Source organism: Microcaecilia unicolor, chromosome 2, assembly GCF_901765095.1.
Source record: "Microcaecilia unicolor chromosome 2, aMicUni1.1, whole genome shotgun sequence".
In the NCBI taxonomy this organism is placed as follows: domain Eukaryota; kingdom Metazoa; phylum Chordata; class Amphibia; order Gymnophiona; family Siphonopidae; genus Microcaecilia; species Microcaecilia unicolor.
The window spans coordinates 487,948,949-488,093,127 of record NC_044032.1 but is presented as its reverse complement, the minus strand read 5'-3'; the positions used below and the strand labels follow the sequence as shown (position 1 = coordinate 488,093,127).

The 144,179-nt window shown below is 44.0% G+C and overlaps 1 protein-coding gene across 1 annotated transcript; it reads right to left on the bottom strand.

Annotated features, from left to right (window-relative positions):
• Positions 1-76,635: 76,635 nt before the first annotated feature.
• On the bottom strand, positions 76,636-142,744 carry C2H4orf48 (chromosome 2 C4orf48 homolog). The gene is made up of 4 exons (XM_030192576.1): positions 142,653-142,744; positions 128,059-128,202; positions 117,566-117,654; positions 76,636-77,605 (listed from the first exon to the last, which is right to left on the bottom strand). Exons 2-4 carry the CDS (start codon positions 128,180-128,182, stop codon positions 77,534-77,536), a joined length of 285 nt encoding a protein of 94 aa, XP_030048436.1. The 5' UTR covers positions 128,183-128,202; positions 142,653-142,744; the 3' UTR covers positions 76,636-77,533.
• Between the last annotated feature and the right edge of the window lie 1,435 nt (positions 142,745-144,179).

Genomic DNA, 144,179 nt, shown 5'->3' with positions numbered 1-144,179 from the left:
CATGCAGAAATTCGTAGGTGGTCATGCTACAAAGTCTGTAACTTCACCATTTGTAAAGATACTCATTCCACTGGGCACCTAAATGTAGATTGTAACAACAAAGCTGTAAACTTTCACATTGAATTTTGAAGCAGTTGCTGAGAAAACATAAAAAACCTCTAGGGGCTTTCTTTTTTGCCTCACACTGTAGCCCTCTGCATTTACATAAGAGTAGTCATACTGGGTCAGACTAATGGTCTATCTAGCCCAGTATCCTGCTTCCAACAGTGGCCAATCCAGGTCACAAGTACCTGGCATTAACACAAATAGTAGCAACATTCCATGCTACCAATCCCAGGGCAAGCAGTGGTTTTCCCCATGTCCATCTGAAATAACAGACTATGGACTTTTCTTTCAGCAACTTGTCCACACTTTTTTTTTTTTTAACCCAGATATGCTAACTGCTATCACCACATCCTCTGATAACAAGTTCCAGAGTTTAACTATTCTTTGAGTGAAAAAATATTTCCTCCTATTTGTTTTAAAAGTATTTCCATGTAATTTCATTGAGTGTCCCCTGGCCTTTCTACTTTTTAAAAGAGTGGAAAAATTGATTCACTTTTACCTGTTCTACATCACTCAGGATTTGTAGACCTCAATTACATCCCCCTTCAGCCATCTCTTTCCAAGCTGAAGAGCCCTAACCTCGTTAGCCTTTCCTCATATGAGAGGAGTTCCATCCCCTTTATCATTTTGGTCGCTCTTCTTGGAACCTTTTCTAATTCCTTTGTATCTTTTTTGAAATATGGTGACCAGAACTGAACATAATACGCAAGATGAGGTTGCACCATGGAGCGATACAGAGGCATTATATTATTTTTGGTCATATTTACCATCCCTTTCCTAATAATTCCTAGCATCCTCTTTGCTTTTTTGGCCAACGCTACACACTGGACAGAAGATTTCAGCATATTGTCTACAATGACACCTAGATTTTTTTCTTGAGTGCTGACTCCCAAGGACCTTAGCATCAGGTAATTATGATTCAGATTATTCTTCCCAATGTGTGTCACTTTGCATTTGTCCACATTAAATTTCATCTGCCATTTGAATGTCCGTTCTTCCAGTTTCCTAGGGTCTTCCTGCAATTTTTCACAGTCCACATGTATGAAGAAGACTAGGAGTAATATATCTTATGAGAAGCATTTTATATGTGATATGATGGGGTACAGGAAGCTAGTGTTCTGAACAAAGTAACATGATTGAATTTGTAAGATTTGGTGACTACTTACACAGCCAAATATTGAATAAGCTATTGTCACTACAGTGACTCCCCTCCCCCACTTATGTCTCGAGGAGGGGAGAAGGGGGAACAAACGAGACTTTGTGGCTTTGGGTCAGAGGGTGAAGCATCTGGGTGCGCAGGCAGTGTTCTCATTAATCCTCCCTGTCGAAGGTAAAGGTCGAATGAGAGAAGCTCACATCTTGGAGATAAATGCGTGGCTGCATGGTTGGTGCCGACGAGAGTGCTTTGGTTTGACACGGATGATTTTCCAAGAGGTACTGAGCGGTGATGGTGTCCATCTGTCAAGGAAGGGAAAGAGTGTCTTCAGCAATAGGCTGGCTAAAGTACTAAAGAGGGCTTTAAACTAAAATTGATGGGGATGGGTATAAAAGGCCACGAAGCCATAATTAACCCCAAGGAAGGTAGGACATCTAATGCCTCTATAGAAGTGAATAAAAAGAGTAAAATCTGTAGAGCCTTGTATACCAATGCCCGTAGTATGGGAAACAAACTTCTAGATCTTGAGGCTACAATGATGGAAGTGGACTTGGATTTAATGGCGATCACGGACACGTGGTTCACGGAGAACCATGACTGGGATGTTGCTATACCTGGCTATAATCTATTCAGGAAGGACAGAGTAGGAAAAAAGGGTGGAGGTGTGACATTATATGCTAAGAATGATATCCAAGTGACAGAACTGCAGGACATGTGGGGTATGGAAGAAGCGCTGTGGGTTAAACTGGAAAGAGAGAAAGGAAAATGTATCTATATCAGAGTGATATATAAACCTCCCTCACAGTCGGAGAAAATGGACAGGGACTTAATTGAAGACATCCACAAGATAGCTAGGAAACAGCTATATTAAAGGCAACTAACCTTTGTTAGAAAATTACATAAAAGTAAGAGGAAAAGAAGGCCTCTCTGGTACTCGAATGTAGTAGCTGAAAAGATAAGGGAAAGGAGGCTAGCCTTTGCAAGTTATAAGACGACTCAGAAAGATGAAGACAGGAGAGAAGCGAAGAGTACAGGCTGTGCTTGAAAGCAAAGGTACTGAAAAGTAGTCCATTCAGGTACAAACAAGAACCACACCCACAGGGAAACAGAACAGAGCTTTGCTTGAGAGCAGAGCTAACAGGAAAGAATCCACTCAGGTTCAAAACAGAAACACACACACAGGGAAACAGAACAGGGCTTTGCTTGAGAGCAAGCTAACAGGAAAGTAATCCATACAGGGTCAAACCAGAAGCACACACACAGAGAAAAACAGAACAGGGCTTTGCTAGAAAGCACAGATAACAGGAAAGTAATCCATTCAGGTTCAAACCAGAACCACACACAGAGCTCAAGGCTGTGCCCTGAGGCACAGCTAACAAGACGACCAGTTCCCTCAATCAAACACAGTTACAACCATAACAAGAAAAGGGAAATAGACCTGTTGCAAAGGCAACCCAGGAAAGATTCCCAGGCCCTTATAAAGGAGATGGCTGATGATGTCACACTGGGCAAGGAGGCTTGGCAGCAGAGAGACCAAAGCGAGGCTTGGCTTCGTCAACAGCAGGGAAAGAGTCTGGAGGGGTCACAGAGCCAGATACAGAGAATCATAAGGTCTGGACATAAAGGCACAGCCACAGCCGTGACATCACTGTTTTCACCTCAGGTGTGACAGGTAGAGTGAGCTATGGGCCTGGGTCCCCTTCTGTACAGTACACTGTACCAACCACTATACTACTCCAGGGACCTGCTTGCTGCCCTAAAAGAACTGGCTATAACATCTGAAGCTGTCAGAGGCTGGTAAGTACTATTTTTATTCACGTGTGTATGTGGAGGAGTTGCATAATGGTTAGTGCAGCAGGCTTTGTTCCTGGCAACCTGGGTTTGATTCCCACTGCAGCTTCCATGTGACCTTCAGCAAGTCACTTAACCCTCCATTTCCCCAGGTACAAAAACTTAGATTGTAAGCCCTCTAGAGACAGCAAAAGTACCTGCATGTAATATGTACAGCACTGTGTAGCAGTGCTATAGAAATGATTACTAATAATAGTGTGTGGTAAAACTGCCTATGGCCTTCTGGTTTCAGATCCACACCAATAAAGTGTTTATGTGAATGGTCATCCATACTGTCTGCAGGCATATGCCTGAGACCGCTTTATACAAATGCTGCCTGAACAAAGAACTTAATTAGACAGGAAAAAAAAATCCACACTTTGTAACAGAAGACTTTAAAGTTTGGCAGAAAAGGAACTATTTGTAAAGCAATTACTTTAACCCATTAGTGTCCAACGTTCCCATATGGGATTTCATTATGGGAACATTGAGCACTACTGGGTTAAAGCAGAAACTGAACAGTTACCTGCACTGTGTTTTCTGGCAGAGAACAGGTGGATAAAGCAGCCAGTGTACAGATAAACATTGCCCAGCATTAAAACTGCCACAAAGAGTGGAATTGCTGCATTGGTGGACTGGTTCAGGCATTTATTTTAACTTCGGCAAGAGATGGGAGTAAATTCAAAGACAGACATTTCCCACTGGTGGGCTGGACCTAGAGAGCCTGTCTGGGAATGTGCACACCATGTTGGAGTTCATGCCTGAACAACATGATATCACAATCATGTGTTCCTGCCTACCCAATCAAAAAGCACTAGAGCATGTACGCACAGGTGTACATATAAACCACACCTTGGTGGAACAACACTATTGAAAGGAGGACCCCGAACATTCCACAAGGGAGAATCAAAGCAGCCACATGAGCCATGTAGGCTTTGCAGAACCACAAGGTCTGCTGGACCATGCCTTGCATCAAAATAATATAGAGACTATTAACAAAGGTAAAACAGAGAAGGATAGCTCACTGCTTACAATCCAAGGTAATTCTTGTCTATAAGGAGGAAAAACAGTAGGCTGCATCAAATGCTATTGGTGCTGCCTACGCATGGAATCAGTAAAACTACCCATCCAATGCCACAAATGTGAGGAAGAGTTCTTTGAGTCAGAGGAGTCTTCTGACTCTCAAAAACATAAATAAATCACAAGAGCTGCCTAGGAAAGCCAAAGACAGAACCCAAGAATCTTCTGTGAGTGGGTCCAGCCATGAGAATCAATGTATCCAAGCCACCGGGACCAGCAGGGTGAGTACCAGAAACAGGTCTTCTCTTCAGCCTGAAAACTGTGCCAGGAACACCTCAGGTACCACTGCCCCAAAAACACTGACTACAAATGGAGCCCAACCTAAAAAGGAGAGTAGGACTGCCATAGGGAAAAGCAGAGGGGCTAGGAGCAAGGCAGAGTCACCCCTAGAGAGTATCTCCCACCTGAGCAAAAGGCACCTTCTTTCTGCCTAAAACTATGTGGTTCCTTATAGAAATCTGCCACTCACCCCAAACCCCAGAAACTTAAAGCAACTAATTGGGGCCCCCAGTGGTTTAGGACGTTTGCTTTGTGGAGTTTTACTTCCACTGCTGGTTGTTGTTGTTGTTGTTTTTTCAAATTCCAACCCTGTTCATGGAACTGTTTCATTTTCCTTCCCACAAGTTTCTTCACTGGCTGCAGCAGTGGGTAGGCATAAGGGAATCTTCTAGTTTATGTAGTATACTGCAGTATAGGTTAAATGGTTCTGTCTTAATGCTCCGTGCTTTGAATGTTTAAGTAAATGTAGAAGTTTTCTGCAATATTCTGTGTTTGATTTATTTACCTGGTGGGGGAACTGATATTCCCCAGATAAAGAGCTTAATCCAAGATTCACACCCACACTTTAGCAGGTACAAGTCCTAGAACACAGATTCCAGGTACTGGAGGGCTCAGCCCCACAAAAGGATTCCAGAAACCTAAAGGTGTATGGGGCCGGTCTCCTGCAGGGTACAAGTAGCTATAGGGTGAGTCCTGGGGTTATGTTGCAGCCCCTCTGGAACAGCAGTCCTCTTTTCTTCTTCGGAAAGACAACTTCCAAATTCTTTCACTCTTTCTGACCTTTCTACAAAGATCAAAATATAACAAACTGAGGAGTTTTAGTAGAAATCTTGGTTCACCATATGATTTATCAAAATATCCACTCCTCTTGGAGACAATTCGGAGAGGGTTGACCTTTCTTCCCTTTATGAACAGAAGGGGGAACTCTCCCACTCCCCAAAATTGTAGAAAAACAAAAGAAAAACTGGTATACCAGGTCTGTGTGGTAAGACAAGTGGCCTTTCTGCTAGTTTTGCAGATGATACCAAACTCTGGACTAGGGTACATACCCTTGAAGCTTGAACAATAGTGTAGAATTTGGCAGCTAAAATTTAATGCTAAAAAAAATTCAGGGTTATGCATTTGGCCTGCAAAACTCCAAGGGTGAGGTACGGTATAGGGGGTGAATTACTTCTATGTATGAAAGAAATGCAGGACTAGGGACGGATTGTATCTGAAGATCTTAATGTGGCTAAACAGGTGGAAAATGAGATGACAAAAGTCAGAAGGATGCTTGGGTGCATAGGGAGAGGAATGGCCAGTAGGACACAAGAGGTGATAATGCCTCTTTATAAGTCTCTGGTGTGATTGCATTTAGAGTACTGTGTATAGTTCTAGAGACCTTACCTTCAAAAAGATATAAACAGGATGGAATTGATCCAGAGGACAGCAAACAGTCAGTGGTCTTCATCCTAAAGCATGATGAAGACAAGATCTCAATATGTATACTTTGGAAGAAAGACAGGAGAAGCTTGATAAAGGCATTTAAATATATCTGTGGTATAAATGCAAAGGAGGTGAGTCAATTGTAACAAAGCTCTGGAATGGGGGGGGGGGGGGATAAGATAAAGATAAAATATTACTCCGGAGTCTATCCCTTAAGGAAATACTTCTTTATGGAAAGGCCTTCTGGTGGAGATGGTAGAGATGAAGACAGTACCTGAATTCAAGAAAGCATGGGACAAGTACATAGGATTTGTAAGGGACAGGAAGAAATAGTAGATGGTATGGACTGGTAGACTGGATAGGCCATATGGTCTTTATCTGCTATTTTCTATGGGGCCGATATTCAGACCGCAGGAGGCAGCATGGCTAACTCCTGCAGTTGGCGGTGAGCCTAGATATTCAATGCCTACCTATTTCCGGTGACTGGCATGGAATATCCAGTTTATTTGTGGCTGGTTTAAACTTAACCAGCCAAGCCAATATTCAGCACTGGCCGGTTAAGTTTAAACCAGCCAAAGATAGGCCTGCTATTTCAGTGGCCTGATTTGGCGATGAACTGAATATTAGCAGATAGCCAGTTTTTATCGTGTGATATAACCGGTTAGCCGCTAAGCACTGACCAGGAATATTCAGTGGGATATCATCGGCTGTCTCCTGCTGAATACTTGCAGAGAGCAAGTTAAGTGTTATTTAACTGGCCAGGAGCCTATTCCTGACCAGTTAAATAGCACTGAATATTGGTGGAGGGGGTATGTTTCTGTGTTTTCTCTGTTTTATATAAATTTAGAAGACATGGAACATCTCCAGACTGCAGGTACACAAACCCAACTACCTCTACTATCAAAAGCTTCCCTTACAGCCAACTGTTTCTGAAATACTGCTCCAAAATTGCTAGCTCCAAGATTGCTGATACGTTATAGGCCAAAGAAAACCCACCTCCCACTGGGCTGGAACTCTCTAAATGCCCATTGAACTTTAACTGTACAATCACTGCAACCTGAAGGCTGTTACATGTGAATGGAGACTACCGATTTTCCAGTCATTGAATGCACAATCTGTCAAAAAAGGTTTATTACAAGAAAGATATTTTGTTGGAAGACCATTTGGAATGTGCAGTTTGTAATATTAGGCTGAAGCATTGAACCGTAAGGGTCTAGAATAGAATCTTTCTTCCTGCTTGGGAACAAAGACCACCCACTTCATAGGCAGGACAGCGTCTGGCGGTTGCATGACATAAATTGGGTTTTATTTGATCTTAAATTTAAAAATAAAATAAAAAATTATGGGTTTGTGCTTTAGTATGTCAAATGGGCCCAATTTACACATGGAAGATGTTGTACTAAAAAGGATTACATGGATTTCCAGTTTCTTGTTCTACTTGGAGGCAGACTCTCTGATGAGCAAACTTTGCAGGGCAGTAGCCATTACTGATTCACAGTTCATCCAACCCTTCTCTGCAATTAGGCTGAAAGGCACATCTCTTAATCTCTGCAAGGCAACCATTCTAAAGAGTTCAGAGTCTGACGGAAACTAATCGAAGCAAACAAACTAAAAATACCCTATGTGCATGCTAATGGCTGCAATTTGTGATCTAGACTTGACAACTACTTCCAAGTCATTAGAGACCCATTTAAATCACCGCTGCCTTTAACCTAGTGCCTCAATGAGTATTTTTAGGATTTCTCATCTTGCATTTTGTATTGGCACAAAATAGCTTTGCAAGTCCCAGACTGTTTAGAGAGGAGTGCTAAAAACAGACAAAGTAAAGATAAAGTAAAAATCTCAAGGTTAGGGTCCCATGCAGTAAACTATATCAAAACAAGTTCAGAGCAACTTCATTAAACATTACTAAAATTAAAGCTCCAATGAGGTCCACTCAGCTAGAGAAGTTAAGTCTCTTTTTCTGAGCATGTCTTTAACACAGCACACTGGTTTAAAGCTCATAGAAGCCAGTCAAACCAGCTTGTCATTATTTAATTTGTTATTTGGTTATACTTCTAGATTGCCACTCCACTGCATGGTCATCACGATATATAATATATAGATGAATACATTCATCGAATATAGCAGTAAATAAATACAACAGTTAATAAAATCCCAAATCTAACTAGACAAAAATAAGTTTAAAAAATCGTTCAGTAATTATCACATGTTCTTTATTAATTTTTTTTAAATTGTCCATTTAGAATTTGGCTGCTTCAATGCGTAACTGAGTACACCAACTAAGGCCACACTCATGAGATTAAATTCCAAAGAAAACCTTGAGTAAAAGTGGTGTGATAGCCATGTTAGTCCACTTTTAAAGGTAATAAATAGAAATAAAAGAAAATAAGATACCTTTTTTATTGGACTAACTTAATACATTTTTTGATTAGCTGTAGAAGGTAGCCTTCTTCAGATCAGAAATGAATAAATGTTGACAAATATCAGAATTTATGTGAAACACAAAAGCATTCCATTGACAGTCTCACCCTCTTATCACCCATCCATCTCTCCCTGCCTCTCACCCACCCAACTAATCCTGTTTCTCAGCTAACCCACCCCACCATGTAAGAATGTCATTGGAATGTGCATCACGTTTGTTAACCCTTCCTAGCCAATCACAAGTCAGAGGGAGGAATCATATTGGCAAGCCAATCAAATTAAAGGCTTGACAATCTATAGTACAAACATGGATAACAGTACTTCCCATGCAAAAACTAACCCTAATATATTAAATAACATTATAATAAATTAACAAAAATGTTGTCCATTCTATTTCTAGATTCAGTTCTGTGAGGGCAAGTGTATTCAAAACAATGATCCAGCACTGCTGTCTCCATTGTAAATATAACAGGTTTCCTCTACAATGATGGTCATGTTTAATGTCTATAACACAAAAACACAAGTGAAATGTGCAGTTTTCAGTAGGTTGAAAGTTGCTGAGCATGTTCTGATGGTGATGTCACCAGGATGACAGCATGGGATTTCAAGCTGTACTGTTGTGGCAGTTGGGAGGGTAAGCCTGGTTAAATAGGGTATGCACTGCTATATGTATGTACTGATTATGATTTTTAATGAAAACAGCTTTAGTTAGCTAGTCAGCTTGTGAAAATATGGAAATGACAGTTATATGACTGAGTTTGAATGCAGGTTGGTGCATTAGTTAAGTTTCAGAGAGTCAACATGGTTGTTAGGAGGCTCTACAGGGAAAAAGGTGTGTGTTTGGAAAAAAAAACCCCAGTTTATATGAGCACTGATATAAAACAACTTCTGCTAGAAATTAAATTAACCAGCAGGGAACAGTTCTAATCCAATCTGAGCTGACAATATAAAAGCAGATGAGCTCTGGTGACTAAAGAATAGGTCAGCACTAACAATTTGAGAAGGCTGAACTATTTTTTCTCATGGGAGCAGCTTAAGCCATATTAGAGGCAGTTTGTCTGAAAACAGTTTACTGAGCTTGATAAGGAGCTTCTCTGGCAGCAAGAATACAATGTCCCATAGAACCTTGAGAGGGCAGTGTTCCATGTGCATAATCTAAGAGCTGTGAAGAACACTGCTCAGACACAGCAATAAGAAAACATAAGAACAGCCATACTGGGTCAGACCAATGGTCCATCTGGCCTAGTATCCTGGCCAATCTAGGTCACAAGTACCTAAAGAAACCAAATAGTAGCAACCAGGGACGTAGCCACAGGTGGGCCTGGGCCCACCTAGCAGCAGTGCTTCCTTACCAGCGCCGATGTCAGGGAAGCAGGCTGGACTCATGCGGTCCTGTGTCTCTCTTCCTTAACACTGCTCTCGTTTCAACGGGTCCCAGCAGCAGCAGCAGCAGCAGCGATTCCCACATGCTGCCTGACACTGATTCAGAAGCCTCCCCTCTGCCGCGTCCCGCCCCCTCTGTCACAACTTCCTGCTTCTGTCTGGGTGGAACGTGGCAGAGGGGAGGCTTCCAAATTAGTAGCAGGTAGCATGTGAGAATCACTGCCGCTGCTGAGACTTGTTCAAATGAGAGCAGCAATAAGGAGAGTTGTAGGGTGGGGGAGGGAAGTAGAGATGCTGAATTGGGGGGGGGGGTGAGAAGGAAGAGAGACAGGAAGAATTGAGAATTGTTGGACATGGGGTGGAGGGGGAAGAAGGGAGAGATACAGCAAAGGGGTGGAGAGGGGCGAGAGGGAGAAATCTAACATATGGGGATGGAGGGAAGAGAGAGATGCTGCATGGAGAGGGGAGAGGGGCGAGACAGGTAGAAATGTTGGACATAGTGGTGGAGGGGAGGAAGGGAGAGGTACTGCATGTGGGGGGGGAAGAGATGTTGGACCCGGAGCACAAGGGAGGGAGAGATGCAGAAATGTTGGACATAGCAGCGAAAGGGATGAAAAGAATGCCGCATGGAGGGAGGGGGAAGAGAGATGTTGGACCAGGGCACATGGGAGGGAGGGAAAGAGAGAGATAACATATAGTAACATAGTAGATGATGGCAGAAAAAGACCTGCATGGTCCATCCAGTCTGCCCAACAAGATAAACTCATATGTGCTACTTTTTCTGTATACCTTACCTTGATTTGTACCTGTCCTTTTCAGGGCACAGACCGTGTAAGTCTGCCCAGCACTATCCCTGCCTCCCAACCACCAGCCCCTCCTCCCACCACCGGCTCTGGCACAGACCGTATAAGTCTGCCCAGCACTATCCCTGCCTCCCAACCACCAGCCCCTCCTCCCACCACCGGCTCTGGCACAGACCGTATAAGTTTGCCCAGCACTATCCCCGCCTCCCATCCACCGGCTCTGGCACAGAGCGTATAAGTCTGCCCAGCACCATCCCCGCCTCCCGCCACCGGCTCTGCCACCCAATCTGATGGTAGACAATAGGAGAGAGGGAGAGAGATGTTGGACATAGGGGTAGATGAGAGGGAGGGAGAGATACACAGGAGGTGGAAAAAGGGGGAAAAGAGGGAGATGTTGAATCCAGAAGCAGAAGGGAGTGATCAGATGGAGAGATGCTGGACAATGGGAGTGAGGGAAGAGAAAGAAAGATATGCTGGACCATGGGGGAGAAGGCAGGAGGGAAGAGAGAAGGGACAGAGAGATGTCAGGCTACTAGAGTGGTGAGGGGAGAAAGAGGGAGCAGATGCTGAGCTAGAAGGGTAGAGGGAATGGCTGGGAATGGTGGAACCATGTGGGAGAGGCCAGGAGGGGGTAGCAAGGAAGTAAATGAGAGAATAGTGATTACAGAGAGTAGAAATATGGTAATGGGCCTTTTGTCTCAGACGGTGTTTGCTGCACATTTGAAGTTGCGCTTTGGCGACTCATAAATCCCGGAAGCAGGCCCATGGGACTGAAACTCCCTCAGTTTCCAGTAGACATCAGGTGTCTGAAGGTCGAGACAGCGCTGTGCCTGGTTGGGTAGATAAGTAGTCGCCATTTTACATAAATTGAAACATATTTTTGGAATTGAATTGAAATATAGTATAATAAAATATTGAGTAAAATATAGAGTAAGTCAGTGGATGTTGGAAGTGATTGGTAACAACATGGAGGCTCAGTATTTGGAATAGCTTAGCGCTATAGGAGATCCAATAGCCTCATAGCCACAGTTTATCTGATGCATTCACATACTGTTTGGTCTACTATTCTCATTCATGCCATGTGAGCTTAGCTCTCTTTTTTGCTTGGTTTATTCATTTTTTGAGGAGCAAGCATTATATTCCCCTATTTCATATGTAAGGTGTGATAGTAATGGCAGGTGAGGAAATCGGAGGGGAGGCAGGGAGGAGAGGGGATTGGGGAGAGAGGATCAAGGAGGGGGGCCCTCCTTTATTTTCTGATCTGGGCCCTAGCATGTCTAACACCTGTCCTGACCCTTGTTGTATAACTGGTGGGGTCCACAAGCATCCCCACCTAAGGACCGCCTCCAAAGACAGCCAGAACTCCCTTCTACCAAGCTCTGCAGTCAGCAAAAACTAAGCATGTGTGGGGTGCCGGCATCAGTGGCTTAGGGACATTGCTGCTGCCTGCTGAGCTTGGTAAAAGGGAGTTCTGACCACCTTCAGAGAAAGTCTTCAGCTGACAGAGCTTGTGGATCCTCATTAACTAATGTATTTATATTTTGAGGTGGAGTAGGGTGGGGCAGAGAATGTAGCGCTCACCCACTTTGGGCTCAGGCCCACCTAAAATTGGCTATCTGGCTATGCCACTGGTAGCAATATTCCATTTTACCAATCCCAGGGCAAACAGTGGCTTCCTCCGTATCTATCTCACTAGCAGGCTATGGACTTTTCCTCCAGGAACTTGTCCAAACTCTTTTTAAATCCAGATATGCTAACCACTGTTACCACATCCTCCAGCAATGAGTTCCAGAGCTGAACTATTCTTTGAGTGAAAAAATATTTCCTCCTATTTTAAAAGTATTTCCATGTAATTTCATTGAGTGTCCCCTGGTCTTTCTACTTTTAGAAAGAGTGAAAAATCGATTCACTTTTACCCATTCTACACCACTCAGGATTTTGTAGACCTCAAACATATCCCCCCTCAGCTGTCTGTTTTCCAAGTTAAAGAGCCCTAACCTCTTTAGCCTTTCCTCATATGAGAGGAGTCCCATTCTCTTTATCATTTTGGTGGGTCTTCTTTGAATCTTTGAACCTTTTCTAATTCCTCTATATCTTTTTTTGAGATACGGTGACCAGAATTGAACACAATACTCAAGATGAGGTAGCACCATGGAGCGATACAGAGACGTTATATTATTCTTGTTCTTATTTATCATCCCTTTCCTAATCATTCCTAGCATCCAGTTTTCTGTCCAATAACCAATTCCTAATCCACAAAAGAACATTGGCTTCTATCCCATGACTTTTTAATTTTCAGTTTCTCATGAGGAACTTTGTTGAAAGCTTTCTGAAAATCTAGATACACTACATCAACTGGCTCACCTTTATCCATATGTTTAGTTACGCCTTCAAAGAAATGAAGCAGATTGGTAGGCAAGACTTCCCTTGGATGAACCCATGCTGACTCTGTTCCATTAAACCACGTTTGTCTGTGTTCCATAATTTTATTCTTTATAATTATTTTTACTATTGCCTAGCTCTGACATCAGGCTTACCGTCTGTAATTTCCAGGATCACCTCTGGAGTCTTTTTTAAAAATTGGTGTTACATTGACCGCCCTCCAATCTTCAAGTACAATGGACAATTCTAAGGACAGGTTACAGATCACTAATAGCAAATCAGCAATTTCATATTTGAGTTCTTTCAGTACCCTGCTGTGTATACCATCTGGTCCAGGTGATTTATCACTCTATAACTTGTCAGTTTGTCTCAGTATGTCTTCCAGGTTCACAAAGATTTCTTTCAGTTCCTCCGCATTGTCACCCTTGAAAAACATTTCTGGTACAGGTAGATCTCATACATCTTCTTCCATAAAGACAAGCAAAGAATTCATTCAATTTCTTCACTATGGCCTTGTCCTCCTTGAGTGCTCTTTTTGTTCCTTCATGATCTAACAGTCCCACTGATTCCCTCACAGTTTTTCTGCTTCTGATGTACCTGAAAAAGTTGTTACTATGAGTTTTTGTCTTTGCATCAAGTTTTTCTTCATATTCTCATTTATCATTCTTTACCAATGTGTTGTGTCTAGCTTGCCAGTGCTTATATTGCTTCTCATATTCTTTATTCTTTTTCCATTCTTTGAATGATGCTCTTTTGACTCTAATAGCCTCTTTCACTTCACCTTTTAACCATGCTGGCTGTTGTTTACTGTTCTTTCCACCTTTGTTAATACATGGAATACATCTGGTCTAGGTTTCCACGATGATAATTTTTAAACAATGTCCATGCCTGATTTAAAGTCCTAACCTTTCCTCATTTTATCATAGTTGCCCTTTCGAAAATTAAATGCTGCTACAGTAGATTTCCTTAGTGACTTCACATATCAGCTAAAATTTGATCATGTTATGATCACTGTTTCCCAGTGTGTTGCATCCCTACCTTGTTCGTCTGATGGCGGCCATATTGGAAGGATCATCTGGGCAGCAACCATCTTTGGAAGATCATCTGAGAGGCGGCCATCTTGGGTAGCTCGTAGGGCAGCCATCTTGAGCATCTTTAGGGCGTGCCCTATGAGATCTCTTGCCTCTCAGCTGAAACCAGGATCCTCTGATTGGAGGCCTATTTAAGAGCTGGCTGGTGCCACCATCTTTGCTTCAGCTTCTATCTTGGTAGAGGTTGGTGCTCTCATATGTGCGTTCCAGTGACTGACTTTTCTACTTGCCTAGAACCTCGGATTGAACCTGACTATTCTCTGTTTGCTGCCTGCCAAGACCCTCGGATTGACCCTGACTGTTCTCTGTTTGCTGCCTGCCCAGACCCTCGAATTGACCTGGTCCATTCCTTGTTCGCTGTCAGCCTGGTCCTGTGGAGTGTTTCATCCCTCACTGCTCTTTCCGCTTCCGCCTTCCACGGCCAGCGGTCACGTGACCCCAATCGTATCCAGAAGTCCTGGTGGCCACCTGCACCTGGGAGCTCAACTCCTGGGGAACGGTGGTCGCTCCCAGGTGAAGCCCGGGGTTGTTCAGCTGCCCGACTGAGTGCGGTGTCTCCACATTCCACCGTGCTCAGTCGGAGCACAAGAGCTTACTATCAAAATCCTGACACAGTGCACCCAACGCTGTTACCTCTCGTACCATGCCCTGCATTCCACTAAGGACTAGATCTAAATTAGCTCCTCCTCTTGTCAGTTCTTGGATCATTTGCTCCAAGAAGCAGTCATTTATTACATCTAGGAATTTTACCTCCCTTGCATTCCCTGATGTATCATTTATCCAGTCAATATTGGGATAATTGAAATCATCTCATGTAAACATGTCTTCATCTGACTGTTCGTTCTGTCCTGGCAGACAGTAGTACAGCCCAGCCAGTATACTCTTTCCCTTATATATGGAATTCCTATCCATAAAGATTTTTTTTTTTTACTCAATTCCCTCTTTAACATATAGCACAATCCCCTCCCTCCAATTTGGTCCATTCTATCATTGCAATATAATTTGTACCATAACACAGTGTCCCATTGATTGTCCTCCTTCCACTAGGTCTCTGAGATGCCTGCTATATCTACCTCTTCATTTAATACTATATACGCTAACTCTTCCATCTTATTTTTTAGGCTTCTAGCATTTGTATAGAGACACTTCAAATTGTGTTTTTTCCTAGCTTCTACAAGCTGCTTAGAAGCTAATAGAGATAATTTGCATCATTTGTTCGCCCATTAAACACTCCTGGCTTTCTTTCACCATTATTGAAACCTCTCTATTGGGATTCCCTAAATGTCCTGTTTCAATAGTATCCTTCAAGGATACACCACACAGAACTATACGCTCCTTGGCGACTGTCTGCTTTACCCCGCTGCTGCTATAGAAAGTACTGGATTAGCAGTGAGCTTAATGTCAAACAATTAAGACACCCTTTCCAAAGTGAAACAATGTCAGGAAAACCTGAAGTGGTTATAGTATCAGGCAGCATTGTTGTGGATGGTTAGCTTTGGGTCCCTGAATTATTGATTTTATTTATTGGGCAGTTAGTATTTATCAAGTGGCCCAAACTCAAAGAAGAGTACATACTGCAGAATTTATGTGTTAGGGAGTTAGGGTTTCTTTCCCTTTAAGTTGTTTAAAAATAGGAAGTAGCACTGAGAAAAGAGCCACAAAAGGAGCATCGGACCTAGAGTGAGGAGAACTAGCCAACACAAGCAAGCATCGAGCCAGCGAGGGAAGTTTTTTTTTTAAGTTTTCAAAGACTGATCAAAAGAGCAAAAATAAAACAGAGAAAATCCAGACATGATTAGGAGGGACTCACACATAGGAGGGACTCACACACAAATGCACGAATACCTGAACACTAAATTATATTTACAGGGTCATTCTGTTCTTGAAAGCTTCCCACCTGAGAAAAGAAGGGAATCCAACTTATCTTTTTAGATGAGCAGGAGAGAAGCAAAATTGTATAAAGTTTGTACTTAACTGATAAAGAAAGTGGTTATGGAAGTTCATCTCTATAGAAGTTAGTAGAAATTGAATCCAGTATACTAAAAAAGTAGAGACTAATTTGTTGATATGAAACTTTTAGGAGTTTTCATTGATTTGTCCAGGTAGTATTTGTGCACAGATAAGAGACCAATCCAGGTTACAAGTACCTGGCAAGATCCCAGAACAGTAGATAAAAAAACAACAAAGCAGTGGAATCAAATGCATTTATTTGGAATAATACCCGACGTGGCCACGTTTCGCCCTCAGGCTGCGTCAGGGGTACAAACTATAAAAACAAAACACAAATGTAAAAACATATATAACCATTTAACTTTCAAAGAGTGTAGTTCAGTACGTACTAGTCTCTTATTTAATTTTATAGCTTCTTCCCAATGATTCATCTGGTCAAACTCAGAACAGTAAAAACAGATTTTATGCTGCTTATTCTAGAAATAAGCAGTGGATTTTCCCAAGTCCATCTCAATAATGGCTTATGGACTTTTCTTTTAGAAAATTATCCAATCCTTTTTCAAACCCTGCTAAGCTAACTGCTTTTATCACATTCTCTGGCAACAAATTAGAGTTTTGATTACATGTTGAGTAAAGAAATATTTTCTTTGGTTAGTTTTAAATATACTACTTACTTGCTTCATTATGTGCACCCTAGTCCTAGTACTTTTAGAAAGAGTAAACAAACGATTCACATTTACCCATTCCACTTCACTCAGGCCCAGATGCACAAAACTTTAACGACCCTTTAACGAAGAAATTTTCAACCGTAGCATGCATTAAAGGCCATTTTCCGATGACGCTAGCAGCTAACGAAAACGGAATGCAAACGAGTCACTTCCAATTGAAATGTGAACAATTCGCAATGCACTAACCATACCGACAATTGCAACGAATCATTTACCGTGATATATTTAACGTGAAACCAGACCTGTCGTTAAGGCCTGAGCTGGCATACAGACACTGCTCCCCGCTTCTCCCTGCAGCATAAATATACAAGCTGGCATGTTTGAAAATAAAAAAAACCCCACACAAACACGTGGCTCCCCGCTTCCCCCTGCATAAAATTGAAAAAAAAAAAAAACCAAAAGCAAAAAAGGATTGGGAGGGGGCAAAGGCACTCGTCAGGAGTGTCCTGTATGGATGCCCTTGCCCCCCCCCCCCCCGCCCGCCCGAGGTCGACGCTGCTCCCCACTTCCCCCTGTATTAAATAAAAAAAAATCAAAAGAAAACTCCAAACTGTAGCAGCCACGGCCCCCCTCCCTTCCTCTCTCTTTATTTATCCTTCTCCCACACAGCTCCGCCTCCTGCCATCCTCCACCCCATGCCTCGCCCACCCGAGGTCGTCGCCGCCGCTCCCCCCTCCGCCTTACCGGCCCGCACAGCGCCTCTCACCTCTATGTGAAGGTGCTGCACGGGCAAGAACAGCTGATCGGCGATCAGTGATGCCTCCTCCGAAGTCCCTCTGTTCTTCCTGGGCCCGCCCTCCTCTGACGTAAGTTATCTACGTAGGTTACTTACGTCAGAGGAGGGCGGGCCCAGGAAGAACAGAGGGACGTCGGAGAAGGCAGCACTGATCGCCGATCAGCTGTTCTTGCCCGTGCAGAGCCTTCACACAGAGGTGAGAGGTGCTGCGTGGGCCGGTGAGGGGGGGGGGTCCGGTGGAGGGAGGGAGCGGCGGCGACGACCTCAGGTGGGCGGGGCATGGGGGCGGAGGATGGCGGGAGAAGGAGAAATAAAGAGAGAGGAAGGGAGGGGGGCCATGGCTGCTACAGTTTGGAGTTTTCTTTTGATTTTTTTTTTTTAATTTAATACAGGGGGAAGTGGGGAGCTGCGTCAACCTCAGGCGGGGGGTGGGGGGCAAGGGCGTCCATACAGGACGCTCCTGACAACTGCCTTTGCCCCCTCCCGATCCTCAGCTTCTTTGATGTTTTTTTGGGATGCGCAGAGCAGCCAGCATAACGCTTAGCTGCTCTGCGCATGTTTTACGGGCACATTAACAACGGGGATTACACTTCTTTAATGCATTAGACTTTCGTTTACTGAACCGAACATGTGGGACTTGGTTTTTTACTGCATTCTTCGTTTTTTCAACTTTGGTAAGGACTTTTACGTTTTTGATTTTTTTACGTATGGTTGATGCATCTGGGCCTCAGTATTTTATAGACCTCTGTCATATCTCCCCTCAGCTGTCTCTTCTCCAAGCTGAAGAGCTCTAGTGCTTTAGCTTTACTTCATATGGAAGTTGTCCCATCCCCTTTATCATTTTTTTTTATTTGTACCTATTTGATTTTGGACCTATTAATTACATAAAACTCTGTACACAAGGTTTACATTTTCACCATTTTTCACTTTTTATTTTTCATTTTTCACTTTATATTTCTTTTTTTTTTTCCAATTTAAAGTTTTATTCAACACTATTAAGATTATACGATATATATATTCGCGTCCCCTTTATCATTTTTGTTGCCCTTCTCTGTACCTTTTCTAATTTCACTATTGTTTTTGAGATGCGGTGATCAGAATTGCACACAGTATACGAGGTGTGGTTGCACCATGGAGCGATACAGTGGCATTATAACATTCTCATTTTGTTTTCCATTCCTTTCCTAACATTCTATTTACTTTCTTAGCCACCGCTGCACACTGAGCAGAGTTTCAGCGTATCATCACCTAGATCCTTCTTATGGGTGGTGATTCCTAATGTGGAACCTTGAATCACACAGCTATAGTCAATTAATTAACAGTGCATTAACTAATTTGCACACACCATCTTGGATCTGCACCCAAATATGGGCACCATATATAGAATCCAGGGATAACTTCCAGGTCTGCCAAGCACTCAGATATTTAATGCTGGAGCCCAGACATGGTTCAGCATTTAATATCTGGGTCTAATTCAGCCTATAGCTGTTAGTGGCTTTAAAACTGCTGACTACCACAGGCTGAATATCTCCTAGAATTTTCTGACAAGCCCCAATCTCTTCTCCCATCCCCCATAACTTCCTCCATACATTCCTAATGTCAAACCAACAGGGGGATATAGTCTTACCTTCTCCTAGCTCAGCATATAGTTTAATGAAATGGTTCCACATTACCATGCAATGGTTTCACAGCAGATGAACAGAAATGTGATATTGCAAATATGTTGAATGCAAGTGTGGCTATATAAGGTGTGAGAGAGAGCCAGAGAGACATGATGAATTCAGTGGAAATTAAAAACATAGATTAGAATGAGAAATGGTATCCAGCTATAGAAAAGATTTTATGCATTAGGGAAATCCATAGCCATTTTTCTAAGCTGAGGAGCCCAGTCCAGGGCTGGAAAAGCAGTTCCAGCTCTGTAAATTGGCATTTACCCAGGAAATTATGGAGGGGGGGGGAATATTACTTGAGAGGACTGTTTATGGTATATGTCCTGTTCTTCCCACAATGTAAAAATGTTTTGGAGGTGTCAAAAACATTTTTGTTGAAATGAATGTGTGCTAGGCAGCTTGAAGCTGGATGCACTCCTGCTTCAAAGAGAACTTTATACAGTCAGGTCTGAGGTCTCCAGAAGCAAACAAGAGGTATGTGTATTGCAATAAAACAGATTGTGAAGGTAAGTTTGTGGAAGATTGTAGGGCATTAATGAAACATCCAGAGTGAATTCTTTCAGTATATGCTGAATACCTTATAACAGCTCCAATTCAGCTTTTGTTTTGAAAATTCTGTGCCTGCTGCCACTCCTCCTCCCCCCTCTCTCCAGCCAAATTTATTTTGGGAAAATTGAGCTTAGAGTGCTTTGTGAGCATCTAGAGTAATTGGATGGTGAAACAAAGCTGACCTGTTCCATTCCAGGTCCAAATGATGAATGAAAGCCCTGGCATTCAATTATAGAGAAGCTATGAAAGCCTTATCCATTCATGATGAGGCACTTATAGGTTAGTATTTTAAATGTCAAATAAAAAAAAGTCTTCCCACCAACAACTGGGATAGAATCATTACATTAGTTAATAATATTTGCATTCATTCATATATATAGTGCAGCTATTCAAAGCGCTTTACAGACAAGACTGAACAACTGTTTCATGCCCACACAAATTTACACTCACTTTGGGGTTGAATCACCCATTCTGAGGCCAGAAAGCATGCTGTGTGAAGGAAGACTGGGTGAATAAAACAAGCTGAAAAGTGCATACTTACTGTGAGATAGAATGGTGTGTATTCACATCCTTAGGTGGCCTGCAATAGCAGAAGGAAGTCCACTTATGCTCTAAAATGTTCAGTGCCTAACTATAATCTAGGAAATTATGTCCCAACACAGTGTATATTAGACTTTGACATAACCCCTTCAGGATCCCCAATATTTCAGAGGCAAAAGGCAATAAGCTCATTGCAGAGAAACCAAGCAAAGCATGTTTCTTTCCATTTTCCCACAAACCAGCCACAATGGACTTACTTTCTACTGCCATTACAAGGCAAAATGGATGTGGGAGTGTGTTGATCAAGGAATATTTTATTTATTTATTTATTTATTTGTTTGTTTGTTTGTTTGTTTGTTTATTTATTGCATTTGTATCCCACATTTTCTCACCTATTTGCAGGCTCAATGTGGCTTACATAGATCTGTTATGGCATTGCCATTCCAGAGAGTCAGATACAATTGGTTATGTAAAGAGAATGAGAATGGGAAGAAAGTTCTAAGAAAATAGATATTGAAAGATGACTTTCAGTCTGGTGAGCATTGGTGTGGTGGTAAAGCTAAGCTAAGGGTCCTATTTGTAGGCTTTGTTGAAGAGATATGTCTTCAGGGATTTACGAAAGGTAGGTAGTTCATCGATTGTTTTCAAGTCAGCTGGTAGTGCGTTCCATAACTGCGTACTCATGTAAGAGAAGGAAGTCGCATGTATAAGCTTGTATTTTAGTCCTTTGCAGCTGGGGAAGTGTAGATTCAGAAATTTTCTAGATGATCTTTTGGCATTTCTGGGAGGCAGGTCTACTAGGTTTAGCATATAGGTCGGAGCGTTTCCGTGGATGATTTTGTGTACGGTCGTGCAGATCTTGAACGTAGTACGTTCCTTAAGTGGGAGCCAGTGAAGTTTCTCTCTTATGGGAAGGTATGCGTATTTGTGTCACTGTGTGCGTGTATATATGTGTGAATTTTTATTTTATTGCAGGGTGGAGTGTATATATGTCAGGTGTATATGTTTCCAGGGGGACTGGGTGATTGGGTGTGTTTATGGAAATATAAGCTTTGATTCAGGGAGTAGGGTGAAGGGGGATGGGGGTTTATATGTGTACAGAGCAGTTGGGGGTAAGTGTGTTTTATGGAAGGTGAAAGACCGTGTGTCTATGGTGTGGGATATTGGAGGGGTATAAGTGAGTAGGTTTGTTTGTGGGGAGGAATAGGGGGCATTTCTGTGAATGGGGAGTGTGGTGAGCGAGGGATGTGTGTGTTAGAGAATGACACAGACATACCCCGCAGGCCCTGTCTCCATCCCCATGGACTCTGTCCCCATCCCTGCGGTTACTGCAGGTCCGTGTCCCCGTGTCATTCTCTAGTCTGCGTATGTATGCACATGGAAAAGTGTAGGTTAGTGGTTCTGTCTTCTGTTGTGACACACCTGACAGACCATGTTCATTTGCATGGCACACTGAATACTACAATCTGTGGCTGGAAGAAAAGGCCCAAATATCATTTTTATTGATGTTAAAAGAAAAGCAAGGGGAATATAGATTATTTTTAATAGAATTTACTTTTTTTTATATAAATTGTTATTGAAATCAAAGTTATTAAAAAAATTGCTTTAAGTCTTGGAGTTGCCAGAGGCTGATTCTGTTTTGATTTCTAAGTAGTAGAAGACACTCAGGGTTCAAAAGTACACAAATAAGAACAGCAAAAAAAAAAAAAAGCACAAATGGGCCTCCAAGGATGGAACAATCAAGAGTCCTTTGATAAAAAGACCCAGCACGGGCTGTGTTTCAGCGTATTTATGCTGCGTTAGGGGTCAATTTGAATGAGGGCTCAGCAAACACGATTATAGGAATTACATCAAGAAGCGCCACAGCGCAAGAAGTCAGTCCAACAAAGTGGAAAACAGCAGATCACAAGTTGAAAACGCGTCTTAGCATACCACGGCTTCCAACGCACTGCCACAAAGCAATTTTGATTTCTAACATGTATTATATTTCTTCTGCTAAAATTGTCTCCAAAGATTAATGAGGAATGAGGAGAGCTGGTGGAAAGAGCATCAGTTAATTTAACAGCTTTTTTAGAGCTGTCTCATGATGTGATTTCCACATGAGCTACTCTTCTGGTTTCCTTTTCATAAAGAAGATGATAAAATAGCTGTATTAAAACTTTCTCTTTTTTTTTTTTTAAACATAAGGATGCAGGGTTTTTTTTGGTCAAAAATTTAATGTTCCCTGATGTGTCTGGGGCACTCGAGGTGCATAGGAGACAGTTTTTGACTCTGAAGCCTAAACTGTGGCAGCTGGGTACAACATTTGTTTTCTCAGGTTTCCTTGCAAGTGTGTTTATTTCTTATCAGGGGAATAGCTATATGTTTTTTGACCCATTACAACTGGAAATCTTTTTTACTGATGAAATGAAGGTAGTTATGATTTAATTTTCCTGTACTTTTCTTGGAGTTTAGTTGATTGACTGGGGTTTAAATATAGACCGATCCCTCCCTGTTTACAAAGCTGTGCTAGCAGCTGCCACGTGGCAATGCCAACACAGCCCATTCAAAGTGGGTGCGGCTTAGTAAACAGGGAGGAGTGAAGTCTAAATAGTACTGTTTTTGAGAGAATGTTCTTCTGCTTTCTTCACTCCTTGATGTGGACTATAGTTAACTATTCTTTGCATATTGCTTATAATATCGATTAATTCAGCTTACACTGCATTGGCCACAATTTTGATGTCCCCCCCCAAACATTGTGTTAGTCCACTTTTCAATTCTGGTAGAGCAGAGGGCATGAGCTTCTCCTTAAGCGTTCCTTTTCTGGAATATGCAACAACAAGTCTTTTATTTCTGAAACACTCATGGTTTTCCAAAACATTCCAATAAAGGCATATAATCCATTACTGCATATCTCTACTAGTAATGAAAGAGCCCAAGCAAAAGACATCAAGAACTTTTACAAACAAGAACCACAAGAGATACTCTGGACATTGTCTGTACCCTTACATTTTAATTTCTGGCCCATAAGATACAGACGATTATACGCCGACATGCCTGGGAAACATCTGTCTTCATACATCCGGCAACACAGAAAAGGTATGAATTGCAGCATACATTACAGTAAACTGCAATTCTTCTCAAGTATTGTATATCATTCAATGCCCCTGCCATCTGTTATATATCGGAAAAACAAATAGGATGATCAAGACTCGCATCATAGAACAGCAGAGCTGCATCAATCGGAAAATTGTGAGTGTACCTATAGTAACCCGTTGGAACAGAGCCAACCACTCAGCTGATGATCTCAAGCTTTTAGTCTACAAGATTTTCACACCTAACTGGAGAAGAGGCAACTTGGACAACCTACTGCTTAGAAAGGAACAGAAACTTATATATGAATTCAATACAGTTATTCCATCTGGACTAAACATGGAGATTGATTATCATCCCTTTCTTTGATACGCACTTGTTAAAGATGTATAGTCATCCCTTTCTTTGATACGCACTTGTTAAAGATGTATAGAGATCTTCAGACCCCTTTTAGTAATTCAGTCTTTGATGACAGACTCATTTGTGACTGTTATATTTACAGCATCAAGAGATTCCTGAGGCAGGCACATTTGTGCCGAAACACAATGCCGTACCAAGTCATCATTAAGAGTTATCAATAAAAGATTAATCTTCATCTTTGGTGTTCCTTGGTCTGTTTCTGAAGTGCCTGGATCCGATTCCTACTCCTGTTTCTTGCTGTGTGCTTCCCTGTGGGATTCTGGTGTTCTTTCCACATTTCTGGGTTGTCTGCAATAAACAAATAAAACATACCAACGTGGTAATCATCAGTTTTGTGTTAACTGTACAATCCTTAATACTGCCCCTAATACAAAAATACAACTCCACCCCCCATTACCCCCTACTTCTCTCCCCCACTTTACTCCATTCCAATTAGTGCAGAAAAAGTCAGCCTCAGAAGGCCTGTACTGTTATGACCCTCCGAGCTCAAATCAAAAGAACAGATAAGCCTCCCTAGTCCTCCTCTCCCACACCCAACAAAAACAAAAAAAGCAAGACTTCATGAACAGGCAGAAAACTGGATTTAGCACGTGATTATAGGCTATTAAGAATCAACCCTCGACCCTGTGGATGTAAGGTTTGCAAGTAAGGGTCCCAGATCAGCAAAAATGGCTTCTTATGCTTGTGCGAGTCTTTTGCATCCCTAGCCTCCCAGGTCAGCAACAAATGTAACTGGTTTCTCCAGTGCCAGTAATTCGGAGACTCAAAGGTTATCCAGTATTATAGAATGCATTTACGTTCCACCAAGCACATATTAAGAGATAGCATGGTATTGCCCTTATGCCGACCTCGGTATGCCCCCAGCTTATCTAATAAAGACTGTTTAGGGATTTTTTTTAGAAAGATATTTGAAGATGAGATATCAGTTTCGGGCCTACATCAGGCCCTGATTCATTGGGAGCCCAAAAGGAACTTAGAGGATCTAAGGCAAAGATGGGAGAGGGTCTTGGGAATCCCTTTACCAGAATCAGATATTTTGAAAAGTCTAAGAAGTACTCCAGACCTCATGCCTAATGTGAGACTAAGGGAATGCTATTTTAGAGTTTTACATCAAGCTTAGTTTGCTCAATTACAATTATATCATATGGGCAGGATACAGAACTCCCTCTGTCCTAAGTGCGGGTAAGATATCAATTCCTTTTATCACTCATTTTGGACTAGTCCCAAGATATAGAGTTTTGGAGCAAAAATTAGAAAATACATCATCTCTGTTTTGGGTGGAGGGGTGTCGGGTACAATGGAACAGTCCATTGTACCTGACATCCCTCCTAATGTGGAACCTTGCATCACATAACTATAGTGCGGGTTCCCCTTTCCCACATGCATCACTTTTCACTTGCTCATATTAAACTTCATCTGCCATTTGGATGCCCAGTCTCCCAGTCTCGTAAGGTCCTCTTGTAATTTTTCACAATCCTCTTGCGATTTAACAACTTTGAATAACTTTGTGTCATCCACAAATTTAATTACTCACTAGTTACTCCCATCTCTAGATCATTTATAAATATGTTAAAAAGCAGCGGTCCCAGCACAGACCCCTGGTGAACCTCACTATCTGCCCTTCTCCATTGAGAATACTGACCATTTAACTCTTCTCTCTGTTTTCTATCTTTTAACCAGTTTTTAATCCACCTTGAGGCATAAAATGACATCAATCCCCTTTAGAGTCAAACATCTACTCATCAAGTGACATGGCTTTGACCCTCATAGTCCAAGAGCATGCCAGGACAGGAAAAATGGAAGAAGAAAAAAAAAAGAGGTGATATGTCTGTCCCAAGAACCCCTACATATATCTTGTGGGGTTTTTGTTGGATTTATTGTCCCAAGAACCCAGCAGTGCCCAGGAAGGACCATCACCTCAAAGGTTCTTACCAATAGCAAATCAACCCTGTCTAAAGTCATGGTGGGGAAACCAAACAAGTTCCTTGAAGGTAAAAGTGGCTCATCCCAGGAACAACATGATCCATCCTCAGTAGTGAAAGCACATGAGTTTATTGAATTATCTGATTGCCCTCAAAATGCCCACATGCCGAAAGGAAGACAGGGCAACAGCTGATGCCATTGCAAGATAGTTTCTGAAAACAAGTATGTCACAGCTTCTAGGACTCTTGCCATGACAATGGGAACCCAATAACAACACTAACAACTGGGAAAAAAACAGAAAATAATTCCATTGTCCAATGTCTAGGGGTCCCTGTAGCTCATACCAACTGGCCCAATACCCAAAACCAAAAAGAGTCCCCAACAAAATGGGCCAGTCTCTGGCCAGAAATTTAAGTGTCACAGATTAGGCTGCTAACAATATGGCCCTTGGATGATCCCAGAAGAATGTAGGTACCAAGTCCTCTGCTTTTGAGGTCCTTATACAGCAGCTAACTTCTTCATGAGAAGTAGAGCAATTCTAGGCACCTCAGAGAGTGAGAAGGCAGTGTTCCAAATAGACAGCCATGTAAAGACGTAGACGCACCCTCCCTTCTATCAATCCGAAACACCAGCGCCTGAGCCTCTGCCATTGTAGCACAAGTTTGCGTGGTGCCATTATAGGTTAAACACAATGTGGAGGGATATATGAGAGCAAAGCAGATTTTAAGAGAGAACATCTTAGAGCAGATGGGGATGAAAGCCCGTCCTTGTGCTGCATAAAATGTGCTTATTCTCACAGATCAAAGGCTTTCCCGAGTGCACTGCTTGTAAAATTGCATTTTTATGAGCAAAATTGAGTACCCTTACAATGACCACTCATGGTCTAGTAGATATGGTCTGCTTGGGGCCCACTCGATGTGCCCTCTCCACATGCAATAGCCCATAGCACTCTGGGAGATGTAGTTCCCTCTGCAGCCACAATTCAAGAAAACCGATTAGTTCTTTGCAACTGATTCAGGTAAGCTGACCAGATTGTCATGTCCCCTACCTCAATGCAAGCGGTGTCCTCGGGCTGCGTGGGGTACCATCGACACGCACACTTGACTGGCACTGCCTGAGCCATGTGTGTGTAGTCCTCTCTGGGTTTGTTCAAAGAGCAGTGGTTGCAGGCTCCTTAATTGCTTTGCTTCCATGCACCTGTTTCTGCTCTTTCTCTGCCTGGCTTCCAGGCTCCTTGATTGCTTTGCTTCCACCCACCTGGGTCTGCTCTTCCTCTGCCTGGCTTTCTTTGCTTCTTTCCTATTGGTCTTCCAGTTTCTCCTTCCCCTGCTCTTGTCCTATGGCTGTGCCCCTTCTCCCTGCTGATGTCAGACGCCAGCACCTTATCAGCTCAGCTCTTCCTGGACTCCATGCTTCGGCTTCTACTTTGGTAGGTGTTTCTAACTCTGTAGTCTGCTTCTTATCTACTGGTCCCTCGTTGCTGACTTTGCCTGTACCTGGATTACCCTTCTGCCTGCTGCCTGCCTACTGCCTTTCGCCTGTACCTGGATTACTCTCTTGCCTGCCGCCTGCCTACTGACTTTCGCCTGTACCTGGGTTACTCTCTTGCCTGCCTACTGACTTTCGCTTGTACCTGGATTACTCTCTTGCCTGCCGCCTGCCTACTGACTTTCGCTTGTACCTGGATTACTCTCTTGCCTGCCGCCTGCCTACTGACTTGCCTGTACCTGGGTTACTCTCTTGCCTGCCGCCTGCTTACTGACTGCCGCTTGTACCTGGATGTACCTGGGTTACTCTCTTGACCTGCTGCCTGGCCGATACAGTCATCACCCCGCTTCTAGCTCCGTCCCATAAGTCCTGCAGGCCACCCGCACCTAGGGGCTCAACCTCTGGTGAATGGCGGTCAACGCAGGTGAAACCCGGGGTTGTCCAGCCGCCAAGCAGAACCTGGTCCGAGTACCGGGCTCAGCAGTGCTTTACTTGGTACAAGAACTCACAAGTCTGACACAGAGATTGCTTCTTCAGGATCTGTTCTGCAGATCCTCCACTTTGTCTTCCAGCGCTGCAACCCGCTTGATCAACTGTGTCTGAGAGTTTTCCACTGTAGTCACCTGATCCTCCATAGAAGTGGGAGATTGACCATGACATTCGACCATACCAGAATAATTGATGTTCATTCATCCATCTTTCCATACAGACTCCTGAAGCAGGCCTAGAAGCTGAAACACAACGTTGTGTCGAGTCTTTTATTAATAAGCAGTTTTCACTCAAGTTTATGCCCCTCCAGTCTCTGGTTGCTGTGGTCAATCTCCCACTTCTTCTTTTCTTTTTCTTTTCTACACATGTGCATAGGCCATCAAGATTAAGGACCCTGGTCCCTGGATCCTCATCTATCACCAACAAGAATTTCATTAGTACATCATTTCTTCTGCATTCCTAGCATTCATGCTGTTATAGACTGGTGTAACTTTCATTCAGAATCATCCCATTGTTGCTAGAACGTTCATCACTTCTACAACACATTTATAATAAACATTAGCATAAGAGAAGCTCCAATGACTGTCTTTTGTTACAGAGATACAGCATGCCTAAAATCTCATTTCTTGCTACCTGTCCTATACCATTCTGATGAGTAAAAGGAAAAGGTGACATGGCCATAGGCACCCCGCATAAGAGGCTTGGGGAGGCTAAGCCTCCCCAGCCCAGCCGTGACCTTCCCCACCTGCCTCGTCCTCCTCCAAATGTCCCGAGACTCAGTGGCATAGCTAGGGGGGCGCAGGGGGAGCTCCCCCAAACAGATTTTTTTTTAAAATGGCACCTATACCGTTTTGAACCAGAGGGGTTGGACTCGGACATTTTTTTAATGTGCGCTTTCTCCCCTCCCTTTCCTTCCCTTCCAATCATTCCACGGCATGCCTCCCTCACCAAGCCCAACGCCACTCTCTGTTCTCCTTCTCCCCCCGCCCCGCCCCAGCCTCCCCGACTATCAAGGCTACTTTGTTTAGAAGCGGAAGCAGCCCCTGCAGCAATAATACGCAGCCAGACTGAGAAGACCGGCGTCGGATCCTTCCTTCTCTGCTTTCGTGGCGTCACTTGACTCACAAATCCCACCCTCGCGCAAACAGGAAGTGTGTGTCCAAGCTAGAGAGCAGCGTGGGACGTCACGCAGTAGAGGGAAGGATCACTGCAGGGGCTGCAAATGAAGCAGGTTTGACGGTCCCGAGGGGAGGGAAGAAGCTGGTGCTGGACTCGGGAGGGGAGAGAGGGGGAAAAGAAACCGGTGCTGGACTCGGGGGGGGGGGGGGAAACTAAGCAGTGCGGCCTGGAGGGGGTGGGGGTGGAGAGAGAGAGAGCGTATACAGTGGTGTTGGACGGAGAGGGGAGAGAGGGGGTAAACAGAAAGCGGTGCTGGACTCAGGGATGGGGGGGATTGAAGGCAAGGAGGTTAGATAAAGCAGGTGATGGAGGCTATCAAGAGTTTTGTCCCAAACAGTAAAATCTATAGAAAACAATAACAAATAGATTATTAGAGATAAGGGACTACCTATGCGTGGTCCATCTGTAAAAAGTCTAGAGGTGTTCTATTTGGATAGGCAGTGCCTTAAAAGGTGGAGGACAAAATTATTATTATTATTGTTTTTACAGCTTTTCAGTTTATTTGAAAGCTTGATATGTAGATATAAATATGAAATAACAATTGAATATCACTAAAACAGCTTTAAAATTATTGTAGCTGGTAGAAACAGCAGTAATAAATGCTATATTTTGTGCTCATTTTTCTACACAGTTCAATATAATACAGATGGCCAAATTTCAGTGAGGCTATCCTGTTTCCTGATGGGTTCATGTTAACTGTTGCAATCTGCCTTGGAAAGCCTGGTGTTATAAAATTGGAAAGCAGGACTCCTAAAGCTCCTTTCGTTGTTTCTACGTGCCTGTGGTGAGCATGTTTGTACAATAAACTTTTTGATATTATAATAATCATACAGAAATACGACCTGTGGCAGATTCATGAAGTGTAGTCTTGCTTAGAGCTAGCTATTGTCTTGTCTGAAGAGAAGGTGAGCCCTTAGGTCCCGCAAGGCCCCGAAGGACCTCAGAGGACAGCCGTGCAACCCCAAGTCTTCACCCGCGGCGACCGCCGTTCACCGAGGGTTGAGCCCCCAGCTGCAGGCGGCCAACGGGACTTCCGGAACCGCGGGGTTGACGAACTGACCCAATACTGGAACCAGGAGCCAGGAGGGCAGGAGGAAAACAAAGGAGTCCAAAATAGGCAACAGGTCAGGGCAGGCAGCTCACAGCGTAGTCGAAACAGGCAATAGGTCAGGGCAGGCAGCTCACAGCGTAGTCGAAACAGGCAATAGATCAAGGCAGGCAGCTAGCAGAGAAGTCCAAAAACAATGCAAAGGTCAAAACCAGGAGAGCAAGGAAAACGAACTGAAAACTGGAACACACGGAGACTGGCCTCGGGAAACAGAACTTGAAGCAATGTCCTATCTCAGGCCTGCTCCTTAAATACTGTCCGCATTCAACCGCCCAGCCCCAGCCGACATGGCCGGCCAATCAGAACCCAGTTACTGACAGAATCCTTCTGATTGGTTCTGTCTGACCTCCCAGGCGGGACTACAGCACCGGCCTCCCAATCTAACTCCTCTGAGGCGGAGCTTCGGGTTCCCACGCCCGAAAGTGAAGGAGACGCCGGCCATCGCGTCTCGGCACCATTCTCCCCACTGGTGCGAGTACGGACCCCATAGCCAGCGATCGAGAGCCCGGCAGCCGCGATCGCCGGCCCACGGCCTCGGCCCCGGACTGAGCGGCTATCGCCGCGGCCTCAAGAAGGCCGGCCCTCGCCACGATGGACACCGGCTCCTGCTTCCAGCGGAGGAGCAGCCGGAGGGAGCGACGGATGTGACAGCTATGTCGCATTTTAGTACTGGCCAGATTTTGAAGATTTTTGTCAGCGTTCTTAGCAAGTTGTGATGTCATTTGAGAACAAAACAAAAAAGAGATCACTGATAGGTGATAAACAGAAGTAAAATGATGGAGTATTATTTTGTAGATGTTATGTTAAATGGAAAGGGACTGGGACTTGATATACCGCCTTTCTGTGGTTACAGATCGTTAGGCTGTGAGCTATTTTATTTTTTTTCTGTGTGTTGTCAGACAATTTTTTTTTTTTTAAAGTTACATTTGTACCCCACGCTTTCTCACTCATGGCAGGCTCAATGCGGCTTACATGGGGCAATGGAGGGTTAAGTGACTTGCCCAGAGTCACAAGGAGCTGTGCCTGAAGTGGGAATTGAACTCAGTTCCTCAGTTCCCCAGGACCAGAATCCACCACCCTAACCACTAGGCCACTCCTACAGCTTCGATATAAGCTCGGCCCCTGGCTCCACCCCTAACCCCACCCCTTTAGCCTCCTCAAACAGTTGGGCCACCGACCGTCTATGGACATGGCAGAGTGCTCATCAATTTACATGGGAGGAAATCTTTTTTTTAATACCATGTTTGCTTCCATAAAACTTGATAAGAGTTTTATGGAAGCCAAAACTTATTCAACACAAACATACCTAAATCTCCACTACCCAAGCTGCAAAGGACTCAAATACAAATCAACCTATGCATCCAGCTTTTCCTACATAAGCACACAACTATGGAACACATTTCCAAAAGTCGTGAAAACAACTTATGATCACCTAAACTTCCGGAAATCATTAAAAACTAACCTGTTCAAAAAGGCATACCCTACCGACCCAACTTAAATGCCTGTACCCTGCAACACAACGAAACCAAAGCTCGTAATGGACATATAATAACTCTTCCTCTCTACGATTCCCTAATGTGTCTGTTCACACGAACCTTATTCTACCACAATATTACTGTATTTGTTCATACTGGAATTGGAGAACACCTTTACGGTACTGTGTCAGCCACATTGAGCCTGCAAATAGGTGGGAAAATGTGGGATACAATGTAACAAATAAATTCCTTCTCCAAATAGGATTGTGCTTTTTTGGGGGGGGCCAAGTTGGACATCTTTTTGCATCTTCCAAAACACATCAGAGTAGCCAAATTTTGCATTTTACACAGGATATATTCACTAAAAAAAATTATTTGGCCACTGTTCACCAGCATACAAAACCTTTGAATGTAAGTCATCCCCAAGATGGCAAGTTTGCTAATGCAAAAAGCATTTGACATAAACAACGTATAATATTCACACTAAGAAATCCTCACTTCACCCGTAACATAATATAGCAACTCATCTACAGCTCTGCAATCACAGGATAATTATGTAGTCAGCTTTTATAGCAGAAGAAAAAAGTCATTTAAGCAAAGAATTGGTCTCAGCTTATAACCAGGAACAGAGGGGAGACAACACCATTATCAAAGGTTCAAGAGGTTAATCACTCCTGCTGAGCTGTGCTGTGATCTGCTCTTATGCACCCTCATGTTGTCTGGATAGTATAAAGTTATTTCTCTATGTTGATATTTTTCCTAGATATTTTCCGCCTTGAACTTTACGGTTAAGCGGAATATAAATGCCAAAATTAAATTAAATTAAATTCTGTACTTCTGTGAACCATAAAAGTTGTAAAGCCTCCCCCCTGGTTCATTTATTTTGTTTGGGGGGGATTTAAATAATTAAGGAGACTCTCCAGCAGTCTTAACAAGCACAAAGGGCATCTATATTACCTTCCAGACCTGAAAAAAATCTAATTAAAAATGTCAGAATTTTATTAATGGAATAAAGAAAATAAAAAGGGAATGGCCAGTCTGGCAAAATTAAATGAAATAATGTACAAAGTGAGTGCCTTGATTAATTCTATTGAATTAAAACATTATCTTATAATGTTACCTACTTGAGCACACAGTTATGGAACGCATTGCCGCGCAACCTAAAAACGATTTACGAATTAACGAACTTCCGCAAATTGCTGAAGACCCATCTCTTTTAACAAGGCATACCACAAAGATCAACCAATGTGAACATACTCAACTTCTCCACATATATTCAGAACTGTCTTAGAATTCCTGCTTGTTATACTACTATCATGTTCTATCATTATCATGTTACCCAAGATCCTTCTGTAACACTAATTGTCTATTTTCTAATATGTTTCCACTATCCATGATGTATTGTAAGCCACATTGAGCCTATAAAGAGGTGGGAAAATGTGGGATACAAATGCAATAAATGAATAAATGTAGTACATGAAGGGTAATGCTGTATTATCAGATTTAAAACAGCATTATCATTCATTTCTGCAATAAAGTGTGTACCCATGCTTTATTTGTTATCTGACCAATATTCAGAGTGATTTAAACATGCAGGAGAGGCTCCAGCCCACTTAAATCACAGTGAGCTGCCCAACTGTCAATATTCCATGGCACTAAACCGGGCAGTGCCGCTGAATATCGTCTCTGACTGCCATGTTAAAAGTGGGCAGTTTAGGGGCAGCACAGGGGAGGAGCCGGCATGGACTGAGAGTAAGGCATTTGTAAGGCATTTGGCAGTTAACGCGCTGCACTTACCACACACTAAGGGCCAGATTCAAGAAATGGTGACCAAACATGGGCATAAAAAAAAAAAATCGACAACCAGCCATCTATAAAAGGCACTCCAGGATGAGTGCTCATTATGGAATAGAGTTGGTCGCCGAATTCCTCACCCAACTTTGGACATGAGGACTTACAGCAACTAAAACCAGGTGTAAATCCTGGCACACAGGATCCGTTTGCAGGTGAGGATACACTTAGACTCTGTCCTATAACTGGGCGCATAAGTGCATTTCTAGGCTTATCTGCCGTTTCAGCTCTCTTCCATTAAAATGTGTTTCCGTACCAAATTTGAGCGTGAAATTAGTGCCTAACTTTACGTGCTATTTATAGAATTTCCCAGTAACTGCCTAACACAGAGTTAATGTGGGACCACTTACTGCCTCCTAAAACTAGCAAATTGCAAAACCAAAAATCTGATATACTTTATTATTTGAGAAATATTATTTAGGTGGTTTATTAAATGGTCTTTCAAGTGCAATTAATGCTGATAACGAAAGCAAAAGACACTTACCTCAGTGTACCACCGGAGAGATATAGGGTGAGCATCAGAGTGGTTTCCTTAGATTCTCCTCGCCGCGGGCCAACTGTGGCTAGCGTTTCGCATAGATGCTTCAGGGTCCCAAGGTTTACTAAAACTGAAGGTAAAACGCTTTGAAATACCACCCCATAATCTAAAGAAAAACCTCTAAAGTACAAGCACAGAGAAAGCCGTTTTAAAGAGGGAATGCAAGCTTCCAAACAAGAATAGCAGCTGGGGACATTTATCATTATCAGCCATAATCGAAATGAGGATGCCCAAAACACAAGAGCAGCTGGGGACGCCCATAATTCCCCAGCCATAATCGAAATGAGGATGCCCAAATGGCCAGAGCAGCTGGGGATGTTTAGGGATTTTGTCAATAATCGAAATTAGGACGCCCATCTCAGGGATGCCCATCACATTCTTACATGGGCATCCCTGGGAGAGTATTTAAGCGCCCTTCTCGATATTTTCAATTCTTTGCATCGCATTGGTACAATGGCACCAAAGCAACCACCCCCGCAAGGGTAATTTCAGCAACCCTGAAATTGAGCTGCTGGTTCAGGAAATCCAGAGGAGGCACACGCATCTCTTTGCTCCCACGGGCCAGAGGCTGGCTGCTACTATGAAGCAGAGAGAATGGGAGGCAGTAAGGGACCGTCTCAACGCGGTCTTCCACTGTGGCAGGGATGTGGAATACCGCAAACGGAAGTGGCGCCGGCTGAGGCGTGATGTCAGGACGAAGGCTGGTGCCAACCCCCCAGCAGATGACACCGCTAACTTGACCCCCATCGAGTGCATCATTCATGGGCTCTTGCCCCAGGAGGGGATCCACGGCATTGGGTCCCTTGACACATCAGCACAGCCTGAGGGCTCAGGTAGCTAGACCATTAGGAAGCTGGGGTATCTGTTGTGCTGCACTACACTCTGTTTAACACAAGTGGGGGACAGTGTGGTGCTCCTCAGTAGGGGAAGGGGTGAGAACACCATATGCAATACAAATCACTATTCATTACAGACCATGACACAGGGAGTAGCTGGGGGGAGTGGGGAGGGTTTCCAGCAATGTGTGTGTAGGTTACCACTGTTTCACAGCTTTGGGGGCCTTCCCCACTCCTTCCTCTTTTCCCCATCACCAAACTCTGCATATCTCCTTCCCACAGTGCTGTAGCCACTGTGTCCTCTGCACTCCTTCCACAGTTCTATGTCTACCCACCTGCCTGTGTGGCTCTCTTCCACATCAGTCTCTGTAGTACACTGCGCTCCTTGTCTCCAGCTCCGTACCATGTACAATGACATCTGTGGCTTGCCTGCCAATCCCATTCCTCACCATCTCTTTGCTGGGTCTTTGCATGTGGGGCTATGTATATGAATGCTGAAAAACAAAAGTGGTTTATTTGACCAACACACTGCCGCCCCTTTTGCTATGCAGGTGATGACAGCCAGTCAGAGGAAGAAGCTGGCCCTAGTGGCCACCAGCCCCAGCACACAGAGCAGCAAACCAGTGGGCCTGCACAAGAAACCACACAGGACCATGGGGTGGAACCACAGGACCCAGCAGCAGTAGCTCCGGCTCTCCCTCCACCACCCGCAGCAGAAGCTCTTCCTCCACCACCCGCAGCCTTTGCCGATGGTGGTACAGAAGAAGAAGATGCAGAAGGGGGGCACCTCCTCAGCTACTGCGCCTGAGAACAAATGTCATAAATCAAAATGTTCGTCTGCCAAAGTGGTTTCAACTCCTTTGAACATCAGGACATCGCCTATACCTGCTCTCCCCTTTGCTAATATGCCCAGGGATCAGGTTTCTCAGCTGTCTGCTCTCCCCCTTGCCTCTGTGCCCAGGGATTAGACTATAGCATTCACACTGGCAAAAGAAATTCTCCGCACTGAGGCAGTGCAGGAGCTGACAGCAGCATCTAACATTTTAGATACCAAGCAGCAGCAGCAGCAGCAATTAACTCAAACTCACCCTGACATCAGCTTAGCACTACTGTCGAGTAGAGTCTCAACGCCTAACTCCCCAGCACCCAAACGTCAGCGTCGGGTGAATTCTTCCTTTTCCTCTTCCCAGAGTCAAAGTCACAGCCAACACTATTCATGACTTCATACACGTCGATCGGTGACTAAGCATTCATCACATCAGTCAAGAAGCAGGCATTTTAAATCTCATCGGCATTGTGCCTCTTCTATGATGCCGTTAAGATCTTGTCATTCAGCACTATCTAGTAGATACACAGATTCCACTCCCCATGAATCTGTTTCTTAAATTCCAACAGATTTGTTGAATTTGCTCGCTCGTTTTCTAAGGCATCAAGATTTAAATATAATACAAGATACTGCTCCTACCATATCTACTGAAGCACATTCTAACCCACAGTCTCAAAAGAAACATTCAGACAGACAAAGGGATTGGTCTATTTCTTCTTCTATTTCCAGGCAGCAGGATTCTCTCCCTGGCACTCCAGTCTCATCAGCAGACCATTATTTCCACAACAATCACCTAAGCAGGATCAGCCTGATAATGATTCCAAACCAGTTCAAATCCTCATTCTCTTTGCAAGGACACACCAATCACCTTAGAAGAGATTTCTTATTTGAAGTTTCTTTTAAAGTTAGCAGAATCGCTTAGTATTACTATTCCATCGCATTCAGATCAGGTGTCTGATAAACGAACTGTTACTAAATAGTTAAACATTACAAAGAAGACAATTGGGCTCATTTTCGAAAGAGAAGGATGCTCATCTTTTGACACAAATCGGAAGATGGACGTCCTTCTCACAGGGTCGTCCAAATTGGCTAATCGAAAGCTGATTTTGGACGTTCCCAACTGCTTTCCGTCACAGGGATGGCCAAGTTCAAGGGGGCCTGTTGGAGGCATAGCGAAGGCGGGACTTGGGCGTGCCTAACACTAGGACGTCCTCGACCCATAATCGAAAGAAACAAGGACATCCCTGACGAACACTTGGACGACTTTACCTGGTCTTGTTTTTCTTACAACCAAGGCACAAAAAGGTGCCTGAAATGACCAGATGACCACCGGAGAGAATCGGGGATGACCTCCCCTTACTCCCCCAGTGATCACTAACCCCCTCCCACCCTCAAAAGATATCTTTAAAAATATTGATAGCCAGCCTCTATGCCAGCCTCAGATGTCATACTCAGGTCCATCACAGCAGTATGCAGGTACCTGGAGCAGTTTTAGTGGGTACTGCAGTGCACTTCAGGCAGGCGGACATAGGCCCATCCCCCCTACCTGTTACATTTGTGGAGGAAACAGCGAGCCCTCCAAAACTCACCACAAACCCTCTGTACCCACATGTAGGTGCCCCCCTTCACCTGTAAGGGCTATGGTAGTGGTGTACAGTTGTGGGTAGTGGGTTTTGGGGGGGGGGGGTTGGGGGCTCAGCACACAAGGTAAGGGAGCTATGTACCTGGGAGCAATTTATGAAGTCCACTGCAGTGCCCCTAGGGTGTCTGGTCGGTGTCCGGTTGGTGTCCTGGCATGTCAGGGGGACCAGTGCACTAAAATGCTGGCTCCTCCCACAACCAAATGGCTTGCATTTGATAATTTCTGAGATGGCTGTCCTTGGTTTCCATTATCGCCCAAAATCAGAAACGACCAAGTCTAGGGACGACCATCTCTAAGGACGACCAAATTTCAGGATCTGGGCGTCCCTGACCGTATTATTGGAACAAAAGATGGACGTTCATCTTGTTTCAAAAATACGGGTTTCCCCTCCCCTGGATGTCCTTTTCGAGGACGTCCTTTTCGATTATGCCCCTCCACAGCTCTTCCTATAGCACCAGCTCTGAAAGAGCATCATTAAAAACTCTGTCTCACTCCTTATACTTGTTCTGTCCAGAGGGCATTAGAAAATAAATTTTTGGTAGAGGATGTTCCAGGATTCAGTAAACAACAACTTCCTTATGCTTTATTAGTAGTTAAATCAGTTATGAAAAAAAAAACCTAAAACTTAAAAGGACTTTACCAGTCATCCTCCACTGAAGGATTTAAAGGTTATGGATATAATGTCTCACAGATTTTTTCAATCAGCTATGATTTCAGAAAAAAATCTCAGTCCATACTTTCCATCATATAGAATATCTATACACCATTATGGAGGATCTTACCAAACTTGGGGCTGCATTACCTGAGGATAATATCCCTGCCTTTCATAGTGTCATGGCTAACTTGGAGGAATGCTCCAAGCTTATGATTTGGGCAGCTCATGACAATTATGATACCTCCATAAGAGGTGCAGCTTCAGCCATAGCATCTTGAGGGCTAGTTTGGTTAAGATCTTCAGCTTTCAGTGAAGACAGTTTTGACAAAGTAGCAGATGCCCCATGTGTGGGCGACTTCCTCTTTGGAGATAAAGTAAAGGAACTGACCGAGGGTCTTAAGCATGATTGTACTACCTTAGACACCTTATTTTTCATCTACTTGAATCCACGTTCCTCATACACACAGATTTTGGGACACCAACATCCATCTTACCAGTCTAGAACCCCAAGAGACAAGCGCCCTCAGAAGGTACTTTCTACAGTCCAGCAAAAACAACCACCTACTTTTTGACCCTCCCCTGTATCTCAACATACCAGTAGGAGGTAGACTTCAAAGACTCAACAATACATGGACTCAAGTAACTACAGACAAATGGATTCTAAAAATCATTCAGCAGGGTTATCAACTAAATTTTCACACTCGACCACCCATCAGGACTCCATCACATTCTCAGGTAACTCCATACTCACACATATTGTTAATCCAGGAAGTATACAGATTACTGTTGGTTCAGGCCATCGAGATAGTACCACAAGCACAGAGAACCAAGGGGTTCTATTCCAAATGCTTCCTCATTCAGAAGAAGGGAGGGGGAATCAGAGCAATTTTGGACCTGAAGAAGTTGAACAAATATATACGAAAAGAAAAATGTAGAATGACTACACTGGCAGCGATCATTCCTTTTCTTCAATAAGACATATATGGATGACTTCAATAGATCTTCAAGAGGTCTATCTACATATTCCTATACATCCTCATTCCAGATATTTCCTATATTTTGCAGCAGACCATCAGCACTATCAATACAAAGTTCTTCCATTCGCTCTTACCTCAGCTCCCAGCCTCACTACTTAATTAGCAACACTTACACTTTGGGGCTCATTTTCAAAGCACTTAGAAGTTCCATAGTAACCTATCACTCTGTTTTTGCAGTAATATCCTTATATCTCGGCCACTTCTTCCAGTATTAAATAGATAAATAATACACTTATCTGACAGTCTTTTGCTGTCTGCTTTGCACAATGACCGATGTTGACCAGCATTTTGCTGTTGCATTTTTAAGGTCGAGGTCTCTTTCAGCTCTAGTGGACAGAAGAAAATAGTGCCAGAGAGATAGTGTGTAGATAGTGTTGGTTGCATGAATTATGCCTAAGCGTATTCTAAATACCACACGTAGATTTACACGCAGTATTTAGAATACACTTAGGCATGATTGCCTACCACACATTCATTTTAGGAGCCATATATAGAATCAGGCCCATAGTGTGTTATTAATGACATTTGTTTCAAAACCGGGGGGGGGGGGGGAAGGAAAGCAAAACTTTTCTGGCTGCCCATCCCTATTCCCTGACCTAATTTGCTGGTTACTCAGTCAAACCAATTGATCTGATTAGCTGGACATGACCCCTCTATAGAACCTTTATGGATTCCAGACACTTCATTATCCTCTTCTTTATCTTCCTCGTTACCAAGACTAGGTAGCCTATAATTGCCTACATATTTCCTAGTCCCATTTTCTTGAACAGGATAGCATCTGCCTGTCTCCAGCCCTCTAGAACCATTCGTGTCTCCAAAAAATGATGCACAAAAATGTTAATGGAACTGCCAGCATCTATCAAAGCTTTCTAAATGGCCTGGAATACATCACATTCCTTCAGTTGCTCATACCAAAAGAAATGACCCTCCTAAATATTTAAAGAGCCCCTCTTCTAAAATGAGTTAAGGTTTGGGCTTAGGGGTCCTTTTACCAAGCCACACTAAAAAGTGGCCGGCGCTGGTGTCAGCATGTGGGTTTTCTGCGCACTGCGACCACTTTTAGCATGGTGGTGAAATGGCCGCCTCCCCATATTTTTTAGTAATGGCCACGCACTAATTTCCCCATTAGCAAGTGGCCATTACTGCACCTATTTAAGAGGTGGTAAGGGCTCCCACACTAATCGGGTAGCACGTGGTAATGTGCCTGTGCTACCCGATTAGCACAGGCATGCCTACTGTCTGCCCATAGGCATGCCTTCCTCGCTGGGAAAAAAATATTTTCCACATGGGGTTAGTGCGCAATGAGCAGGAAACTACTGTGGGAGGCCTCAGCATGTCCCGCGATAGTGCCCTTTTAGCACACAGTAGGCCTGCATTAGGCTACTATGCTTTAGTAAAAGGGCCCCTTAATGTGCCATAATGCAGAATTTTAACACGCGGCAAGCCCCGAATTAGTGCTGGATAAAGTAGGAGCGTTCCTAGTCATTTTTATTGCAGGTTATGTGTTAACAGAATAACACATGGTACCTGTTCTGGGTTAACTGGCAGCACTTAGCAATTAGGAGGCAGTAAGTGGTTCCACATTGACTCTGCATTAGCCAGATAGCACACAGTAAATGTAACACATTTGCTGGCTAATGCTTCCAGGTCCACTCTCCACCCATGCCATGCCCCAAACAGAAAAATTCAGAAAAATTCAGTAACGCATGGTTTAACACCTGAAAACACAGAAACTACCAGTGGTGTTCCTTGGTTGGCTGCCACCTGGGGCGGTTTGCCGCTGTGCACCCACCCTGTGTGCAGCGCCCCCCCCCCCCCCCCCCCCAGTGCATCACCTCGAAACACCCCCCCGCCCCTCCCAGGTGTATTGTTCTTACCTCCTGGACTGCTGTCAGCTCTGCTGGTTCCCTGCTCCATCTGCCCCGGAACAGGAAGTACCATCAGAGGAAGCAGGGAACCCACGGAGCCAACAGCTGCGCAACTGCTTCCTGCACCCCCCCCCCCTACAGTGTGCAGCTGGGGTGAACCGCCCCCACCACCCCACCCTCATTATGCCGCTGCAAACTACTACAAAAGCCCTTAACCATGCTTTCTTCTTCATTTCTTGCTCTATATCCATAAGTAAAAGCTGGGTCCTCCGCAGACTTGACTGTCCAGTGGATCCAGCTTCTGCCTATTTTCTCCATCCATGTACAGTTTTTCTCCTCTCTTCCTTTTCCCTCATCTCATCTCCTTCCTCTCTCTTCCCTCCCCTCCATCCATGCCCAGCATTTCTTCTCTCTCCCTTCCCCTCCATTCATGTGCATCTCCTTCCTCTGTCTTCCCTTCCCTCCCCTCCATCCATGTCCAACAATTCTCCTCTCTCCCCTCCCCTCCATGTTCAGCAATTTCTCCTCTCTCCCTGGGCCCTGCCTTCCCATCCATGTCCATCCATGTCCATCCTTGTCCCTCTCTGCCCTTCCCTCCTCCATCCATATCCAGCAATTCTCCTCTCTCCCTTCCCCTCCATTTCCAGCAATTTCTCCTCTCCCTGGGCCCTGCCCTCCCATCCAAGTCCTTCTCTGCCCTTCCCTTACCTCAGCTCCACGCCGCCCTGGGGGCTTTAAATCTTTTACCTCCGACTGTCACAGCAGCTGAGCAACGTCAGTGAAAGCGCTGCTGACGTCTCCAGCCTTCCCTTCGCGCTCGCTCATTTGTTCCCTCAGTGTCCCGCCCTTGCAAGGAAATGACGTCGGATCCCGCTGCCTAAAGATGTGCCCACAATTTTTAATTAATGACAATTAGCACCGAAAATTGAGTATTGACACAAAATTATCGGTGCTAATTGCCTCATTTATCAATTAGATTGTGTGCACAAATTGGGTGCACGCTCAGATTTACATGCACAATTTTGAGCGCCATATAGAGAATTAGGGAGATAATGACAACAGTGTCAAAATGGATATGTGAAGACCGTAAGGTAAGTAAAATAAAAAAGCAACATCAACTCATATGCAGCAGCATCTACTAAATGAATATAGACAAGGCATTGTGAATCTTCCACATTAAAAAGTAAATTATTGATGCCATCATCCTTTTACATTATGATGGTCAATTAATAAATACTGCAATTATTCTAAAACCACAAGATCGCAGAAACAAGTTGAATTAGACTCTGGAATTCATTGCCGGAGAACGTGGTACGGGCGGTTAGCTTGACGGAGTTTAAAAAGGGGTTAGATAGATTCCTAAAGGACAAGTCCATAGACCGCTATTAAATGGACTTGGAAAAATTCCGCATTTTTAGGTATAACTTGTCTGGAATGTTTTTACGTTTGGGGAGCGTGCCAGGTGCCCTTGACCTGGATTGGCCACTGTCGGTGACAGGATGCTGGGCTAGATGGACCTTTGGTCTTTCCCAGTATGGCACTACTTATGTACTTATGTACTTATGTACTTATGAGTATAAATAACACACAGGATTTATCAATTCTAGCCTTATCAAAATATAAAAGTGGACTTTCCAAAATAGAAGGGTTAGAGTCACATCCCATCAGGCCAGTCAGGTTTTCATGGTACCCACAATGAATTTGCATAAAATAGATTTGTGTGCTGTGAATCTATCTATGTTCTGGGAGGAAAGGTCAGGTGGTGCACTTCAGGGGAGGGGGGGGGAGCTGCCCCTTAGGGGGTGGGGTGATGCACCTGGGGGGGGCAACAAGCTAGGAAGGCCACTGCATGCATTTATAGCCGGGTTGATGGGTTGAACTTACCGATTTTGAAACAACAACCGATGCTCAAAGGAAATTGTTTGCAAATCCTTTAAGTGGCTTGATAGGGAGCACACCTATCACATGCACAGAACAATCTCTCAGTAAGGTTGATGTTCTGCATATGTCCAGATGTCCAGGAAAAAAAGGTGTGCATCCAGTGTGTCACATTTGGAATTTCCTTTTTTTTTTTTGTTCCATGACAAATTTTTAACACTACTGTTATGTGCAGGACACACACACACACACACATGTAATGCGCACACATGCAGATACTATTAAAAAATGCAAGCAGACTGCTCCACCTAGAAGTTGCCCTCATGCAATGACAGCTTCAGATCTGCTGGAAAAGTTTTCACGTTAAAAGTAGGTGCTCCTTTCTGTGCAGTGCATGAAAACGTCTCTGCATCATATGGAATTCTCATTTTAATACTAATGAGCTTGTTGCAATACATTTGCATAGGATTGTCAGTAGCTGCTACGGCAAACGATAAAAGCAACACTGAACCCCTTTGTGCATTAGATGCTGAATAATGTGTCTGCTAGACTAGCTAAAACCAGTCTAAATCAAACGTTGCAAGCATGGTAAGTTTTGTGCATCGGAGTCTGGGTTGAGAAACCTTGAACTATACCATTCAGCTTCCTCATTCAAACCTTTCAAATGAATGGTATGTAATGTACAAATCCAGCCCTGTTCACGTCACAGGAGAATTGTTTGCAGGTTACCACCTCATCTCTCGTATATCTGTTCAATGATCAGCCACTGAAGTCCTCACATACATATCCAGCTTGTCACCAATTAGATGAATTAAATACCATTTATCTTAAAGGTTTGAATGAGAAAGCTGAATGGTATAGCAGAATCTGGCTCTAACACCTTATTTGGAAATACCCGCCTTTCTATATTTTAATAAGGGTAGTATTAATAATTCTGTATATTGGGGACCATTGCTTATACTTTTAATTGGTTTCTGCTATCTTCTGGTTTATGAATAATTTCAGTATTTATTAATTGAGCATCATAATGTCAAAGGCTGATGGCATCCATTATTTATTTTTTAATGTGGGAGGTTCACAGTACTTTGTCTATATTCATTTAGCAGATGCTGCTACTGTATATTTATTTATTTATTTATTTATTATTTATTTATTTATTGCACTTGTATCTCACATTTTCCCACCTGTTTGCAGGCTCAATGTGGCTTACAAAACCTGTCATGACATCACCATTTCAGGGTATGGAGATACATTTGATGTTACAAAGATATCAATAATAACATGGCTAACAAGTTGATCTAATCAGGCAATTACTGAAAAAGACGATCATAGTAATGGAGGGATGGAGATGTGTTGTAGTTGGTTATGGATTCTCGTGATAGGCTTTGGTGAAGAGAGAGGTTTTCAACGATTTGCGAAAGTTTGTTATTTCATTGATTGTTTTCAAGCATATGAATTGGTGCTGCATTTTTTTCTTTTTAATTACAGTATAAAGATTTAATTACAGTATAATACTGATGTCCTCACCTATGTGTTTTGCCCTGACATTTTATGTGTGACACTAATTCTTTGTACCAAGGAGGTTGGATAAAAACAGGAGACGGGATGATGTCAAAAAGCTGAAGCCAATTAGGTTAGCCTCTGTTTCCTCTCCCCTGCGCAGCCATAATCCATGTACACTCAAAACAAAGCAAACAAACCTATGAGCTGCTGCATCCATGTTGTCGTTCTTTATTGTTGGTAGCATTTTTATTTAACCTCATTTATGTTTTTAAACAATCTGACTTGTGCAGCATACGGATGTACATAGAGGAAGTATAATAACGGAATAACTTTTCATAGGTAGTAATTTGTTAGAAATTGTAATCAGTGTGTCATTTGGAGAGGTTGGTTTTAGGAACACCCTAACACGCGTTGTATTCATGCAGAGATTTTTTTTCTCCTGGTAAGGGGCCACTAAAACAGACAACTTTCAGAATTTCTATTTATTTATTTACTTATTTATGACATTTATATCCCACATTAAAAACATGAATTAGGCTGAAACCTGGGAGCATTTAAAATCTTTTTTTCTTGTGCCTAAATCAACATAGAAAGATGGTTTGTGGGAACGTGCTCATTTTGTTTTGTGGAATGCAGTGGTATATTATAAAAATGCATTTAATATTGTTTATTTCTACTATTTACTACTGGTTGCTATACAGCAGAAGTTAACCAAGTCAACTTCATGCTTTCTAATATAATTTTGTAACACCATTTCTCAGTTATTACCCAAATGTGAACACAATTATAATGTTAATTAATAAGTTTTGGATGTTACTGAATTCTATTATTCTGTCTCACTGTATTAACAGTTTTGGCACAGTATAAGTCATCACAAGGGCACAATATAAGAAAACCAATGGACTACATTAGGGGCTTATAGCCCATTTAGTTGTGTTTAAACAAATGAGAGATCTGCATGAAAGAAAATTACTTATTTTTTATTATTTTGACATGAAAACCACTTGTCCCTGAAACATGCTCAAACCAGAATAATCCATTTGTACAAAAGAGATGAGGTGAAGCAGAGATTCCATGTGCCCCAATGAAAGGAGAGTTTCATTTTACTTCCGATCTTTATAACACCAGGCTTCCCAAGGCAGATTACAACAGTTAAGATGAACACATCAGTAAACAAAGATCTCCTCACTGAAATTTGGCCATGTGTTACTGTATTATATAGTTTTAACAAAATTGACTCGCAATCCACATATACAGTGATCAAAACTTTCAAACCAAAGTGGATGTTAAAACTGATACCAAAACACCTACTTAAACAATATTATAAAGAAAGAAAGGCCCGAGAGCTTGTCTCGACGGGCCCAGTTAAATTAGGGCTGGGCCTGTTTGGGAAGGCTCTGGGGAGGGAGGTTGGAGTTTATGGGGGGGGGGGGGGTCTGTGTTCTCGGCCAGCGGGCTCAGGGGCTGGAATGATTATTTGGCTTAAAAGAGGCCAGCCAGCCCCTGAGCCTGATTCTACCCTCTGATTGGAGGAGAGGGTGCCGGGGGCGTGGCAGTGGGAGGGAATAAAAGCTGGGCTTCCTCCGAGGCTCAGGGTGTTTCCTGATCCTCGGAGGCAGCTTTGCCCTCCCTCCCACCCTCACATTTAATTTGAGGGGGCGAGGCTTCCTTTGTTGTGTTGTAGAATTTTGTTTATTAGGTGAATGGTGTTGGAGTTGTCGCAGCGGCAAAAACTCAAGCTACAGGAGCAATGGCTCATGGAGATGAGCCAGGTCATTCAAGGCGGGTCGGGTGACCTGGAATAAATGTGTGGAGGTCCTCACAGGCCAGGGCTCTTGCTGTTAGGGCGGAGCTGGGAAGAAGAAGAGTTGCGGTGACAGCAGAAAATGGAAGTTGCTGCTTTGCTATCATGGTGAGCGGCGGGGGGGGGGGGGCAGCTGTTGATGTTATGCTTTGACAACTGTAGCTCAGGGGTGGGGTTATCCTTTACTGATGTTAAGTGAACGTTTAAATGTTAATAAATCAAGCTGCGGCCTATGGTTAGCCCACAATTGTGTGCAGAAGGGTTATTGATGAGGTATGGGGGGGGGGGGGGAAGCAAAGTAACTGGGAGGGGGTGGGGCATGCCTGGTAGAACGGGTCCCTGCTCCAAGAGTTAAGAAAGGGAAAAGGCCTCAGAAGTCCGTGGTAATACAGCACCCTACAGACCAGTCTGTAGAGTGCTCAACTGGTGCTCAATTAGAGCTCAATTAAAGCTGCATCCACTAGACCTCAATCTATCATCGGCCATAAAACTCTTTCAAAAATTTTTTGTATTATTGACTTTGCTGATAACTATGTGAACATTTAAAGAATCTACCACATAAGTTTTATATGTAGCATGCAGTGCACTTATCTTTTCCCTACTTATGAGGTAGATTCTTTAAATGTTCACGTGGTTATCGGTAAAGTTAACAATAAAAAAATTTTTTGAAAGGGTTTTTATGGCTGATGATAGATTGGGGTCTAGTGGATACAGCTTTAATTAAGCTCTAATTGAGCACCGGTTGAGCACTCTACAGACCAGTCCGTAGGGTAATGTATTACCAAGGACTTCTGACGCCTTTTCCTTTTCTTTCTTTTTAATATTGTTTAAGTAGGTGTTTTGGTATCAGTTTTAACATCTACTTTGGTGTGGAAGACTATTAAATAGAACAGTGTGGAAAAATGAGCTCAAAATACAGTTTGTTTTTTTACTGCTGTTTCCTCCAGCTACATTAATTTTTGAAGCTGTTTTAGTAACATTCAGTTTTTATTTCATTATATTTATATCTATATATGGGAAGCTTTCATATAAATTAAAAAGCTTTCAAATAAGTTAAAAAAAATCTTTTGTCCTCCGCCTTTTAAGGCACTGCTTATCCAACTGGAACAGCTTTTGACTTTTTACAAATGGACCACGCATAAGCAGTCCCTTGTTTCGAATAATCTTTTTGCTATTGTTTTCAATAGCGTTTGCTATTTTTTTGGGTGAACCAGTGTGTTGGCAATATCTGCCTACTGTCAACAACCTCTGCCTACTGGCTTCAGCCCACATAATGGGCTAGATAGGCTCACCCCACCTCCTGTTTTATCTAACTTCTTTGCTTTATACCTTTTGACAAGGGGGAGGCGCTCTTCAAGTAGAGCAGAACACTGTGTTACCTGCAGATGCTGTTTACTGAATTTTGGACTTAGACATTATCCCCCAGATTCTGTAATGTCACCTAAACTTGAGCACCCAATTTGGGGGTGGATCTCAGACTCAGCTGCAAACTGATTAGTTAAAAAACTGTTAGCAATCAATTATTGATGTTAATTGGCACTAATTAGGATTTGAACACAGATCTGCCTATGTACTATTCTATAACACTGCACACTTAAATTGTCTCAAACACAACTCAAAAGGGGGCATGGTCAGAGGAGAGGCATTCCCCAAATTTAGGGGCAGTCAGTGTTATAGAATACCAGGGTTACATGCCCAACTTGCATGTCATGATTTACACCAGGTTTCAGCAGGCGTAAATCCTCACGCTCAAAGTTGGGCGCAGGAATCCAAACTAAGCGCTATTCTAGAAAGGGTGCTCAACGTGGAATGCCCTTTATAGAATAGTGTGTAGCACGAATTCTTCCTGGCACCTAACTTCGGGCATCATTTACTGCATCAGGCCCTATGAGTGGTATTATCCCATGATGCAGTTTTTTGTTTTAAGAAAAATGAAAGTCCAGTTGAGATTCTTGTGAAAAACATTTTGCACCCCCCCCCCCCCCGCCAACACACACACAATTCAAGGAAGGACCACGATGAGTAGATAAGTACTTTTTATGTGCATTTCTTAAAAAGATTAAAAAGTTAGATGCATATTTTCGGATTTATTATTTTATAATTTTAGGCACTTCAGTAACTTCAGGCTGGCCAATATTCAAAATGATTTAACCAAGCAGGAGTTTCTCCTGCATGGTTAATTTGTTTATCACTGCCTAAGTGGTGATATTCAGCAGCATTTAACTGGATAGTGCCACTGAATATTGCCCCAGACCACCCAACAAAAAAGTGGGCAGGTCAGGGGCAGTACAGGGGGCGAAGTAGAGGAGGAGCCAGGGGTTATGTGGCTGCTGGCAATATTCAGTGCCAGGACCCAATAGCTAAGCAGATGAATTTAGGACTGCTCAAAAGCTGTCTTAAATTCACTTGCCTAGCTATGCAGGCCCCAGCACTGAATATTGGCTAGGACCAGCATAACTGGGGTTTAATTTCTAAGTGCTGCTGACCCCCCCCCCCCCCTCTTCTTCCCCTCCCCCCATCCATTGAGACTCAAAACCCTCCTACTCCTAAGAACACCCCCACACTCCTACCCCAGCCTACCTGATTTACCTGGTAGTCCTAGTAGGGGCAACAGGGGCAGTAGCAAAGCTCGCTCACTCCTGCCTCTTGTGGCTGGATCTCTCGCAGCAACTTGCAGGCTTTGTTCCTGCCTTTATCGACCCCACTAGGACCACCAGTCTTGTGGACTAGGAGAAGGGGGATTGGCAGCACTTAGAAATTAAAACTCAGTTATGCGAATCCTGGCCGATATTCAGCCGGGGGCCCGCATAACTCTTATGCAGGCCCTGGCTGAATATCAGTCAGGACCTGCAAAAGCTTGAGCAGCCATTATTTTGGCCTGTACAAGATGGCGCTTCTTGAAAAGTGCTGCCTCACACCCCTGCCTCGGTTGGCCTAATGATAGGGCCACCCTTGCACATAGGCACCACTTGTAAAATGATCTCCTAACTGCTTAGCACTGTAAAGTATATTTATGCAATTCTCCTTCAGATACCAATGCAATCTCAGCACAAAATAGTGATTCTGCCACAAACGCATGTCTGTGCATATATATTTCAATGATGACCAGCATGCTGTCCCATGTTTGCACACAATTTTTGTGCAAACATTATTTGCAACATGAGATGTAAAATTATTGTTTGTGTGTGTGTTAAGAAACTGTGCACTGAGCTTCAATGTATGGCTCTAACACACAGCTTATTACAGCAGTCCCTGAGACAGCAAGGGGTTAACCAATACCTTTTCAAAACTCAGACTTTCTAGGGAAGAGGAAGTTGCCTAGCAATTTGGGAATATGTGATCCTTGTGTATGTGACCTATAACCCTGCATAACTCTCCTTTCCCATAAAATTCTCCTTTTGTTCTCTTTCCTGAGGCAGGTTCTTACAACCTTTCTAGTCTTATCTTAAGCTGTCCAGTAAAGTTTCATGGTTACAAATTTCATAGCTTTGGTAACAGATTATTATAGCCCAGAGACAAAAGCCCTGCTGTAACTTGATCTTGTGAGCTTTGAAGACAAAGCTCACAAGAGGGGAAACTAATTGCTTGTTGTTACTTTGTTGTGTTTTTCCCTCTCTTCTGTTCATATTTCTGATATTAACAAGTGATGGGAATGGATATACTGCCTTCCAGTGCACAATGCATAGGGCTGATTTTCAAGTTCAAAAGATATTTATTAAATGTTCAATATGAAACCTCTTGAGTACAATTTAAACAGAATATGGGAGGTACAAGCAGCAGGTCTGTGTCACAAACTTGTTGTACACATTATTCTGGTGTTTGTATAAATTAACAATGACCACACAAATATGTGCAATACAGTGAAAGGCACCATTCCACACAAATGTAAGACAAAAATCATTACAATATATATTATGTAGTTGTAGAACTTTTGATACTCTGAGTTTAAATAGAAACATAGAAACATGACGGCACATAAAGGCCATATGACCCATCCAGTTTGCCCATCCTCTGTAACCCCTAATTCTTCCTAAGCGGTCCCACATGCTTATCCCATGCCTTTTTAAATTCTGGAACCAGTGGCGTTCCTAGGGGGGCTGACACCGGGGTGGATCGCCGATGCACCCCGCCCCTCGGGTGTAGCGCCCCCCCCCCCCCCGGATGCAGCGCAACACCCCCCATGAAAGAACCCCCCCCCAGGGTGCACGCCGCTGGGGGGGTGCCACGCGCGCCTGTCCTCCGTTTGTTCCATGCTTCTTCTCTGCCCTGGAACAGGTTACTTCCTGTTCCGGACAGAGAAGAAGCATGGAACGAACGGAGGACAGGCGCGCGCGGCACCCCCCCAGCGTCTTGCACCCGGGGCGGACCGCACCCACTGCCCCCCCCCCCTAGGAATGCCACTGTCTGGAACAGTCCTCGACTCCACCACCTCCACCAGGAGGCCATTCCACAGCTCCACCAACCTTTCTGTGAAATAATACTTCCTTAGCTTACTCCTAAGCCTATTCCCTCTTAAAGTTTGTCATATGCCCCCTCATTCCAGAGCTCTCCTTCATTTGAAAAAGGCTCTCTTCCTGTACATAAATGCCCTTGAGATATTTAAACGTTTCTATCATGTCTCCTCTCTCCCTCCTCTCTTCCAGCGTATACATGTTGAGGTTCATAAGCCTGTCCCTATAATTTTTGCATTCAAGACCGCTTACTAGTATAGAACAGAGTCCCACCAGAAAGTAACATTAAGTAAACTGGTATTTTTCAGATTGTTCATTATTTGTTGAAGTGCTATTGCAGTCAAAATACGCATTAGATGTTTATCCTCTTCTTTCATATTATTCATGATGCCGTCAAAGTTGAAAATAACACCAGCATATGTTAAATGTGTACTGATTCGAAATGTGTTTTGTATGTATGTCCAAACTCAGGAGCTCTGTCTCTGACACACTGAAAGAGACATGACTGTAAGAACATTTATCCTTATGCAAAAGGTATATATGCATGTTTTGCTGTTGCCTTGGACATTTTTGCAACATGGGGACCAGTGCCACCACTTGCACATTTTGTGTGGTGTATATCTGATTAGAGGAGAAGTTTATCTGAGAAGCTCTATGATGTTTATTTATTTAAATTTTGCTCACACCTTTTTCAGTAGTAGCTCAAGGTGAGTTAACTTGTACCTGCGGCAATGGAGGGTTAAGTGACTTGCCCAAGATCACAAGAAGCAGCAGTGGGATTTGAACCTGCTGCCTCTGGAGATCAAGACCAGTGCTCTAACCACTAGGCCATTCCTCCACTCCCATTTCTTCCATTTAAAGTGAGAAAACTTATTACTCATCTTAATATTGTCAGACTGGGGGCACTATCAGGTGAATTTTCAAAAGAGAAGGGTGCCCATCTTCTGACACAAATCGGGAGATGGGCGTCCTTCTCGCAAGGTTGCCCAAATCAGTATAATCAAAAGCCAATTTTGGGAGCCCTCAACTGCTTTCCGTCGCAGGGATGACCAGAGTTCACTGGGGTGTGTCGGCAGTGTAGCGAATGCGGGACTGGGGCACTCTTAGGAGATGGGCGTCCTCGGCCGATAATGGAAAAAAGAAGGGCGTCCCTGATGAACACTTGGGCGACTTTACTTGGTCCATTTTTTTCATGGCCAAGCATCAAAAAGGTGTCCGAACTGACCAGATGACCAAAAAAAGTCACTAGCGATCACAGTTGTATTTCTTCGCAGTGATCACTAGTGGCCTCTTTTGTCTCTGAGTTTGACTTTGTGTTATTTTCAGAGCTCCAGTAGTATCATATGCTCAACAGAACATCAGCATATTGACCCCTGATGAAGGTTCTATAGCCGAAACATGGACCGTGTAGGGTCCTAATAAAGTCTACTTGGAGTTTTCATTTTGTGAGTTTTGACTGGTTTCTTGGATAGGATTTTCTTCCACTCTGCATTCGTTCTCCTTAGGTTATACTATCATCATTGCCTCAGACAAAGTGCCTTTCATGGATTTGTTCAGCATGATTGATTCATAAACTTCCTTTAATTTGAGTGTTAACATAGTAACACAGTACACGACAGCAGATAAAGACCTCTACGGTCCATCCAGTCTACCCAACAAGACAAACTCATTACGTATGGTATGTAATACTTCATATGTATACTTGGTCTTGATTTGTCCTTGCCATTTTCAGGGCAAAGACCATAGAAGTCTGCCCAGCACTGTCCTTGTTCTAAAATTTCTGAAGTTAAAGTCGAAGCCCCTGAAAAGCTCCACTCCAGCCCATCCATATCTATTCAGCCTTGCCCTGCCTCCCAACCACCGGCATTGCTTCCCCATCTCCGCTAAGCTTCTTTGGATTCATTCCTTCTAAACAGGATTCCTTCTGTTACCATTTTCATCTCCACCACCTCCCTCTACTACCCTCTCCATGAAAAAATACTTTCTGACATTATTCCTGAATCTGCTCCCTTTCAACCTGAGTTCATGTCCTCTAGTTCTAGTACTTTCCCGTCTCTGGAAAAGGTTTGTTTGCAGATTAATATCTGCATTTGTATCATATTGCCCCTGTTTCTCCTTTCCTCCAGGGTATATATGTTCAGGTCAGTAAGTCTCTCCTCATACGTCTTGCAAAGCAAATCCCATACCATTTTCATTGCTTTTTTTTTTTTAACCACTTCAAGTCTTTTTATATCCTTAGCAAGATATTGCCTCCAAAACTGAACATGATACTCCAAATAGGGCCTCGCCAGTGACTTGTAGAGGGGCATAAACACCTCCTTTCTTCTACTGGTTATACCCTCTCTATGCAGCCTAGCATCTTTCTTTCCACAACCACTGCCTTGTTGCATTGTTTTGTCACCTTGAGATCTTTGGACACCATCACCCCAAGGTCCTTTTCCTGAGCTGAGCATACCAATCTCCCCCCTCCTATCTGGCATATCTCTTGTGGATTTCTGAAAGCTTTATAAAATTCAGTGTTATAACCATCACCTCCAGGTGCTTTTCTATTTTTTAATTGTTTCATGGCTAGTGCAATTTCTTCACATGTAATACTTTTCTCTAGATTTATTTTATCTATGTTAAAAAATTTTAGGACCAGTTATTTTTTGTAAGATATTGGTGATATGACTAGTATTACCTGTTGCTTCTGAAGAATAAAAGGTATCATGTAAGGATTGAAATTGTTTAAGAATGACTGTCTCGTAGTCAAGATATTACCTTTGGAATCTTTAATTCCTGTTTTTTTGTTCTTCTTTTATGGTATCATTCGTATTCTGATGTTGTTTACCATATTTCTATTATGTAATTGTTCTACTGTGCTGTTTAATGCATATATTTCTGAAACTAAGGAGCTCATTTTCAAAAGAGAAAAACATTCAAAAAGTGACATCTGCATTTGGACATTTTTCTCACATACAGGTCTTTATCTGCCTTCATTTACTATGCTATGTTACTGTGTCAAATACAAGGCAGTCCTCTTCAAGTGGGTGCATAATATGCCCAGCACAATAAATGTTCCCTTAGCAGTTGCTTGAACACAGGCTCATTTTTTAACCTAAAAGGCATTCTACTGGGCCAATAACAGAAGAGTCCTATTTTATTAAGGTACTTACAGTCCGGCACCCTGTCAAAAGAAACCAGACAAAAAAGTTCCAAACAAAAAATGTTCCCGACATAAAAGTCCCTGACAAAATATAGACTCCTGACAAAAGGGCCTGATGAAATAGATTTACCGAGAAAGTCCACGACTTGTCACTTGAAAGTCCTGGCACCTGCCTACCGCTTGACTTCACTATCCACACTTGGTATCTAGTGAGAATCATAAATCTGCTTGACAAGATAATCCAGCTTGATTAACGAGGTTTCCCTGCCCTGTTTTGTGTAGAGTCTATTTTGTCTTCATTTTGGGGGGAGGGGGTGTTGTCATGGTCTGTTTTGGTTTTAGTCTGTTTTGTTGGTTTTTTTTTGTCATGGTCTATTATGTCGGGGTGCCTTACAGTCCAATGCTCAAAATGTAATGCCGGCGCTAGAGGTGATTAGTGCCAGACTAGCGCCAGTGTTCGTGAGCGTAGAATGCTCAGAGGGCTCTAGTGTGGGAGACAATGTGCGTGCCAAAGATTAGCACAAATAGAATGCAAATGTAGTCAAATGGATGTTAATAAGGTCATTTCCTATTTCCTCCCAATGCTCAAAGAACAGCACACAAAACAAAGCCACCCTTACACTGATAACCTAACACCAGCTCGAAGCAGGCGTTAGGGTGTTTGAAGAGGATTTCTCACGATTCTTTATTTAAAAAACTACCAGTTTTTTATTTCTTTTGGAAGTGGAAGAAAGCCCGTGCAAGCCTGTAAGCACCTGTACTAAGAACGAAATGTGCACGAGACTGAGCAAACCCAAAAGTGAAAGCACATGTTGGCGCCTCTTTCGTGCTTTTAAATATAAGCATTCCAAGTTTTAAAAAATTGAAAAACTTATGTTTAAAGGCACAGAAAACAGGGACTAATATGTGCTTCACTTTCAGGTTTGCCTGGCCCATGCACACAAGAGCTGAGCTTACCACGAAATTCTTCTGTGCATGTGCCAAGCACATTCCCTCTTGCTTTTGCTTTTACAGCATGCATATAATTTCAGTACCATTTCCTTTAAGCACTGGCAAACTAGTTTTCTGTGCTGTTCCAGCGGTATGGGTTCTTGTTAACTCCAAGCGTAAATGGTGCAGTGAAGGCATTATAAGGTCATACCCTGTAGATGACCTCAACGGCTGTGCTGGCACATACAACCACACTGCGTTTTTCAATTAAAAAGAAACGTCCTAGTATAAAGCACAGTGAATCATCAATAACAGCTTATACTTTATACAGTGGCTCACAGGCAACTACTTCAATCGCTTCAAGTATACTGTAACATGCTCACATCTCAATAGGCCAAACAATAATCTAACCATTTAGTTCTGGACAACTTGAAGTGACTGAATACAAGAGGCCGGTAACCCCAAATAGACAACAATAGAATAATCCAGTCCATTTAACACCATTGTAGTCTGCCTATAGGCACTCCTGGGAGCATAGTTTTTGGAAAAGGTGGTTAATAATTCCTAACTAAATAGAAAATTAAATGAATAAACAAATACTATTCAGTCAATAATCTAGCCAGTTAGTTTCAGCTGAAAATTCACCTAAAGGTAACCAGCTATTTATTTTATCCACATTGTAGATCTTTGAAAATTGATCCCATAGTTTTCCAAAATGTCACCTGCACTTGTCTACCAATGAGTGAAATATGTTAGCAATGCTTTAATTATCAGTAATTGTATCAGCTGCTTCTACTGTTTTGTTTTGTTTTTCATCAGCCAAATTATCACCGTTTTCTAATAAGCCCAAAGGTCGCCCTTCTTTCAGTTCTCAGAGGGGAAACATGATGAGTTCACATACTTTCCAAGTCAACTGCTGCACATTTTGTACTCCTGTGTCTGTATTATGCAAAAGGTCAGTTGGGTCACCAACTTGCCCTAAAAGTACAGCACCCAACTTCACAGAGAGAGAGAGAGAGAGAGAGATCTATCCTCAAAGCTGTGAGTTAATAGAGACTGCTAAATTTAAAAGATCACTCATGATGCACGTCAAACCAATGATTTTAGCTCGATTAATTTGAGATTAGGTTTTGAAGGCTCTAAGCCAAGAAAGACACTTTTGTTGAAAACATCCCTGGGCAATGAACACACACACATCCTATTTTGTGGTAAACAGATCTGCAAGATATCAACACCCAGGAATGGCAACTTGCTATTCACCCAAACTAATTATGAGCAATTTACAGAACTTCATAACAGGGAGAAATTAATTAGCTACCAATTCTCTGCCAGAAAAACATGCTATTTTTTAATAGCCTTGGAAAATTATCTGAAACTATGGAAACTCACGAACAGCAATAAAAAGCAATCAAAACTTTTTTAGCAGATATAAATATATTCAGACAGTAATTCAAATAATTGCAATCTCTTCCTTACAGTAAAAAATGTCTATTGCTCCTTTTGTTAAAACTGAAATATACATTAATGCCTTTTAATTCAGGGCAGACACTGTTATTTGTGCACTGAAGCAGCTCAAATCCAGATACCTGGTGTTCTAATGAGTTTTCTCCTATTCTGTGTCTATGGGAATAAGGGCTAACAGAAGAATTATACATGATACCTTTTTTATTGGACTAACTCAGGACATTTGTGACTAACTTTTGAAAGCTATGCTCACTTCAGGTCAGTGAGCAAGGGTCAACAGTGGAAGAAACAGGAAAGAAAAGTGTGGGGAAAGTATAAAGTGGCAGGATTCATCTGGGGACACTTCCTCCCAAGGTAAGATTCATTTGGGAATTCATTGGCCTGATGGAGGGAGCATAGCTCTGAAAAGCTAGTCTCAAACATGCTGATTTAGTTCAAATAAATGTACAACATACACCTTGTTGGAGGAAAGACTCCAGTGGAAATTGGAAACTCATGGGATAGGAGGTGGTGTTCTATTGTGGATTAAAAACTGGTTAAAGGATAGAAAACAGAGAGTAGGATTAAATGGTCAGTATTCTCAAAGGAGAAGGATTGATAGTGGGGTTCCGCAAGGGGTCTGTGTTGGGAACGCTGCTTTTTAACATATTTATAAATGATCTAGATATGGGAATAACTAGTGAGGTAATTAAATTTGCCGACGATACTTTAAAGTTATTCAAAGGTGTTAAATCGCAAGAGGATAGTGAAAACTTGCAAGATGACCTTATGAGACTGGGAGACGGGCATCCAAATGGCAGATTATGTTTAATGTGAGCAAGTACAAAGTGATGCATGTGGAAAACAGGAACCCGAACTATAGCTACATGATGCAAGGTTCCACATTAGGAGTCACCAACCAGGAAAAGGATCTAGGAGTCATCGTTGACAAAACTTTGAAACCCTCTGCTCAGTGTGCTGCGGTGGCAAAGAAAGCAAATAGAATGTTAGGTATTATTAGGAAAGGAATGGAAAATAAAAATGAGGATGCTATAATGCCTTTCTATCGCTCCATGGTGCGACCGTACCTTGAATACTGCGTGCAATTCTGGTCACCGCTTCTCAAGAAAGATATAGTGGAATTAGAAATGGTACAGAGAAGGGCAACGGAAATGATAAAGTGGATGGGATGTCATCCCTATGAGGAAAGGCTGAAACAGCTAGGGTCTTCAGCTTGGAGAAAAGATGACAGAGGGGAGATATGATAGAGGTATATAAAATAATGAGTGGAGTGGAACGGGTAGACGTGAATCGCTTGTTTACTCTTTCCAAAAATACTAGGACTAGGGAGCACACAATGAAGCTACAAAGTAGTAAATTTAAAACGAATCAGACAAAATATTTCTTCACTCAACGTGTAATTAAAGTCTCGAATTTGTTTCCAGAGAATGTGGTACTAGCAGTTAGCTTAGCAGGTTTTAAAAAAAGGTTTGGATAGCTTCCTAAAAGAAATGGACTTGGAAATCCACTACTTATTTCTAAAATAAGCAGCATAAAATGTATTGTACTGTTTTGGGATCTTGCCAGGTACTTGTGACCTGGATTGGCCACTGTTGGAAACAGGATACTGGACTTGATGGACCTTCGGTCTGTCCCAGTATGGCAACACTTATGTACTTATATGTACTTATGACCCTTATTTCTTCACATTGCATTACACTAATATGGTGGACATATTACTTGGGCCTATGGGGAAAATGCTTAATACTTAGAACTCTCTGTAATAAATGCCACATAATCCAGAATATGTTTCAGGCTTTTTATTATTATGAGTCGACATTCTATTTCTGATCAAAACGTTGAATGCCTCAATGAAGATGGAATGGTGTAAGCAGAGGCCATTTGTTCTGTTTGTGCAACATCCCAGGCTGCACACATAAGCTCTGCACACACTCACATTAACCAATATTTCATGTAACATTTACATACAGAATGAGATACAGAAATTCAATCAAGAGCATGCAATAGTGTCTTAGAAAACACCATTAAAAAGGCATACGGTATATAACATGCAACAGAAAAGTAAGAATGTATCTAAAATCTGCATATCCTTCATTATGTATTTTCCCCCTCATTCTATTATGTTGTGTGCCAAATTTCTGGCTAGGCACACACAGTTTATAGAATAGTGCAAAATTTGGACACGCAACTTTATAGAATGAAGGGAAATGTTATACATATTGAATGATCTTAATTGTTAAATTAGGTTCCAATTGTCCATAAGTACCAAAAATAGCCCTTAAGTAGCATTACTTGTTGCTAATTGGTACTAATTTGTAGTTATGCACATAACTGCACTTAGGAACTACTCTATAAACTTAACGCTTAAATGCTATACTATTCAACTCCAAAGGGGGTGTGCACATGGGTGAGCAGGAGGTGTGTTTTGCAGTTGCAGCCATAAGTTACAGACTATTATGACTTACACACACAACTGCCAACTTTAAATGCGAACATTTACACCTGCCTTGGCACCAGGGAACTGCCTCTAGACAAAGTCTTTCTTACAAACACCTCCTGACTCAAAGCAAAATCCAACCTCCGCCACTGTTTAAGCAGTTCACTATGTATCCAAGGTCTATGGGTCAGCCAGGTTCTCACAAGCTGCACCAGTACCCTCCCACTCGCATCAACCTTTTGAGACCCTCACCATGTGGTGGCTTCTTTTGACATGCCTGGTCCTCCTGGGTGCCGCCAATGGCAGACTAACCCAACATCACTATGCCTGGCAAGATTCCTGTGGTTCACAACTCTTGCAGAAAACTCAGGTTCAGAAAGCAGTTCATTGTCAAGACCAGTTACTTGTCACATTGTACAGACAACTGCCACCACAACACTACTACACCTTCAACCCATGAGCATTCCACCAAACACATCCTCAGTCGATTTTCATTCCAGGGCACCCAGCACCCCAAGATCCGCTTTCTCACAGAGTTGCCTAAACACGACCCTTCACTTTTTCACGAGACTCATCTAACCTAGGTGCTTATTATCTATGTCAATGCCAGATCAGTAGGCAACCAAGTCTCCACTGATCAGAGACCTCCTTGAATCTTCAGATGTTGGATTCCTATTTATATCTGAAACTTGGCTTACTGAGGTTGAAACCACTTAAAACCACCTGATTATGATATCCTACACTCCCCAAGCCAGGGATGGAAAGCGGGAGGGGGGAGGGGGGGATCTTGCTGTCATTCATAAGAGTTTTCTTCATATTTCACTAGTCACCTCTTATGTATCCCCCGAAAGGAATACATGCTGTGTAATTTCAAGGATGACTCCAATGCCACAGATCTGATTGATTTACTTCTCTTGTATCATCCTCCATGCCCCTGGCAAAAGGCAGAACAAAAATTAACTGAGATTATATCTGCCTCTTTATCTCAATTTTCTAGAACTATCATCTTAGGTGATCTAAACCTATATCTAGAAAATAATGCAGACACTAAAGTTGTTGACTTCAAGTCCTTCTTGGAAATGAGCGAACTTACTCTACTCATCAATGGTCCTACCTACAAGCACGGACACACCCTCGATTTTCTTACCTCCTACTCCAGCAGCTTGATCAGTTCCTTTAAATGGCAACCTATACCCTGGTCTGACCATTACCAACTAGATTTTACTATATATGCTTGCTTATCATGCCCATCCAAACATAAGCCACGCAAACTGATAGCCACAAGAGGAAGAATAAACGAATCCAGCTTTTGGACCAAGCTAGGAAATGCCATCACTTCTCGCAGTCCAACTCAAGAATTAGTTAAAACTTTCTGGGACACCACAGTAAACATAGTTCTGGATAACATTGCTCCCATTATTTATTTATTTATTTATTTTAGGTCATTTATACCCCACCTTTTGCCACAGTGTTGCAGCCCCAAAGCGGCTTACAACGAACTAATTAAATAAAATTAAATCAAATACAATGAGAAATGGAACGGTAGAAGGAACGGAGAGAGAAAGGGAGGAAGGGAATATAAATACAATCTGAAAACAAATTAATAAGTAGGCAGGGAAAGGAAAGCAAAAAGAGGAGGAAGGAAGGAAGGAAAAAGTCTAAAATCAGGTCTTGACTCTCAAAGTCTCGGTTAGGCTGGTGGACAGGATAGCAAGCCGAGAGGGTAAAAACAGATGCTCCACTTCACCAATGGATCCAACATATGCCATGGTCTTCGAACGGTGACGAAGGTGGGCATCACAGGGAAGGCCCACCGGGCAGGGAAGTCAAAGGCCACGCAAACTCGACCACTAGAGAGGTAAATGCTGAAGAGCCACTGCAGCGAAAAAGGCAGACATTTCCTCCTAGGTTGCACGGGTGAACAGTGATGACCATCCATAGGCTCTGAATCCGCAGCAGGGAATCAGCCACAAGGTAGTGGAAGCCGGCAGTTTCGGCAGGGAACAGCTGCGAGGAAGCAGAGCCGGCGATGTCAGCAAAGGGCTGCAGTGAAGAAGTGGAAGCCGGCGGTTTCAGCAGTGAACAGCCGAGAAAACGCTGCACACCTATTGAAAAATCAAACTGGAAGTGAGTGTTTTATCTCTACAAATCAAAGGTAGCCACCGACACACAAAAACACTACAGCGCCTTAGTAGGCCAAGATTCACCAGACAATAAAATGCTCTTCACCCTAGTCAGACAATTAACAACTACCTCGACCGCTGACAGTCCACAGCAAATCATTCCACCAGTTCATGATCTAGCAGCCTACTGTGCCAACAAGATCACTCAAATCCAGTCTGACATCGCCAAGGCCACCCCACCTGAGGACACAACATCAATCCCATACCCAAGTATAGACGATGCCATACATCTTACCTAGAGAGCTACGTCAGACCAAAGTTGGGCATCTTTTCAACCTTTGACTCAGGACAAAGTCAAATCCCTACTACTGAAATGCTCCTGCTCTATTTGCATCCTCGACCACTGTCCTACATCTCTGTTCTTATTGACCCCAGCAGAGGTAAGTCAATGGCTGACAACAAGACAACGAGCTTCTAGAGAATGGCTCACTCCCCCCAGACATGAGCAAAATCATTCTCACACCATTACTGAAGGGTTCCAGCTTAGATACATCCCTGTGCACAAATTACCGTCCAGTAGCCAGCAACCCCTATTCACAAAGATGTTGGAAACCTATGTTGGAAGGCAATTCTTTTTATACTTAGAAAGATTCTCGGTTTTACACCAATCACAATTTGGCTTCAGATCTGCACTCAGTACTGAAATCTTATTGCTTACCCTAACCACATACGTCAAACAACACCTTTGTAGGGGTGAGCAGTTCTCCTTCACTTTAATATATCAGCAGTGTTTGATGCGGTCAATCATACATTACTGCTTGATTGACTGGATCAAATAGGCATCTCAGGATCTGTATTCAAGTGGTTCAACTAATTCCTGTCAGTCAAGCAAAGCCACCTTCTCTCCCATTTCTGGCTCCAGAAATGTGGGGTTCCACAGGGATCTTATGCTGACGACATCCTGCTCCTCCTAACAATACTCAGGCCCAACCAAGACCTTACCCAGACAGTAACCTACAGGATGAACACCATCCAGCATTGGGCCCTGATGTACAAACTAAAGCTTAATCCGCAAAAAAACAAGATCTTATGATTCTGAGCACCATGTGTCCAGGTCCCTTCCTCAATAACAGTGTGCAATGACAAGATATTTATGGTTGAATTGGAAGCCAGAATGCTCGGAGTACTTCTTGATTCTTTCTTAACGTTCTCCTCCCATATTAACCAGATATGGAAGAAAACCCTGTTCAAAATGAAGCAGCTCCAACTAGCGTGGTCATTTCTTTATGCCACTAGTCCAAATACTGATACTACCACACCTTGACTACTGCAACATACTATTCTTTGGTACCAAGATTCAATATCAAAAGGAAATGCAAATTATAGAGAATACCGCAGTAAGACTGATCTTCAATTTAAAAAGACATGACAGTGTCTCATCACACCTTGCCAAACTACATTGGCTCCCAATAACTGACAGAATCAGGTTCAAAGCCGTCTGTATCTTACAGGGTTTTACATCCTCCATACCAGGGGCAGTGACCACTGGGGCAACCAGGCAGTGCCTGAGAGCCCAGAGGCTCTAGGGGGCCCAGAGGGAATGCCCGGATGCCCGCCACACACTACAGCCCTCCCTAGTCCTACTTTTAAAGGCGTGCCGCTGGTGATCTAGTGGTCTCTGCGGGGAACATGTTCTTTCCTGCCCATTGTGCTGCTGCTATTCTCCCTGCCTGGCACCACTGTATTTTAAAAATGGCAGCCAAGACTCCCTGCGGAAGTCTTGCAAGAAGTCTTGGCCGCCATTTTGAAAACACGATGGCACTGGCAAACGGGGGAATAGCGGCAGTGCAGAGGGCAGGAAAGAACATGCTTCCTCCTCCCACAGAGACCACTAGACTACCAGGGCCCTCCAGGTAGGACCGGGGCGGCGAGGGCATCAGCTGTGGAGGTAGGGGGCAGCAGCCGGCAGTAGGGGGTGTCAGGCAGCAGCCGGGAGGGGGCCCAGACCACTCTCAGTCCGCCCCTGCTCCCTACAGACAAATATTTCATTGTTATACCTTGCCCACTCTAAAAGACTGAAAGACCAACTGCTCCTCTCCTCTAGACCTTACAAGGGGACCAGATCTCAGAAGATTTTCAACTTTCCCTGTGGCCGGTGCTTCCTTATGGAACTCCCTACCCATCACCATCAGGACAGTCTGCAACTATATCAGCTTCAGAAAAAAAAGTTAAAAACCCTCTTTTTCCCAAGTATAGCTCTATGATCACCTTCACTGCACCTCTCCCCTTCCATCTTTGAATCTGTATATTCTTCCCTACTGGCTTCATCTCTGTCACCTATCATGGTCACCTGCCCCCCCCCCCCCCCCCCCATGCTTACAAAAATTAAGCTAGCCTAATTTTTGTAAACCACACTGAACCCTAACAAGGAGATATTAGTGGTATTTAAGACCATTTCAAAGTAGCAATGGCACTGGGTAGGAAACAGATTCTTGACTACCTCCAAAGAGGCCACTAGACCAGCAGGGCTTATTAAGGTAGGTTCGGGAAGGACACAGGGCAGTGGAGGCCTGGAGGGTGGCAGGGGGCACACGTCTTCCGTTGGGTGGGGAGGGGGCAGAGCAGGTCAGGCACAATGTTTTCAGTTTTGGCTACAGATTCAGTTGGCCTCTACTTCAATCACATGCCCAATCTTTACATGCACAATATATATATTTTTTTTAGAAAACAAAATTTTGTCCATTTTTATAATAGCTCTTTATTAAACTTCCAAAATATCATGCATTCTTACACAGAATGTACAAATTGGAAATAGTTGGATTTTGTTGGCTAGTTCTCTTCTATGTGAGATATCTATCAGCTCCTGAGACTTTTGTGCTGGGCTTGAATTATTTTGTTATAACAAAATTTAAAGTGCTTGCTTTAAGGTATGAGAATAGATTACTGTAATTTTCAATTGGGATGGTCCAGGAGACAATAATCTCCCCCTGCCTACATCATTCCCACCATCACCCAAGTGAACTGCTTGTTCATTACTAGCAGAAATCTGATAACCTTCCTCAAGCCCTACTGCACCTGTAAACAATGGTACGTCTCATGAAGTTGTTGCTAGGACTCAAGAGAAGCTCCTGAAGGCCTCTGCTAGAATCCATGGTTGGGGTGAGGCAGCACCAGCCCTATACACGGTTTAAGCAAATTGGCCCCAATGTGTTTTCTACTCTTTGTATTCTACTCTTCAGTTGTCATCTGTTTTGAACAATATAAGGGATTCTTAATACTTCATATAACATAAAAGGCCATTAATGAAATCTACACATTCTAATTACAATAAATGTTCAGTGGGTAAAAAAAGACCAGAACTCTTCAATAATATATATATTATTTTTATTGGAATAATTAAAATGAAAACATAAAAAGAGAATAAACTATGTTATACTGATTGATTTTAATTAGTTTCCATTCTAGCACAAGGATCATTCATTTCCATTTCCTTGAAACTTCTTTCTTGTATACCCTTTTCTCGACACTGGATTAGTAACCCTAGATGCTATCCATTATCCTAGGTTATTAAGCCAAGAAACAAGGAAAGGGTTTAAATCAGGAACTGGAGGAGATCTGACCATATTTCATTGAAAAAATACTTGGTATAGAAATATTCTGACATTTGTGAAGTCACAGTAACATATTACAAACACAAAGTAAAAAGTTCAGCAGTAAAGTCCACTTTGTTCAAGTGAGATATTTGAGTTGTCTGTGTGTGACTGTTCTGAGTTTTCTGTCATAGCTACTCAGTTTAAACATGATCACAATGAATTAGATAATTCAAGAGAACGGTTTCAGAACCCACAACAATCAGGACATCCTAAGTTGTAAAGGCAGTCGATCTAAGTTAATTTGCCTATGATGTTTAAATAACAAATAAGTAATACTGACAACTCCTTTGACAAATCAAAAATGTGCAACATTTTTTAATTATAAAATGAGGCTTTTACCAATTTCCTTAAATACAACTTGATCCAGAAAGAAAACAGCCAGTATTCTATACTAGAAGGAAAATGTTCTCACTGTAGATCTTTACCAAGGGACTGCACTTGCTACAGAAAAACTGGTTTATAATTATACAGCAGATATGAGACTTAAAAGAGGAACAGACAGGCATGTTGAAAGAATATAAGGAACTAAACAGTCCAAGATTTAAAAAAGAAAAACATAAATAACAAAAGAAGACACAGAGAAGAATACATGTTGCACAGAACTGCAGGGCGTTTTTTCTGGTGGTATATGCCGGTACTAAGTACAAGCACCTTTTCTGCCACATGTTCAGACTGCCCCACTAAATATCAAATTTACATTGCAGCTACTTCCCAGAATTAACACATGTGTGCTAGCATGGAACAGCAAGCAGTGAGCTCCAAGGTGCCCAGTCTCTGTAGCTTGCCTCCTTTGAACAGGAAGTGCATATAGCAAAAGAAGGCAGGGTACCAAGAAAGGCACTGCAGAGCTAGCTGGGTGCTGTGCCATGAGGTGTTTGACAGGGCCCTCCTTGGGTGGGAAGGTGAGAATCAAGCAGAAATGCCCTAGGGACAACCTCCCTCACCTAAAGCCTTTTTCTAATGCCCCAGTGTCAACATGCATGGATTGAGGTGGGACAGCCAACACTACCTCAGTTCTCAGATCCTATGGCTGGTGCTTTCCAGAGCAGTTTCAAAGGAATACTGGGGGGGGGGGGGGGGGGAGGAGGAGGAAGGGATAAGGGAAGAATAGAAGCAGGGTGGAGGAAAAAGGGCTGAAGGAAGAAAATAAATAAGGAGAAAGGAATGAGGGAGAGGGAAAAGAAAGGATGGAAAGAAGAAACGATAGAGATGGAGTGGAAATATGAGAGAGAAATGGAAAAAGGGAAAACTAAAGAAGGGTGTAGTAAAAGATACGGAAGAGAGAGGGTTGGAGATGAATAAAGATGTAGGAAGGAAGGTGTATGTGTGAGGGAGGAGGAGGTGAGCAAAATATGAAAGCAGATGAGAGCAGATTGTATGTGTGAGAGTGCTGGGGTTGGAGAAGGATATTAGCATGAGAGGAGTAAGGGGTGTGTGAGAGAAGAAGGGGAAAGAAAGGGACCTTGAAGTAAATACCACAGAATAGGATAAAGATAAACAAAAAGAAAAGTAGGCCCTGAGAATGAGATTAGCAAGAGAAGAAAGGGGCAATAGGAAGGAGACATCTAAAAAAATTGAGACAATAAAATACATAGGAACTGAAGAAAATATAGGAATCAGAGGAGAGAGGAAATATAGCAAAATGAAAAAGAACAAAGACAATAAATGAAAATAAGAAACAAATAAAGGAAATACATGAAAGAAACTGATATGAGATCACAAGAAAGGAACAAGAAACAAATGATGTAGGAAATGCGAGAAATACAAGGGCTTTAAAATATTTTATTAAAAATGTTGTGTTAGATTAAAGGGTAAATTGGCAGATCAGAAGTACCAAGAAGTGGTGGCCTTAGTATTGTTCAGGCCTGGACAAGGTAGTCATTTGAGGCCTAATAAATTCTAATTTTTAATGACCTATTAGCAAGTGGTCCGATACTGGGCAGGTTCTGGCAACAATGCCAGTCAGGGTCATGCCCTTCCTCCCCCATGTTGGGAAGCACTGTGCAGGAGAGGGCAATGGCAAACCACTCCTGTATTATACCAAGAAAACCACAAAAGAGATCCCTCATAGTGAGGTCACAGGAGGCAGCTAATCAAGAAATGTATTAAGTTATGTCCAATAAAAAAGGTATCATCTTATTTTCTTTTCCATGTTTTATTTTGTTTGATTTCTATTGATAACCTTAAGAGTGGACTAACACGGCTACCACACTCCTCTACTTAAGATGGATTGGATAACCAAGTGGGCCATTTTCATTTTCATTTTGTTCGATACATGAAACTGCAATGAAATCTTGGAAGTGATTTGGGGCTCTACTATGCAAAACCTTTACTCAGTTATGAAATTTTGGGGTACCATAAGGTGTGAGGCCTTGCTATTCCCTAAAGCCACTTCTGGTAGTGTGCTTAATAAGCACTGAATAAAGACATTATGGAAAGGCCACTGAGCACCATCATTTTTGTATGCACATGTATGTCTGTGTGAGGAAGGGGAACATTAGGATCCAAAATGTCCAGACAGAAAAGGTAGAAAAGCATGCATTTTGTTTCTGGCATACAGATTCAAAATTTGTAAACTTTGGGAATGGGAATGTGCAGCATATCTTTACATTTTGCACAGAACAGGATGAAATTAATTTCTGCTTTGCTGTTGCCCAGTTGCAGAGTCCGTTTTTTTTTTTACAGTTCCCATTTTATGGGTATTGTGAACAAATATAAAAGGAAAAAGGAATACAAGGAACTCATTAAATTGATACAAAAGCCTAGCAGCAGAGAGAAAGAAGTGAAACTAGATGAGAAAACAAGTATAAGGCTTTGCTGGTCTGTTCTGCCAGACTCTCCACAGGTGTCTACAGTGCATTAAAGGCCAGGGTTAATAAGTAGGTTTTGATTTTTTTTCCTGAACATTTTATGAGAGTCCTGATCAAAAAGAGAGGCAGAGCATGCCAAAGGGAAGGTGCCATAATGTAAAAGGTGAAATGTCTAGTTATCTCTAGCCTAGCTTATGCTAGGGGGTATTGGTAGTTGACACTCATGGAAAGATGACAGCGTCCATGTAGGAGTGTGTGGGATGATCAGATATAGAGAGGGAGGCCAAGATTAAAAGGACCTTTAGGGGCCATTATCAAAATCTTGAAGTGTATCCTATAGGTCCCAGAATCTAAGTATGCTGGAACAGGAGGGCAGAGACATGGTTGAACTTGTGTGCAACGTAGCATCCTAATGATTGTATTCTGGACTGACTGGAGGCATTTACAGCACAATTCTATAACCTAGGCACTCCCATTTACATCCACATTGTGCATATAAATGTTTAGAATACTAGCATATATGTGCGTATGTGTGTACATACATGCGTAAGTGCTGGCATGGCACCTAAGTGCTATTCTGCAAATATCTGCTTAACTTACACTGCATGCATTTGCAAGGAGATGCACGCAAAGGTGTAGCATGGGTGGGACATAGGCAGGGATCCCACTTTATGTGTGTAACTTAGAAAGGAAGTTGCACGTGTCCCTGTCACATTGTGGCAGTGCTGCCTTTTCATAGGCTCTATGGCCAGTTGTAGGGGACAAGGCAATATGGGGCTGGGCTACGGTGCAGGTGATAGGGCCTTTGAAAAGGAGAGCTCTGTACCCTGCATGTGAGCACTGGCACCATTTCTCTTAGAAAATAAGCACTGGAGAACTATAGGAGGAGTAGTATAGCACTTCAGTGCTTTTGACTGATTTTTCTGTTCCCCCCACTCCCCCCCCCCCCCCCCTTTAATCCCTATCTTCAGTCAGTATGGTTTTCAGGAAAACCACAATGAGTATGCATAAGAAGGATAGATTTGAATGCATAATCATTGTGGCTATCTTAAAAACCAGACTGGTGGGGGGGGGGGGGGGGGGGGGGGGGGGTAGAAGTGATAGGGTTGTAACTCCAGGACCAACTTAAGAAAACGTTTGAACAGAATGCTCTACTATGGAGTAGCTGAAATACTCCTTATTGGACAACTGAAACTTTATTAACATACAGAACATACACAGCATCCTCATTCTTAATACTGGATACCTGCATATCGACTGCACTTTATCCAAGCAAAGTCTCAGTGCTTTCTTCATTTCAGCAGGGTATTCTTATTGCCCATTAGGTCATGCTTCTTTATTTATAAAAACGTATATACCGCCTTAGTGGTGCAAGGTTATTCAACATGGTATACAACAAAAGTATATACAATCACAATAAAAGACAAAAACATACATAAATACAGATAAGACCACTTTATCCTTTATTCCAACAATAGACCAATACAACCCTGTGCCCATCCTAGATAGTTCAAAAAATACTAACCAAAAGGAAAAAAAATATTGGGTTAAAATTCAGCACAAGGAAGCCAGTGGGGTTTTTGTTGTTGTTGTTTTTTTAATGCTGGCTGCCACAGGCTTTTTATACTTGGACATTCAGTGCTGGGTCATATACTGATACCAGCTCTAAATATATGGGTAAAAAGTGACCACTAGATAAGTACCACTGAATATTTATCCCTATATTTTTAACCTTTTCTCAAAAGATAAAAAATTAAACTCCAAACGTGAATCCAGGGGAAGATTATTCCATTAAATTGGAGCTGCCACCACAAAGGCCCTCGGCCTCCAATACGATTTTTCCAATACTCTCATTAAAGAAACACTTACTGATGGCCCTGCATAGAACATAGATTCCTCCCCGGCATGTACCAACATAGTTTTCAGCCAAATACTTGGGCTTACCAACATGTAAAGCTTTAACTCCCAAACTGATCATTTTGAACAAGGTGGATTCCTTAATCAGTAACCAATGAAGCTTCTGCAGTGCAGGGCAGACTACATTTAAGGCTTCTATACTTAGGTGATTAATAAATTATGGAGTATATATTCAATCGGTGGCAAAGAGAGTTGTTTTAAACACTGACCGTTGCCAGCAAAGTTAGATCCAGATATTCAACGCCAGACCATGTCCAGGCACTGGCATTGCGTAACTGGGTTAGCCACAAAACATAGAAGTCATGCAGGTATGGTCGATATTAAATGTCATAGCCGCATGGCTAACCAGGCAAAATTAGAATTGTTATTTATAATTTATACAGTCCTACTTGCCCAGTTAGCTATGTGATCACCAGTGCCTGCATAACTTCCGGAGACCATCTCAAGTCTGCCCAAAGACCACCCCTCAATTGACTGGTTTCTCTATGGTCAGTTACAGCCAATATTCAGCAGCACTGCCCGGTTAAGTGCCGCTGAATATCAGAGGATGGCCAGAACAGCAGGGTTTAACCGGGGAGGAGCCTCTCCTGCATGTTTAAATTAGAGTTACATGGGGACAGAAATCTAACCTGTCCCCACTGGAATCTAACCCATCCCCACCAGTCCCCACTGGAATCTTACCCATCCCCCCAAGAATTTAACCCATCCCCACCCATCCCTGCAAGAATTTAACCCGTCCCCACAAGAATTTAATGGAACCTAAAAAAATTCCGGTCGGTCGGCTCTCTCAGTTTCTCTCTGGGTTTAAGAGACAGAAAACTGCAGACAAGGAAGGAACAGAAGTCGGAACACTCTGGTGCGCATGTGTGACTCGTCTCTGATTTGCTGGCACTGTGTGCTGAGAGATTGCCACATGCACATGCCAATAGGTCAGGTGACCTCTGATACTCATGCCTGTGTCAGAGCTGAGGCCTGCAAATCAGCCTGGGTGCAGAGATGGTTAATGGAAGACTTTCTGCATCTGTGCTGTTAAAGCAAGGAGGAAGAGGTACTCAAAGAACTTAGTAGGTAAGAGGCTGGCACTTCTGCAGTTAACACTTCCATGGGAACCCGGCAGCCATGGAGGGGATTCCCATGAATCCCGTTTCCGTGCAGGTCTCTAGCTTCAACTCCTTTGAATATCAACCCCTATAAATTTAGCCATTTATTTTTCAGCTAATTTGATATTCTTTGAGGGTACGAAAAAATCAGTATTGCAGTGTTTTTGTACCACAAACACTATTGCTGAGTAACGTTTCTAACAGAATCAAATATGTTAGCACTAAAAAGGCACAAAAACTGAGCAAAGGATACAAGAAAAGTCAAGGATGAGGTGGGAGAGTACTAGGGAAAGTGGTAGTTTTCTAATGCTTATCTAATAAACACCTCTATTAATTTAATTTAATTTTATTAATTATTATTATTGTTATTGTTATTATTATTATTATTTTGGCATTCAGGGTGTTTTATCAGAGTTTATTGGTAAAAAAATAAAATCAGAAGCCTATAGTCAATTAAAGCAATATTAGAGGACTTCTACAGGTGAAGACAAGCTTTCATGTAATCTACTCTTTGAAAACTTAAGTATTTTGATTTCTAAAATCCATGGGACATTTGTATACATAGAATTTGTAGCCTTCCAAAACTTATAATTGAGCTAATCCCATGCCTGTATGCAACATTTCATTCTTTACACTACCAAGAAGATTTTACCGAACTGTGGATGCTGGGCATAAATAGAATGTAAATAGCTCATATTTTACCATATACTATATTATTTAGCAACAGAGTTAGCAAAGATTCGCTTCAGTGCACCAAACTGCTCCTTGGTGTGTATCTTATAGCATGCAAGAGCTTATATACGGAGTCCAACGATAGTTTGATTATGCAATGGGACAGATGTACTAAAGTGCAGTAGTGTAGCTAGAACCAAAATTTAGGGTGGGGCAACAGCAAACATGGGTGGGCACTAGGCATCCCACTCCGCTTTCCTCCCTCCGTCCTGCTTTTCTCCTAAATTAAAATCAGTGTGAGGAAGTCTATAGGACACTGCCCCTCTGCCTTGATAGCACTCCCTCAGAGTGACAGAGACACCTTAAAACTTACAGCCCACCCAAGGAAGAAATGGTGGAGCCAGGAAAACAGGTCAAGGAAGTATAAAAGCTTAGGCCATAGCTAACAGAGTTGCCAGGTTTGCAGTTTTCCCATGTAATTGGATGGGTTTATGCTGGTGCCCGTGAGAATTTTTTAAGTTGCAAGTTGTGATTTTTGAGTGGGGTTTGCTGCCACGGCCCATGGTTTACTCGCATTCCTAGTGGTCAAACGAGGGGTGCTCAATAAAAAATTCTGCTTCACACAGCATGCCTCATGGTGTGAGTGAGAGTCAGAGGAGAGACTCAAGCACAGCACTACTGTTATCGATCGATTCACTGTGTGAAGAGACTGAGAGACGAGTGGATTTGGATTTCGGAGCAGGTGTGGAGGCAGTGCAGTAGGCAGCAGCACTGTCAAAGCAAGGGACTAGATGGAGTCACCACTGGACTGGTCAGTACAAGAGGAGGAGGAGAGAGGTGAGACAGATTATGGCTGGTGGTTGTGGGGGGTTTGATTGAGGGACCCATCACAAGCCAGCCACCCACAACCCTGGAATTACAAATTATGTGTGTGGGTGCAGGAAGATAAGGAGGAAAAGTAAAAAATAAAAAAGTGGATGCTGCGTTCCTGTTCCTGGGCCTACCTCAACGCTCCTGTTTCTGTGCCTGCCTCAGCATTCCCGTTCCTGCCTCAGCATTCCTGTTCATGGGCATGCCTGCCTCAGCGTTTCTGCCTAGCGTTTCGGGGCCTGCTTCAATGTTCTTGTTCCTAGGATTGCCTCAGTGTTCCTGTACCTGAGCCTGCTTCAGTGTTCCTGTACCTGGGTCAGCCAAAGTGTTCCTGTTCCTGAGCCTGCCTCAGCATTCCTGTTCCTGCATCAGTGTTCCTGTTCCTGTGACTGCCTCAGCATTCCTGTTCCTATGCCTGCCTAAGCAGTCCTGTTCCTGTGCCTGCCTGAGCATTCCTGCCGCAGTGTTCTTGTTTCTGTGCCTGATTCAGCATTCCTGTTCCTGTCTCAGTGTTCCTGTTATTGTACCTGCCTCAGTGTTCCTGTTTCTGGGCCTGCCTCTGCATTCCTGTCTCAGTGTTCCAGTTCCTGGGCCTGCCTGCCTCAGCGCACCTGTTCCTGACTCAACGTTCCTGTTTCTGGGCCTGTCTTAGCGTTCCTGTACCTTTTCCTACGCCTGCCTCAGCATTTCTATGCCTGCCTCAGCGTTCCTGTTCTTGGGCATGCCTCATCGCTACTGTTCCTGCCTCAGTATTCCAATTCCTGCCTCAGCATTCCTATTTCTGTGCCTGCCTCTACATTACTGTTCATGCCTCAGCATTTTTGTGCCTGCATCAGCGTTCCTGTGCCTGGGCCAGCCTCAACGCTCCTGCTCCTCTGCATTCCTGTCCCTGCCTCAGCAGTCCTGTGCCTGGGACTGCCTCAGTGTTCCTGTTCCTGCCTCTGCATTCCTGTGCTTGCCTCAGGATTTCAGTTCCTGTGCCTGCTCCTGCATTTCTGTGCCTGCCTCAGTGTTTCTGCCTCAACATTCCTGTTCCTTCCCGAGCATTCCTGTTTCTGCCTCAGTATTCCTGTTCTTGTTCCTGCGCCTGCCTCAACATTCCTGTTCCTGCCTCAGAACTCTGGTTCCTACATCAGTGTTCCTGTTTCTGTGCCTGCCCCTACATTCCTGTGTCCGGCACAGCGTTCCTGTTCCTGCCTCAGCATTCTTGTTCCTACCTCAGCATTCCTGTGCCTGCTTATGCCTTCCTGTCCCTGCCTCAGAATTCCTGTTCCTGCCTCTGCATTCCTGTACTTGCCTCAGCATTCATGTTCCTGTGCCTGCCTCTGCATTCCTGTGCCTACTCCTGTGCTTGCCTTAGCGTTCCTGTTCCTTCCTGAGCATTTCTGCCTCAGAATTCCTATTCTTGTTCCTGGGCCTGCTCAGCATTCTGGTTCCTACCTCAGTGTTCCTGTTTCTGTGTCTGCCACAGCATTCCTGCTCCTGCTTAGCGTTCCTGTTCTTGTTACTGGGCCTGCCTCAGCATTCCTGTGTCTGCCTCAGCATTCTTGTTCCTACCTCAGTGTTCCTGTTTCTGCGCTTGCCTCAGCATTTCTGTTTCTGTGCCTGCTTATGCCTTCCTGTCTCTGCCTCAGTGTTGCTGTTCCTGCCTCTGCATTCCTGTTCCTATCTCAGCGTTCTTGTTCCTGTGCCTGTCTCAACATTCACTTGCCTACTTCTACATTCCTGTTCCTATCTCAGTGTTCCTGCTCCTGTGCCTGCCTCTGCATTCCTGTTCCTGTCTCAGTGTTCCTGTGCCTGCCTGAGCATTCATGCCTTAGCGTTCCTGTTTCTGTGCCTGTCTCAATGTTCCTGTGCCTGCATCTGCATTCCTGTTTCTGCCTCAGTGTTCCTGTGCCTGCCTCTGCTTTCCTGTACCTGTGCCTGCCTCAGCATTCTTGTTCCTGTCTCAGTGTTCCTGTGCCTGCTTGAGCATTCATACCTCAGCGTTCCTGTTTCTGTGCCTGCCTCAGCAGTCCTGTTCCTGTCTCAGTGTTCATGTGCCCGGCTGAGCATTCCTGCCTCAGCATTCCTGTTCCTGTTTCAGCAGTTCTTTTCCTGGGTCTGCTTCAGCATTCCTGTTTATGCCTCAACAGTCCTGTTTCTGCCTCGGCGTTCCTATTCCTGTGCCTGCCTCCACATTCCTGTTCCTAGGACTGCCTCTGCATTCCTGTTCTCTGGCCTGCCTCAGTGTTCCTGTTCCTGGGTCTGCCTCAGCGTTCCTGTCGAGATCTTGATACTTAAGCTAAGTGCTTATACAAATGTATTTTAACGTCTACTTATTATGAAAATGAAGATATTTAGAAAATATTATATCATTGAAGTTTTTGATGCACATTGTTTATTAAAAATGGAGGGTTTTATTTGTGTAGGTTTAGCCAGGTCATAAACCTGTACAGCAGTATCTTGAATGAAAGATTCCCCCCCTCCCCCCAATTTCTCCTCACATACTGTAGCTATTTTTGGTGTCAAAAGTGTTGGGTTATTTTTGGGCACAAATTGGACAGGAAAATTTTTGGCCACTTGGCAACTCTGATAACTGGGTTGAGGAGGCCCAGAGAGAAGCAGCAACATCCCACAGCATATGTCTCCACCACCCATGTGTGAACTGCAACTGTAACTGCTACTACTACAGTCAGGGGGCCAAGCACCACGTGGAACCTTGCAGATTTTATATTTTTGACCCAAGTAATTGCTAGAGACTACACTTTGAGTAACTTTGAGGAACTAGGCTAGGGACAAGAAAAGTGTGCTGCTGTACTGAGAGTCAGTAAGGTACACAGTAGCCCTGCAGAAGCAGGCCACATGAGGGAATGGGGATGGGGTTTGATGTACTACCTTTTTGTGGTTTACATATTATATACAGGCACTTAGTTTGTACCTGGGGCAATGGAGGATTAAGTGACTTGCCCAGAGTCACAAGGAGCTGCAGTGGGAATCAAACCTGGTTTCCCTGGTTCTCAGGCCACTGCACTAACTACTAAACTATTCCATTATATTTATGGACTAGTTCTATGTTGCCTTTTTCTCCTACCTGTGAATAGAACAGGACCCCCTGACCTAAGAGCTTTAATAAATGTTATTTTCCTTTACTTGCAACTGCTGTATGGCTCTGTCTTACCTGGCTTCTGGCCCATCCTTGTTCACATTACCACAATTAGCAATACCACAGCTGGTGGGGATCCCCAAGCCCCACCAGCTGCAGAAATCTAGATTCCACCTCATCACCTAAATTGTGGCTGTCAGCAGCGCAAAGTACTGTTGCTGCTAGCACCACAAGTATGCTCCATTCTTGAACATAAGCTGAGCATGCATGAGGGTTCAGAGGCAGTACTCTGAGCCGCTGATAGCAGCAGTTTAGGTGACCAGGTGGGCTCTGGATTTCTACATCTGGTGGGGGATTGGGGATCCTTACCAGCTAAAGAAAGGTGTATCTGGCTGCTGGGTGAGCCTGAGACAAAAATGAAAGGGCCCAGGCTCACCTGTGGTCAAACCCTTGCTAAAGTGTATCTCACATGTTGTATCTACAGGAAAAAAGCACAGGCAAAATATTAAAAAAAAAAGCTGAGCTCCTAAATTTATGCTCCTAATTTTGTGGCCTATATTAGCCAAATTTAGGAGCCCAAGGGATCAGTATTCAGCCTGTAGCAGTAAGCAGCTTGTAAGCTGCACACAGCCATAAACTGAGTTAACCCCGAATATTCAGGGCATATCTGGCCTCTGGCATTGAATAATTTAGTTAGTGCAGCAACCCAGCCTTTTTGCTGTCCTAACTTTGGGCTTCTTTTACAAAGCCGCAGTAGCGATTCCCAAGCGGCAAATGAGAGGAAGCCCCTAGGAACTGAAAGAGCTTCCTCTCATTTGAGGCACAGGAATCGCTACCATGGCTTTGTAAAAGAAGCCCAAATTTAGGACAGCAAAAAGGCTGGGTTGCCGCACTAACTCAATTATTCAATGCCAGAGGCCAGGCTAGCACGGAATATTTGGGTTTAACTCAGCTCATGTAAATGGCTAGTAGACTATATATTATCACTAACTGGTTAAGTGCTGGATCCACCCAAGCTTTTCCCCGGACATCCCCAGATTAACTTGTTAGTAGGGTTTAATTTAGAATAAAATTTTAAATCGCGATTAATATCTGGGCATAGCCAGCTGTTCATGGGGGGGGCAAGAATTTCCTCCCCCCCCCCCCCCCCCGTTAGATATCATACCTTTGCTGGTGGGGATGCTTCAGCCAGTCAAAGAAATCCACTGCCAAAGTGTCCCCTTTTCTCCTTGTGTTGCCTCAGGAGTGAGGAAGTCAGCAGTTTGCCTCCAACTGCTGATGCGGGCACTCCCCAAGCACTGGTGGCTGGAGGCATCCCACTGACTTCCTTGCTCTTAGGCAGTACGAGGAGGAAGAGGGTGACTCAGGCTGCAGATTTCTTCAGCTGGTGGGGCTTCAGCAACCCCATCAGCCATTGAACAGGAACTGTCTCTGTCATGTGGCCCCCTGTGCTTTCATTCATTTTCTCTCTCTCTCTCTTTCATATGTCCCCCTGTGCATTCACTCATTCTCTCTCGTGTCCTCCTGTACCTTCACTCATTTTCTCTCTCATGTACCCCCTTTGCCTTCACCCATTCTCTCTCTCTGTCCCCCATGTGTCCCCATGCTTTCACCCATTTTCTCTCTCTCTCTCTCTCTCTCTCTCTCCCATGTGCCCCGCTTTGCCTTCACCCATTCTCTCTTTCTCTCTCCATGTGCCCCGTGTGCCTTCACCCATTCTCATTCTCTCTCCATGCGCCCACCCCCCCCGTGCCTTCAACCATTCTCTCTCTTGCTCTCAAATGTGCCTCCTCTCCCATGTTCTCCCTCAATTCCTCCTTCCCATCCATGTTCTTTGTCAATTCCCCCCTCCCTCCCTCTCTCCCTCATTCATTCGCTTGCATGCCCGCCCTCTCTCCAGGATCGCTGGTGGTTCTCCCCTCCCCATTTACCTTGTTATTTGCAGTAAGTCTTCACCCTGCAGCGACAGCGTATTGAAACTACACCTGAGCCTGCACTGAGCCTTTCCTTCTGACCCGGCACCCCCTTCTGAAAACAGGAAACTGATCAGAAGGGTTTGGACAGGTCAGAAGGGAAGGCCCGGTGCAGACCAAGAAAGCGTTTCAATACACTGCCACTGCAGGGCGAAGATTTATTGCAAATAAGGTAAACTGGGAGTGTAGGGGAGAGGAGGGGAGAGCCGCAGACGATTCATGTTCAAGTGTACAGCGCTGCGTACATCTAGTAGCGCTTTAGAAATTATAAGTAGGAAGAGATGCCGGACCAGACATGCAGACAGGGCAGGGAGAGAAAGAGGGCGGTTAATCATGAAGTGTGATTAATGTTTTTAATCGCGATTAATGATTGATGCATTAATCATGGTTATCATGCAGCCTTAATTGTTAATGCTTTGGAGGTCAGATGGGGATATTTAGTGGCACCATCCAGTTAAGTGCCACTGAATATCCAGGAATGGCCAACTCAGCAGGGTTTAACCAGGCAGGAGCCTCTCTTGCCAGTTAAACCCTTTTGAATATGGGGCCCTAAGTTTTCAGCTGAAACCATCTTAATTTAGGAATGTAAAAGTTACGGACCTGATATTAGAAAAAAAAAAGCTGAGCACCTAATTTTATGCTTCTAAACTTGTGCCCTATTTTCAGCCAAATTTAGGAGCATTAAGTTTTCAGCTAAATATTCATCTAAATGTAGGAGTTTAAAAGTTGTGCCTATAATTGGAGACCTACTATTCATTTGCCTAGTTTTATAGTGCTGAAAACCAGGGCTAAGCTCCTAACTTTTTTCCTCACCCTAAATCAGACCGTTGCCTCTCACTTTATGCTCATAATGGTAAGTGTTTAGTGAAATTTTGAGTGTAAATTTAGCCCTCAGCCCTAGTAAATGTACAAAAAGGCCAATTTTAACAGCATAATTGTCAAAGTTAGGAGCATAAATCCTTTGAATAATGGACTATTAGTACATCTGGCCAATGTCTACCCAAAAAAATATTAAAGTGACTGCTAAAGGTATTATACAAGCAAAAGTATTCTCCACTATCTGTAAGAGCCACCTTTCAGTGAAGGCCTGTAATATCTGCTTCATAACATTATCAGTATTTCATATTCTCGTATCAAAAAGATAGTAAATTTAGTGACATTTGTTGCCTATTTCCAGGGTTTAGCTCAGTGCATTTGCTGTTGTACAGTCACACAGAGTCCGCTTTTCCACCTGGAGAAGGAGTGTTTCCGTCTAGAAAATAAAAAGAATGGTACAGAATTAGTGACAGCCTCTTAAAACTAGTTTATTGCAATTCTTTTCAAAAAAGAGTGTCATAGTCTGTACCAGTTGTTGACATGTTACCAAGAGGATAATTATTTAACAGTGCATCTATTTTTAGGCACCAAGAGCTATCTGGAACCTATTCTAATATGAAAAGTATGAACCTACTTTTCTGTAACAGATCAAACATACACCTATATTTTAGGCATGGGCACTTACATCTGCTGTAAAGCTGGAGTAAATGCTTGTGCCTAGACTTTGAAAATACACACCTTGGGTGAATTCTGTCATAAAGACAGTTAATAAATAAATAGATTATAGTAGGTCATAACCGATAGGGCATGTTTACTAAAAAGCGTTAGGTGTTTGCACTTAATGAGGGTTAACTGCCAAAAGTAACCAGCCTTAAGTGCAAAGGCTCTGCAGTTACTGTTCGAGGCATGGCCAATGTTCCCCCTACATGTTAGAGAACTTATCTGTTTCCATGCAGGTAAGTTCTCTAACGTGCCTTACATTCAGGTGCTATAAGCACAGATGCACCTAATGCCACCTATTGATGTGGTATTAAGTGAACACACTTTCCTTAGCTCATACCACGCTAAGCAGCAAGGGACTTAAACCACACGGGTTGCTTTAAAGCACGCTAGATGTTATTGTAATGAATTGTTTGTATATTTAGTCAATGTGAAAGTTTTATTTGTATTTTTATGTAACAATGTATTATGAATGTGATTTTGTAATCAGCCCAGAGCTATAGATAGTGTGTGTGTGGGGGGGGGGGGGGGGTCTACATTTTATAAATAAATAATATAGGCTAGCACTGTTAGCATGCGCTAAAACACTGCTTAGGTGCACCTTTAATAAACATGCCCTTATGTGCGCAAGTCTGTGCCCTGATCACCATACTCCCCCTATATGCACACCCACTTGCAAAGTACTTGCCATTAACCCTTTAGTGTCCAATTTTCCCATCAATCTGTTCCCATATGGCTTATTACGGGAAAATCATCACAATCGACCGCAACCTTACTCTTGAGAGCCAAGTAAACTCCGTAATAAAGAAAATATTCTATTCAATGTGGAAACTTAAACGCGTAAAACCTTTCTTCCCAAGGGAAATTTTTCGAAACCTAATACAATCAATGGTCCTAAGCCATGCAGACTATTGCAACGGAATCTATGCGGGATATAAAGAACAACTCACAAAAAAACTCCAAACCACCCAAAACACATCAGCCAGGCTGATATTCGGCAAAACACGATTCGAAAGTGCTAAACCCCTCTGAGAAAAGCTGCATTGGCTCCCAATCAAAGAACGGATCATCTTCAAAATCTGCACCCTGATCCACAAAATCATCTACGACGTATTCCCAGGATACATGATAGACCTTATAGATCTACCAACCAGAAACAAAACCGGATCATCAAGAACATATCTAAACCTACATTAACCAAATTGCAAAGGACTCAAACACAAAACAACTTATGCATCTAACTTCTGCTACATAAGCGCACAACTATGGAACGCACTCCCAAAAACTGTGAAAACAATCCATGACCACCTAAACTTCAGGAAATCACGAAAAACCAACCTCTTCAAAAAGGCTTACACCACCGATCCAACGTAAACCCCCACACCAGGCAACACAGCAATACCAATGATCGTACTGAATAATATACAATCTCCACTCCCTTCGACCCCCATGATGCCTGATACTAATCTACCTCATTCAACCACAACATAACCTTGTATTTGTTTCTCAACCGGACTTGGCGAACGCCTTTACGGTACTATGTAAGCCACATTTAGCCTGCAAATAGGTGGGAAAATGTGGGGTACAAATGTAACAAATAAATAAACATTGGACACATTAGGCACACACTTATAGAATAGCATATAGCTGGAAATGGCTCATTTACGCACAGATATATGCATCAAAGACTAGAATGCCATTACTTATGCACATACTTGTCTAAATCTAGGCGGTTCCTAATACAATTACCTCCAAATGCTTTGGTTTAATGAGTCACTCAAGCAATAAGGCCTACATACCACCTTTAGTACCTCTGACCCATGAAGGGCAATTCTATAACCTAGGCACTCACATTTACATGTGAATTATGGGCTAGATTCTATATATGGTGCAAAAAAAAAAAAGCACTATTCTATAATCCATGCTTAAAGTGAGGCACAGTTTATAGAACAGCATTTACGCTCAGGAAACACACCTAACTTTAGGCATGGCAATTTGCACCAACTGAAACATGGTGCAAATGTGTACACCTACATTAGGTGCATATCCACATTATTCTATAACACGTGATAATTTTAGGAATGCCCTCATTTTGCCCATGACCTGCCCATTTCCGTGCCCCATTTTCCAAATCACACATAAATTTTAGACACAGATCCCATGCCGAAATTTACATGTGTAAAGTTCAATTAACTTTAATTAGGTGCCAATAATTGCTTGTTAAACAACCAATTGGTGCTAATTATCTTGATAGCCAATTAAATTCTGTGTGCGTGCCCAAATTTGTGCAAGCAATTTTTCGTGAATTTTAGAGAATTAAGGGTATGTGTATAAATGTTTGAATACTAGCATTTATGCACATATGTGTGCACTAGCATCTGTAAATGCTACCTAAATGGCACCTAAACACTATTTACCCACTTAACTTACATAGGACATTTTTGCAAAGGGTGTACACAGGGCAGGGAACTTACACCAGCTCTATTTCTGGCATAGGTGCAAGTGCCTAAATTTTAGGCATGCTGACAACCAGTACATTAGTATGCTATAAAGGGATCTAGGTGCCTAGCTTCCTCTATAGAATAGACTCCTACCGGATGCCCTCTAGACACCCAGGGGCCCTTTTACAAAGGCGCACTGAAAAATGGCCCATGGTAGTGTAGACACGTGTTTTGGGCGCGCACTGAATCACTTTTCACCGCAACTATAAAAAATGCCTTTTAAAAATTTTTGCTGAAAACGGATGTGCAGCAAAATGAAAATTGCCGTGCATCCATTTTGGGTCTGAGCCATTGACCTAGCGGTAAAGTCTCACGCAGTAACTGGGCACTAATGACCTACACGCATCAAGGTAAAATTATGTATCATACCTGATAATTTTCTTTCCATTAATCATAGCTGATCAATCCATAGACTGGTGGGTTGTGTCCATCTACCAGCAGGTGGAGATAGAGAGCAAAGTTTTGCCTCCCTATATGTGGTCATGTGCTGCCGGAAACTCCTCAGTATGTCGATATCAAAGCTCCATCCGCAGGACTCAGCACTTAGAGAATTACACCCACAAAGGGACACTCTGCCCAGCTCACCACCGCCGAAACGGGGGAGGGGAATTAACCCAGCTCATCCCCACACAAGTGGGGGAGGGGAATCCGTCCAGCTCATCCCCGCGGAGCGGGGGAGGGACACCACACCCGCCGATGCGGGGGGATCTGGCTTATCCTGCAACCGCAACCGCGGGAGGAGCTGACTGACCCTAACACCGCCGAAGCGGGAGGGGTACAAAGCTGCCCTACAGCCGCACGAAGCGGGAGGGAGTGCCGGCAGAATTTAAGTCTCAATCCAGCCCCGTAAAACGGAGGGGAGAGGAATGCAGCAGCTCACTGTAACACAAACTCGTCTCAACTCTTGAAGAATCCAAGTGAAAAAATAACTTGAACACGAAGTCTTCCTGACCAGGAACTGAAGACTAAACTTGAATCTGAAATGCAACCAGAATATAAACAGTACAGATATCTGGGAGGGACTATGGATTGATCAGCTATGATTAATGGAAAGAAAATTATCAGGTATGATACATAATTTTACCTTCCATATCATCAAGCTGATCAATCCATAGACTGGTGGGATGTACCGAAGCAGTACTCACCCAGGGCGGGACATAGAAATCCCTGACCGCAACACTGAAGCTCCAAACCGGGCCTCCGCCCGAGCAGCCACAGTCAAGCGGTAATGCTTGGAGAATGTATGGGCCGAAGCCCAAGTTGCCGCCTTGCATATCTCTTCCAAGGAGACGGAACCGGCCTCTGCCATCGAGGCCGCCTGAGCTCTTGTGGAATGAGCCTTCAGCTGGATAGGCGGCACCTTCCCCGCGGCCACATAAGCCGCTGCAATGGCTTCCTTGACCCATCTTGCCACTGTAGGCTTAGCAGCCTGCAGACCCCTACGAGGACCTGCAAACAGGACAAACAGATGATCCGATTTCCGGAAATCATTGGTCACTTCCAAGTATCTGATGATGACTCGTCTCACATCCAGATATTTAAGAGCAGAGTATTCCTCTGGGTAGTCCTCCCTACGAAAGGAAGGGAGACAGAGCTGCTGATTCACATGGAAGCGAGAGACAATCTTGGGCAGGAAGGAAGGCACTGTGCGAATAGTCACTCCTGCCTCAGGGAACTGCAGAAAAGGCTCTCGACATGAGAGTGCCTGGAGCTCGGAAACTCTTCTGGCTGAAGTGATAGCCACCAAAAAGACTGCTTTCAACGTCAGGTCTTTCAGAGATGCCCTCGACAAGGGTTCAAAAGGTGGCTTCTATAATGCTCTTAGCACCAGATTGAGATTCCACGCAGGCACCACCGAGTGCAGAGGAGGGCGCAGGTGATTAACTCCCTTGAGAAAACGCACCACATCTGGCTGCGAAGCCAGGGAAGCACCCTTCAGGCGGCCCCTGAAGCAAGCCAGGGCTGCTACCTGGACTTTAAGGGAACTGAGCGACAGGCCTTTCTCCAGACCTTCTTGCAGGAATGCCAACACTGAAGAAATTGGAGCAGTGAATGGAGAAAATGAGCCTGCTTCACACCACGCTGCAAAGGTACGCCAAACCCTGGCGTAAGCAGTAGAAGTAGAGCGCTTCCTCGCTCTCAGCATAGTGGCGATGACCTTGTCTGAGAAGCCCTTCTTCCTCAGACGCTGCCACTCAATAGCCAGGCCGTAAGACCAAAGGGGGAGGGATCCTCCATCACCACGGGACCCTGATGCAACAGGCCCTGCTCCACTGGCAGCCGCAGAGGATCGTCGACTGAGAGCCTGATCAAGTCCGCATACCAGGGACGTCTGGGCCAATCCGGCCCCACCAGGATTATCCGGCCTGGATGCTTTGCCACCCGGTCTAGCACCCTGCCCAGCATGGGCCAGGGCGGGAACACATAGAGAAGCTCTTGTGTCGGCCACTGTTGGAGAAGAGCATCTACTCCCAGGGATCGAGGGTCCCGTCCTCTGCTGAAAAAGCGCGGCACTTGGCATTTTGGCCAATGACGCCATCAGATCTAGGCTCGGCTGGCCCCAGCGCTTCGTGATGTCCAAGAACGCCTGAGCAGATAGCTGCCACTCTCCGGGCTCCAAGGTATGGCGACTGAGAAAGTCCGCCTTGACATTCATGACTCCGGCAATGTGGGCCGCTGACAGCTGCTCCAGGTTCGCTTCCGCCCACTGGCATAGACTCATAGCCTCCTTGGCTAGAGGGGCGCTCTTGGTACCTCCCTGGCGGTTGACATAGGCCACAGCCGTGGCATTGTCCGACAGGACCCGTACTGGCTTCAACGCCAGTACCGGGATGAACTCCAAAAGCGCCAACCGAATGGCTCTGAGTTCCAGGAGGTTGATAGACCACTTTGCCTCTGCAGGAGACCAGAGCCCCTGCGCTGTCCTTCCCAAGCAGTGGGCTCCCCAGCCCGACAAAGAGGCGTCCGTCGTGACAACAATCCACTCCGGGGTCACCAGAGGCATTCCTGCGGACAACTTGTCTGTCTGCATCCACCAGCTCAGCGCCTTGCGCACTGCTGGGTCCAAGGGAAGGCGCACAGCATAATCCTCCGACATCGGAGTCCAGCGCTGCAGCAGAGAGTGTTGTAGTGGTCTCATATGAGCCCTGGCCCAGGGCACTACTTCCATCGTGGCCGTCATAGAGCCCAACAGCTGCACATAGTCCCAAGCCCGAAGAGAAGAGGCTACTAGGAACTGGTCCACCTGAGCCTGAAGTTTGACAATCCGATTGTCTGGCAGGAACACTCTGCCCACTTGGGTGTCGAATCGAACTCCCAGATACTCCAGGGACTGAGTCGGGCGCAGCTGGCTTTTCTCCCAGTTGATGATCCACCCCAGGGAGCTCAAAAGAGCAACCACCCGGTTCACAGCTTTGCCGCACTCTGCATAAGAGGGGGCTCGGATCAACCAGTCGTCCAGATAAGGATGGACTTGTACTCCTTCCTTCCTCAGGAAGGCCGCGATGACCACCATGACTTTGGAGAAGGTCCGCGGAGCAGTAGCCAACCCGAACGGGAGGGCTCTGAACTGGAAGTGTCGGCCCAGGACTGCAAAACGCATAAAGCGTTGATGGGGAGGCCAGATGGGAATATGCAAGTACGCTTCCTTGATGTCCAAGGATGCCAGGTACTCCCCTGCCTTCATTGCCGCTATAACAGAGCGGAGAGTCTCCATGCGAAAGTGCCGAACTTTCAAGGCCCGATTGACCCCTTTGAGGTCGAGGATAGGCCGTACAGAACCTCCTTTCTTTGGTACCACAAAGTAAATGGAGTAACGTCCCTTGCCAAGCTGATTTTCTGGCACCGGAACGACCGCACCCAGGCGGATCAGATTGTCCAAGGTCTGCTGCACTGCCACAGCTTTGACCGGAGACTTGCAGGGAGAGAGTACAAACCCGTCTCTTAAGGGTCGGCAGAACTGGGGAGCGTGCCAGGTGCCCTTGACCTGGATTGGCCACTGTCGGTGACAGGATGCTGGGCTAGATGGACCTTTGGTCTTTCCCAGTATGGCACTACTTATGTACTTATGTACTTATAACTCTAGCTTGTAGCCGTCTTTGATGACTTCCAGCACCCAAGCGTCTGAAGTTATTGTGGTCCACTCGCCCAGAAACGAGGACAGCCGTCCTCCAATCTGCACTGGGGTGTGGACCAAGGCCCCGTCATTGGGTACGAGACCCTGGGGGAGGACCGGAGGGAGCACCTCCGGGACGGCGGTCTCTGCGAAAGGAATGCTGCTTGGGGGAGAAGTTCCTCTTGAAGGAAGAGGAGGCAGAAGAGCCCGACCTGCCCGGGCGGTACCGACGGGCTTCCTGAAACCGTCCTCTGGAGGTACCGGGACGAGTACTAGCCCGAGCCCTGACCTCTGGTAACTTCTTGCCCTTAGACGTGCCGAGATCGGTCACGATTTTGTCCAGCTCGACCCCAAAAAGCAGCTTGCCTTTAAAAGGCAATTTCGCTAGGCGGGATTTAGAGGCGTGGTCAGCAGACCAATGCTTCAGCCAAAGCCACCGCCGCGCAGAGATTGTCTGAGCCATGCCTTTAGCTGAGGCCCTCAAGACATCATACAGCAAGTCTGCCAAATAGGCCAAGCCCGATTCCAGGGCCGGCCAATCAGCCCTCAAGGAATGATCCGAGGGGGAAGCCCGCTGCACCAAAGTCAGGCACGCCCTGGCCACATAGGAGCCACAAACTGAGGCCTGCAAACTTAAAGCAGCCGCCCCAAAGGACGACCTTAAGGCCGCCTCCAATCTTCTGTCTTGGGCGTCCTTTAGGGCCGTGCCACCTTCCACCGGCAACGCCGTTTTCTTAGTCACCGCAGTGATTAAAGAATCCACGGTAGGCCACAGATAGGCCTCACGTTCACTTTCAGGCAAAGGATAGAGGCGGGACATAGCCCTAGCCACTTTAAGGCTCGCTTCCGGGACATCCCATTGAGCCGAAATTAAGGTGTGCATGGCATCATGCACGTGGAAGGTTCTAGGCGGGCGCTTCATCCCCAGCATAATGGCAGAGCCAACAGGGGCTGAGGGAGAGACGTCCTCCGGAGAGGAAATCTTCAAAATGCCCATGGCCTGCACTAACAGGTTGGGCAAATCCTCTGAGCTAAAGAGCCGCGCTGCAGAGGGGTCATCCGCTCCATCCGAGCGGGGATCCGTCTCCTCCAAGGAATCCGCAAAGGACCGTTGGGAGAACTCAGATACGCTGCCCTCATCTACATCAGAGGAGACAAAGTCCTCCAAGGCCTGGGAATGAACCCGAGGGCGTTTACCTCCGGGGGCCTCAACCTCTTTACCAAACGAGGGAGCAGGAGCAGAGTTTTGCATAAGGAAGGCCTGATGCAGCAGCAAAACAAACTCGGGGGAGAAACCCCCCAGACTGTGCACTTCCGCAGCCTGGGCTACAGCCTTAGACGCACCCTCAACCGGCGCTCGCAAGAGCGGGGGAGAGACATGCTGCGCATCCAAGATGGCGTCCAGTGCAACACTCCGCGAAGGAGCCGCGCGGGAAGAACGGCGCTTAACTTTAGCCGCTTCTGTGCCGTCGCCCAAATTAAGGGCGTTCATGGCATCAATGTCTCCCACCTCAAGGGCGGCCCAAGAAGAAGCCGTCCGAGCCGCGTGGCCGACCAATATGGCGGAGGCGAGCCGCGGGGGATGGGCGTTTATGGCGGGAAAAACCGCCACGCCGGAGGAAGGACCGGGACACTCATCGGTCACGAAACTGTCACCCAACAAGGGCGAATCAGACTTTAAGACCCCCGCATCCCCTCTGGAAGCGCACACGCGATCCGGGGAGCGACTCTTTGCGCCCTCGCCCTCCGACGCCATGGGCCACGTGGAGACCAATCGGGGAACCCCCTGCCCGCTATAAAAGGTAAAAATTACCTGCTGTCTGCTCCGAGTTGTAACGACCTGGTGTCCCAGTGAGTAGCTGCAATAAACGTTTAAATAAACGTCGAAATAAACACCTTTAAGGACATTCAAAAATTTTTTTTTTTTTAAACGGAGCCAGCGGGAGGGGGGAGAAAAGGAGGGACCTGGCGCCACCAGGTTTGCACTTGCTCAAGAAGAGCCCTCAACCCCAGGCACTCAACAAAACCTAAAAATTAGGCTTGGAGGCCTAGCCAGAGCTGCTGCTGTGTGTGACCACCACCTGCTGAGATAGAGAACATACTGGGGAGTTTCCGGCAGCACATGACCACATATAGGGAGGCAAAACTTTGCTCTCTATCTCCACCTGCTGGTAGATGGACACAACCCACCAGTCTATGGATTGATCAGCTTGATGATATGGAAATGCCACTTGGCTCATACCCAAAAATAAAAATTATTTTTCGGACGCGTGCCAAAATGAAATTACTGCAAGAGTCACGCTGTAACTCCATTTTGGCATGCATTGGGCGCGTGTAGGTGCTTGCGCGGTTTAGTAAAAGGGCCCCCAGTTATACAATTGTCCCAAAAGCCCAATATTCAGAAAATGATGAGCTCCTAAATCTATGCTCCTAAGTTAGCCTCCTAAATTTGTGCCCTATTTTCAGCCACACTCAGGAGCATAACTTTTCAGCTGAAAATTCATCTTAATTTAGGAGCTTAAAACGTATGCTCATAAATTTAGGCCTGCCATATGTTTGCCTAGATTTATGAGCCTAATTTGAGAGCCTAGTAGAAAAAGTCAGTACTAAGCTCCTGAATTCTTTTCCATGCCTTAACCCCCCCCCCCCCTCCCCACACACACACTGCCACCTGTTTTTATGCTCCTAAATTTAAGAGTTTAATGAAATTTTGAGCAAAACTTTAGGCACTCAGCCTTAGTAAATTTTCAAAGAGGTCAATTTAGGAGCATAACTCTCAAAGGGGCCTTTTTACTAAAACTTAGCGCATGCTAACGAACAATAGCATGCACTGCCATATAGCCCATAAGTATAAAATAGGACACACAGCATTTCATGTATGCTAATGTCTGTAAGTGCACGCTAAACTTTAGTAAAAGGGCCTCAAAGTTAGGAGCATAAATCCTTTAAATAATGGGTTCATTAAGTTTATATTGCCCAACTAGATAGATAAAGTACGGGGAGGGCAATTCTTCAGCAGTTTCATCCAGTTAATTAAGCAGTTACCTACAGAAAATGTTTCAGCTGAAACCTGCCTTATCCTCTGTAAATAGACTTGTACTGTTTCACAACATGGAGTCCTTTTACCTGTACCCCAAAGGAATGGGGCCAAGTGAAGTTTGCAGATAATATGCAGACATTTCATCTTGATATCCGGGGTAACTCTGATTTGGGTTTAATTGATTAAAATAGAATGTGTTTCCAGTCATTCCTGCTGTAGGATTTTACAGAATTGTATGTGGCCCAGCACCAAATATGTCAAGGGGGAAAGCTTGTTTTCAATAGTAAAGAAACCATTCATATGTTCTAATGTGAAGAGACAGCAAGCTCTTCCACGGTCTCTGTTGATATGGATCATTTTTCACTCACGTGTTGGAGGTGCAGATTTATCACAGCTTGGTTCCAGTTTTCCTAAAGTGCAGAGATTGCTCCAGTTAAATGTAATGGGATTTTTTTATTTGTATTTTTTTACTTTTTATCATTAAACGTCAAGTACATCACCTTGAACAAAATCAAGTATACAAAGCTAAGGTTTAAAAAATGGAGTTAAATTATACTCCAACAGTAGAAATTAATTTTTTAGACCAGGTCCACAAGAAGTAAGGGAAGCAAGACGAAACAAAGAAAATATAGGGGAGTAATATAAGGAGGAGCCTCATTTTCTCAATTAAACAGGATTAGCACCAAACCACAATCCCAAGACCACTCTATACTGGCACTACACTATGAGAATCCAAAAAAGCATCAAGGTGAATAGGATCAATGAACACATAGAGGGGATCAGCAGGAATAACAGCAGAACTCTAACTCCTCAAATGGGGCAATCTAATCCTTTGATCTGGTCATAGTGTAAATTCGAGCTCAGGGCTGGGGATGCTACCCAACCCCCCTCCCTCCCTCCCTGAACCACCAAGTTCACTAGATAGTCCCTAAGCACAGGCAAAGTGATCAACAAGGGGTACTCACTGAAGAACAAGGAGGAGCACTTCTAGATCTCCGCTTCCTTTTTGTTATATTAAAGTCAATAAGGTAAGACTTGATGGAAATACAAGAAAAAGAGCTGGGAAAGCTCAGCACAATGAAGAGCACTCATACACACCTCTTGCCCCACCCCCTACTGGGAAATTTTAACGCTAAGTAAAGTGTAGTAGTTGTGGTAAAATTCTCCCTGAACATGCAAACCTCCTCATTCTACAATAGGTCACCTAAAGTTAGGCATCAGTTGCATGCATAAGTTATAGAATACTAGCATATATATTCATGCCTGTTACACGCATAAGTGCTAGCCAAGCACTCGTATTCTATAACTTAGTTGCACAACTGCCTTAGCGTGTAAATGCCAGGGGGTGTTCCCAGGGGAAGAAGCATGGGCAGTGCATAGGAGTGTCCTACATTTATGCAGGTAACTTACAGAATACTGCAAGTTAAATGTTGAAGTGTTACATTTAGGAACATGCATTTACATCTTTAGACATGGCGTAAGTGGGTGCACCCAAATGTAGGCACATAGATGCTGACTTATTCTAGAATTTTATAAGATCACCTACACACATAATTGCTGTTATGAAATAGGCTCACAGCCCACATTATTTGGGCACCTAACTTGTATCACCCAGTTCTAGAATTGTCCCTAAAGTACTCTACTTATTTATAGAGAAATCTCGTTTCCTTGTCTAACCAGGTAGTTCAAGGCAGATTACAACAGTGCCTATTAAAAAAATGTAAATAATGCAAAATGACTATAAATATTGTACTTTTGATATTATATATTGCATTTATAAGTTGTTATTTTGTATGTACCTCATTCCTTCCTTAGGGAATGGATAGGACTGGATTAGAAATTAGGTTGCTTATCTCTGATAAACTGTGCCGTATTGATGTAGTTTTTTTCTTGTATGATGTGAATCGCTTTGGGTCCAGTTGTGGGTGAATAAAGAAATATCTAATCCAATGAAAAGAATAGAAATAGAATAGAAATCCCTGTTCGTGATTTATGGCAAGGATTCTGCACACACTACACAGTAGGCCCAAGGTCACAGATACTAAAATACCTAAGACACCAGCTGGCCTCAATATTAGCTTGCAGGCTAGGCACAGGGTTTAAAAATTAACCTTTTACATGTATTAATTCTGTTTTTAACCATATTTTTTAAAAAGAAAACAGTTTTGCACAGCAGGTTCCAATCCAGTTTACAATTAGGAAGTCATACATTAGTCATGTGCCCATAGGAAAAAAATGGTAGATAACATGTTGTAATGGCATTAGTGCACCCTTCAATTTGGCATATGAACTGTAATCTAAACCAAACATTTGTTCTATGTAGCTGCTGTCTTTAGTATTCCATCCTTTCCCATATTCTTTGAAAATCAAATTGTGGATGCTAAGATAAAAGGTTTTATACACAGCAAAAGATCTATCTTCCCTCTATTGCAACAAAATTGTTTTTCTAAAAATAGTAGAGATAAAAGGAAAAAAATTATAACTGCACTGATACCTAAAAAGTTGCATGCTTTAGTCTATTTTCAAACAAAAAGTATGCACACACTTTGCTTTAAAAATTACCCTAGGAAGTTAGCATTATTTCTCACCTGGGACAAGTGTTTTCAATAGACAGTAGGACTGATCAGACACACAAGTGATATCACTGTATGCTGCTAGGACAAAAACCTCTCCCATAGCTCAGAACTTACTGTAATTCAAGGCGCCCATCGCTGAGCCTTACCCATGACCCGGCACCTACCTGGCCAGAACACTACCTTTAATTCAGCTCAATTAATACTTAGTAGGTTTAACTTTTTATTGGTTATTTCAGGGTTTGTGACACACACTGAAGGGAAACAATACTTATCTAGGTTTGGTATCCTCCAATCAGAGAAGCTAGAACATTAGACTCTTTTGACAGAACAACATTTCAAGCCGCCATGCTGTTCAACCATATATTGGATTATTAACTTTATTCCACAATTTATTTGAAATCCCTAATACAGAGTACTCTCTCCTTTGCAGACTCCCTTCTTCCTGAAAAGGCTGATGAATTTCTTAAACTTCACAGGAAACTTCTGGATTGTTGTAAATATCTGGCCCCCCCAAGCAGGCCTTTGATGTCTCTTCCCACATATCCACTTTAGGAATAGCAATGCGATGTCTTTCCTGTCTCAGAGTTTCCGACCTTAAGTCTGCAGTCCAGGAGCGCCTGGCAGATGACTCTTGTTGGGGAGACAACTTATTTGTCTTTACTCAAAGAATAGTTAAGCTCTGGAACTCATAGTTGGTTATTGAGATGGACATGAAGGAAGCCACTGTTTGACCCAGGACTGGGAGCATGAAATGTTGCTATTAATTGGGTTTTTGCCAGGTACTTGTAACCTGGATTGGTCACTGTTGGAAGCAAGATACTGGGCTAGATGGACTATTGGTCTGACCCAGTATGATTATTCTTATGTTCTTACACTTTGGCACTCTCAAGCATCTTGTGAACAGGCAGACTGTGCTGTGGGACTCTCCATTATCAATACAATGTCTTGCCATTTGGCTTGGTTTCAATCCTTGAGTCTTCATGAAATGCCATCTGAGATTAAATTACCCCAAATCAGACCTTGCTCTCCTGGAAACTGTTCTACGTCATCCGAGGGCAGACAATATAATACATCTCTCCACTCAGATTTCCAAATCCAACCAAGTATCTGCTTGACAATCCATGTAAAGCCATTGGCTTGGCTCCACTTCCACATACCTCGGTGGACACTCTCCTCTCAGTGGTCTCATGCCATGAGATTACTCTCAGCCCATATTTGAGTTACGCCACAATTATGCCACTCTCCACATGAGATTTCATACTACGAGATTGCTTCAAAGCAGATTCCACAACTAAGTAATGATGGGGTAACTGAGATTTTTCAAACTAGTGCATTTTTGTATCCTGTACATTTTATCAATTTTCTTTAGAGCAACTGGAACTGTTATCAGAGCCTCTTAGTTCTTGAACAGAGCATCCCTCATATAACTTTATGAAGGGTAACTGTGATTCCTTCTCTAGGAGGAGAGTCATAATCTAGAACATCAAAGAGCTTTGAATGAAGCTCCTCTACAGTCTCCAGTTTTAAAGGTATGGCCTGGGCCATCTCAAGGACAAAAGCAAGAAAGGATATACTTTCTGGAGGAGACTTACGTCTTTCAGGCTGCAGAAAAGGGTCAGATGGAAAACCATAGGACTCCTCAGCAGAGATGTCTTGTGGGTCCTGCTTCATCTCCCAGGAGAGGTCTGAGTCTGACTTTTGAAAGTACTCCTCTTGGGAAGTAGGTGAAGCAGTGCATCAACTAAAGCGTTGGAATGGAAGAATGCTGAGGCAGATTTGTCTCCGAAGCTGGAGAAAGTTCCTCTGCCAATGTCGATACATGTGCTGGTCAGGTTCGTGGTGCCCCCGATGTTCAATGTTGAGCCGGTGTTCAGGACCTCTCCCGTGACTGTCTCTCCGATGTATCTACGGACTGGACTGAGGCTGGCACAAGAACTCTGTAAGTCTGAATAGACTGCGTATGTTATAACCCTGAGAGCTCCTTTTTGAGCATAGCCCAGATTTCCTCCTGTAAAGTAGGCGCCGGTACCGACTGGGAAATTGACATGGACACAGTCTGAGTCATAGCCTGAGCAGGCGTGGGAGATCTTGAAGACCTTGATAGCCTTCATTGGGAAATGAGTTGTAGAGAAGGACAGCAGTCAGTGCAGCATGGACACTTCCCATGCATCGAGGATGTCGATGCAGGGAAGGTGTCAGCCCTGTGCCTTGAGGAGAACAGTGGCAATGCTTCTTAGGTTTTTTACACTGCAGGTCTCTTGACACACACGGCATTATGATGAGGATATGGAATCCTTATGCGACAGCAGCACCGGATCCAATGCCAGAAATTCTCGATGCTGCATCAGAGCGCCTGAGGTCTATGCCAACGCTGATGCAGGGTCCACGTCCGGTGCCAAAACTGCTGCCATACTCGATGCTAATGCCGATGCACAGTGGCGTACCAAGGGCGGGGCGGTGGGGGCGGTCCGCCCCGGGTGTCAACGGGTGGGGGTGGGGGGTGCTCTGCTGGCGAGTCCCTACCAGCTCCATCCACCCGGCAGCTGTGTGGTGTGGTGTGGTGTGGTGCGATGCCTCACACAACTCTGCACTGCTGTAAAAGAAGACAATTGCCTCGTCGGCCCTTCCCTCACTCTGTCCCGCCCTCGAGGAAATAGGACGTTACATCAGAGGGTGGGACACAGTGAGGGAAGGGCCGACAAGGAGATTTTCTTCTTTTACAGCAGTGCAGAGTCGCGCAAGGCGCCAGGTGGACAGAGCTGGTAGACAGGTGGGGACTGGGTGGGGGGGGGTGCCATGTTACGCCGGGAGGGGGGTGCCTTGTTGCCCTGCAGCCGGGGGAGAGGGGTGCGCGCATTGCCCTGCAGCCGGGGGGGGGGGGGTGCGCGCAGCAGCGATCCGCCCCAGGTGGCAGTGAACCACAGAACGCCACTGCCAATGCAGAACCAAAAGGTTTTTAATGCTGGATTCTGTAGGCTTTAAGTGTCCTTGTTTGCATGCGCACACAGAGGACACTGTCCCGGCGCTCCGGACCCAAGCACTTAACACACCAGTTATAGGGGTCAGTGCTCTGGACCCAAGCACTGAATACACCAGTTATAGGGGTCTGAGGTGGTACTATTGCACAGAGTGCACTTTTTAAAGCCACTCAGCACCCTTGATGACACAAAGGAAAAAACGGATGCAAGGTCAAAGAAGGGCCCCAGGAGGTTGAGTAATTTTGCACCCAAAATCGGTAGATGCAACCCGGTCAAAAAAGGCCTCAGAGGCAAGTCCAAAAAAAGAAAAAATGAAAAATAAATTGAAAAATGACAAATTTGGTTAAAATTAAGAGTGAAAAGGAAAAATTATGAGAAAAAATATCCTGAAAAGGGAAGGCACCAAAAAGGCAAACATTTGACGTGCTGAGAATAGACTGGAAACCCAACCTCTCTGCTCTGTAGAAAACGCTAGACTGCTTGTCCCAAGCTTGAGTGTCATGTGGGAAGGCACCCTTGCAGGCGCGTTGGGAGCACTGCCTTAAAGTTTTAAAGTGAAAGTGCACTATCCAGCTTATTTTCGAAAGAGAAAAACGCCTATAGTGCGACCTAAATCGGGAGATAGACGTTTGTCTCGCAAAGGCGTCCAAATCAGTAAAAACGAAAGCCGATTTTGGGCGTATCCAACTGCACTCCGTCACGGAAACGAATAAAGTTGACGGGGGTGTGTCGGAGGCGTGGTGTAGGCGGAACTGGGGCATGGTTATCAGCCGAGGAGAGATGGGCGTCTTTAGCTGATAATCGAAAAAAAAAGGCGTTTTTACCGCGATTTTGGGTCACTTTTTTGGGACCCTTTTTTTTCACGAACAAGTCCCAAAAAAGTGCTCCAACTGCCCAGATGACCACTGGAGGGAATCGGGGATGACCTCCCCGGACTCCCCCAGTGGTCACTAACCCCCTCCCACCAAAAAAACCCCACTTTACAAACTTTTTTTCCAGCCTGTATGCCAGCCTCAAATGCCGTACCCACCTCCATGACAGCAGAATGTGTTCGATCCTGTCACAGCCTTTCCCTGGGTCAGATGTGGCTCTCGGGTGCACTACAGGGTCACATCAGCATTGCATTGTGGTGGGTGTAGGGTATTGGGCTCCGTGATTTCATTAGCTTCTGTTACAGTCTCACGATGTTGGTAGTTGGTAGGCTCTTCTCCCATGGTGCTTTTCCCCCTGCCTACTGGGTCAGAGTGTGCCCTGTTGTGTTTCCTGTTGTAGTCCATGCGGTAGTGGCCATTTTTGTAAGCCAGTTTTAGTTCCCTTTCCTGTGTTAGCCACGTTAGACAACTTAGTTCTTCCCTTTAATGTGGCTGAAAGAGGGCATTGTACAGCATTCTGCCAGCTCTGACCTACTGCTCATCTCAGTACCAGGGAGACTCGTTGCCAGTGGGGCACAACCTCTGATCTGCAGTTAACTGTGAGTAAAGGCGGTTATTCCAATAAAGGACGTTTTTGGAGAAATTAGTCAACTGGCGTGCCAATGTTATATAGCAGCAACCAGTCCTAGAGGCCTGCGTGTATGCAGGGCCCTGGAGCACTTTTAGTGGGTACTGCAGTGCACTTCAGCCAGGTGGCCCTAGGCCCATCCCCCCTCCCCCACCTGTAACACTTGTGCTGGTAAATGGGAGGCCTCAAAAACCCACTGTACCCACATGTAGGTGCCCCCTTCACCCCTAAGAGCTATGGTAGTGTTGTACATTTGTGGGTAGTGGGTTTTGGGGGAGGGGGGTTGGGAGCTCAGCACCCGTGGTAAGGGAGCTATGCATGTGGGAGCTTTTTCTGAAGTCCACCGCACTGACCTAGGGTGCCCAGTTGGTGTCCTGGCATATCAGGGGGGCCAGTGTACTACCAATCTGGCCCCTCCCACGACCAAATGGCTCAGATTAGGATGTTTTTGAGCTGGGCGTTTTTAGTTTCCATTATCGCTAAAAAAAAACAAACGTTCATTTTTTCGAAAATTCGGTTCGGCCCGCCCCTTCACGGACCCGTTCTCGGAGATAAACGCCCATGGAGATAGGCGTTTCCGTTCGATTATGCCCCTCCACGGCAGTGTCTGCACTGGGCTTTGTGGATGACGTCACCCACATGGAGAATATTATATCTGCTGTCTTTGGAGAATCCATGTAATCTTTTTCTATTCTACTTGTGTGATTTCACATATTGTTCAAACCATGTTGAAACAGGAATATGTGTTGCAGTTTAAATCTAACCTTTACTCAGAAAGGAAAGTTTAGGACAAACACAGAAGGTGGCGACATATACTCACAAATTCCTCAGCTCAAAATTATCACAGAAAGCTGAAAAACCATTAAACCACCATGAACAGCACTGTATGCTGCTACATAAGGGGATGACAACAGCAAGGTAAAAGTTGGACCTGAAACTGTCAGTCCTTATATTTGGCATCTTATTTTTCTTGAGCACCAACCCATCAGTGGAAGTCAACGCAGATCATGCCAACTGTCCTTTTCAGGTGTATAGTTTCATGTGAGATTTGTTTTGCTCTAAGCTATTCAATATCCTCTTACCAGATTTCAGATAGATGCAGTGGTGTGCTGGAGCCGGCTCGCACCGGCTTGCAAGAGCTGGTTGTTAATCTTTCAACCGACTTGCGAGCCGGTTGTTAAATATAGCGAGCCGGCTCTGGCTCTCCTCCCTCCCTCCGGATCCTCACCGACGCCGTTCTTCTAATTCTTCGGGGCAGGCAGTCTTGCCTGCCCGCTGCCAGCTCACTCTCCCCCACTGCCGATTCGTGCTTTAAAAATGGCCGCCGAGACTTCCAGAGGCGACCTTGCGAGACTTCTGAAGTCTCGGCGGCCATTTTGAAACGCGAATTGGACGGCAGCGGGGGAGAGTCAGCTGGCAGCGGGCAGGCAAGACAGCCTGCCCCGAAGAATTAGAAGGACGAGACAGGTAGACCCGAAGCATACTTGGGGTGAGAGTGAGGGTGCTGTCTATGTTTGGGGGGGAGGGGAAGTTGGGTGGAGGAATTGGAAGGGATTTTTGTGATGTTTGGAGGGTAGGGGGGATTAGAAGGGGTTTGCATGATGTTTCTGGGTGTGGGAGAGAGGGAGATTGGAATCTTGGGGGAGGGGGACGTTGGGACCCGGGGGGGGGAGTTGGGTGGAGGAATTGGAAGGGATTTTTGTGATGTTTGGAGGGTAGGGGGGATTAGAAGGGGTTTGCATGATGTTTCTGGGTGTGGGAGAGAGGGAGATTGGAATCTTGGGGGAGGGGGACGTTGGGACCCGGGGGGGGAGTTGGGTGGAGGAATTGGAAGGGATTTTTGTGACGTTTGGAGGGTAGGGGGGATTAGAAGGGGTTTGCATGATGTTTCTGGGTGTGGGAGAGAGGGAGATTGGAATCTTGGGGGAGGGGGACGTTGGGACCCGGGGGGGGGGGGGGTGGGGGGGGGAATTGGAAGGGATTTTTGTGACGTTTGGAGGGTAGGGGGGATTAGGAGGGGTTTGCATGATGTTTCTGGGTGTGGGAGAGAGGGAGATTGGAATCTTGGGGGAGGGGGACGTTGGAACCCAGCCAGATACTCTTAACAGGTCCCGACTGAATATCAGATGGTCAGTATTTAAAAAAAAAGTGCTAACTGCTGCAGGCTCAATATTGACGTTGAGCTTTTAGAAGTAGAAGTAAATAGCAGAGAGAGTGATCCCAGGGGCCCATGGAGGGCATGGGAGAGGAGGGTCACTGGGTATGGGTGCATGCAGAGCAGGGGAGAGAAGGGTCCCTGGACATGGGTGGATGGAGGGCAGGGGAGAGGAGGGGAGAGAGAAGAAATGCTGGACATAGATGGAGGGGAGGGAAGAGTGAGGTAGGAGATGAGTTGAGGGGAAAGGAAGAGAGGAGAAAAACTGCACATGGATGAAGAAAATAGGCAGAAGCTGAGGACCAGAAATGAAGAAGAAAGGAGGAAAGGAAAGAAATAAATGGAAAGGAAGCCCTGGAAACGGAGTTAAGAGGACAGATAGCAGCAGAATCGGATACTGGGCCAGCATGGTCAGAAAAACAGTCATCAGACAAAAAAGGTAGGAAAAAAATCATTTTATTTTCATTATAGTGTTTGGAATATGTTCACTTTGAGAATCAGGTGCTCAACATTAAAAGTTTATAATTATTTACGGCATTTATGGCATTTTATCACACATTAAACATGAATTAGATTGGAACCTAGGATCATTTAATTTTTTTTTTCCTGGAGGAATGCATTGCCACCCCCCCCCCCCCCCCCATCGGCTCTCTCCCTGGCTATAGCCAGCTCTGCAATTTGGGGGGGGGGGGAACGCAGAGGGGGACAGGGGGCGCAGAGGGGGACCGGGGGGGCGCAGAGGGGGACCAGGGAAAGAGCCTGTTGTTAAACATTTACCAGCACACCACTGGATAGATGTGATAATACATTCACCATTTAGAGGTCCTGAGAAGCTGTAAGGATTACAGACCCAAATGAAGAAAATAAGAAACATAAGAACTGGCAAGTCAGATGCAAAGTATTAATAAAGGAGGCTAAAAGAGAATATGAATAGAAACTTGCCACAGAGGATAAACTCACAGTAACAACTTTTTCAGGTACATCAGAAGCAGAAAGCCTGCAAGGGAATCCGTGGATCACGAAGGAGCAAAAGGGGCACTCAGGGAGGACAAGGCCATAGCGGAGAAACTGAATGAATTCTTTGCTTTGGTTTTTACTGAAGAAGATGTACCAGAAATGGTTTTCAAGGGTGATGATGCAGAGTAACTGAAAGAAATCTCGGTGAACCTGGAAAATGTACTAAGCTAAATTGAGAAATTAAAGAGTAGTAAATCACCTGGACTGGATGGCATACATCCACAGGTAATCAAAGAACTCAAGCATGAAATTGTTGATCTGCTGTTATTAATATGTGACGTGTCGTTAAAATCGTCCATAGTACCTGAAGATTGGAAGGTGGCCAATGTGATGCTGATTTTTAAAAAGGATTCCAGGGGTGATCCATGAAATTATAGACCGGTAAGCCTGACGTCAGTGTGGGGCAAAACAGTGAAAGCTATAATGAAGAATAAAATTATGGAATATGTAAACAAACATGGTTTAATGGGACAGAGTCAGCATGAGTTCAGCCAAGGGAAGTCTTGTCTCACCAATTTGCTTCATTTCTTTGATGGCGTGAATAAACATGTGGATAAAGGTGAGCCAGTTTATGTAGTGTATCTAGATTTTCAGAATGCTTTTGATAAAGTTCCTCATGAGAGATTCCTGAGAAAATTAAAGTCATGGGATAGGAGGCAATGCTCTGGTATGGATTAGGAATTGGTTATTGTACAAAAAAACAGAGGGTAGTGTTAAATGGCCATTTCTCTAAATAGAGAAGGATGAACAGTGTAGTGCCACAGGGATCAGTACTGGGACTGATGCTATTTAACATATTTATAAATGATATGGAAATCAGAATAATGAGTGAGTGTTGCTGGGTGCCTTCCGCTGATATCAGCACCAGAAGCCCTTCTTAGGGAGGCTGCATATCTCCTGCCATTGCCTTTGCAACAGGTTACCCTGCTTGCCTTAGGGTTCCTGTCTCCAGCCCACAGCACCACCTCCAAAGTGGCAGCCATCGAGCCCAACACCTGAACATAATCCCACGCTTGCAGGCTCTACAACTGCAAGGGGTTGTGAACCTGCGCTTGAAGTTTGACCCTCCTGCCATCTGGCAGAAACACACAGCCCTGCATCATGTCAAATCAGACCCCCCAGGTATTCCAAGTTCTGGGTTGGGATAATGTGACTCTTTGGAAGATTCACCAGCCAACCCAAGGACTGTAGCAGGGTCAACTCTTGGTCAGTGGCCTGGCAACTCTCAAACTCCAAATCTACGCAGATCAGCCAGCTACCAATATAGGGGTGAACTCTGATGCCCTCCTTGTGAAGGAATGCTGCCACCATCACCATCACCTTGGAAAAAGTGTGCGGAGCAGTAGCCATGCCAAACTGGAAATGACGTCCCAGAGAAACTGCTGATGAGGTGGCCAAATAGAGATATGTACGTAGGCCTCCATGAGGCCATAAGGAACTCCCCCAGTTGCACCACCGCCATGACGGATTTGACAGTCTCCATGCGAAAATGCCACACTGAGAGACACTGATTCACCTTCCAAAGATCAAGAATGGGGTGAAGAGAGCCCCTTTTCGAGGGACCACAAAGTAAATCAAATATCTCTCTGAGCGAACCTCTGGAGGGGGCACAGAGACCACAGTCCCCAGACTGAGCAGCGTCTACAACATGTCCTAGACCGCCACCCATTTGAAGGCTGTAGTGCAACGGTATTCCAGAAACACCTTGAGGCATATTTTCAAAGCATTTTGGGAGGCTAAGTTCCATAGGTTTCTATGGAACTTTGGGAGGCTAAGTGCTTTGAAAATGAGCCTCCTTGCGCACTGAAGAGGCGAATTCCAGTTTGTAATCTTCTCGGACAATGTCTAAAACCCACTGTTCAGATGAGTTTTTGGTCCACTCTTCATAGAAGCGAGTCAGTCAACTGCCTATGCTGGGCACCGAAGAGCAGACTGGTGCCCCATCATTGGGTTGTGCATCCGTCTGCTCCCTGCCGAGAAGTAGGCCCAGAGGGCCGCTTGTCAACTTGAAAGGAAGAAAACTGTTGAGAATGAGGACGTTGGAAGGATCCAGTTGCCCTGTCCGGCCGGTATCAGCAAGCCTCCCAAAGGCAAGGTCTAACAGAAATTCACAACTGAAGCCCAGACATAGCCCAGCATAGAATTTCTGAGCATAATGTCGGTGATGATCAGCAAAACGTTGAGCACCACCGGCTGAATATCGACCCCGTAGCATATGGTGTGATGCGATATAACATATGAATACTTGACCTTGATCTTTTCTTGTATTTTTCAGGGCACAGACATTTGCCTGGCACTAGTCCTATTCCTCAACTACTGGAGTTGCCTTTAAAGCTCATTTCAGCCCATCCAGATCTTTCTAGCCATATTATTTCTAGTCGTAGAAGTCTGCTCGGCACTGGCCTTATTTCCCAATTATTACAGTTGCTGTCTAAGCACCACTAGGTTTGTTTTTATTCCATTCTCTTTTCATATAAGAATCCTTTGAGTTTATCACATGCATTTTTTAATTCCATTACCGTTTTCATCTCTACCACCTTCAGCAGGAGAGCATTCGAGGCATCTACTACCCTCTCCATGAAAAACTACTTCCTGATGTTACTCCTAAATCGATGCCCCGGAACATCAATTCATGCCCTCTAATTCTACTGCTTCCCTGTCTCTGGAAAACGTTTGGTTCTAAATTAATACCTTTCAAATATTCAAATGTCTGTATTATATCCCCTAATCCCTCCTTTCCTCTAGGGTATGCATATTCAGGTTATCAAGTCTTTTCTCGTATGTCTTGTGGCACAAACCCATTACTGTCAGTGTGCTTCGGCTGATTTTTAGATGAATTCAGGATATATCCTCATAATTTTTTATTTCCTGGTTGTCTCTTGTAGTATAGCCCTGCCCCTTCTTCTCTATGCAACACCCTGAATTTTTACAAATTCAAGGCGATACATAAGTGCTCACGCAGTAGTAATTTTAAAAATATGACTGCATGCTAATAATAACATTAGCTAAGTGCTTTGAAAATGAGCCTCCTTGCGCACTGAAGAGGCGAATTCCAGTTTGTAATCTTCTCGGACAATGTCTAAAACCCACTGTTCAGATGAGTTTTTGGTCCACTCTTCATAGAAGCGAGTCAGTCAACTGCCTATGCTGGGCACCGAAGAGCAGACTGGTGCCCCATCATTGGGTTGTGCATCCGTCTGCTCCCTGCCGAGAAGTAGGCCCAGAGGGCCGCTTGTCAACTTGAAAGGAAGAAAACTGTTGAGAATGAGGACGTTGGAAGGATCCAGTTGCCCTGTCCGGCCGGTATCAGCAAGCCTCCCAAAGGCAAGGTCTAACAGACCCGACTCTCGAAGAGGACTTGGTTTTATCTTCGGGAAAACAGAAGAAACAAATCTCCGCAGAAATATAGAGCAGTTTTGTTATACGCTTTATCTTCGGGAAGCCTCTGAGACTTAGAGTCACCCAAGTCTTTAACAATCTTCTCTAGGTCCTTTTCAAAGAGAAGCTTCCCTCAAATGGGGAGACGCTTATGGCGCTGCTTAGAGGCCATATCCGCAGCCCAATGATTAAACCACAATAAACGGTGGGAGGATACTGCCAATGTGATCTGTTTGGCCGATGCCTGCACCAAGTCATACAGGGAGTCCACCAAATAAGCAAGTTAAGTCTCTATATGGGAGAAAGAGCCTCCAAAGCCAGGCCCCAAATCCAGGTTCTGTTCGAGGGCCTGCTGAAACCAGCTAAGGCAGGCTCTGGTGGCATAAAAGCTGCAGATAGAGTCCTGGAGGGCCGGTGCAGATATCTCAGACGCCTCCAGGTGCCGATCCTGCATGTTCTTGAGAGCTACCCCTCCCTTCACAGGGAGAGTGGTCTTCTTTGTCACAACTGTGACCAAGAAATCCAACTTAGGAAGGAAGAATTTATCCCCATACTCCACAGCCACAGGATACAGGCGAGACATCGCCTTGGCAACTTTCAAGCCCCCATCCGAGATGGCCCAATGGGCCGAAATGAGCTCTTGCATGGCCTTATTGGTGGAAAAAGACTTAGAAGGTTTTCTCGTGCTAGCCATCTTGGGGTTGATGCTTGTGCCTCCGCATCAGCAATGTTTAATGCCTCCAAGGTGCTGGAGATGAGCGAAGGAAGCTCATCCCTGTGAAAGATGTGCACCACAGAAAGGTAATAGACTCCTCCTAAACCATCTCACCCTTGTCCAGCTCGTCCACGCAGGAAGGGCGCAAGGACTTCCCCAAAAGTGTGGGCAGCAATGAAGCGACTGAGGCGGGCCCGAACAATCCCACTTCAGAAACGGCATCCAGATGCCACCATTTCAAGGCCGGATCCTCAACAGGACCCTGGACCATCAAACCCAAATCTGGTGAAGAAACCCCCTGGGCAAGAACAATACCAGAGAAGGGCTGCTGGGGAAAGGCCCTCTTAAGATGGTAAACCTGATGCATCAGCAAAACGGAGTTCGGAGAAAAAAACTTCCCTGAGCCAGAACTGTCAGAAATAGCACCCAAAGAAACCCCAAGGGAGGAACCGGACCCCCCCCCCCCTGCCAACACACTCAGAAATGCTGCAGGGTGAGAAACCTCGGGAGCCGACATCAGGTGAGAAGGAGACACCCCATTGGCCAGCGCCTGTAAAATGGCACACATTCCAGGAGCTGCTGATGGACCGTCTACCACCTGCTGAAGATAGAGATATACTGAATGAAGAAGGAGCTGGTCGTTTGATATTACTGCCTTCAATTTGTTACTCTATCTCCACCTGCTGGTAGATGGACACAACCCACCAGTTCCTGGATTTATCTGCTGCAGAGGCTAAGGAAATTGCACTTAACCAGCTATGCTTTAGCTGGCTCCACAAACCCAGAAATTCACAACTGAAGCCCAGACATAGCCCAGCATAGAATTTCTGAGCATAATGTCGGTGATGATCAGCAAAACGTTGAGCACCACCGGCTGAATATCGACCCCGTAGCATATGGTGTGATGCGATATAACATATGAATACTTGACCTTGATCTTTTCTTGTATTTTTCAGGGCACAGACATTTGCCTGGCACTAGTCCTATTCCTCAACTACTGGAGTTGCCTTTAAAGCTCATTTCAGCCCATCCAGATCTTTCTAGCCATATTATTTCTAGTCGTAGAAGTCTGCTCGGCACTGGCCTTATTTCCCAATTATTACAGTTGCTGTCTAAGCACCACTAGGTTTGTTTTTATTCCATTCTCTTTTCATATAAGAATCCTTTGAGTTTATCACATGCATTTTTTAATTCCATTACCGTTTTCATCTCTACCACCTTCAGCAGGAGAGCATTCGAGGCATCTACTACCCTCTCCATGAAAAACTACTTCCTGATGTTACTCCTAAATCGATGCCCCGGAACATCAATTCATGCCCTCTAATTCTACTGCTTCCCTGTCTCTGGAAAACGTTTGGTTCTAAATTAATACCTTTCAAATATTCAAATGTCTGTATTATATCCCCTAATCCCTCCTTTCCTCTAGGGTATGCATATTCAGGTTATCAAGTCTTTTCTCGTATGTCTTGTGGCACAAACCCATTACTGTCAGTGTGCTTCGGCTGATTTTTAGATGAATTCAGGATATATCCTCATAATTTTTTATTTCCTGGTTGTCTCTTGTAGTATAGCCCTGCCCCTTCTTCTCTATGCAACACCCTGAATTTTTACAAATTCAAGGCGATACATAAGTGCTCACGCAGTAGTAATTTTAAAAATATGACTGCATGCTAATAATAACATTAGCAAATGGTCGTTAATGCAAAAATTAGAAAAAAAGGAATGTTTACTGCTGCAGTAAAATGGCCTTAGTGCACATGGAAACGAACCCTGTAAGGGGCACGCTAAGGTCACTTTTTACTGCAGCTTAGTAAAAGAACCTCTCAAATCCAGAAAACCAACTAGTTGAAGTAGTATTTTTAAAATTTTGGGGAATGACCAGGATGTTTTATATTATATTACTTGTATCCAGGTTAAAAGCACACAGATACAAGTTTTCAGCATTTCATCAAAGTATATCCACAGATAAATAAAATATATAGGTCTAGATAGCTAGGAGCTGGTATTTAAAAACAAAATAACGTATGTAGTCAGTGCTGATCCCAACCACATACCTGTACACCCCAACCCCACCTTCTCTTTTAAGCACAGTTTTATACATAGGCTGTGCAATCAGGGGTTCTATGCATAAAATATATGCATAGACTGGGAGGTAGGATTGTTGTAGGCAGTTATATTATACACAGACCAATGAATGCTCTGTACATAATATCTACATATGTTAGGCCAGCAAAAAGTTGCAAAAGGCCTTCTTTATGAGTAGAAGTGGTGCAGTCACCACTTACACCTATATTTAGTGGCACCATGTAAACAGCCAGCACCAATGAATAAACAAATAAAGTGCAACATCACTGCCCTACTGTAGCCAGTAGCTGCTGAAAATGGGGTGCATAAAAGCTGCTTTTATGAGAGCAGACAAAAAAATATAGCTAAGGTAATCCAAGGAGGAAGCCATTGCTACACAGGGATCCCCAGGGTGCTTCACAGAGGAAAAGAGTGAGAAGGGCTTACATATGGTTTCATCAGACAAGGCTGATGTTATCTTGCATTAACTTCAACAAGTCTGTTAACTGATAATATTAATAAATTAAAAGATAATGATGAGGCTCTGCATTCAAGTGGTTTCATTTCACTGTATTTATATTAAGCCTGGTATCTAGAAAAACATTAAGACGGTAATTTTATAAAGATTTTTTCTCCTAAATAAAGCTTGTTTTACACAAGGAAAGGGACTAATAAAATCGATTAGCCATATATGCATATATAGGTACATGTGCCAAAAGGAGTGTATGTACTATGGGGGCAAATCTATAAAGGGGCATATAAATTAAATGGGGAATGCTTAGTGTTAATTCTATAACAGCCTCCAACCTTCCAGTACCATGCTTGATTTTAAACATAAATTACGTATTACTAACAATAGTTCTGCAAGTTCATTTTTCAATTCTATCAGTACTCTGGGATGAATATCATCCGGTCCAGGCGATTTGCTACTCTTCAGTTTGTCAAATTGCCCCATTACATCCTCAAGGTGTATAGAGATTTCATTCAGTTTCTCTGACTCGTCAGCTTTGAATACCATTTCTGGCACCGGTATCTCTCCCAAATCTTCCTCAGTGAAAACAGAAGCAAAGAATTAATTTCATCTCTCTGCTACGGCTTTGTCTTCCCTGAGTGCCCCTTTTACCGCTCAGTAAGTCATCATGGAGGACCATGTGGCTGGATTTGACCAGTTCACGAAGATGAAGGGCTGACTTTCCAGTAGTGGAGGTGGATTCTAATTCCCCCTTTTCCCACTGTGATAATTACTTGGCAAAAGGAGGAGGACAGTGGTGGCATGTTGGGCCCATCCTCCTTTGCTGCTTTGTCTTGACTGCTGATTAAACCACACAGCTATACAATGTTCCTTGCAGTTCAGTCAAGTCCTGGGTTGCAGAAGGGAAGATTGCAGCCCAACATGCAGCTACTGTCATCATCCTCTTGCCATATAATCATTACATGTGGGAGGGGGAGGAGGACCAATAAAGAGGTTAGAATAGAGAGGTTGGGATGGGGGAGTTCATGTAAAAGAAGGGCTGGGAGATAGTGGATGTGACAAAGAATCTGGGGATGTATTGAATGGGCTAAGGATAGTTGTGAATGACATGCATGATTATGGTGCATATTTTAGAAGCACTTTTTGAGTTTTAGATGTGCATAAACTGGCATTTAAATTTTATATTCCATAAATATCTATATTCTGATTTTACAAAGCCAGGATATACACGTAAAATGCAACTGGCCAGGGCTTGTGGTCTGGGAGTGTTTTAATTGGGACTAGGGAGGGCCTAAAAATAAATGCATATTCCTTATTTCAGAAAAGGAATGCATGTCTGTGTTAAAAAAAATTTGACTTTGGAGTTTGCACCTGGTACAGCTTGGTTTCAGAAAAGTGCTCCTACTAAGCAGCACTCTACTGCAAGAATTAGGGAAGGTTGTCTCCTTAATTCCACAGTGGTTGATGACCCTCCTGAAAGTGAACTGCCACAGGACAGCTTTGGGAAAAATAAACTTTTTATTTTTCTAAAATGGTTAACATAAATGTTTTGTCATGTCCCCTACCTCAACGCAAGCGGCGTACTCAGGCTGTGCGGGGTCCCGACAACACGCACACTTGACTGGCACAGCCCTGAGCCATGTGTGCGTAGTTCTTCTCTGGCTGCAGGCTCCTTGATTGCTTTGCTTCCATGCATCTGGGTCTGCTCTCTCTCTCTGCCTGGCTTCCAGTCTCCTTGATTGCTTTGCTTCCACGCACCTGAGTCTGCTCTCTCTCTCTGCTTGGCTTCCCTTGCTTCTTGGTCTTCTGGTTCCTCCTTCCCCGGCTCTTGTCCTTTGGCTGGGCTCCTTCTCTTTGCTGGTCCCTGCTGATGTCAGACACCAGCACTTTATCAGCTGAGCTCATCCTGGACTCCATGCTTCAGCTTCTACTTTGGTAGGTATTACTTGCTCAGTAGTGTGCTTCTTCTCTACTTTGTCCCTCGTTGCTGACTTTGCCTGTACCTGGATTGTTCTCTTGCCTGTTGTTTGCCTATTGACATTGCCTATACCTGGATCACTCCACTGCCTGCTGCCCGCCTGTTGACATTGCCTGTTCCTGGATTACTCCCCTGCCTGCTGCCTGCCTATTGACTTTGCCTGTACCTGGATTACTCTCTTGACCTGCTGCCTGCCTATTGACTTTACCTGTGCATGGATTACTCTCTTGCCTGTTGTTTGCCTAATGACATTGCCTATACCTGGATCACTCCCCTGCCTGCTGCCTGCCCGTTGACATTGCCTGTTCCTGGATTACTCCCTTGCCTGCTGCCTGCCTATTGACTTTGCCTGTACCTGGATCACTCTCTTGCCTGCTGCCTGTCTGGCCGTTACGTTCACCACCCCACTTCCTGCTCCGTCTCATAAGTCCTGCAGGCCGCCCGCACCTAGGGGCTCAATCTCTGGGGAACAGCGGTCAGCGCAGGTGAAACCCGGGGTTGTCCGGCCGCCAAGCGGAACCTGGTCCGAGTACTGGGCTCAGCAGCGCTCTACTTGGTACAATAACTCACAAGTCTGACATGTTTATGTGCCCATTTTGGTTCACTGATATTTTAGACATTTATGTTTTTAAAATGGATGAACCTGCCTTATATAATCAGTGCATAAACATCCATTTCTCCATGTATTTTAGAACAGACTCTATGTTGGCAGATCCTATTCTAATATACTAGCAGAACTTGAGGCGTCCTGACCTGACTGTCTCAGTTCCTATTTGTACAGCTCCTTGGCATTGACGCTGTTGTTCTCTCTTTTTTTTCGCTCTTCACTGTGTAAGAGCACCTGGATTACTGAAACTCCTTTATTTAATGGATCAGTTAAGCGCCTGCAACTAGTGCAATATACAGCAGTTAAGCAACTACTCTGGCATCCTATCTATACTCAATTTGAAGTACAAAATCCTTTTTCTGATTCAAAAGGCACTTTACACCCACTCACCATCTTATCTTACGGATCTTCTTTCTACTTCCGTGCACAGCCACTGCCTTTGGTCATCCCAGGGAAATCTTTCATTTTATCCCCCTACTCATCTAAACATCTATGGGATTCTGCCTTTTGCATTCTCCTTTGGAATTCTCTTCCCCCTTTTTACAAACTAATTATTCTTTTCCTAACTTTAAGAAAGAGGTGACAACCTGGTTACTCCAGATGGCTTTGAAGAACACTAATGTGATGCTTCAACCCTACCCCTACTCTGTTTCTTCCCCATCTCCCTCTCCCAGGTGCAGATGCTCAAAAGTCACCATTAAATACCACGTGTGTTTATAGCTGTGGTTGAACTTACCATACCAATTTCTAAACAGGAACTGATGTTCAAAGGAAATCACATGCAAATGAGATGCATGGAAATTCTGCAAGCGGCTCGGTAGGGAAAGCGCCTAGCACATGCACAGAATAGTCTCTTAATAATCGCCCGTGTTCTGTGCATTCACGTGGATAAATGTGAACCAGTCAATATTGTATATCTGGATTTTCAAAAGGCATTTGACAAAGTACCTCATGAAAGACTCCAGAGGAAATCAGAGAGTCATGGGATAGGAGGCAGTGTTCTATTGTGAATTAAAAACTGGTTAAAACATAGAAAACAGAGAGTAGGGTTAAATGGTCAGTATTCTCAATGGAGAAGGGTAGATAGTTGTTTTCGTCTGTGCTCACCTTGCCCTCTGGTGGCCAGAACCGGTGGCTGCTATGAACTGCTATAGACTGTCTTGCTGTTCCTGCCCGTTCCAGACTTTAGCCCAGTCCAGTCCGGATCTTCCGGGCTGCCAGACTTGCTTGCTTGGATTGAACCTACACAGCACCCGTAGTTTCCTGGTGATGGTTGCAGCTGAGCTCCAGGTGCAGCTGGGCTTATTTGCCATTCTGAAACCTTGCTGCTTTGCCTTTGCATTTCATCTAAGGCCCTGGTATGTTGGTGTTTGTTGCACTTCAACCTGAGTTTGTTTCCTTGCTCTTGTTCTTGCCTGAAGCCTTGCCTGTTCTAGTTAGTCTATGTTTAGTTTAGGGTATTGCTTGTTTACTGTATTGCTTGTTTCCCAGTCTTGTGTCTTGGTTATATGTCTTTGTCTAGTTCTGGGTTTATCTGTGTTTGTTCCCTGCTTCAGTGGCTGCTTGCAGCTTTCAGTTCAGTCTCCTGTCTAGCTGTGTTTGTTCCCTGTTTCAGTGGCTGCTCGCAGCTTTCAGTCCTGTCCTTTAGCCTATCCTTTCCATGCAGTGGCGTAGCCACAGGTGGGCCTGGGTGGGCCAGAGCCCACCCACTTAGGGTTCAGGCCCACCCAAGAGTAACACACGTTTAGTGGTAGCTGGTGGAGATCCCATGCTCTATCAGCTGAAGACTTCCCTTTCATGGTAAGCCAAGGTGGAAAGAAGCGTTTTCTCGCCAGCTGAGATATTTTTTTTGGTGGTGGTGGTGGTGAAGAACACTTGGTGCCCACCCACTTCTTGCCTAGGCCCACCCAGAATCTGTTGTCTGGAAACACCCAGAATCTGTTGTCTGGCTACGCCCCTGTTTCCCTGCCTTGCAGTCCCTGTGCTGCCTAGCTGTTAGCCAGTCCTGACCTGTCCTGTAAGTCCTGCCGGCCACCTGAAGCCTTGAGCTCAACTCTTGGTGGAAAGTGGCCAGGTGCAGGTGAAGCCTACTGTTTGTCAGAGATCTGCCCTGTCTCTAGCGTGGGGTGGTTTTGCCTGCCACTGCCACTCCTCGGCAGTGGCCCAAGGGCTCACAAACCTAGTTGCTGCTTTGAAAACGTGACAATAGTGGGGTTCCCCAGGGGTCTGTGCTGGGACCACTGCTTTTTAACATATTTATAAATCATCTAGAGATGACGATGCAAAGTTATTCAAAGTTGTTAAATCACAAGAGGATTGTGAAAAATTACAAAAGGCCCATACAAGACTGGGAGACTGGGCATCCAAGTGGCAGATGACATTTAATGTAAGCAAGTGCAAAGTGATGCATATAGGAAAGAGGAATCCAAACTATAGCTACGTAATGCAAGGTTCCACATTAGAAGTCACCAAAAGGAAAGGGACTAGGTGTCATCATTGATGATACGTTGAAACCCTCTGTTCAGTGTGCAGCGGCGGCAGCTAAGAAAGCAAACAGAATGCTAGGTATTATTAGGAAAGGAATGGAAAACAAAAATGAGGATGTTATAATGCCTTTGTTTCGCTCCATGGTGCAACCACACCTCAAATATTGTGTGCAATTCTGGTCACTGCATCTCAATAAAGATATAGTGGAATTAGAAAAGGTACAGAGAAGGGCAATGAAAATGATAAAGAGGATGGGACGACTTCCCTATGAGGAAAGGCTAAAGCGGCTAGGGCTCTTCAACTTGGAGAACTACTACTACTACTTGACATTTCTAAAGCACTACTAGGGTTACGCAGCTAAGGGAAGATATGATAGAGCTCTATAAAATGAGTGTAGTGGAATAGGTAGATGTGAATCACTTGTTTACTCTTTCCAAAAATAGTAGGACTAGGGGGCATGCAATGAAACTACAAAGTAGTAAATTTAAAATGAAATGAGAGAAAATATTTCTTCACTCAACATGTAATTAAACTCTGGAATTCTTTGCCAGAGAATGTAGTAAAAGCAGTTATCTTAGCAGGGTTTTAAAAAAGGTTTGGCTAGCTTTCTAAAAGGAAAGTCTATAAGCCATTATTAAAATGGACTTGGGGAAAATCCAGTGCTTATTTCTGTATTGTACTGTTTTGGGATCTTGCCAGGTACTTGTAACCTTGATTGGCTACTATTGGAAACAGGATGCTGGGCTTGATGAACCTTCGGTCTGTCATAGTTTGACAATACTTATGTTCTTAAATTTCAAAAGAAGGGATAGAACTGTAGCCCTTTACACAGACAAGGAATCTTGGTAGATCAGGGGCCATGGTCATAATATAAGAAGAATGGGAGGAAGAGAATGGAGGGGGGGGGGCAGAAGAATCAGGAGTAAATTCATGATACAGCTTTCCTAGATAGGTGATGGAGACAAAAATAATCACAGAACTGAAGAAATCATTGCATAAGTGTAGAAGACTCTTAGTTTTGAAGGAGTGAAAATATGTATGAACTTATATTTTCAGGTGTGTTGACCTCATTTTAACCTCCAGAAGTTTCAGCGACCCTTATGCTTGCCCCACCATGCTCATCTTCTCCCTCCCAAGACATTCTCCTCCACTCTCTCACCAACCTCCAAAGCCTGCCTTCCACCTCCCCTCCCCCCCCCCCCCCCCCCCCCCCATTCTCTTTCCCACTACCCAGATCTTTGGATACCCAGGACCTTATGAGACTGGGAGACTGGGCATTCAAATGTAAAACTGCATAAAATCTGTTTTACTGTTCTGGGATCTTGCCAGTACTGGTGACCTGGACTGGCCAAAGTTGGAAGCAGGATATTGGGCTTGATGGACCTTCAGTCTGTCCCAGTGTGGCAACATTTATGTTCTTATCAGCCTTCATTTGTTTGCAAACACCTGCATTTCAGTTTGTGGGACTCAGTGTGGTACAATGTGTTTCAAAAGGGTGGCCGGGACTAAGTGGTTGTGTGGGGGCCACATGAAGAATATGGTATTCTGTATATATGCATCTCTCTTGAGAGTATAGGTGTGTATCTGAGGGGGGGGGGTGTCTGTGTGAGGGTATTGGAGGTGAGAGATGGGCAAAGATGTGTATGTGTGTACCTCTTGGTGTATAGGCTTTCTGTCCCCCTTCCCCTCTAGAGGTTTTCCTGCTCCCTTCATACTCACTTTCTTCTACTGATGGAAGTTGGGGCCCACTATAACAGTGGCTCCATATTTCTTGACCGCAGCTTGGCTTGATGGTCATTCATCTGCTGTCAGGGCTTGGATACCCAGTGGGCTGCTACATAACAGCTGTAACCCTTCTCCTCTTCTGCTGCTGAGAGTTAGATCCTCAGCAGCAGTGGCTACTATATATTTTGTATTCACAGCCCTTCTGTTCTTCTGCTTACAGGGGTTAGGGTCCCCATTGGCACCACTCTACTACTAAGAGGGAGTCTCCTATTTTTGTGCTGATGGAGGTTGAGGTCCCTGTAGTTCTGGCTTCTCTTCTGGCTCATACTTTATATGAACTCTAACTCCAGGATATTGTCCAAGCTTCTTGGGAACCCTATTATGTTAGTCGCTTGACCATATCTTCCAGTTTAATTTATGTACCATATGAAAAAAAAAAAACTCTTCTCAAAATTTGCTTTTGATTCAGTAGTTGATAGTTTCATTAAGTGTCCTCTTGTTATAGTGTTTTTGACAGATTAACAACCATCTCCTATTTAACCATTCTGCTCCATTAAAGATTTTACATACTTCTATCATATCATCTCTCAGGGCCTCTCTTCCAATCTGAAGAGCCACCTTTTCCAGTTCCACTATACCATTTCTGAGATTGGGTGACACTACAGACGTTACTCAATGTGCAATTATACCATGATTCTATATAGAGACATAATGATACTCTCAATTTGGTTCATCCCTTTTCGTATAATCCAGCCATTCCCTACCCAGTCCTCGGAGACACAGCTAGTCCCATCGGGTTTTCAGGATATCAACAATGAATATTCATGAGTTAAATGTGCATGCAATTGAGGCAGTGCATGCAAATCTATCTCATGCATATTCATTATGGATATCCTGAAAACCCAATGGAGCTAAGTGTGCCCCGAGGACTGAGTTGGGAATGGCTGTAATACTGGGCTCAAAATTTCAACACATTAACCACTATAATGCCAAGATTATTTTCTTGGGTGGTGATTCATAAATCAGAACCCTGCTTTTTGTAGTTGGAAATATTTCTCCCAATGTGCATCACTATGCACTTGTCCACATTAAATTTCATCTGCCATTTAGATGCCTAGTCTCCTAGTTTCACAAGATACTTCTGCAATTCCTCATAATCTTCTGCTGGGTTTGTGTTTGTCTTTTTGTTTCTTGTGAGTTTTTTTTGTTTGTTCGTGTGGGGGGGGGGTTGTTTTTCTTTTTATTTATATATAATTTAGAACTTGCATATTCAAGAACAAATATAAGAAGGTGAAAAAAGAAGAAAACAAAAAATATAGGAAAAGCAGAGTAACAGAAGCTACACAATGCTGTTTTAATGACTTTGACTAAAACTATGTCATCTGCAAATTTGATTACTTCACTTGTTGCTCTTATCTCCAGATCACAGTACAGGCTCCAGTACAGATCCTTGGGAAGTGTGTGTGGAGGGGGGGGGGGGGGGGGGCTCTGTTTCCTGTGTTTTAGCCACTTTTGAAACTAAAATAGGTGCATACTTTTATAGAACATTTCCAATCAATCAGTCTCTCAGCATCTATATATAGCCACACAGTTATAGAATTACCCCCTATCAGTATAACTAAGTGATTTACATTAGGACAGCCTTTTTGCTGGCCCAAATTAATCTACATAGCTATATGAATAGCAGCTGAATATCACCTACTATCAGTAGAATTAGGAGGAACACCCAGGCTCAGCCCCAGCCTGTTAGTAATATTTGAATTTATTTTGTAGTATGTTTTATTTTAAGAGTAATATAGCAAATTTCTGTATTGTTTTAAGGAAAGAAATTGTTATTGTTATGTTTTATTACACTTTGTATGTGGTTTGTTCCCCACTTAGACTATTATAGATATAGTGGGTTATAAATAAAGTTTTATTATTATCATCTGGATAGTGCCGGGCAGTCTGTAAGAATTTCCAACAGCACTATCCAGACATTGTTGCCGAAAAATGATGGATAGGGCGACTTATCATTCTTGCGGCTGTAGCTAAGAGGACAATTCTCCATTACATGGCACCCACATTTACATGCCACTTGAGTGCATAAATTACAGAATGCTGTTATTTACGTGCCTAAGCCTGGATTGGCCGCTGTCGTGGACAGGATGCTGGGCTCGATGGACCCTTGGTCTTTTCCCAGTATGGCATTACTTATGTACTTATGTACTTATATCTGTGAACATGACAGAAGGATGACTAAGTGCTATTCTGTAACAGTGTGCATACATGGCACAGTGTGTAAATGCAAATGGGCATATAAGAATATAACAGAAGAACATAAGCATTGTCATAGTAGGAAAGACTAAGGTCCATCAAGTCCAGTATCCTGTTTCCAACAATGGCCAATTCAGGTCACAAGTACCCAGAACCAGGGTCGTAGCCAGACCTCGCTGGGAGGGGGGGCCAGAGCCCGAGGTGGGGGACACTGTTTAGCCCCCCCAGCCGCCATATTGGACCACCCTCCCGCCACCAACCCCCCCTGCCGTCGCCCGCTGCAGCCGCCGCCACATTGGACCCCCTCCCCCCACCAACCCTCCCCCGCCGCCATCGCTGCCCGTCCCACCACCGCATCAGATACCTCATTTGCTGCAGCCGAAGAGAGTTTTCTTTAGTTCAGCGCCGGAGTAGCGCCTTCGTTCAAGGAAGTTCCTGCTGTGATCAGCTGTTTCTGATGCCTTATGTGCAGGACGTAAGGCGTCAGAAACAGCTGATCACAGCAGGAACTTCCTTGAACGAAGGCGCTACTCCGGCGCTGAACTAAAGAAGACTCTCTTTGGCTGCAGCAAACGAGGTATCTGTTGCGGCGCCGGGCCGGCGGCAGCGACGGGGGAGGGTTTGTGGCGGGAGGGGGGTTCAAGGGGATCGTCGCCAGGGGGGCCAGGGCCATATCTACGGGGGCCTAGGCCCCCTCAGGCCCCACGTAGCTACGCCACTGCCCAGAACAGTAAAACAGATTTTAGGTACTTAGCTTAGAAATAAGCAGTGGATTTTCCCCAAGTCCATCTTAATAACGGCTTATGGACTTTTCTTTTCAAAAAATATCCAACCCTTTTTTAAACCCTGCTAAGCTAACTGCTTTTACCACATTCTCTGGCAACAAATTCCAGAGTTTAGTTACACATTGAGTGAAGAAATATTTTCTCTGGTTTGTTTTAAATTTACTACTTAGTAGCTTCATTGCACACCCCCTAGTCCTTGTATTTTGGAAAGGGAAAACAAGCAATTCACATCTACCCATTCCACTCCACTCAGTATTTTATACAACTCTTATCATATCTCCCCTCAGCTGTCTCTTCTCCAAGCTGAAGAGCCCTAGCCGCTTTAGCCTTTCCTCATAGGGAAGTCGTCCCATTCCCTTTAAAATTTTCGTTGCACTTCTCTGTACTTTTTCTAATTCCATTATATCTTTTTTGAGATGCAGTGACCAGAACTGCACACAGTATTTAATGTGCTGGGCTCCCACTTACATGTGTATTTTAAGTTACATCCGTCCTTGCTGCTTTTATGCAACCACAGTTATGCCGCTTCTATGGCTGGTGTAACTGCAGGTGTGTAAATGGTCAGCATGCGAACACCAGTTTACACTAGTATTCACAATCTGGCGCCTCTCACTGTGTATCCTGAAACAATGGGGTTGATATTCAATTGTCAGCGGTGAGCGTTTTTTTTCTAGGCTTCAGAAGCGTTATACCCAGATATTCAATGCCAGGCCATGTCCAGGCACGGCATTGAAAATCCGGGTTTATGCAGCCGGCTATCTCTTATTTGGTTAAGTGTGATATTTAGCACTTAACTGCCTCAGCGATATTGCGTAAAGATTGGACTGTGTTTTATGCAATCCAATTTGGCCGCTTGACGTAGGCAGTTAAGTGCTGAATATTGACACTTAACCACATAACTGCTGACTTCACCCCCAGACCGCCCACAAAATAGCTGGCTCTCAGTTTCACAGTTTGTGGTGATATTCAGTGGCACTGACTAGTTAAGTGCCGTTGAATATCAGCGGATAGCCCCAAACATGTGATTTAACCAGCCAGGAACCACTTCTGGCTGGTTAAATCGCTTTGAATATCGACCCCACTATATCAATGCAGCATAATATAGCACATACTGTAAAAATTGTTTAAACAGTTCTTTAATGCAGCCATGTTCACCTGCACCCCCCTCCCCGCACTAGGGAAGGAAAGGGATATGGGCATATAACATGACTATAAAATACTCCTCCCTCCCAGTTTTATCACAATAAATATTAACATCATATAAATACAATGTATTAGAGTAGTAGTAGTAGATGGGCTGTTGTTTGAAATGACGTGGGATATGTCAACATCATATCCCATTTGGGCTGCAAAAACTTGAGGGAACAGTACAGTTTAAGGGGTGTATGAAAGAGGAGCAGAACTTGGGTATGATCGTATGTGATGATCTTAAGGTGGCCAAACAGGTAGAAAAGACGATAAACGCTAGACGGATGCTTGGGTGCATAGGGAGAGGAACGGCCAGTAGGAAAAAGGAGGTGATGATGCCCCTGTATAAGACTCTAGTGAACATTGTGTATAATTCTGGAGGCTGTACCTTCAAAAAGATATAAACTGGATGAAGTTGGTCCAGAGGGCAGCTGCTAAAATGGTCAGCGCTCTTTGTCATAAAGCATATGGGGACAGAATTAAAAATCTTAAAATGTATACTTTGAAAGAAAGGCAGGAGAGGGGAGATATGGTGGAGACATTTAAATACCTATGAGGCATAAATGCACAGGAAGCAAATCTCTTTGAATTGAAAGGAAGCTCTGCAACAAGGGGACATAGGATGAAGGTGAAAGGGGATAGACTCAGAAGTAACCTGAGGAAATACGTCTTCACAGGGTGGTGATTTTGTGGAATGGCCTCCGAAAACAGTATCTGAATTCAAGGAGTGGTAGGGAGAATAGATGGCATGGATGGGCAGACTGGATAAGCCAAATTATCTTTATCTGCCTAGTGGTTAGTGCAGCAGACTTTGATCCTGGGGAACTGGGTTTGATTCCCACTGCAGCTCTTTGTGACTGTGGACAAGTCACTTAACCCTCCATTGCCCCAGGTACAAAATAAGTACCTGAATATATGTAAACCGCTTTGAATGTAGTTGCAAAATACCACAGAAAGGCGGTATATCAAGTCCCATTTCCCTTTCCCTTCCCTATATTTCTATGTTTATTAACCAATGAAAATGAGCAGAAAGCACTTTTGCCAATAATAGGGTGCACTCTATGAAAATACTGCGTACTAGCTGCAAAGAGAGTACACTAGCAAACCATTGCACATGAGTGAACCGTCATTTACACATACACTTGTAGGCACACACTCTTTTGGAGTGTATAAATACTGCGTTCTCTTGACATTGCTCCCTTAATGACAAAATAGCTAAGAAAACACAAATAAAATGAACATTCCCAGAATTGACAAGGAAATTGATATGAAACCAACATTTTCCTGCTGTCCACCCCTAGAAGGTATATCTAACCTACATTATTTAATACTTGCTATTGTAACCCACCTTAAGCAATTAAATTGGAAAAATGAATAACAAATCTCTAAAAATAAGTACATATTTTTGTATATTGAAGGCAAAAATTATCACAGCAACAAGCACTCCACATGAATCGTTAAAATTTGCCAGTACATTCAACGGGGGCAATTTTTGCACTTCAGTTAAACTGGAACCAAGCTGTGATAAATCTGCACCTCCAACAAGTGAGTGAAAAAAAATCTGTATCAACAGAGAAGGCCATGAAAAAGCTTGTTCTCTCTTCACATCAGAACATACGAATGGTTTCTTTACTACTGAAAATAAACTTTTCCCACTTGTCATACTGGCCATAAGGGCCAACAATTTCAAATGACTGGGGGTGCTAAGCACAATACAAATTACCTCTCCATGGATACGGTGAAGGAGTCTACTCAATATTGGGGTGCTCAGCACCTACTGGCACCCACAGAACTGGCTCCAATGGTACTAGAACATGTACAATACTGTAAAATCCAGCTGCAGAATCAGCTGGAACACACACATTCTATCTTTATCAATAAAAACAAATAATCAGGTTTATATCAGGTGCCAAAGTACACCAAAGGAATCGATATGATCCTTGCAAACAAACTTAAAGTAATTTTTTTTTAGCAAGTGTTTATATTTTAAAGACAGAACTGTCTCATAGGTAACACAAACTATTTTCCTAATGCATCTCGCAGTGTGTGCTCGATTTAGGAATCTTACACAGATTAAATACTAATTTGTATTGTGCAACAGTAAGCTAAACCAAGTTTTTCATGTAAAGTTTGTCCTTACCCGGGAATCTAGGTTATAAGCCGTCTTCTTCAAATCCTGCAAAGCCCGCTGCATAAACTCAAATGCATGGCAGTCAACACAAGGACGGCCTGCAAAAGAAGGGGATTAGAGCAAATTTGTCACAAAAATATACAAAACTCCAAATCCAAGAAACAGGAGAATGATGCTTTTCATTTAAGATAAATAAATAAATAAATAAATAAATAAATAAATAAATAAATGCACAAGGGTACGTACTGTCCTGAACTGCAAAATGGACCTGAAATGAATGCAAATATTTCCTACACTGTTCCATAGACAGTGCACTACTATACCATAAAGCAAAGATACTTACCTGTAACTGGTGTTATCCGAGGACAGCAGGCTTAGTCTCACGTGTGGGCAACATCATCCGATGAAGCCCCAGTACGGACACTGAATTGCTAGCATTAGACAAAGTTCTAGCAGCGCCCCACCATGCATGCGCTGGTGCCTCCCTGCCCAACGCTCGAGCAAGAGTCTCTCAGTCAGGTGAAAAGCATAAAGAGGATAACCAAAAACAACTCCTAGGGGAGGTGGGAGGGTATGTGAGAATAAGCAGCCTGCTGTCCTCAGAGAACATCAGCTACAGGTAAGTATCTTTGCTTTCTCCAAGGACAAGCAGAACACATTATTTCCACATGTGGGAGTCCTTAGCTACCAGGCTCACTGAAAATGAAAAAGCTAGGTGTAAGTGCAGCCTGCAACAGAATAAAACAGCCTAGGAGGGTGGCGTTGGATTCCAGACACAGAACAAATTCTGAAGAACTGCCTCTACAAACCAACTGTTGAGTCGGGTGTCCTGATCCAAACAGTAATGGGATGTGAATGTGTGGACTGAAGACCACGCTGCAGCCTTGCAAATCTCCTCTATGGAAGCTGATTTCAAGTAGGCTACCGACGCAGCCATGACATGTCCCTCAAGGGTCAGGCCAGCCTGGGCAAAAGCAAAGGAGATGCAGTCTGCTATCCAGTTTGAAAGTATGCATTTGCTGATGGCCACCCCAAACCTGTTGGGTTCAAAAGAAATGAAAAACTGGGTGGGCTTTAGTCTACTCCAGAAGGCTAAGGCTCACTTGCAGTCTAAAGTATGTAGTACACTTTTGCTAGGATGGGCATGAGGTCTGGGAAAAAATGTTAGAACAATTGACTGGTTAAGATGGAACTCCGACATGACCTTAGGAAGGAACTTGTGGTGTATGTGGAGGACTACTCTGTTGTGGTGAAATTTAATATATGATGAGTGAGTTACTAGGGCTTGGAGCTCACTGACGCTACGAGCTGAAGTGACTGCCACCAGAAATAGAACTTTCCAGGTCAAAAACTTCAGTTGGCAGGTATCCAGAAGTTCAAGAGGAGCTTTCATCAACTGGGTAAGGAATATGTTGAGATCCCATGACACAACTGGAAGTTTGGTAGGGGGTTTTGTCAACAACAAACCTCTGATAAAGTGAACAACTAAAGGTTGTACAGAGATGGACTCACCTCATACACACTGACAATAAGCACCGGTTGCACTAAGATGAAACCTACAGAGTTGGTTTTCAAACCAGACTCAGAGAGGTACAGGAGGTACTCAAGCAGTTTTTGTGTAGGGTAAGAGAAGGGATCTAAGGCCTTGCCCTCACACTAGACGGCAAACCTTCTCCATTTAAAAGAGTAACATCTCTTAGTGGAGTCATTCCTGGAAGCCCGCAAGATAAGGGAGATACCCTCAAGCAATCTGAGGGATTTGAGTTCTATGCTTTCAGCATCCAAGTCATGAGGGACAGAGATTGGAGGTTGGGATGCAGAAGGGACCCCTCATTCTGTGCGATGAGGTCAGAAAACAGTCCAATCTCCATGGATCTTCTGAAGACAACTCCAGAAGAAGAGGGAACCATATCTGTCGCAGTCAATGAGGAGCAATCAGTATTATAGTGCCTTGGTCCTGCCTGAGTTTCAGCAAGGTCTTCTCTATCAGAGGTATAGGAGGATACACGTATAGAAGTCCTCTTCCCCAATGTAGGAGAAAGGCATCTGATGCTAGTCTGCAGTGTGATCCAAGCCTGGAGCAGAACTGAGGAACTTGTTGTTGAGATGAGTGGAGAAAAGATCCACCAAGGGGGTGTCCCACTCTCAGAAGATCTTTCGGGCTATGCCCATGTTGAGAGACCACTCGAGCAGTTGCAATATCCTGCTGAGTCTGTACACCACACAGCTGTTCTTGCCAGGAAGGTACACAACATGGAGGCTCATCCCGTGAAGGAGAGCCCATTGCCACATATCTATCGCTTCCTGACACAAGGAGTAGGATCCCTCACTCCCCTGCTTGTTGACATAAAACAACGTAACCTGGTTGTCTGTCTGAATTTGGATATTGTGGTTTTGGAGTCAATCTCTGAAAGCCTTTAGAGCATTCCAAATGGTGTGTAGATCGAGGAGATTGATTTGAGGATGAGCCTCCTGAGCAGACCACTGACCTTCAATATGAAGCCCATTCACATGTGCTCCACAACCTAGGTTGGATGCATCCATTGTTAACACGTTTTGATGCAGTGGAATTTGTAAGTCCCAGAATCAAATTGGACCGGATCGTCCACCAGATAAGAGCGTGAGCAAACTCTGGCAGGATGCAAATGACATCTGTTAGATTCCCTGTGGCTTGAGACCAACTGGGAAGCTAAGGTCCACTGGGCTGCTCTCAAATGGAGCCATATAATGGGAGTGACATGCACTGTGGAGGCCATGTGGCCCATCGGTCCAACATTTGCCGAGCTGAAGCCTGCTGGCTGCTGCAGATATGCGAAGCAAGAGCTACCAAGGTATCCGCTCTTGCTAGAGGTAGGAAGGCCCAAGCTTGCGCTGTATCTTGCAGGGCTCTTATGTACTCCAGTTGTCATACTGGATAGAGATAGGACTTGGGATAATTTATGACAACCCCAGTAGCTCTAGCACCTGAATAAGTCAACCGCATTGACTCGATTGCCCCCTCCTGAAATATGTACTTGACCAGCCAATCATCCAGGTAAGGAAACACATACAGTCCCAGTCTGTGTAGATATGCTGCGACTACTGTAAATCTGAAATACCTCCAGTGACTGGGAAGTATTAAAATGTGGGTATAGTTCAGGCCTGCAGAAGGCCCTTTGGGAGATAGTGGGGGGGGGGGGGGGGGGGGGGGGAGAAGATGTGGGGCATATTTGCCAGAGGTGGAATCATGATTTACAGCCCAACCAGCAAATCGATCTTAGGAAATTGGCGGCCCGCATACCCTCGCTAACAGGAAACGCCACATTACGGGAATGCCAATACAGAATTTTATATAGGGCGTACATGTCCAAGCCCCAGGTGTTTAAAATTGGAGGTGTTCCAGACCCGCTATGTTCTAAGTGTAGGCAGGGGGAGGGGACGTTGTTCTACTCCCTCTGGGAATGCTATAAGATTAAATCCTTTTGGATGCAAATAGCTCACTACTTGGAACAGGTGGTAAAACATAAGATACAGTTTTCTCCCCTGGCGATATTGTTAGACAATTATGAAAGCTTGAAATTGACACACAAAGGGGCCCAGCAGTTTGTTCGTAAGGCCAATATAATTGCGAAGAAGCTTATTATGAATAATTGGATGCAGGCTGAACCGCCAGACTACTGGCATTGGAGAAACAAGTTGTATGAGTTGCTGCTGCAGGGAACGTAGGGTGGTGGGGTCCTCCCCAAAGAGAAGAAAGAAATTCCTGGAGATATGGGACGGTTATATCCAATCGCTATCTCCGAGGGCGCGCAGTTTTGTGTTAAACAGATTATGAAGGATGTCAAGGGATATATATATATGTTTTTTTTGGGGGGGGTGGCGGATTTTGGGGGGGAGGGTGGAGGGAGGGGAGGAAAAAGAGGAACTGTTTTGTATAAAACTTTGCTGAAACTATAAGGTGCATTGTTATATCGGAAATTGTTTCAAGTTCTACCTGGTTGTTTTGAACCAAAATGTTGTACCTGTTTGATTAATAAAAGAAGATTTAAATTAAAATGTGGGTATAGGCATCTTACATAAGTACATAAGTAGTGCCATACTGGGAAAGACCAAAGGTCCATCTAGCCCAGCATCCTGTCACCGACAGTGGCCAATCCAGGTCAAGGGCACCTGGCACGCTCCCCAAACGTAAAAACATTCCAGACAAGTTATACCTAAAAATGCGGAATTTTTCCAAGTCCATTTAATAGCGGTCTATGGACTTGTCCTTTAGGAATCTATCTAACCCCTTTTTAAACTCCGTCAAGCTAACCGCCAGGGAGCATAGTCAATCATTTTCCTGAATGAGTGGAAGTAAGGTGCTCAGGGAAATCATCCTGAACTTTTCTTTCACCAGAAATTTGTTCAGAGACCTTAGCTCTAGGATGGGCCAGAATCCCCCACCCCACCCCCCGTTTTCTTGATCACAAGAAAGTACCTGGAATAGAATTCCTGCCCCTCCTCCCCTGGTGGTATGGGTTCAACCGTTCAGACCTGCAGAAGGGTAAGTTCCTGTTGAAGCACTTGCTTGTGCTGAGAGGTGATGTAAGACACTCTCGGTGGTCAATTTGAAGCGTACCTGCAATGGACTATTTGAAGTACCCACTGATAGGAGGTTATAAGGGACCATCTGTACAGATAAAAAATGAGCCTCCTTCTAACTGGTAGGTTGTCTGAGATGGATACTCTGCGTGGCTATGCTCTGCTGGCGGAAGTCAAAAGCCCGTGCCCTGCTTTGACTGGGGAGCCAGCTGGGACTTCTAGGATCAGGGCTGGCGAGGCCTGGGACGGGGGTCTTGAGTCGCCTGAGTAGACCGAGCAGAAGGCCGGTACCTATGCCTTTGAGAGTAGTAGGACCTGCGCCTCTACCCAGTCAAAAATCTTCTTGTTGAAGAAGATGCAGAGGGAGGTTGCCGAGAGAGAGTGGGTATTAGTGTGCTTTTTAATGAGATCAGCAACTTTTTCCTCTTTCTCTCCAAATAAGTTGTCCCCTCAGCTGGGTACGTCCGCCAACCTCTCCTGAACAGCCTATTCCAGGTCAGAGACACGCCAGCCACGAGTCTGTGCATCCCCACACCCATTCCGGAGAGTCTGGATGCAATATCAAAGTGTCATAAGCGCCCATGGCCACTCCATCTGCTTATTGACCAACTGGTGAAGTTCGGCAGCCTGATCCAAAGGGAAAGCATCCACCAGATTAAGTGTACTATTAACTAGTGACTCCAAGTAAAGGGTCATGTAGAGCTGGTAGGACTGGACATTTCCTCCCAAATGTGGTAAAAGTGGTTAGCATAGCAAGTTTTAAAAAGGGTTTGGACAAGTTCCTGAATAAAAGTCCATAAACTATTATTAAGGTGGACTTGGGGAAAATCCACTGTTTATTCCTGGGATAAGCAGCATGAAATCTATTTTACTGTTTTGGGATCCTGCCAGGTACTTTTGACTTGGATTGGTCACTGCTGGAAACAGGATAATGGACTTGAAAGGCCTTCTGTCTATCCCTGTTCTGATGGTCTCAAGAATTCTTTCAGCTGGGACTCCTGAGCAGGTGATTCCACAATAGATTCTGAGGTTACGCTTCAGTGCGGTGGGGGGGGGGGGGGGACACCGCCCCACTCCTTGCAGGATAATCTCTTGCCGAATCTTCCTTCCCTTCAGGAACAGGCATGATCCATGGAGTGCCAGCCTCAACCCTTAGTACACCATCAAGGCTAACCGTGTATCTGTTCCTCCCTGGGGGTGGCAAGGGTTTACAGATCTCTGGGCTCAAGGTGACATCATGCTCCAATGGCAACACAGGGCCTCCTGCCACTTCGGTTGCAGCAAGTGAGCTTCCCAGAATTACAACTATACCTGGCCAACCAAAAACATCTGTTAGCCCGCACACTTTCACAGTCATCTGAACAAGTACCTGCAGTTTATCTTTTCACTTATGACCCATCAGTAAACCAGTAAAGAAGCATTTTTAAAGGAAAAAATAGTGGAGTCCAGCAAAAGCGACCATGGATATGCATCGTAGAGTGCCATCTTGAGTCCCCTTCTCTCCTACATTTTTAATTCTCTCTCTCCATGAGCTTCACTTGCACTTACATGGATCAGATTCTACCTGTAGAAAATGATGCAAGTTGAAGAAAGGCTTTTCTTGCGTCTCTGGAGGATGTTTATGCTGAGCAAGAAGAGCTAAAGTGTCCATTACAAACCAACTGACAGCTCTACACCGAAAACAAATGCTAGTTTGAAACAGATGCTACAGTACTGAGAAAAAAAAGGTATTAACCCAAAGTATTATAATGTGAATTGAGATAAAATAATGTATAAAGCAGGATCAATAATATAGATGAAGAATCATTGTGTAAAATAGTAAATGACTCCCTAGTTTTCTTAGCTGAGTTAATTGGCTGATTAGAATCAGGTGCTTAAATAATTGGGTAGCAAATAAACCACCCTGCAGAGTGAATCTGCACAACTCAGTCTGAGTTTCTTGTCCTATTTAAAATTACAAAAAGTCCTGACTTTAGTCTTCACAATGCAAGTTAGTTGTAATTCATCATGCTGTCGTCGAACATTTAGAGGACCTATGAAAAAGAGTAGTTGATATTCACTTGTCTGAACAGAGTTAAAAGAATATTTCTAAATATCTGTCAGACTACAAATGGTCAAAGTTGAAGACTACAGTGACTTTACCCAGGAACAGAGTCATCCTGCCAAAATTACTCCCAAAGCAAACTAGAAAACCATCTACAGCGGTGGATGATCTAGATAATGCCTCTGCATATCCATTCAAATCACTTCAGCGCTACCTGGGTACAGGCATGCAACAACCTCAATATTTGAGGGGGGGCTGAGCCCAAAGTGGGGGGCACATTTTGCCCTGCCTCCCTGCTGCTCTCTGTCCTCCGCTGCAACCCCACATACCTGGGATGGCGGGGGTCCCCAAGCCCCACCAGCAGAAGCTTTCCTCCAGCGCTGTTCGCTGCCACATCACCTGCCCTGCTTCCCCTCGTGGCACACAAGCTCGGTTTAAATGAGATTGAGCATGAGCAAAGCTTTGCACATACTCCATTGCACTAAAACCGAGCACGCATGCAGGGGGGGTGGGGAAGCTGGGCAGGCAGTGCTGCGGTGAACAGCGCTGGAGGAAAGCTTCTGCTGGCAGGGCTTGGGGACCCCTGCCAGCCAAACCAGCAGACCCTAGGGGGCCCGAATCCAATTTGGGGGACCCAGGCTCCCACAGCCCCCCTGTGGCTACACTAGTGTCTGGGTAGTGCCAGAAAGATCTGGAGGTGGAGCTATGGCAGAGCTGGAAGTTACCTACTTTTCCATACAATACTTTTTAATCAAAATATATCCTTTTTGTGTATTTATGCAATGGGATTAATCTTTCTCTTCCTACAGTTTTGATCCACACAGTGGGCTAGATTCTATATATGGCACCTGAAAAATCGGCACCGAAAGTATTTCCGCCTAGGTGTATTCTGTAAACTGTACCTAGATTTAGATGTGGTTTATAGAATACACCTAGCGGCCATGCCTGTGCCTAACTCTAGTCACATCCATTTACGCCAAGTAACACTTAATGTAAATACTGGCGCCTATGTCAGGTGCGGAGCTGGTGTGTATTCCATAACTGTGTGCACAGATTTTCAGAACACCCATTCCACGCCCTTTTTGACAGCGCGCATTAGAAATTACATGCACCACTAGCAAGTTGTGCACGTAAATGCTAATTAGTACTAATAATTGATTGTTAACTGGCAATTATCAGCGCTAATTGGCTTGTTAAGTAATTAAATGGCATGCGCAAATCTAGAATATGACCAGATTTGCGTGCACCATTTCAGTCATGCTATATAGAATCTGGGGGAATATTTTTTTTTAACTAATTTATCAAAACATATCCTTTGCGTCTATTTATGCAATGGGATTAATCTTTCTCTCCCTACTGTTTTGAGTATATTGGTTCTTAAATATTGCTCTCCCTCCCTTCTCAGTGTTGTCCTGAAATAGCCATTTCATCATCCTTATTTATTATCTTTTCTCCTCCTCCCCTTTTATTACTTTTTATATTACCATTGATAACTTAATTGCCATTGATTATTGTTAAATATTCAAAGATACTGGATTGAATGCACTTCTAATTCTCATGTTGTTGTGGTAAACTATGAGTTTTTTTTCTTTTTGTTTTATTGCATTTTGTTATTGAAAACTTCAATAAAAGGCACTGATAGCCTGGGGGGAAGTTGCACGGAAGTGGGGGGTGGGGGACTGCACCAGGACTTTTTTCTGGAATCCTGCACTCATAAGCCATGACACCAACCACTAGGTTTCTCGGTTTCATGACACTTGGGACTCCCTCCCAGAGGTGCTGTGAGGACCTGACCTGGAAACCTAACCCCTTTGTCATTGCCAAGATTTTTCATTGAGTTACAAGGCTGGCTCAGCTCTCTCACTCCACTTCCAAGTATGGGGAATAGAGAGCTGTAAATCTTCTGATATGGAGTTGTCTTTTGAAAGTGATGCTAGCATCAGTTGTTCTTTCAGCTTTGAACCTGAGTCTTTCTGCTATGGAGAGCCACTGCAGTTTGTTGAGATGAGTTGAAACACTGGTATATCTATTTAATCTGTATATTAGTCTAGCAGCTGTATTCTGTATGATTTGCAGGTTTTTTTTTTCCAGAAAAGAACTAAAAAATATGATGGGAATGTCCTTTGGCTGTTTAACCCCCTACCTCATCCTTTTCCTTTCTAAACAAGAAACACGTGGGGAAGGGACAGAAAGCTATAGAAGAGGGAAGGGTTTGCCCATAGGTGGTCGGTGGCTCAGCTGTGCAGGTGGGTGGGGCCTGAGTCTATAAATACATTTCAAAAGTGGCAAACACTTGATGAGCACCTGAGAAGCGCTGGCCGGTTAAGTTTAAACTGTCCAAAGATATATCTGCTATTTCGGCAGCCTAGTTTGGCAGCCAAACAATCAGCGATGCGCTGAATATTAGCGGGTAGACGGTTATATCGCACGATATAACTGGTCATCCGCAAAGTGCTAACCGGTAATGTTCAATGAGAGATAACCAGTGATCTAATATAGTAACATAGTAGATGACGGCAGAAAAAGACCTGCACGGTCCATCTAGTCTGCCCAACAAGATAAACTCATATGTGCTACTTCTTGTGTATACCTTACCTTGATTTGTATCTGCCATTTTCAGGACACAGAACTAGCCCCACTACCCAAACACCAGCCCCGCCTCCCAATCTCGGCTAAGCTTCTGAGGATCCATTCCTTCTGCACAGGATTCCTTTATGTTTATCCCACACATGCTTGAATTCCGCTACCGTTTTCTCCCGCTGAATATTGTTGGATAGCTGATTAAGTGCCATTAAACTGACCAGAAGCCATTCCTGGCCAGTTAAATGGTTTCAAATATCTTGCGGCTTGTCTACATAAATTTATCTGATGCATATTTATTCAGATATCCTAATAACCCAACTGGTTTTGGAACACCTAGCACAACAGTGGTTTCTTTTTTGTTTCCAATTTTTTTTTTCTTAATAATTTCTTGTATTCCTTTAACCTTTTTGACTGCCACTACACATGGGGCCATTGTTTGAAGAGAACTATCCATAATGACTGCAAAGATCTTTTACAAGCTGACAGTAATACACATTATACACTCAGCAGGATGTTAACCTAGCCTTTAAGCATTCTACCTAGTTGAAACACAAAGCATTAATCCCCTTGAAGCACTCTGCCTCATGGATTTCACAGCTCTGAATGACTGCATCAACTGCTTATGCTTTTAATATAATTAGAATCAAAAACACAAAGGAAACCACATTTTAGCATAGAATGCCAACAATCCCCTGTAGACAGGATATTTATTGGGAGCTAATGCTGTATCCCAGGCAGGCATAATGTCAGAGGCAGACTTCCCTGGATGTGGCATTAAATGTTGGTGAATACCCAGTCTGCTGGGGCTTATTGCATAAAGAATACCAATGGGGTGCACCAACAGTCAACGCCATGAAGCCTCACAGTTTCCTGCTCCCAAGCAAGTAATGAGAGCGGCAAAAGAGCATTGCATCAGCCATCTCACTAAACAATTAATTCCCAGCACTGCCTCATAAGTACTGCATAAAAAGGACCTTAGGATACTATTCAGCTGTAACAGAGAGAATGAACAGGAGAAGAGAGTTAGCACAGAACTGGGATTTAAGGAGGCACAGGACAAGCATAAAGGATCCTTAGCAGTAAGAAGGCAAGAGTGAAGCTGCAGAGCCAGTAGGATCTGCAGCACTGTAGCAGGTAAGGAAAACAGGCAAACTGGATGGGTCTGCAGGCCTTTTGTTGTCATTGGTTTCTATGCTGCTATGTTTAGAAGACACATTTTGCATGTAAGAAATGATGAATAAGTTTTTCCTGGGCTCACTGAATGGCTTGAAGTAATACTGAAATGCTTCTAGGTTTGGTGCAGTATTCTACATACTTTCTGCTGGAATAGTAGTTCCTGATTCTTGATCAGCTCTAGCAGGTTCCATGTACAGCAACCCGACCACTAAAACGAGAAGGAGTATGAAGTCTGTTCTTCTTGAGGGACAAAACAAAGCCATTCTGTGAGCAAGGTCTTGTACTGGAAAAGGGGGAAAAAAATGAACAAATGAACAGGAAGCTGCAATATACGAATGATTCAAATAGAAAGGTGTAAAACAAAATTGATTTCGTACTTACAATAAACTTTCCTAGAGAAATTATACATATTATATGTGGGCAAAAAGCAGCAAACATGATTTTGATCTAAAATCTTTGCCTATAATCCGCGTGCTAACAACTGTTCAAGGTTTCCTGATAACAATTCCCACTAATGACCAAAATCACCCATAGCTTTATAAAATTCCCTGCACTTTTCCTAAATCAGTTATTTTTCAGATCCATTACTGCATTTTGGAAATCCTAGCTGGCCGGGTTGGTACCTTTTTCCTATCTTTATTGCATGGGCCTACAATCCCTCTAATTCTCTAAACTTGAGCGCATAATTTTGCGACTAGCATGCAAATTACAGAACAGAAGCTAGCTTAATTGTTTAAGTGGGTGCTAATTGGCATTAATTGCCAACAACAACCCTTTAACTGCACTTAGGCGCTATTTAATAACTTTAGCACCTAATTTCTATAGCACATAACTACAAAGAGGGCATGAATATGGGAGGAGCATGGGTGTGTTGGGGTGTATTAGGCACTTACGAGCAAAGGTTATAAAATACTGTCAGTTGCACACACAACTGACAGTATTTAGGCCTGAGCATTTACACCAGCCTTTGACATGGATGAAATGCTCATGCCTAAAGTTTGGCACACAAACACCAACGTAGGCTACTACTATGTGGAGGAGTAGCCTAGTGGTTAGTGCAGTGGACTTTGATCCTGGGGAACTGAGTTTGATTCCCACTGCAGCTCCTTGTGACTGTGGGCAAGTCATTTAACCTTCCATTGCCCCTGGTACAAAATAAGTACCTGAATATATGTAAACCGCTTTGAATGTAGTTGCAAAAACCTCAGAAAGGTGGTATATCAAGTCCCATTTCCATTTCCATTCTATAATGGCTTCAGTGCCCGACTTTGATGTTACAGAGTACTTGCTTAGTACTCAATTTTTTTTTTGTGCCTCACCTGTGGCACTCTTTATTGAATCTACCCCAAAATGTACTAAATTTGTTTTTAAGTATACATCAATGTTGTGAAATCCATTTTCACTTTGCTATAACATGGGCAGAAGTGCCCTGGGCTGAAACACAATGCTTTGGACTGAGCAGAACAACATGAGAAACGCATGCATCAAACTGCTAAGCAGACATTTCAAATACCCTAAATGTTTTGTTGTGGTTAGGTAATGAGCGAATCATTACCAGCAGTTTTAAAATAATTAGATGTACAAATGAAAAGTGGACACTTCTTAAAACAACATTTAGAGCAGGTCCAGGACTGTTGCTACAAAGGAAATCTGTGTTCAAGTCTGCTAGGGCTGAGGATGCTATGGGGACAGGTTGCCAACCAGCTGATATATGGCTGGCATGACAGTTTTTTTAAATGAGAGACTGGCATTCAGCAAGATAGAAACCTGGCCAACGTAAGAACCAATTTTCTGCTGATAGCTGCCAAACTCAGGGGTAACTGTCCTCCCATACCTGCAAGAACTGATATAGAAGTAAAAGACATGAAGAATATACCTTCCACATATGCACACTGAAGCAACACCGATCTCACCCCCACAGAAAAAGGAAGCCTGTGTCAGAAAAGGAGGGACCAGCATCACTTTGGTGTGTGTTTGTGGAAGGCAGGCCCCACATGTCTTTTACTTCTATTGCAACTCTACTAGGTTTGTACTTTGGATGCTGGAACACGCAGAGAGCAGAAGTTGGGAGGGACATACTGGAGCAGTGAGATGGGGAATAAGGATACAGATAAGGGAGATGTTGGACTGGAAGGTTAAGAGGTTGGAGGAGACATGTAGATATGATGGGGCCATGGAAGAGAAAATAGGGACAAAAAAAGATGGGGAGAATACTGTACCACCTAGGGACAGAGGACTAGGGAAAAAGAGAGGGGATACTGGATGTAAGACACTGGATGAAGGGTAAGAGACAGGGAAGATGCTGGACCTAGAGAGAAAGAAAGAAGGAAGAAGGAGAGATGGGATGAAGGAAAAAAATAAAAAGTTGTAAGTAGATGCAATAAAAAGAGTGAGATTGAGGACTGGATAGAGAAGCAGAAAAATGTATAAAAGAAAGCTGGAAGGAAGAAATCAGTGTTAGAGGTATATGTAAGAGAGGAAGTGTAGACAGGAGGAGAAAGAAGAAATGGTCAATGGACAGGCAACCCTGGAAATAATTTTTTATGTTCTATTTTGTGAATGGAATATGTCAGTTCTTGAATCAGACAGGACTAGTGTTAGATGAGGCCCAAGGCACACATTTGAGAGGGGATACCAAAGCCCACAAGCAAGTTCCACCTTCTTCAGCTTCATTCAGGCTTGGGGCTCTTTCTTTCCTGGGGAACCCCCTAACATCAGATCCAATATTGCTATCTTTATACTTTGCACAGTACAGGGGAAATATATCTCTTTCTCTGTCTCTGGTGTTAGCACAGCATGAAGCATCTGGCTCTTTGGGGGCTTCAGTCTTAATTTTTTAATTTTTCTATTTTCAGTTTGTGGTCACTTATTCTGTACTTGGCAAAGGATTATCTATATTCTCTGTGTATGACCAAGGTCAAGTATTCTGTTTGCGTAAATTTTCTAATGGTCTGCAGTAATCCAGCTTGTTCAGTTTTCCTAATAGGTATATTAATGTTCTAGGGACCCAGGCTGCCTCAACCTATGGATGAAGTGAGGCACTAGCTCAGGGCACCAGTGAAAAACGGCACCAAAATCCCAATCTGCCATCTCTCCCTTTCTTTCCCTCCTCCCTGCAGGTGGAGGGAAGGGAGGGGAGTGGAGTGGAGGGAAAGATGCCAGACCAGGATTTGGGATTTTGATGCCCTTTATCACCAGTGGGGGGAGAGATATTGTGGTGGGGGAGTATCAAAGCAAACGCTTGCTCAGGGTGCCACAGTCCCTTGAGCCGGCCCTGTAGGGCCCACTGAATTATATATACAATGCTCCCTTTTCCTAGGTAGGGGTCTTTTGTTGTGTAAGATTTGGAAGTTAACACTGAAATGGCAGATCTGTTGTAGTTTCTGGGTGACTTTTCTGTAGAATGTTTATACTTCACAATATGACTGGTACTAAAATGGTTTATGTAGTTATTACTGAGATTACACTAGGATCATAAATGGCTTTGGTATGGTAAGTTCTATGGGGATATGTCCTATTTTGTTCTGCAACCACAACTGGTGGGGAGGGGGCGGTTCTGTGGAGGTCGAATATATGCTTGAACTTAGTACTGTATGGGGGAATATGTGTATGTTTATAGTTTATTGTTACTCACTATACCGCTCTAACTGACTTAAGCAGAGAAGAGCGGTGTACATATTACAAATTTTAGAAAAGGAAAGGAACTCCAATTAAAATAGGAAAGCAATACAATCACACAAGAGATTTAAGTAGAGAGAGCTAAGGGAGGAAAGGACAAAGGGGAGGAGGAATAAAACCTTGAAATACTGGAGGGAAGGGTTAGCTGGTGGACCCTATTAATCTGTTACTCCAAAAGCCTGTTTGAAAAGCCACTTCTTTAAGTCAGTTTTTAAATTCTTGAAGGAAAGGTTGCTACAAAGAAGGAGAGGCAGATGGGGTGAAAGGAAGAAAAAAGCACTATGCCTGGCTGACTCAAGATGAGCATACTTAGAACTCGGAAGAGCTAGGCGATGATCATTACGGAGTGGAGGACTCTAACTGGTGAATAAGGAATTGTAAAACAAGAAAGATGATCAGAAGAGCCTAATCTGAAAGCTTACAATGTTAATGTTGCTACTTTGTAGATGATGTGCTGGTAGCCGGTGGTGTTGTTTTAGCAGAGGTGTTGTATGAAGGCGTGAATAAACATGTGGATAAAGGTGAGCTGGTTGATGTAGTGTATCTAGATTTTCAGAAAGCTTTTGATAAAGTTCCTCATGAGAGACTCATGAGAAAATGAAAAAGTCATGGGATGGGAGGAAAGGTTCTGGTGTGGATTAGGAAGTAGTTATTGGACAGAAAACAGAGGATAGGGTTAAATGGTTATTTCTCTCAATGGAGGAGGGTGACCAGTGGAATGCCGCAGGGATCTGTATTGGGACCAGTGCTATTTAACATATTTATAAATGATATGTAAATTGGAATGACGAGTGAGATGATTAAATTTGCAGATGATACAAAACTATTCAAGGTTGTTAAAACACATGTGGACTGTGAAATATTGCAGGAAGACCTTAGGAAATTGGAAGACTGGGAATTCAAATGGCAGATGAAATTTAATGTGGACAAATGCAAGGTGATGCACATTGGAAAGAATAATCCGAATTATAGTTACCTGATGCTAGGGTCCACCTTGGGGGTCAGCACTCAAGAAAAAGATCTAGGGGGTCTTCTGCTCAGTGTGCAGCAGCGGCCATAAAAGCAAACAGGATGCTAGGAATTATTAGGAAAGGGATGGTGAATAAGACCAAAAATACTATAATGCCTTTGTATCACTCAATGGTGCATCTGCACCTTGAGTATTGCGTTCAGTTCTGGTCGCCATATCTCAAAAAAGATATAGCAGAATTAGAAAAGGTTCAAAGAAGAGTGACCAAAATGATACAGGGGATGGAACTCCTCTTGTATGAGGAAAGGCTAAATAGGTTAGGGCTCTTTAGCTTGGAAAAGAGACAGATGAGAGGAGATATGATTGAGGTCTCCAAAATCCTGAGAGGTGTAGAAAGAGTAGAAGTAAATCGATTTTTCACTCGTTACAAAAGTACAAAGACTAGGGGACACTCGAGGAAGTTACATGGAAATAATTTTAAAACAAATAGGAGGAAATATGTTTTCGCTCAACAAATAAACTCTGGAACTCAATTAGAAAAGGCTCAAAGAAGAGTGGCCAAAATGATAAAAGGGATGGAACTCCTCTCGTATGAGAAAAGGCTAAAGAAGTTAGGGCTCTTCAGCTTGGAAAAGAGACAGATGAGGGGAGATATGATTGAGGTCTACAAAATCCTGAGTAGTGTAGAATGAGTAGAAGTAAATCAATTTTTTACTTGTTCCAAAAGTACGAAGACTAGGGAACACTCAAAGAAGTTACATGGAAATACTTTTAAAACAAATAGGAGGGAATATTTTTTCACTCAACAAATAGTTAAGCTCTGGAACTTTTTGCAGGAGGATGTGGTAACAGCAGTTAGTGTATCTGGGTTAAAAAAAAGGTTTGGACAAGTTCCTGGAGGACAAGTCCATAGTCTGCTATTGAGACAGACATGAGAAGGAACTGCTTGCCCTGTAGTATAGAGTGCTGCCACGATTTGGGTTTCTGCCAGGTACTTGTGACCTGGCTTGGCCACTGTTTGGAAAACAGGATACTGGGCTAGATGGACTACTGGTCTGTCCCAGTATGGCTACTCTTATATTCTTATGTAAAATGGTGGGCATGACATAGTAGTAGGATGGCTGTATTCTGAAGGGTTTGTAGTTTCTTTAATGCGGTGTGGGGTAGACTACTACTACTACTACTTAACATTTCTAAAGCACTACTAGGGTTATGCAGCGCTGTACAGTTTCGCAAAGAAGGACAGTCCCTGCTCAAAGGAGCTTACAATCTAAAGGATGACAGTTTGAACTTCGTGGGTGTGGCTTGGATCTCTTTCAGGGAGAGAAAACTAACAACTTATAGCAGCAGCTTCAGAGAGCATTTTCCATCTCACAGATAGGCTGCAGAGAATACCTTCTCCTGCTTTAGACTTAATCCCACCCACCCTACCCCTCTACCCACCCACCCCTAGAGTGACATGTCTTATATAACCTCCCTATCAACCCACTCATTACTTTACCTCACCCATTTCTATTCTTCTATCACCTTCTCCCACTACTCCAACCAGAGTTACACCTAATCACACTGACCACCCTTCAACATCTTCTGTCCTTCTGTGACTGTTCTCTTGTGCTTGACTGCTTAAATATTTTAAATTTAAATGCTTTACTTTTTGTCTATTAGATTGTAAGCTCTTTGAGCAGGGACTGTCTTTCTTCTGTGTTTGTACAGCGCTGCGTACACTTTGTAGCGCTCTAGAAATGTTAAATAGTAGTAGTAGTATAAACTACATAGTGGGGAAAGCCAAGGACAGGAGGAGGAAATTAGGTTGGAAGAAACAGAGCTGGAATAAAGATGTTTGTCGACATTTCAATCACACATCTTTGATAGGTTGCAGCATGCAACCTAATTCAGTACTAAGTACTACTACTACTACTTAACATTTCTAGATAATACTACAATAGTCAAGTTGAGCAGTGAAGAAAGAGAGAATGAGTGCACGGAATTGAGATCCAAGAAGTGATGGATCGCCCATAACTGACGAAAAACGAGGAAACTGACTTTGGACAGGTGTGAGATTTGGGGCAAAAAAGAAAGGGAGGAATCAAGGATTATGTCTAGGTAACAGAAACTTCATCACTGGGGTGACTGAGAGGGGCATAATCGAATGGGGCGCCCAAGTTTTCCTGAGGGCATCCCCGCAGGATGGCCCCAAGAAGGCGCGGGGAAACCAATATTATGGAAACAAGATGGGCGTCCATCTTTTGTTTCGATAATACGGTCGGGGACGCCCAAATCTCAACATTTAGGTCGACCTTAGAGATGGTCGACCTAAATGTTGAGATGGTCGACCTTAGAGATGGTCATCCCCGGTTTTCGGCAATAATGGAAACCGAGGACGCCCATTTCAAAAACAACCAAATCTAAGGCATTCGGTCGTGGAAGGAGCCAGCATTCATAGTGCACTGGTCCCCCTGACATGTCAGGCCACCAACAAGGCACCCTAGGAGGCACTGAAGTGGACTTCACAAATTGCTCCCAGGTGCACAACTCCCTTAACTTCAGTGCTGAGCCCCCCCAACCATAGGCACCCTGTATAAGAGGCTTGGGGAGGCTAAGCCTCCCCAGCCCAACCGTAACCTTCCTCCCCTTGCTACAACCCCACCGCCTCCAAAACGCAGGGCTGCCTGGTACTGCAGCCAAGCAGCTCTGATCCTTCCCGCCCTCAGCTGAGCTTTCGGATGACAGCCCTCCTCTCTCCATTCCCCTCCCCCCCCGGCGCGTGTTTACCTGTTTTACTTTCAGCGGCAGCGAGTGGCGACGACGGCAGAGATAAAGAAAGCACTACGGGATCCTGCAGCTCCTTCCTTCCCTTCCCTCACATGTAGCCCGCCCTCGCGGAAACAGGAAATACGTCATCGCAGAAGGCGGGACACGTGTGAGGGAAGGGAAGGAAGGAGCTGCAGGATCCCGTGGTGCTTTCTTTATCTCTGCCGTCGTCGCCACTCGCTGCCGCTGAAAGCAAAACAGGTAAACACGCGCCGGGGGGGGGGGGGGAAACGGAGAGAGGAGGGCTGTCATCCGAAAGCTCAGCTGAGGGCGGGAAGGATCAGAGCTGCTTGGCTGCAATGATAGGTGGGGGGAAAAAAAATGACATGAAGGAGAAATTAGACCTTACCTGCTAATTTGCTTTCCTTTAATCCCTCCGGACCGGCCCAGGATTGGACTGATGGGTTATGCACGCCTACCAGCAGGTTGGAGACTGAGAAAAAACCCCTGACTCTAGTGAGCCAATAGGAGCCCTGGTCGTGTGACCCTAGCCTCAGTATTTGAATAACAAAGCAGAAAGAAAAAACAGACTGTGCCCCAAGGAATTCAAGCAGCCAGGGAGCACTAGTAAGAACGTGCTCTAACAAAGGCTCACCGACAACTCTCCCCAAAGAAACGGTATGGCCTTATTATAATGGCTCACCGAGTACCCTAACCAGAGCATCGGTATGGCCAGATTATCCTGGCTCACCACGTACTCTAACCAGAGCAGCGGTATGGCCTTATCACAATGGCTCACCGAAACCCCTTACCAGAGAATCGGTATGGCCTTATCACAGTGGCTCACCGAATACCCTAACCAGAGCATCGGTATGGCCCAACTATTGTGGCTCACCACGTACTCTAACCAGAGCAGTGGTATGGCCTGAATAGAAAATCCTTTTTTTTTTTTTAAACTTGCAAACAAAACAGCTCTGCAACCAACAATTGAATATAGAAAATTAGACAGAAAGATAGAACACGGGAGGGACCTGGGCCGGTCCAGAGGGATTAAAGGAAAGCAAATTAGCAGGTAAGGTCTAATTTCTCCTTCCTTAGCATCCCTCCGGACCGGCCCAGGATTGGACTGTTGGGACGTAACAAAGCAGTAGTCCTATGGGAGGGACCCCAGCAGACCCGCTGAAATTACTCACGACGCAAAAATCGCCTCCTGCCGACACTGCACATCAAGCCTGTAATGTTTAGAAAACGAATGGAGAGAGGACCAAGTCGCTGCCTTACAAATCTCTGCTGGTGGAACCAAGGAACACTCGGCCCAGGACGCAGCTTGCCCTCTAGTTGAATGAGCTTTAACAGAGTCCGGGACAGCTTTACCTGCCAAAAGGTAGGCTGACCCTATTATCTCTTTGATCCACCTAGACAATGTGGGCTTAGAAGCTGCCAATCCCTTACGGTGACCGGCCAACAGTAGGAAAAGACGGTCCGTGCGCCGAAAATCCTCAGTAACTGCGAGATACCGTTTAAGCACTCTCTTAACATCCAGAGTATGTAACTGTCGCTGCTCCTGCGTCCCTGAGGCCGATCCCAGAACAGGAAGAAAAACTGACTGGGACAGATGAAAACGAGACACCACCTTAGGCAAAAAGGAGGGAACCGGACGAATATGATTGAGGTCTACAAAATCCTGAGTAGTGTAGAATGAGTAGAAGTAAATCAATTTTTTACTTGTTCCAAAAGTACAAAGACTAGGGAACACTCAAAGAAGTTACATGGAAATACTTTTAAAACAAATAGGAGGAAATATTTTTTCACTCAACAAATAGTTAAGCTCTGGAACTTTTTTTTTTTGTTAGGGTGGGAGGGAGTTGGTGACCATTGGGGGAGTAAAGGGAGGTCATCCCCGATTCCCTCCAGTGGTCATCTGGTCAGTTTGGGCACATTTTTGAGGCTTGGTCGTGAAAAAAATGGACCAAGTAAAGTCGACCAAATGCTCGTCAGGGACGCCCTTCTTTTTTCCATTATCGGCCGAAGATGCCCATCTCTTAAGCATGCCCCAGCCCCGCCTTCGCTACGGCGGACTGCAGTTGAGGGTGCCCAAAATCGGCTTTCGATTATGCCGATTTTGGCGACCCTGAGAGAAGGACGCCCATCTCCCGATTTGTGTCGGAAGATGGGCTCCCTTCTCTTTCGAAAATGCCCCTATGAGGCTCCAAAAAGCTGAAGAGGAGAAGAAGGGGGTGATAATGCACCTGAGAACCAACAAGTGATAGTCTTATCGGTATTAAGTACTAATTGATGATCCTTCATCTAAGTAGCAACTGAGTCGAGGCAAATTTGAAGTGGGCCAAGTGAAGGGGATAACGGGGAAGTGGAGTAAAGCAAGAGGATATCATCAGCGTAAAAGTAGACTGAAATACCAAAAGTTTGGATAAGAGCAACAAGGGGGCTCAGGAATAAACTGAAAAGAAGAGGGGAGAGGACTGATCCCTGGGGCATGCCGCAATGTAGTTCCCTTTTCTCAGAGATGGTATCAGAGGTAATGACCTGAAAAGAGCGATGGAATAGAAAAGATGTATGGAATAGAAAAGAGGTAAACCAAGACGGAACCTTACTAGAGATACCCAGGGAAGACAGGTGGGAAAGAAGAAGGGAGTGGTTAACAAGATCGAAGCCTGCAGACAAACCTAAGGAGACGGCTAAGATAATTTTGTGGTACTCAAAATGGGAGTGGAGTTCACTAAGCAGGACCGTCATAACTGTCTCTGTACTAAAGTGCTTTCTAAATCCTGATTGGCAGGGGTGGAGAGCCAGAACCTTCTCAGAAAAGAAGGAGAGCTGAATGAACACTATTTTTTCCAAAGTCTTAGATGTATAGCAGAGGTTGGAAACGGGGCGATAATGACTGGGAATTGAGGGGTCTAAGGTAGTTTTTTTCAAAATAGTCCTCCCTATGGCCAACTTCCACAACTCTGGGAACTGGCCAGTAGATAAGTTTAGATTGACTAAGGATAGCAGAGTTGATTTTGGAAGACCTAACAAAAATGTTAGACTGGTACACACCCGGTCACGTTACCAGGGCTGTCCTGAGGGCTGTGTGAGCGGCATAAGTAAGACAGAGGCACAAAAATTTCTCCCCATTCAGTGTTTCCCTGCTTGGCAGCAGAACAGTGGGGGAGTGGGAGCACTAGGGGTGTGTCACACAGGGTGCAATTCTGGCTCAGGACTCTCCTGTATACTACATTCTAATCAGGCAGGATGTTCTCCTGACAATTCCTTCATAGCACAAGATATGCTCAGTACGTTGCAGATCACAAGCTTTGTCATTGGTGGTTCCAATAATATGGAACAACATGTCATTAGACATTCAACCGGAGAAGGTAAAAATAGTTTATGGTTGGTATGGATATTTCTTGATCTCTAAAAAAAAAACCTGTGGTTTTAACTGAGGCTAAAGAAGATTTAAATAGAGGGTTGCTTCAGTTTGGATTTCAGGTGCCACCAGCTGGCTTTCATACAGTTTTCTTGTTGTTTACTTAATGTTATCCATTGGAAGATTTGGGGATTGGCAGGATGGGAGATTTCTTTGCTCACAGATGGAAAATATTTTGCTGTTTTTGTAGGCTCTCTTTTTATTGGCAGATTTGGGCGGTTACAATTTAGATGTAGGTATGATAGTGACCCTCCTTGCGCCGAGAGATATCTCATTGGTTCTTTGGTTTCCATATTTATTTATTTGTTACATTTGATGGCAAGTCCTCTCAAAACAAATTGAGTTTTAGGGCAGTGAATGGAATATATTTTCATAAAGATGAACTAATTATACTGAAGATGTATTGTAACCCCTATTAAAAATCTGGAAGCAGGAAAAGAAAAAAATTAGCACTTTAAAGGGTAAAGAGAACTGGTAATGAATTAACATCAAGGAGGTAATTATAAAGGAGTCACCTGGATTTAAGTGACAGGAATGCACCTAAATTCAAGTGTTCTAGTAATTTATTGAGGCAATTCTAAAAAAGTACAACTCCAGTAACAGTATGTACCCCAATAATGTGTGATAGGTGTGTATACTATGACACCTGGGCACCCAGGTGTTGTTATAGTATACTAGCATAACCCAGTATCCAGCGGTGCCTGAAATTTGCACCAGCCATAGAGCTGGCATCATTGTGGCCATACTAATGTGGATGAACACATGTAACTTACAGTATTCCATAAGTTACACACGTAAGTGGGAGCCCCACTCATGATCTGCCCATATATAAACCCCTCATGCCCTTTTTTATGTGCATTTATGCATGCAAGGGGCATGTAACTCTGAGTGCCTAATGACAGAACTGCCTTTCAGATCAGTAGGTGGTAATACATGAGTATAAACAGGTGTTCACTTGGACAAAGTTTGAGTGGACCATATTTACTACTTACTACTACTACTACTTAACATTTCTAGCGCGATACTAGGGTTACGCAGCGCTGTACAAAATAAACAAAAAGGACGGTCCATGCTCAAAGGAGCTTACAATCTAAAGAACGAAATGTCAAGTTGGGGCAGTCTAGATTTCTTGGGTAGAGGTGTAGAGGTTAGGTGCCGAAGGCGACCTTGAAGAAGTGGGCTTTAAGCAGAGATCTGAAGATGGGCAGGGAGGGGGCCTGGCATATGGGCTCGGGGAGTTTGTTCCATGTGTGGGGTGAGGCAAGGCAGAAAGGGCGGAGCCTGGAGTTGGCGGTGGTGGAGAAGGGTACTGAAAGGAGGGATTTGTCTTGAGAGCGGAGGTTACGGGTAGGAACGTAAGGGGAGATGAGGGTTGAGAGGTAAGGAGGGGCTGCAGATCGAGTACATTTGTAGGTTAGTAGCAGAAGCTTGAATTGAATGCGGTAACTGATCAGAAGCCAATGAAGTGACTTGAGGAGAGGGGTGATATGAGTGTATCGGTTCAGGCGGAAGGTAAGACGTGCAGCAGAGTTCTGAATGGACTGAAGGGGGGATAGGTGGCTAAGTGGGAGACCAGTGAGGAGTAGGTTGCAGTAGTCAAGGCGAGAGGTAACGAGAGAGTGGATGAGAGTTTGGGTGGTGTGCTCAGAGAGGAAAGGGCAGATTTTGCTAATGTTATAGAGGAAGAAGCGACAGGTCTTGGCTATCTGCTGGATATGCGCAGAGAAGGAGAGAGAGGAGTCGAAGATGACACCGAGATGGCGGGCAGAAGAGACGGGGACGATGAGGGTGTTATCAACCGAAATAGAGAGTGGAGGTAGAGGAGAAGTGGGTCCGATATTCAGCGTTACCTAACTGGCCAGGAACAGCTAAGCGCTAATATTGATCACTAAATCGGCTAAGTTGACCGGTAAAGACAGGCCACTTAAATAGTAGGCTTATTTTTAACTGCTAGTAACTTAACTGGCTAGTGCTGAATATTTGCTTAGCCGGTTAAGTTGCTGCGGCCAAAATTAAAACCTGATATTCAAATACCGGTCACCGGATGCGGCCTGGCTTGAATAACTGGGGTCAGCACCACAAGTGGCAGCTAACCGCAAAGACTGTCACTAGCTGAATATTGGGGTGGGGGGGGGGGGGGATGTTCTTTAACATTCTAGACACTAGCATTTACACCAGCCAGTGCTCACATTTAAAATAGAAGAACATATTTGACCTGTTATGCTACTATTCTGTAAAGAAAAACAGATGCCAACTTTTCTTTAACCTCCAAATAGGTGCATTTTTGAAGCCTAAATACAGGAACCCCTTTATAGAATCACCTTCTTAATGCGCTTGATTGTGATAGTGAGAAGAACAAGATTAGGAAGCTGAAGTATTGCAAGAACTCTGCCTTCATTCTTCTGATTGCAGAAGCAGGGGGAGAGGCGAACAGAAAACAGAGTAAATAAATGAAACACAAACTAATACTGCAGGACAGGGGGAAGCTAAGCTGGTACCAAGAGGCTACAACTTCCCAGTTCAAGGCTTCAGGGACATAGGAAGCTGGATGTTCAACCAACAGCCTCACTAGGGACATACAAAAGCTAACGTGTATTATTTATTGCAGGTCCCTGTTTATGTAATAGGTCCTAGTTACTAATAACAAATATTAATGGTGCTTGCATGTGCTAACTTGATACCACACTTTAGTGAATCTAGTTCTAGATTAAGTAGCAGTTTCAGTTATTGCAAAGCTTGGTGCTAAGACATGGGAGTACGAGGGTGTTGAATTAAATACTGGATCTTAATGTTACTGTACCCACTATGGTAGTTAACCAATAAGAAAGAAAACAAAAACTTGAATAGGGAAGATAGCCACAGTATTTGACGGTTTGTAGTATATCTGTTAGATGGATACATCCTTGGAATCACAATGGTCAACCCTGTTAGCACTCCCAAAATTCAGCAAACGTCTTCACTGTTTCAAGGGAGGGGTAATTTATGTTGCATTTAGCACAACCAATTGTTTTGATAAGTTGGCCCTTATGCTTGGAGGGTGGTATAAGGCCAATTGGTCTTTTCCTGCTGTCATCTATTAAAATATCATGTTATGATAATTGCAGGTAATATGTATTACTAGTACAGTTAGATTTCTTAATCCGTAATTAGCTAATCTAGTTGTCTGGTAACAATCTATTTAACATCTACAATAACTGGTGATCAGCAGTATTCTAGAGAAGTAATACGGTCAGGTTCATATTAACCAAGGTCAGAAGGCAGCAATATATTTTCTTATCCAAGGAGCATTTTTAAGCTAGAGTTCAATTCTATAAACCCACCAAAACAAACATCTTCCAAGATGCATTAAAACACTGGATGTCAAAGAAAGGACTATATGAGTACACCACTCTTCCTGAGAATTGTACCAGAAGACAAATTACATGTGTGTATACAATTGATTTTTCAACAACCTCCAACTGTGCCAGAAGAAAGATCTGGCACACTCCCATGCTCAAATATATGCCAGCTTCTGTGACTCCTGTCAGAGCAAATACATTGTGCTAATAATAAGCTGCTCTTTGCCAGTGCTTAAAAAAAGGCATTTGTGTTCGTGCATTATAGGCTTGGGAAGGAAAAAAATCAAACAGATGCTCTTCCAGAGTTTGCCAGTGCATCCCACACCTCTTGGAACCAACACTTTGAAACCCTCCGTTAGACAAAATAAAATAAAATAAAATGTTTCCTACAGTACCAAGGGCATGCATTACACTATAAAATTTGGACTAAGTGCATGATTGCTGTGTTTTGGGTGTCTGGCTGCCTCATCCCCTACTCCTGCATCATCAGCGTTGAAAATGCATGATGCATCACCGAGAAATATTGGAAAATGAAAAAAAAGAAAAGAAAAGAAAAAAAGACTCACCTCATCCACCGATGCAAAGGCCTTTTTGATAGATAGCCGATCTCCCTCTCCCTCTCGCTCTCTGGGCTTTGTGATGGTCTGTCTCTTTGAAATGGCCGCTGTTGGCTGGCAGCACGGCAGACTCACGCCCCCTTCTCTTTAACCTCTGTTATTGCCATGGTGAGCTTCCATGGCAACAGAGCGCTGCACTGCAGGGCTCAGATTTAAAATTGAGAAGACGGAAGGAGAGTGAATGTTAATCCAGGAAGAGGTATTTAGTGGAAGACAAAAATGCCTGTAGCCATGATGTAACCCAGATCTCTTGCTTTAAAAGAAAAAAAAAACCCAACAGTATAAGAAGATAGAAGAGAGCAGATGTTATCTCTGCACTACTCCAGGTCACCCTATGGAAAAGGGACAGGAAATGTGAGGGAGGGGCGAACAGGTGGAAATTTTATAAAAGTTTTTCCATGTGTAAAGCTTGTTGTACCCATTAGAAATGGCATTTTCTAAAATTATGCACTAATATATGCATGATGACAAAGACATCAAGCTGCCAATTGGATCCAGATTCGCAAGACAAGGTTGATCCAGTCCTGGGTTTACACTGTTGCATGCAGGGCCTTGTAGTTCTGATTTTCCCATTGATTTCCCTAAGAAAAGTAACACAAGTCCCAGCATACACTGCAGTAAACCCAGGATTGGATCAAACCTGTCCTGCGAATCTGGATCCAGTTGGTAGCCTTACAAGACAGCATGCACTTATATGCGCACCACATGTCAACGTTCTGGGAGGAAGAAGTTGGGGGGGGTAGTTTGGGCAGAGCAGGATGAAAGTGTGATGTACCCATGTATTTTAATTTCCAAATGGTTTTAATTCAGGATCAAATTTGTACAACAAGCTGTATAGCATTCATGCAGTGAACAGTCAAGTGTACTCAAATTGCCATAACCAAGCCAAGGAACAAGCAGATCTGTGACTCCGATTTTCTACCTCTCCTGTATCCAACCCAACCCCTCTATAAACTGGTGTTCAAAATGTAAATATGATGGCCTTCAGCCTGGACTCTTATGACCTTAGACCATCTATGGATCTACATCCTTCCCCCACCCCATCCCAAAACCTACACCCCCTACCGACCAAGAGCCTTCCCCTCCCAAGAGCCTCCCCACTTCCAACCAAGAACTCCTACAAACTCTGACAAAAATAGGGTAGGCATGTCATATCATACCCTGAAATCTGTTCAATACCATGCTCCTTGCCCTGAGTGATAGAGATTGAAAGTAGCTGTCCCAGACTGACAAGAAGGCTTTCTGCTGTTTAGGAGTCTTATAAATGTTTGGTTCCTCCCACATCATTAAAGCTTGTACTTCTCCAATACCAGTAAGAGGGGGGTATATCCTGTTACCAGTGATGTAATGTACATTTTTCCCCCAGTATATGTGCTTTGCTGAGGAACAGCCAAGAACCAATGCCTTGAATCCCACAAGTCTCCTATTTTGATAATACAGTCCTTTTCCAAGAAAAAGGTATCCGATGACCCAAAA

What these genes read in the sequence shown, in the direction of transcription:
- C2H4orf48 (XM_030192576.1), bottom strand. Translation starts at nt 128,182, where the DNA reads ATGGCTTTGTTTTGTCCCTCAAGAAGAACAGACTTCATACTCCTTCTC. An exon ending in AACTACTATTCCAGCAGAAA is followed by an intron (nt 117,655 to 128,058) that starts GTATGTAGAATA and finishes CTTCTTTTGCAG; the next exon opens with GCCGTCCTTGTGTTGACTGC. An exon ending in CTTATAACCTAGATTCCCGG is followed by an intron (nt 77,606 to 117,565) that starts GTAAGGACAAAC and finishes TTTATTTTCTAG; the next exon opens with ACGGAAACACTCCTTCTCCA.